Below are 144,179 nucleotides of genomic sequence, written 5' to 3' on the forward strand. Positions count from 1 at the left end.
AGTCAGTGTAGGATAGCAACACCTAGGATATTTTATTTGGGTTTCGAATAGTTCATGTTATTTTGAATATATGATCAGGGTTTACTTGTAAGGGGAAATATCCTCATACAAAGTTATCTTGTACACCGAGACCTTGGACATTCTGATAGGAATTCAAGTTCTGTAGGCCTCTTGCTCTCTAGTGAGATTTTAGATTCCACCGGAAAATTTTCTTCCGATAAGGAATTTATAGTACAACTCCGATTTCTATCTTCATAATTGCATTGTTCTACCCGGATCGCTAAAGTTCAGTAGTAGGAAGAAATTCAAGAACAGAAGTAATGTTGGAATGAACGAAGAAAACCATGAGTTTTCCCTATCAGAGATTTTTAGTTTAGTCTAGCCTACTATTTACTATTATTTACTGTATTTATTCTATTTAATATAATGTGACTTTACAGAAGTCCAGCCTTCGAGACGCGCTTAAAGTATGGGGTATGTTCTCTGCGGGTGATATTTAATTTTGTCTATCGAAACCTTCCAATTTAGGGGTACTAAATTTTTCTCATATTAAAAACAGATCTTATATCTAATTCGGTCTTTGTTGATGGTGGTGGGGGGAATGTACAGCTACTTGCAAACTAACAGTACCTGGTATCCTCACCTATCTACGTACTGGCATGGGTTAATGTTGCTTAACTTGGGTGATTTAGTCATAACACTTGACGAAACCTTAGAATTATGATTCATATTTTGAATAAATAAATAAATTAAAGAAATAAGATTCCATGTATCAAAAAAGGAATGATCAGAATGGATCTTTGGTGCAATTGACTTCCTTGAATTGGATGGGAGTCAAGGAAACGACTGTCACTTTTTGTACATTTCCTGGATGTCACAATGGTTTGAGTACTCTGTCTACTTTTTTACGGCAAATCAACACTTTTATGTTGTTTAATACTAAACCATAATACCTAGATAAAAAATTATGTTTAAGATTTTTTGTGGAATAGGATTAATAAGTTATATGATTTGGGTTAATCGGATTTCTATTATCTTGAATATGTTATATGGAAAAGGGCTGTCCCCTTTCCATGTAAATAAGAAGAATATTAAATAAGTAAAAATGAGATTAGGATAAGCCTAGAATCGAACCCTGTAGGCAAAGTTAAGAAATGGAATGTTAGAAATTAAGTCTATTGTTAATTCTTTTAGAAATATGAATATTAAATATGTCAGTAAAAGAATGAACAATGCAAATTAAATTATATTGTTTAAAAATAGGTTAGATTAGAATTGAGGATTCTTTTGTTTGTAAAAAATGTGTTTTGGACAAACATATGCATAGCCACGTTAAATTAGTCACGTGTGAAAAACACACTTCTGACGCCATAGACAAAGGACATTTTTCCATATTATGGGTTCGGATTTTAGTCAGTTAGCAAGAGTGTAATGTAACTCTTTAGGCTGTGATCATAGCGTAGTATCTGTTAACTGTGGCAAGCGGAAGCAATGGTCAAAACATTATTATTATTGTTATTGTATTCTTATTAATTGATTTGAGCGACGGATGCTCGCTGGATCAGTTATTATGGTTAGAAGAATAAACAATTAAATTGAGGAAGAAATGATTGACGTGTAAATCGTAAAAGGAATGCGAAAATAGAAAATAGATGTAAACATTCTTTTGGATTTGGATAAACAAATAACTAGATGGAAACATTAGGTTGGTCTGAGACACGTAATTAGGTGACGTGGGAGAACACGTGATGTAGTTAGTTTTGGAGAGATTCAGAGAGTTGAGGATTGACCACCAGAGCAGACAGACGTCTAGACAAGGGTGGACAGACAGCTAGGAGCGGGCTGTAAGAATAGAAAATTTAGAAACTGCAGATACTGTGAAAACCATTTGAGACAACTGTAATAAATTTATATTACAAAAATATAAAGAGTTGTTTTAATAGTTTCACAAATAAGAACAGTTGTCTCAATTATATGGTGCTGATCGCTTCATGGTTTGTCACGGAGCAGCAGGAAGTTAAAAGAACTCTTCAAGAAAAAGGTATGAAGCATATATTATTCTTGTTATATATGAACTGTAAAAATATCCCGTGTGATAAATCTGATACAACATGACTCGGTTTACACGTCAATATCATGTCCCCTGGCTAAACAACATACATACGATTTATACGTTTATTATCTGTCTGTTAAAAGAACAATATCTTACATCCACTAGATAACACATGAAACGTTTTAATATATCATCTCCTCCAGTATAAACCAATATACAACAAGAGAAGTCAGTCAGCAAGAAAGGAGTCAGTCATCAAGAGAGCCAGATAGTTGGTCAGTTAATCCCTCGGAAACGAAGGGAGAACATTTAGACTATGTAGATCCAAATTTGAATTCCTGACGTCAATCGATCAGATGAATAAAGAAGTCATCATTATTTGTAACTGTTGTCTTCTGTCATCCTTCATCACGAATGAAAGGTGATTGTGTTTATTATCTTATAATGAACATTGTTTTACCCTTCGAAGATTATGTATCTGCTCTCCTCAATATGTGTTAAAAGAACTGTAATATGTATAAATGTTTTCTCTCTCTCATCATCCCGTCTGTTATACGTATCTCTGTTATTATGAGTCGTTATATATGTGGCCCAATATGAACTTCCCGTCATCTCTCCAATATGAACCCGTACTACACAACAAATATAATTATCACAAAGTTTCGGCCAATGTAATCTCTGACCTTTTTCAGGTGTTTTGTCGCACTCTGGAATATGTGCGGAATTTCAAACGCAACCTTTTATTAATCCATGGAAGCTGCTTACTTTGTTTCCACCAGCTTTAATCGGGTACAAATCTTAAATCATAATTGCATTCTTAGTATCACCCGTAATGAGGATTGTATTGTAAAACTTATTGGTATTTAGCAGTTATATCTGTTGCACCACGCAAGTTACCCTAATCGTTCATTCGAAATACAGAATCCCGAGTTCAACAAGATGCATCTGAACGAGGTTGGAGATTACATCGACCGAAACTCTAGGATAATAACATTCAAGATGCAAACAGTAATCCAAATAATCAAAATCATTCCAAACTATTTTCTTATATACGATTTATTGAACACAAGCTGCTATTTACCCATATATGGTAGGACATTGCGCGTTTCATACGTTTCTCAAATGTCGTAGTACGTAAATAACCGCAAGAGAGATTTTTACAACTGAGTCACCACTTATAAAGGATAAGAACCCCTCGATGGTGAGGCTTAATGAGATGAGATACGTGTCAGCCGAAAGTGCGGAACAACTAATTGATTGAACTAAGTTTGATTACTAATGGAGCAATTTATAACGAGAAACCATTGCAAAAAGTTCTGTCCGTGATTATTCCGCTTGACGCTAAATTTTACTTGGAACTCTGCATGGCCGATGTCTAAGTACGTCATGATATTCATATAAGACCAACACACGCAACGCACTAAGACTTTTCGGCGGGTTGGGAACTACGGTTATTGGACCTTTGTTTTTCATCTGTATAGGTGACAAACCCAACTTCAGAAGATGATTTTTATCTGCGAACACTGCCTCCTTATTGAAACAATGCATTGGGGACAGAGTAAGCTCAACAAATGGGGCCCAATACATATGAGGTTAATTTTTATATGCCTTTTTATCTGACCATAGCAATACACCGAACTTCGTAAAAAATGACTACTTCGCATTTACCATTGAGGAACCGAGAAAATTGTCTTAGTTTATTTTCTCTGCCTTTTTTTTTTCATCTCAGGTCAATTTTTCCCTCTTTATTTCAATTTTTATTTATTTTTCATTTATTTAAACGTCCACTATTCGCCTTATCTCATCTCTTTCTTTTTCACTTGTTGAGTCTTTTGTATACATTTACTATTGTGGACCCATGACGCCAGGAAAGTCAACAAATAAATCAATACTACCTCCACCCTCTTCCTTCCTCTTCTTCGGACCACCATTATTTCATTTCTCTTTTCTCTCGTATTTATCACTATTACTACTACCACCACCACCACACTCTTTAAATATCCACACCCGCATCCCTCCCTCATTCGATTCTACCTCCACCCCCTTCTTTCATTCATATGTGACAGGTAAGCATTAACTGTCACACACACAAACCCACACACACACACACCAACGTGCTTTTACCGTCGATAGGCGGAACTGAAGTGCCATTATTCGTACGACACACAAACACAAACGCGCGAGGGAAAACACCACGACAACGACAGAATATAGAACGGTGGAAGCACACGCGACTCAATTTAACTAAATGGCCCCTGTTTGTTCAACACCGCCGTGAGTAACTTTTTATTTTTCTGTCTTTCACACATAGACACCAACCATTTTTTTGTGCGCAAGGCACCCTATTTCACAATGTCAGTTCGTTCTGTTTCCAGGTTTGTGTACCGAAAAAAATATGTGCATTACAAATTATATCTAGATTACAATAATATAGCAATTTAAATATTCTACTGAAAAATAAATTGAATGAACGTTAATACTGCATAACTAAGAAATAGCAAAAATAAAAATACGCAAAGTCGATATGAAAATTCCAATAAATAAAAACTTACGACACGGGTTTCGGAAGGAATGCAAAAGTAGTTTTTAGTAATTTGAATCTAACTGATGATCCTTTTTGAGTGAAACGCGTATTATTTGCATTCTTCGGACTACTGTTCTCATCTTGAGTGTCATTTTCACAACGTTTCGGACTATGTAACCTCCGACCTTCTTCAGGTTTATCTATTCGAACTCTGGCATTTGGGTGGTATTTCGAACGGAATGCTCTTGTCCCGTCAGCCATAACATGACAGAACTCCTAAGTAATTCGCGATTGTATTTTTCTGTCATCTCCACTGAAAATTGAAACTTCAAGAGTATATCACTTTTACAATTGATTGTTCTAAGTACTCTAACCACTGCGTTACCAGCCTTTGCAACAATTATAGTACAAATTTGGGAGTCTTAAACCTATTTTTATTTCTACAACATCTATTTTTTTTATTTCTATAGAAATAAAAATAGTTTTAAGACTTTGAGTAGAAGGGCACTTTCAGTCAACTTATGCCTGCCAAGTTCTATTTTTTTTTTTAATTTTGTTACCCCTTAACAACTAATTTTACCGGATTTGTTCCACAAATTCAAATTCCGTATATATAAAGTTTCAAATCCGTAGGACGAAAATTGACAGAAGTTTAGTAGAGACCGTTCCTCAAACAGACAGACTAAGTCACTTTTACAAATCTCGAGTGTACATCCTCTGTCAAAAATATATTTTGTTAGTGTTCATATTAATATAAAAAATGATGTCTGATTCGGTATAATTTAAAAAAAATAAGAAAGAAAAAATGTCTCAAACTGGAAAATTTAAAAAAGGAAAGAAAAACATTTCAATCAATACAGTAAAAAAACAAACAAACAAACAAACAAAACATTTCTATATCGAAATAGAGTGAAGGATTTATTTCTTAATACAGTTTAAACGGCGAGGAGCGTCAAACTTGTTATTTGCCTTCCCATTTTTCCTAAATACTTCAGATGATTTCCTCAGGTTCTTTTTTATCTATCTATCTATCTATCTATCTATCTATCTATCTATCTACCTTATTCATTCTTACAAGGTAGAGGATTAACTAACTTGGAGTTAATCTACGTTTACTTACATAAAATTGTTTTCCAATGTATTATAATCTCACAAAATACATGTTGAAATATTTCCCAGATTTATGGATTGTTGTACATTAAAAAAGTCCCATTTTAGTTGTTTTAATTGGCTGCAATTTATAATTAACTTACCAAGTGACCTATCTTTTATTAAATCTTTGTGTATTATTACAATGTTGTGTTATTTGACTATCTCGCCCTTATTTTATACGGTGTCTATCATTTTCGTTCTCGTCACTATCTCTGTTGAAATAATCTTATTAAAGAAAATAGAATATCACCACAAATAAGTATACTATTTAACCCCTAGAAAAAAAGAAAGAGAACAGTGAGATATTTCACCAGCAGCAATAAACTAAATTTTGGTTTATTTATTTATTTTTTTATTTAAATAGCTTTGTAAACGCACCTTTGTCCGTATTAAAACTTCATTATTCAAGTTCAATAGGTGACCCCACGGCGTTGTCCGCAGTCTGTTATTTTCAGATTTGTTTTGTAAATATTTCTGATCTGTAACCAAGCCTTTTCTGTTGGATACACTATCTAAGATAAAAGAAATATGAAACACTAACTCTTACTAAATGAATAAAAGCTATTCGCTCTTTTATATTTTTATTCACTATATTAACAAACAGCTGAATAATTATATATCTATATATCTATAAAAGTGGACATATCTGTGTATCTGTGTACATTTTTCTTCGCAATAACTTTGTCAATTTTCAATCCACAGACTTGAAATTTGATATATAGGGTACTCACACACACACACACACACACACACACACACACACACACACACACACACATATATATATATATATATATATATATATATATATATATATATATACTAGCATTTTAGCCCGGCGTTGCCCGGGTTTTTGGATGTGTATGTTAAGCAAAAAAAAAAAAAAAAGTGCTAGTAGGAAGGCAGGCTCGAACCCGTACCGCATAGGAGGAAAAGAACGAGGTAAAACCTAACGTTTATGCCGTTACGACCACCGCCAAACCGGAAACGACATTTTTTAAAATTAAGGCTAGACAGTCTAAAGGAGACGATAACTTTAAAAAAATATCGGCGAAAAAAGTGACCCCCCCTGTAGAAAAGTGCCTAGTTGAAGGGGAAAATATTAATTTTTTAGCTAATTTTTCGATATTTGTCGTATGAAAGGTCGAACTTTAAAACGATACTGATCTTGGTAAAATCCGTCGCCTCTATTGAAAGTTAAAGGCAGGCATGCAAACAAACATACATACATTTATATATTGGTAACTAAAAATTTTCGACCCAAATTGATAAAAAAGCTTGCCCTATCTCTAAATACACTTTATGTAAAATTTCAAATATTTAGACCAGAAATTGTCTTAGTAATTTGGAAGAGACCGCAGAGGTCAATTTTTAAAAATATTTGACCCCTATTATGACCCCTTAAAATTTATTGTTTTGGGCTCAAATCAAGTTATTAAGTTAGATCCATGTCCAAGGAACCTATATCTAAATTTTCAAGTGCGTAGACCCAAAATTGTCGGAGGAGTTTCGTAGAGTTCTCAAAGGTCAACTCGTTGAACTTTAACCCCTAAATCGCCAAATTTCTGGCCAATAACCGATCACATCGATTTTTCCAAATCTCAGTATCCTGTATATCAAATTTCGAGTCTGTAGACTAAAAATTGACAGAGTTATTGCGTAGGGAAATGTACACAGACACGTTCATATATATATATATATATATATATATATATATATATATATATATATATATATATATATATATATATATACATACATACATAGATATATTAGGAGACCCGTAAGAGTACGATTAAAACCAAGTTTCTTACCCTCCGTAGAAGATAAAATATTTTTCAAGTCGAAACTAAAAGAAATACTGAAGAGTCGCTGAAGTAGCATCAAAAACATTAAATTTAGTTATAAATATGGTTATACTTATATTAATAGAAAAGTAATTTATTGTTACCTTTGGTTATAATTATATGTTGTATATTTATGTTTAATTCAACCTTTTTACCTCGACCGGCTTAAACTAAATTTATTTGTATGTAAAACACGTTAAAATAAAAAAAAATGGTTTGTGTTTTTGTTTGATTCTCTTATTGCTATTTGATGTTAATTAATTAACTCGTTTATCCTCCCAAATGTCAACAACTTCTGGTTCGTTCACTGACTCATTGTATCTTTGTGTTAGAATTGTTTAAATAAATAAATAAATGATTATCTAAGTATTTATATAATTAAACGAAAAACAGTAACCGAACACACCTTGCAATGAAAATACTTAGAAAATAATGGTTTAAAAAATTTGGGACGCTAAAAACGTAAAATGCTGTTTTGTTTGACATAAAAATGGGAAAACGTGTAAAACCTAAGATGATATGATGTTTAAAACAAAATACTAACTTCACTTAAAACACACACACACACACACACACACAAACTATTAACCAATTAAGTGAAAGCTTTATTTGTTAATTCGCCATTATTTGTTAATTCGCCATTGCATTCGCTTTATTTGTTAATTCGCCATTGCATAAAAAATATGTTAGCATCCCCAGTTTTTGAAACTGGGGACGCTAACATATTTTTTAAATTAAATTATAAATTAATATCGCTCGCCCTTCTCAAAAAAAAAAAAAATCTACAAACGAAAAACAGTTGATCTGCAATTAATGATGCAGATCAAAAATATTAGTTGGTTGGTTGGTTGTTTTGTTTTACGGCATATCAACCCTTTTCAGTTCATTTAATGCCGAATCTGGTGATTTTGAAGAACGATTTTTTTAATATAGTATATTTATTTTTTAAGTCGTAATCTATTTAACCCATAGTTGGGACCCTAACAGGTGCTACCACTCCGGGTCAGAGTGGACCTGGGAGCAATGGCAATTAAAGGGTAGCTCCACACTCCCTAAGGCCTGCAAGCTGGGGCCCTCACCATCGGATATAGTTTAAGGTCATATCCAGGACCAAAAATATTAGTGACAGGATATATATATATATATATATATATATATATATATACATACATATATATATATATATACATATATATATATATATATATATATATATATATATATATATATATATATATATATATATAGAGAGAGAGAGAGAGAGAGAGAGAGAGAGAGAGAGAGAGAGAGAAAGAGGGGCATTAGAAACGTCAAATTTTATAAACCGAAAGTGGAAAACCGAAAAGACGGTTTCGTCGACAGGGCAAGCTGATCTGAGTTATATATATATATATATATATATAGTAAGCACACACATATGCATATATCTCTATTAATATACAACAAGTCACTTCATGTGTGTGTGTGTGTGTGTGTGTGTGTGTGTGTGTGTGTGTGTGTGTGTGTGTGTGTGTGTGAGAGAGTTCCTTCCTCATAGGTTCCCGAATTGCTAAGCCTATTTTTTTTTCAAATTTCACGCAAAGCTAATTTTTATATCTGGCAGTGTTCTTAAATATGTTTTGTATAGAAATTCATTCGATAAGTATCGAAAATCGAAAAAATTCGATCCTGAAAATAGTGTTTCGTCTTATAGATAAAAAGAATTTTTACAGGGTAATATTTTACGTTACACCGTCCAAGGGAGATAATTCTCAGCAAATCAAAGGGAGATCCAATTCTCCGCACATGATTTATTCTTAAAAACAAAACTATTGCCATCTGGAGATGTCACTCAGTGGTAGAGTATTCGACTACAGATTGAATAATCTATGTTCAATCTCGAGTGTACCTTACCATTTTATTTTAATTTTTTCTTATTGATGAGTTCAATTTACAATAAAAAAGGTGCCATTTAAATCTCCACAGATCATTTCTTCGTTTGCATATTTGCATAAATTTTTTTTTTTTCTAAAAGTATTCCGGATCTGGACATTAATGAACAGTAAATACGAAGTTTAGCTATTTTAACTAGAAAACTACAAATTGTCTACATAAATGAAGAAAATGGTAATATGAGGTTGCTAACTGGAACACAAAATATACAAAATCATCATTAATTCTGAAGAATTCCAAATATCAATAAATTGCAAAAATAAACTTTATTTTAATATAAGCGAACAGGTGCACGAGAAAATCGAAGGACCTAGAAAACTCATGATCCTACCTTTAAACTAATGTTTTTACTCGATTAATTGCTTATCTATATTCTTAGTAGCATTTTGTAAGTATTGACTTACTAAATAAAATTGAAACCTTAGTATTACTCATAAGCATGAAAGAGACTCCTCGCAGAACTATACAATGTTTTAGGGGTCAGTAATTGTGTCTATACACAGCACTGGAAGATAATCATAATTGAAAAAGAAATACATGAACTGAAGTAACCCTATCACTAACCATCAATCCGAGAAGAACTACAAAGTAAAAAATTGAAAGGGTACGCACACAGTTGGTATAGCAAAACCGTTAAATTTTAATGTATATTCTGAAAAACTGTTACAAATGAATTTCACTTTAACATATTGTTATCGATCCCGTCAAAACTTCATCTTGAGTGAGAGCGCATCAACCAACAAGCGACAACCTTCCCTTGGAGAAGAGCCCCCCCCATTACCTTAGCAGTTTTTATGAATTCTAAACACAAAAGCACTTATATTCTAACACTAAGTCAATGTGACAATAAAAAAGAAAATGAAAAACAGAAACGGTGCACACACATTGTCGCAACGGAACAGTTAACAAGTCAATAATGTAAGAGACTGATAAAAGCTTATTCTTCCGAAATTATCCAATCCATATCGTCGACACTCCAAAAAATAGCCTTGTTATCTGTTATAATAAGTTCAAAATTACGCAGAAGTGATGTATTCATTGATATCCTAATAATAACCCGAAGTTTATGTGGCAATGAAAAACTGCCAAAATAGTGCGCGCGATGTCAAAAGTCCAGGAATAAATAAATATCAATTTCGTATGAAAAATGATTTTACTAATGTTGTCGGTACTCTTTAATGAAAATGCAAAAGACAATAAGCAAGAACACCATTCATTCTCAAAAAGATGTGCTAATGCATAATCATATCTTTTTATGTTATTTCATAATACCAAAGTTCCAAATCAAATAACTTGTACGTTTTTATCGTGCAAAAGCTGGAAACAGAATTTAAGCCACTGCATCAAACGTAAACAACAAAGTTACCATCGTGATAATATATTTCACGAATAAGATAAAAGATACAACTAAATAGATATCACTATCACTAACCATCAATCCGAGAAGAACTACAAAGTAAAAAATTGAAAGGTTACACACACAATGAATAAAACTGTTTATGATGTTCAATTGTTTTAAAGAAAGATTAGAGGACGAAAACTTATAGCAGAAGTAGTAGTTAAGAAAAAATTGCTGATAAGCGTTTAGGTACAAAAATACAGGTGTTGTCGTTGAGATTATGGAAGAAACTGGTGGTAATATAAACAATCTACTAAAACTTAGGAAGTCTTTCGTAATATAATATATATAAATAATAAAATATATACAATATAATAAGGCGCATGGGGCAATCAAAGCGTTCCACTACCGTCGATCTGTAGCCAAATTCATAGCGTCTGTTCGGTTTCTTCCTGTGGTCTGTAAATCTCTCTGGATTGTTTGCTTCAAGTTCATTTTTGATCTTTTTTATTTTGATTATTTCCATCCGGATTGCAATGAAACACGTGTTACGCAATTATCTCTTTAGTATATTTGAGCAGCTGAGACGTCGTTTGCAGTTTATGGATGTTAAGAGAGATTAGTACGGTCTCTCACTTCTTGATTTGTAATTAGATCGCTCCATTTAATCTCTAGAATCTTTTTATGTCATTTGGAATTAAACGTTTTCTTTGGTCTGATTTTTAGATGCAACGTTTCATTTCCATAAAAGAGTGTTGAGGAAACGTTGCTGTTCTAGAATCTTTTTATGTCATTTGGAATTAAACGTTTTCTTTGGTCTGATTTTTAGATGCAACGTTTCATTTCCATAAAAGAGTGTTGAGGAAACGTTGCTGTTCTAGAATCTTTTTATGTCATTTGGAATTAAACGTTTTCTTTGGTCTGATTTTTAGATGCAACGTTTCATTTCCATAAAAGAGTGTTGAGGAAACGTTGCTGTTCTAGAATCTTTTTATGTCATTTGGAATTAAACGTTTTCTTTGGTCTGATTTTTAGATGCAACGTTTCATTTCCATAAAAGAGTGTTGAGGAAACGTTGCTGTTCTAGAATCTTTTTATGTCATTTGGAATTAAACGTTTTCTTTGGTCTGATTTTTAGATGCAACGTTTCATTTCCATAAAAGAGTGTTGAGGAAACGTTGCTGTTCTAGAATCTTTTTATGTCATTTGGAATTAAACGTTTTCTTTGGTCTGATTTTTAGATGCAACGTTTCATTTCCATAAAAGAGTGTTGAGGAAACGTTGCTGTTCTAGAATCTTTTTATGTCATTTGGAATTAAACGTTTTCTTTGGTCTGATTTTTAGATGCAACGTTTCATTTCCATAAAAGAGTGTTGAGGAAACGTTGCTGTTCTAGAATCTTAATTTAGTTTTGAGATTGTTTTGTTTACTAGATATTGCAAAGCTGATTAAGTGCTGCCTAAGCCTATTCCCGTCCTGCATTGCAACTCATATTCTATATTGTCTTTTTTAGTTTATGCAGCTTCCTAAGTAGATAAAGTTGTCAACTATAGCTATTTCTTTTTAGTCGATAAAAACAAAACATTTTTATTGGCATTGGCATTAAAAACAATGTTCCATGCTTCGCCTTGTAGGTCAGTGGTATTCAATGGGCAAAGATATTTATAACTTATAAAAATTAGTATGATATGTATGAGTCGTAATTCTATGTGTGTTTATGTATCAGTAAATAAATGTAAGATTTTTAAACAGAGTTTAACTGTAACTAAAATATACAAAATGTCATGAAACACACTGTTGTTTCGTTAGCGTCAAAATGTTAGAGTGATTATTTTGTTATTGTAAAAAGCAGATAACATTGCATTCTAGGCGTATATATTGAAAAAGACTGAAGCGATATAGTATGAAAAGTTCTATTTCATAATATCTGTCACTGATGTAATGGTGATGTAATAGAAGGCGTAATAAATTTGAGTGTGAATTCCTCAGTTGATTACTAATGGAAAGTAAAAGATCGAACAAAATTAAATATGAGAATATTAAAACCGAGCGAAAATACAGTTTTATTTTTCAGAACGCAGCAGAAATATGTTGAAAATGAATGTATGAACTGATTAAAAAGTAGGTAATAAACACACACACACACACACACACACACACACACACACACACACACACACACATATATATATATATACATATATATATACATGTATATATATATAGAAATATGCGTATATGTAGACATATATGTACGTATATATATAGACATATATATAGCCATATAAGTACTTATATATACACATATATAAACATTTATATATAGACATATATATATATAGCCATATAAATACTTATATATACACATATATAAACATTTATATATAGACATATATATATAGCCATATAAATACTTATATATACACATATATAAACATATATATACATATATAAACATATATATATACATATATATATGCGCATATATATATATGTGTATATATATATATATATATATATATATATATATATATATATAATAAATTCCACAGCCAAACAACGTCGCAGCCCACAAGAGCCATGACAGTCAAAGAACCGGAAGTGTGCAGGGCGTTTGCTCAGTTGGTAGAGTGCTTGCCTTGCATGCAAGAGGCTCGGGTTTCGAATCCTGAATTCGGATGTCTCTAACTGATGAGCCCAAATGAGGGCGAAACTCTAGTCTTGGACTTCCGGTTCTTTGACTGTCACGGCTCTTGTGGGCTGCGACGTTGTTTGGCTGTGGAATTTATTATATACAATCTCTCACATTCTGAAAATCATATATATATATATATATATATATATATATATATATATATATATATATATATATATATATACACTAGTATTTAAGCCCGGCGTTGCCCAGGTGTTTGGATGTGTATGTTGAGGAAAAAAAGTGGTAGTAGGAAGGCAAGCCCGAACCCGTACCGCGAAGGAGGGAAAGAACAGGGGAAAAACCTGACGTCTTTGTTGTTACGACCACCGCCAAACCGGAAGTGACGTAGGTTTAATTTAAGGCTAGACAATCGAAAGGAGAGGATGAAGATGACTTTCACAAATATCAGCGAAAAAAGCGACCCCCCTGTAAAAAAGTGCCAAGTTGAAGGTGAAGTTATTAATGTCTTTAGCCAATTTTTCGTCTGAAAGGTCGAACTTCAAAACGATACTGATCTTGGTAAAATCCGTCGCCTCTGTCGAAAGTTTTAGGCAGGCAGGCATGCAAACATACATACATACATACATACATACGTTTATATATTGGTAACTTAAATTTAATCGACCCAAACCGATTAAAAATCTTGCCCCATCTCTGAATACCCTTTTTGTAAAATTTCAAATGTTTAGACCAGAAATTGTCTGAGTAATTTGGTAGAGACCGCAGAGGTCAATTTTTAAAAATTTGACCTCTATTATGACGCCTTAAAATTTATTGTTTTGGGTTGAAATCAAGTTATTAATCCATGTCCAAGGAACCTATATCTAAATTTTCAAGTGTTTATACCCAAAATTGGTGCAGGAGTTTGGTATAGTTCTTAAAGGTCAAATCGTTGCACTTTGACCTCTTAACAGCTAATTTTCTGATCGGGGTAAAAGTTCAACGACAATTTTGGGTTTAAACACTTGAAATTTTTTTTATATAGGTTCCTTGGACATGGATCTAACTTAACTTGATTTGAGCCTGAAACAATAAATGTTAAGGGGTAATAATATGTGTCAAATTTAAAAAAAAAATTGATTGTTTTTTTTTTGCTCAGCATACACCTCCAAACACTCGGGCAAAGCCGGGCTCCCATGCTAGTACATATATATGTACATTTATATATATATATATATATATATATATATATATATATATATATATATATATATATATATATATTTGTACATCTATATATATATATATATTTGTACATCTATATATATATATTTGTACATCTCTCTCTCTATATATATATTTGTACATCTGTATATATATATATATTTGTACATCTATATATATATATATATATATTTGTACATCTATATACATATATATATATTTGTACATCTATATACATATATATATTTGTACATCTATATACATATATATATTTGTACATCTATATATATATATATTTGTACATCTCTCTCTCTCTATATATATATATTTGTACATCTATATACATATATATATTTGTACATCTATATACATATATATATATATATTTGTACATCTATATACACATATATATATATATATATATATATATATATATATATATATATGTATACATATGTACATGTATATGTATTAGTATATTTGGGCAGCAATTTTTCCTTTGTGCACGTTTCATTGGAGAGCAGAGACAACTCTTGTTTGTTTTTCTCATACTCCATTTTTTTCCTTTTTGACGGACTATCTTCCGGATATTCTGCTCGAGTGTAAAAAGAAATTTGCCGTATCCGCGAACGTTTTCGACTTCCAAAAGTCGTCCTCAGGCGAGTAATAATAAAAAATAAGGTAATGAATTGAATAAAAATCAATTAAAATCGTCTAAAATACTTAAAAGCATTTTAGCGTACCATCTGCTTCGCATTGAGTTTGATTAATGGTTGGTTTTGAATACGGATTAACAAGGCTTCAATAATTGGGAGGCATACATCACAGTGTGAGACAGCTAAAATAGCAATGTTTTTTATTAGTATGTCTCTACATCCGGTTTGGGGGGTGTCGTTTGCTGTGGAGTACTGATAAATGGAACCATATTAAAAAAAAGACAATAAAGAAAATGTACATGTATTGTAAATTTATCGAATCTGTCTCTCTCTATATATAATTTTCCCTGGAGTAGTTGCAGTTTGTATTTCAGTTAATATTTCATATAGCAAAGTATGTATCAGCAGAAGCTGAGTTTTTATTTGCGAACGCACTCTTGACCGAACAGAAGAATGGACGTGTAAATTTACTGAAGATCTAAATATGTATACGTATTTTTCTCCGTGGTTGTTTTGTGTAATGTTTATTTACATTTAATATTTTTGTTTATGGCAATAGTTTTTAACAACTCATATTGCGTTTTTTTTTGTATCAGACCCATCGCCGGGGAAAATAATGTTTCTAAGTAATGTTTCTTAGTGGCGCCATTTTCTTTAAATTATTATAACTGTTTATTTATATAGAGCACAAAAGAATTAAGAATATGAGAATATTCAGAGCTCAGCCTACGAGAATAAGCAGAATTTGAGAAGGGAGAATTCATTATTTCTAAATTAGGAAATGGAAAGACCATGTAATGTATATGAGTTTATGATCCAGTTACGAAGGGTGCAAGCACAATATCTGTAGAATATGTATATTTCCTCCCGGTGTTAATTGGGGCGGTAGGAAGAAGAGGGGGAAATAGGAACTACTTCCTCTAAAGATGGGGCGATTGTGATGGTGTTTCTTCTAGGATGAAATGTAGAATTTTATAACAACGACTAAATGTGAATAAAATGCCGTTCTAAAGTTACTTAAGAGAGTGACTAATAGCCTAGACATAATAAATTTGTATGTGGCATCTGTTATTGCAAACCTACGGTACTTTGGTCCAGAGGGAAATTTCTGCAATCAAAATAGTATATGGAAGATGAAGAGGAGATATACAGTCATTCACAGAAAAATTTTTCACTTCTTTAACTCTTCAGTGTAGTTAGGCATGGCGAGTGGTTCGAGCTGAGATTTGTTATTCAATCATTTCGTCAGCAGTCAACACATCTTACGGTTATGCTCGTTACAAACGTAAAAGCAATTATCATGTTTATAAAAAATACACATGAAATCAGCAGAGACCACACCACGCCACAGAAACGCAAGAAAGCATTTATGTTGTATTTCTGGTAAAAAATATATTTTCATATTTATAGGATAAAATATTTTCATATTTATAGAATGAATGCAAGGTAATGTTTATGGTTTGGAATGTATTAAACTGCTAACTCTGAAACAAAACTCATGTAAGAAAAAACTCTAAAATTTACACTGTTTACTACCTGGATACACGTGAATAAATCCGTCATGGCCAATACACATTCTGATCGGTTATCAGTCTTGGTTTCAATTTCATTCAAACGTTTCACATGGACCGGATACGTCAACTAGATATTGTTGACAATCATGTCAAACCCAGTTGACGTCTGAAGGCGTAACTTCTGAGTTCAGCAGTGTTGTTTATTCGTTGACATAACAATCATTTTATATATTCACCCGAACACATATTTTTTACAATGGCGTCACCACTTATCGACGCCATAATGCCACTCGAGGATAAGGGTTAATGAGTGGAAGGTGGTCACTGAGACAACAGCCTAGTGATCATTAGTGGTGAAAATTGGGTAGAATTTAATTATTAAAGAGGGCGGCTGGACAAGAACTTGTTTGCATTAAACTTGAAGACGACCATGTTGTTGTCAGCTGGGAAGAAGGCCAGCGAAACAGAGTTTCACAGACGAGCAGTTCCTAGAAAGATGTTTTGTCTATGGAATTTGCGTTTAGATTTAGGCACAGATAGACCGTAGGAGCGGGAATTGTTGATAGTGGTTGTAGCTAGACGAGTACTTTCTGTGCAAGTTTGGCAGAGGTGCCATAGATTGAAGCTCAAACAAGCACTTGCCATGAAAATAAAGTTAGAGAAGATACAGGCTAGCAACGTCTCTTTTGTGAGGAAGAAAGTTTCAGGAGAGAAAAAAAATCATCTACTAGGTTTCGACACCGCTTTGGAACTCTGTCTAGGAAAGATAAGGAGCCCCCCAACAGTTCCTTCCCAGATGTGGGAACAGTATTCGAATTTAAGATGGATTTAAATATTCGAATTTAAGATGGATTTAAGCATTCCAATTTAAGATGGATTTAAGCATTCCAATTTAAGATGGATTTAAGCATTCCAATTTAAGATGGATTTAAGCATTCCAATTTAAGATGGATTTAAGTATTCCAATTTAAGATGGATTTAAGCATTCCAATTTAAGATGGATTTAAGCATTCCAATTTAAGATGGATTTAAGTATTCCAATTTAAGATGGATTTAAGCATTCCAATTTAAGATGGATTTAAGCATTCCAATTTAAGATGGATTTAAGCATTCCAATTTAAGATGGATTTAAGCATTCCAATTTAAGATGGATTTAAGCATTCCAATTTAAGATGGATTTAAGCATTCCAATTTAAGATGGATTTAAGCATTCCAATTTAAGATGGATTTAAGCATTCCAATTTAAGATGGATTTAAGTATTCCAATTTAAGATGGATTGACTCCTAGACAGGCAGAGCATTGCGTCAGGAGTGAGATAACGTCTGGAGTAATAAAATAATGCAACCATTTTCCAGCGACCTTGGCAACAGATTTGATGCAAATCTTTCATTTCAGGCAACACTCAGTCACAGAAGCTTGTCAAAGCAGGGGTCTTCTTTGAGACGTATGAATTATTAATTAATAATTTCTTGAATATCTTTCCCGAATATACATTAAATATTTAACCATCCCAATTTTTTGTAGGACTTCCAGCACATTATCACATGTATATAGTTCACATTACCATATGTATAAAGTTCATATTACCGACTACATAGAATAATCAATTCTTTGACAACGTTCAAAATTTATGTTTTATATATTTGACATTCTGACAACAGTCGAGAGATCATCTAGTTTATTATAAATTGTTTACGGACTTAATAAAATCTGTTTTTCCTTTCATCTTTATGCATTAGGTTCTAATATAGTTTTTCGCAGTTTATACTCGGTTCTTTAATCGAGTTTTTTTATCGAGTAAAATGCGGTTTTATTTCATAAATTTCATTAATATTAAGTCGACTGAATTCAAGTGTTTTTATTGTTGTGCTTTATCAAATCAAGTGGGCAGCTTAGTATCACTTTACACAAACCTTGCTAATGAAATTGGACTGCAATTCAAATTAATTGAAGAGACAACTTATTATCTAATATTATGCACTAGCATAGAACCCGTTAAAAATATCAACATTTTTTACTGACATATCTGTTAATTATGACAACTTCATACGGACATTTTTAAATAAAAGTCAGATATTTCTAGTTACACATGGCCAAAACAATCTATAATTTCTCACCATCTCCCAAGAAAAATTAATAATACTAGTCTAGTCTAATCATATTTTCCCAGCAGTGATGATATAAAACTAATATATAACTTATCTTGCCGGGTTTTCAAAATCAGATCCAAGTAGAATTTCAAGTGACAAATCAAATTGTGCTTATTACCAGTCAATTGTCATTTGTTATTGTTGTAGTGTGTTGTTGAGAACATAATTCGTTAGCTATACTTTATTGAAAAAACAAAACAACAAAAAAACAAAACAAAAACAACAAATAAAAAAAAAGAATTAGTCCAGCCCAAACGACTGCTAATATGAAGCATTTTTAAATAATCACCTAAAATAATAAGAAAGATAAATTATTTTTAATTGAAGATTATAATAGAAGTTGTCTACTTTAGGTTTAAAAGATGTGCAAACAAAAATTATAGAAATCTACATGCAAGGTAAGACTGGTTCGGCAATAATAGTGTTATATATATATATATATATATATATATATATATGTGTGTGTGTGTGTGTGTGTGTGTGTGTGTGTGTGTTCCATTGTAAAGTAAAGTAGGTTTGTATGCTTAAATATTTATGTATAAACATTCCCCGCCTGATCTGATCCAGCGAAAATTATGACACGTCAAACAGCTTCTTTGCGTTAGTGATTGTAATGTAGGCTATATTTAGTGTAATTTCGTATTATGCAATGGAAATAAAAGAGGTATGAAAGCTTCTCTTCAAAATTCAGACACTTATGATTTTTGTGAAATTTGAACAATATACGAGTATATTAGACACCCATTATTAAATATCGCCCAAATTTCAGGGCTTTTTTGTGTATTTTAAAGGGTTTAAGGGGCATAATATGTGCATAACCTTCGTTTTAAAATGAAAATATCAGATTTGTCTTTTGTTTTATCTATAGTCAGGAGACACCACTTAAGCAAGAATTTCTAGAATTTAAATCTTTTCTTAAACCTTAAATGTTAGACATTTTCTAGAATAAGAATCATATACAAGTTTTGATCGTATTTGAAATAAGGATTCTAAACTTAATGTTTAGTGCTATTATATCTTGATTATAATCATGTTAACGGTACATCAAAATGATGCAAAGTTCTATCCATAGTAAGATGGGGGGGGGTTCTAGTAAATATAACTGATTTCGATCTTCCTTTAGTAGAAATCTAATTAATAATAGAACAGCATTTTTGATCACTCGGTTTTAAACTTGCCATGTGGCAAAATAAGGAATTAAAAACATAAAAACATCTAAACATATATAAGAATATATGAAAATTTTATGAAAAACATGACAACTATAATTACTCTTTGATATTTTACCGCCATTGAAAATTATGTTTTCACCGGTGTTTGTTTATGTGTTTGTTACATCCACCTCATATAAATGAATTAATGAAAACGTTACCACATACACATAGATTTGGTAATTCAATTTTAGAAGTCATTCTCATCTAGATATATTTTGTCAATTTTACAAATATTAACAAAATGCCAACTTTTGTATTTGTGATAGGAACAAATTATTATTATTATTATCTATATATTAATACGCTTGTAACTATCTATCTATCTATGTGTGTCACACTTTCCGGCAAATGTGATTGGTTGAGAAGATTTTATTCTGGAATAGCGGATTACACATTAAACGAACGCTCAAGGCAGAGATCTTCTGCAAATGTATAAGTACATACACAAATGAAAATTTAGTAGTAGCATACGGCGGTCTCTCTTTCTCCCCCTCTCTGTCTGCTGTCTCTCTCTCTCATTATATTTCTCTCTCTCTCTCTCTCTCTCTCTCTCTCTCTCTCTCTCTCTCTTTATGTATATATATGTTCTCACCGCTATATGTCTTTTTACTTCTAGAAATTTACGGTTTGACCGTTCAAAATATGTTATGAAATAATTGATTTTTAGGTATTCTTTAAGGAAACAACCATAACAATACTTTCCACGGCGCCGGGGACAAAAATTGAACATTTATTTGTTTTTTTTCATTGTTTATTTTTCTTTACATTTGTTTGAGAAAGAGAGAGAGAGAGAGAGAGAGAGAGAGAGAGAGAGAGAGAGGGGGAGCGATAGATAGATAGATACACAGAGTGTGTGAGAGAGAGGGAGAGAGAGAGAGAGAAACGCAGTTTTCGTTAATCAAAAATATTCTCGCAACTACGACTGATTGCTGTTAGATATAAGAGGATAGAGAGGGAGGGGGAGAGAGGGGGAGATAGAGGAGTGAGAGGGGGAGAGAGAGGGGGGAGAGATAGATGGGGGGAGGGAAGAGAAAAAAAGAAAAAGTAGTTTGTCATCAGAGTTTCTGTTTGGCTTTTTTTTTACAAGTTCGGCCCTTTTCTGTACGCACTCTCAAGGCAGAGAGATAGATAGATAGATAGATAGAGAGAGAGAGAGAGAGAGAGAGAGAGAGAGAGAGAGAGAGAGAGAGAGAGAGAGAGAGAGACGCGGTCTTCGTTAATTAAAAATATTTTAAAATCTGTTTACACAGTTACTTACTAAATGTTTATATTTGAAAGTCAACAACTTCGATATAGTCAATTTTCCTTTAATTTTCAATTTGGCTTTTTGTTAGCCTTTTTTACTTCAAAAATCTGCCTGCGCTTTTAAATTTGGCCTTCTTTGCTTTTTTTCTGAAAAATTTGGCTTCAAATAATTATTATCGTCTACCAACCCAGGCAGAGAGAGAAAAAAGAGAACGCTCAAGGGAGAGAGAGAGAAAAAAAAAGAAAATTCATTTATTATTGACAGATTAAACACAGACCGTTTGGCCCATCTAGAGCAATGGATGAGAGAAGAACACAGCAAAGAGAAGCAGCAAGAGAAAGACAGAGAATCAGACGACAGCGTTTGCGAGAAGAGGAAAGACAATCAATTAAAAACAAATAGTACACAGGGTGAATTCGTCGGCCAGGGCAGTAAAGGATTAATGTAAATGTTTCAAGGTACGGATATGTGATGGGATAATGTGTATGTGTAAAAAAAAGAAAAGAAAACGTGAAATTTTCACGGGTCCAGCTAGTTATTATTATTAATATTATTATTATTATTATTATTATTATTATTATTATTATTTAATCACTAGGAGTAGTCACACAAGCCATCATCAAAGATTACTCTTTGAGAACAAATTGGAGTCTGAATGACAACAAGTCTACCAAGATTTCCAGTACATCCACCTCTTTTGATAACCTTTGCAAAAAAATTTGCGTTATCGCAACAGCCGCTTACGATTGATTTCTCGTTGGCGGCGACCATTAGTCTTCACTGGAATTTAGGTGGCAATAAGTCCTCTTTGCACATCTCCAGCGGAGGTCTGTCTAGTGCTTTCTCTCCTCGGTCTTCCCTCCTCCTTGATCCTCATTATTTGGTTTGGTGTTTGTTTATGGTGACAATCACAGAGACGACGACGACGACGACGACGACGACGACGACGACGACGACGACGACGACGACGACAACAACAACAACAACAACAAGGTGAAGGCTTTTTTTCATTTATACATTTTCAGTTTTCATGATTTCATGTGACGTCACTTCGTGTTTTGCATCTGAAGCTGTTTCTCTATCGAGTTTGTTTGTAGTTTATGTGTGGTGTTAGTCACCACATTCTAGGGTGTTCCTTAATATTTCTGCAGTTTTCATTATTGAAAGTCGTTGCATTTTCTTGACCATGCCTCTGATCCCAATCTCATCCATTGTTTTCAAAGTTCTTTGGTATCGTTCCTAGCGCTCCTACTATTAGTGGTGTTAATTTTACTTTCTTCATTTTCCAGACCCCTTTGAGCTCTCTGGCCAGTTCTGTGTATTTGCTGCACTTCTCATTCTCCTTGATCTTCACTCTGTGGTCTGCTGAAACGGCAAAATCTACAGTTCTCTTCCTTCTTGTTAACAGTTTTCCTGATTGGATGGGTTTATCCGTTTGTATATTAATATCCCATAGGTTTTTGTGACTTATTTTCCATTACTGCTGCCGGTTTGTGTTTGTATCATTTGTTTGTGTTTGCATAATTGTTTGTATAATTGGTAATGTACCGCCTTTCCCACTTGATCGTGTCTATTTTTATATTCTTTTTGGGCTAGTTTGTTGCATTCACTTATGATGCGGTTTACTGTTTCGTCTCTTTGTCAGCAGAGTCTGCATTTGCTGTTTTCTTGCGTCTTGCCTATCCTTGCTTTGATATGGTTGGTTCTAATTGCATTATCTTGCGCAGCTGTTATTAGTGATTCAGTTTCCCTGTTAAGGTTTCCTTTTTGTAGCCATTTCCAAGTGTTTTCGTCTGTCTCTTCTTTTTTTTAATCCTTATGAATCGTCCATGTAGCTGTTTCTCTTCCCATTTTCTTTCCTCGACTTATTTCTTGTCTCTGTTTCTATCTTGTTTGTTTCTTCCGTATCTCTTGCCGCAGTAATTATTCTTTTGGTGTTCTGCATTATATATTTTTCTAATTATTTTTTCGTGTTATTTACACAGTCTTTTATACAGACCAGTCCTCTTCCCCCGTCTTTCGTTTTCACACATAGTTGGTCAGTATCATTCTTCGGGTGTAGTGCATTGTGCATCGTCATTAGTTTACTGGTCTTCTAGTCGAGATTCAGTTTATGAAAGGACCAGAGTATCTTATCAATGACACTGTCCACGTGTTTATTCCTTTAATTATCTTTCAACTATTTAGTTGGGTTTCGAGGAATTTTCTTGTTCTTCTGAGATATTCCTGTCCAGTTTTTCTTTCATTTCCGTTGCTTTGATGGTGTCTGTTTCCAGTACTCCCAGGTATCTGTAGCCCTCCTGTTCACCTAGTGCCCTCATTTCTGTTTGATTGTGCAGTACTATACCTTCAGTTGCGTCTAGTTTTCCCTTCCTCATGGTCAGCAGTGCGCACTTTTCCATATTGAATTCCATTTGGATATCCTGGCTAAAGATTATGGTCTTTTTTGTCAGTATTTCTATTTCTGTCGTGGTTTTTGCGAACAGTTTCAGGTCATCCATGTACATTAGATGGTTCATTCTTTCTTCCATGTTAGTGAACTTATAACCAGCTTGGCATTTTCTTAGGATGTTGTTCAGGGGCATCATGGCTATAATGAACCGTAATATTGATAGGGAATCACATTGAAAGATTTCTCTTTGTATCCTTATTTCAGTTATGTATTGTCCATCAGCTGTTAGTTCAAGACCCATTTTTCATTGCATTTTCTATCAGGTTGGTTATATTAACTGGTATTTTGTACATTCTCAGGCATTTTATTATTCATGCTTACGGGATTCTATCATATGCTTTCTTATAGTCTATCCATCACATGGCTAAGTTCTTTTTTCTACTTTTGACACCCCTTCAGAATCTTTTGGTCTATGTGTAATAGGTCGTGTATTCCTCTTTTTCCTTTTTGGCATCCTTTCTGTTCCTCTGAAAGTAGTCCACGGTTATGAAGTGACTGATAAATTTGTTCTCTCAGTTGTGCAGCAAATATTTTCCACATTATAAGTAGACATGTTATAGGTCTACAGACCTATAACATGTCCATTAGCTACAGACCTGTCTACCTACTGCGTCCTTCTGTGTCTTTTTGCACCAGTGTAGTTCTAACTTTGGTCACCCATTCTGGTATATGTGCTTCGTGGATGCATCTTTTCAGTTGCTGAACTAGTCTTTCACGTAGTGTCGTGAATTTCTTAAACCAGTCTGCATATATTCCGTCATAACTTGGTGCTCTCTTCGATTTGCTGTGACTCTTCTTTCATTTCTTTCAACCATTCTGCTTTTCTATTATTTCCTTTCGTTCTTCCCATATCTGGCTTCAGTAGCGTTTTTTCCCGTCGGGTCCGATTGTTCTGTTTTCGTTTTTCCCCACTTACATTTTGATAGAATTAGCTTTCGTTATTTTCAAAGGTCCTGTTTTGATTGCACTGTTCCGATTTGTATCGATCGATATCGTCTTAATCTCACTTCTTTTGCCGCTATTTTTTCTTCAATTCTTCCTGTTTCTTGTTGAGCCTCTCCTTGATGGTCGCATTTCTACTTTTCCAATCTCTTCTAGTTGTTTTTGATTTTGTTTATCGCTTTGGCTTCTTTTATTGGTCTGTTGATTTTGGGTTCCAGTCTCAATCCCCATTCCGGTTTTGTTAGTCTTTTTACTTTCTCAGTCATTTTTTTCTTTAAACTTCATAATTACTGTCTTGGCATCTGCATAGATTAAATTGTTTAGGTCTGTAATGGTCTATGTCGTGATGTATGGGATGAGTTTGTTCACCTTCTCTGTTTCAGTTTTTAGTTTTTTCCACTCTTGGTGTCTCATGGATGTAAGCTTTGTTTTTTCCTCGTTCATAAGTTTCTTGATGTTTTCTTCTTCAGCTAATTCAGTTTCGTTAAGTTCTGTTATTTCATAGATCTCGGTCTCCATGTTTATTGTATCCAAGATTTCCATCCTTTCTTCCTCTGTAGTTCCTATGTTTGAGGCCTCCTCGAGACGTGTTTCTTCGTCAGTTCCATTATATATCTTTTGTTGTATTTCATTCAGTTCTAACTTTGAAAGCCAGCCTCTCTTGAAGATAAGTTACGGTTGGTCTGCGATTCTTTGTTCTGATGTATGGTAGTCACTGGTCACGTCCCATAACTCTTTCATCCGTTTGCGATATACTGGGTCTTTGCATTCCATTACCAGTCTATTCTCTTTTTTGTCCATTTATTCCTTCGGGTTTTGGGTCGGTGTTGATTACTTTAGTTCTCCTGTGTTTTTGTTCTGTCGTGTTTTGGTACCTGAAATTAGGTGGGATACATACGTGTTATGTGTCGGTGTTATTATTTCTGAAATTAGAAGAAATGCTAACATTCGCAGGATGAGGACCGAGTCCCCTATGTTGGCCACCGAGGGAGCACCTACCCTTTATGACACCCAGATATTTCATCTAGGTCCCACGTTGCATATTTTTTGTAAGTTGCATATTTCATGTTGTAGTGTTTGTGACAACACCAAGCTCAGAATTGTTTTACCTACGGTTCTGTCACAGGGACAGTGTTACCTATCACATAGGTGAGATGAATTATGCACTATCACACATATATAAAGAACACAAAAAGACGACACAAAGACGAGAACAAAAAAAACACAAAAAAACAAACAAACAAACAACCATAAAGTATTGTACTTAGTATAAGTTGAAAGTCGAACTTTGTTTTCTGTAAAGAAGTTTGACGATAGGCCTCCCTTACTCAATAGCGCATAGCCGCGAGAATGGGTGGCATAAGTCTCGACCTAAGTCTTCCCCACCTACTGGTAATTAGTTTTCTTATTTTTCCTTTAATATTATCATAAGGATAAATTGCTAAAGCAAATTCAGTAGCTAAGTAAGTGGCAGATAAACAATGATATTGTACAGTTAAATTAAATTTAATATAAGTAGTTAAAGGGATTAGCTTCTTATATTTGATACGAAATATTGATGTTAGTTGTAATGTGACATAAAGACAATTTAGTATTCATAAAATAAAATACGTAAATCATTTCTTACTTGCTTATGCGGATAAACCAAACAAAAGAGTAAAACGGTCTCTATGTATATTTCAAAATATGGTCAATCCTAGAATGATTTTCCCCAAGTACTTCTCGCGTTTTCACGTTCACTCTACCACAAATCATGCAGTAGTTGACAAAACACTTCCGGCAGTCCACATGGTTTGCTGGTCAGTGTATTCTGCTATATATTTTAGCAGAGCGTGGTGAACAGATATACCAGTTAGTCAGAGTAAGGGATGTTGTTAATAATAATAATAATAATAATAATAATAATAATATCATTATTATTATTATTACAAATAGATGTTTCGTTATAAATGTCAAAAAAAAGGAAGAAAGTAAACAAAAAAGCGATGAAAAGAGTATTACGAAAATTTAAAATTTTTAAAAAGAAAAGGGGGAAATATGATGCATAAATTAAATAATACAATGCTTCGTTTTTATAGTTTACGGCATATCAACCCATTTCGGGTTATTCATTATCAAAAGACAACTATTTGAAAAGAAAGCACATACACACACATTGATATCAAGAACTCTCTTTGTTATAATAACGAAAGAAAAATTTTTCCTTTCTTCTTCAGTGTTCCAGTGGAATTTCCACAAACCGAACATCTTCCTAGCAGAAGTTTTCCGTCTCCATAACACGTTACTATAGGGCGGCTTCCCTGCGTATTGCGACATGGTTGTCTTTAAATCTAAGGTCACCAGATTCATGTTATGTGTCGTCCCTACTAGTAATTGGTGTTTGGCCGATCGCATTAATCTTTCCAAATCCGCTCATAATGTTCTTCATCTTGTAACTGACAATCATTATTATTATAATGTGAATTTAACCCTCATCCTCGAGTGAAATTTGACCTTGATAAATGATGATCCTTTTAAATTAAAATTAACAGAAAAACACAAAAAATGAACATAGATTGAACACATACTACTGTTTTGACATTAGCCGAGGGTAACTGGGTTCATAACTTGTCTAATTGTATTTGGGTGTAAGTGAACGCAGTAATAAATGAGATACGAAGGAAAACGAAAAAAAAAAGCAAAGATGAAAATAGTAAAGAAAGAAAACACGAATAAAGGAAGAATAAAAGGAAAAAAAACGAAAAGAAAAACGAAGGAAATTCGGAAGAAACGAAACGAACAAGGAAGAAGAAAAAAAGAAGGAACGAAGAAGATATATCGTGCCAGTTTACGCTTGTGTCCACATGAGTCTCATATAGAACCGATGCATTCAGTCATGCATAGCCAATGAACCATGGCAATCTGTAATGATGAAGCATACCAACGTCCTGTACTCAATGTTTCTACAGATATGATGTTTATTCATCTTATAATAACTATTTATGCATTGACATTGTTAGTTCGTGTTTAAATTATTTGCTTCTACGGCGTCAAGCTGAGTGACTTTTTATGCTCCTCTTGGAAGCAACTTTATAGAATACGAGGAAAATGAAATTGAAGAGTTCAGAACAGCAGGACATTCGTTTTTTAGTTGGCAAATTTATTTATTTATTAAAAAATATTCATGAAAATGTCTTAAGTTCTCCTGAACATTTAAACTCACAGAAAATAAATAAAACAAACTCTATCGCTAATTCTAACGTTTTACGGACGATCGTTGTAAAATAATTGCTTGTGAGATATTTTACTGGTCCAAAAAAAAAAAAAAGAAGATTATTTACATTGTTTCTTTTTCGGATCATTACCCTTATCATGGTTGATGCTATATTTCGATAGCTGCAACCCAAGTTTTCTTCAGGCTAATAGTTCATTTATGTACAAAGATCTTTGTAGTATCACCTACCCGTCTCAAATAGTATTACACAGGTACTTACCAGAATGCGTCAGATCCGAACTATCTCTCTTTTCGTAACATGAGATGACGAAACGATTCGCGTTATAAAAAGGAATAGATAAAGTGTCTTCTTGTCTCGCTCTTTTCTTCCGAACTGCATACAGACCGCCCTCCTTTCCTCCGGCCTTGGCATAAAAACACACACCATACAACATATGCAAGCACACAAACGCACTCTATTAGGTATGTAAGACATCTCCTTTCTACTTAAATACGCACGCATTGTTCAGACTCTAATAGACATTCTCAATTGACAGAATTTCATAACGAACCCAGTTGTGTTTGCGAACAATAAATGTTTTTTTTTTTTTGTATATTTCATTGTTTTTCAGTTGTTACTTTTCATTGGCATTATTTTATTTGGACACATATAATCGTGTATAAGATAACCGACGTTACTCAAGCATCGGCCAAATCTAATAGTTTTTCAGTATATGGTTTATGTTGATCATGTGTCTTCGTTGGTAGTTCGTATGTACTAACATCTTTACAATTCTCCTGATTCACTTATTGTAAGAAGCAGCAGCCACGCAAAATATTATATCAACCCTCGATTGAAGAAGAAATACAATAGTTTCAGCCAACAGCAGAAGTGAGGATATTTAATGCCTAAAATTTGTGCGTACGATAAACATAGAAACAGAGTTTCTTCCTCTTTTTCCTGTTTTCATTCCAGGCACAACACACATGCGTACGTCGCAATCATCCAGTGGCGTTTTGGAATCAAAGTCCCTCGCAATGAGGGACACACACGACATAATCTGCACACTAATTACCAATCTCATTACGCAATTCATACATGCACTCTCTCGCTAACAAGAGATACATTAATATACACAGATCTACACGCATATTCCATTTACACAAGCTTTCTTATATAAGCGCACACGGAGCTAGCCGAAATGAACATGTCTACTCAAATTCTCTTTACAGACCAAACAACTTTTGATTGTAAGATTGTAACCAACTCTTTATTTTGCGCTGTCTTAACAAGTTGGCAATAAGAATAAATTATATTTGCATAGATATATTTTCCTTTCATTTGATAGTGACGTCTTTTACATTGGTAACTTCGAGTGCGGTCTCTTTAACACTATTAACTGATTTATTATTGATTAAATTCAGATTGTTCTGCCATGAATGCTTTATTGAGACAGACACAAAGAAAAGACTCGTATCATATCTACCTTTATATTAAACGTCATCTGCGATTTGAAAAATGTATGACACATTGTTTCTATTTTTGGAATTACGTTAGTAAAGCCTTCAAAGTCAGATAACTGAATATTAAAATTATTATGATAGATGAATTTTACCTATTATTTAGCATAAGAAATGCCCCATAACCTCCCCACCCACACTAAAGCAACAATAATTTAGTGATGTTATTTCTAGAGTGTTTAATTAGAGTTGCTTCAGTGAGATATCTGTCGGGAATTTTGTGTGCACATTTGATTATTGCGACTCTAGAAAAAGTTAAATTGATGATTAAAATCTAGCATATTCGGAACGAGGACGTTGTTTTTTTTTGTTTTTTTTTGTATCGGCAAAGTTCACAGTATTGTTATGACACACGCTTTTGTTGTTTCACCTTTTCCATCAATAACGTACACCTTGTTTACCGTCTATCCGGCACTTTTGCGACCGTGCTGAAATAATAACGTTATTATTTCGAAATCCATTCTTAACATGGGGAGGGGAGGGTGTTTAGTAACTATTCTGTGCTTCCACCTAACAAACTTTAATTTAACCTGAAAAACTATTTCAAAATAGCGCGGTTGTAAACGTGCACGAACACCGTCTATCCCATGACCCCTCTGCACGTGCACGAACACCGTCTATCCCATGACCCCTCTGCACGTGCACGAACACCGTCTATCCCATGACCCCTCTGCTCTACTACTCTCAGCTTCCCCTGCTCTCATATTTCTTACTTTCACGTGCACACTTTTCCAGCTCTAATGTGGCAGCTTCTGCTTGTTTTGTGAAGAATTTCCCACTCCAGCCACTTTATTTTTATACTTGCCTCACAGTTCTGCACACTTTTCTCAACAGCATAAGATAATGTTTCGCGTTGACGGCGAGACTATGAGTGTCACATCTCTCGTCTTTTTATGGTGGTTTTTTTTTAACGGATTATCCAACTCCAGTCATTTTTAAGAAAGTTTACAAGCTTCAAGTTTTTGATATCTTCAAAGTTTTATGCATTTATTTACTTTGTAAGCGGATATCTAAAAAGAACATTTGCTTTGCTGTCTCGACCCCGGGTGTAATTTAAAGCAATACGAACTATGGAGTTGAGTTAAACAGGATTTGAGTTGTGAATAGCGTTGGAAGTTCTGGTGAAAGATGGAGCAACTAATCAGACATATTATAATTGTTGTAATTAAACAAATTTGCGGAATAAACGCAGAAGAAAGAAATGTTGGGAAGTAGAGTAGATGGGAGATATCTTTTTTAAATAAAAAAGTTGAAAGATAGATTACATGTTCTATTGGAGTAGGTATGATTCGAGCAGTTTGCGCACGAGTTTCTGAAAACAATTATGGCCCGTGCTCGGGAATTCTTGCTTTTGTACATATCTGATTGAAAAGGATAAATTAGGTTGAGAAGAAAGTTCTTGCGGAATTTTTAATTTTTATTTCAAATTATATATTTTCAAATAGGTTTGTGTTATAATATTTTTACTTTATGTATCATTTTAAAGAGCGTCTTCCGCTCCAATTGTTTAAATTACAATCGTTTTAAATTTTTTGAATACAAGATAGAAAAAATTCACACAATTTTCTTATTTCAATTCAAGCTAGGTCGAAAAGCTACCGAAATAGCTTGCGATAGCAACGAAGCGTTTGGGCCAGGAACCACTATTGAACACATAGCATAATGGTGATTTAAGAAATTTCGTGGCGGCGACTAGAGTCTTTAAGATGATGAGCATAAGAGTCGGCCCTCAGATGTGGACAACAATTAATTAGGAGCCTTAGTCGAAGTCAATCCACACACAACTGTTCGAAAACTTGATTTTGAATTAGACGCACCGTATACGACGATTTCCAACATTTTGAAAGAGATTGGAAAGACAATAACTTGATAAATGTGTGTATCACAAATTAAACGACAATCAAAAGAAACGCCTTTATGAAGTGCCATCTTTCCTTCTTTTACGCAACAAGAACGACCCGATTCTCGACCGGGTTGTAAGTTGTGATGAAAAGTGTGTTTTTCACGACAACCGGCGATGCTCCACTTAGTAATTAGACGTCAACAAATATCCACGACACTTCCTGAAGCTAAAGTTGCACTAAAACAAGATCATGCTGACCGTTTGGTGGTCTGCCACTGGTTTCATCCACTACAGTTTTTTTGGATGCCGGCGAAACCATTACGATGGAGAAATACTGTCAACAAATAGATGAAATGTACCAAAAACTTCGACAACAACATTCAGCATTATTCAACAGAAAAGGCATAATTCTCCTCCACGACAATGCCCGACCGCACTAAGAAGCTCTGCCTCATTCGCCATACTCTCCAGACATCTCATCTACCGAGACTACCACTTTTTCAAGAATCTTGACAATTTTTTGCGTGAGAAATGCTTAAAAAACCTAAGCGATATCAAACACACATTCAACGACTTCATCGCCACCAGAATGCAAGATTTTTACATTACTGTCATAGATACATTTGTTTTAGTGTGTTGATTCTGATGCTTTATTTTGGTTGATGGTGCTTATTTCGACCAATAATTTTGGGTGTGAGCCGAGATCTATCTAAATTTAAAAGTTAAAAACAGCAAAAACATTTTTGTCAGCTTGATAATTACCACGAATACTTTTACTTGATAATATTACCTTGAATAGCAAGTAAATATTATTGCGGCTGTTTCATGTCGACGAGTTTAAACTTTGGAGTGTTAAATGCATGGAGAATATTGAGTAGCTGGGAAAACAATAATTTGGCGAATTACATCAACAAGCTTGATATCGCGGCGATTAAGCACTTTGACCATCAAAAAGGAGGCGAGAAGACTCCAACAATATGGCTTAAAGTTAATGAAAAGGATTTCTTATACACAGTAATCTCTGAAGATGTGAAGTCGATGACTTGATTTTATAACATGAAAATTAAAAATTATAAAATGAAAATGGTGATACAGAGGTCAGAGCTGGGAACAGGATCAAACAGGAGTTCTCATTCGTTCCAAGATAACGTCGTCGTCATACGAGTAAAAGTTAAGAAATTAAATACATACATTAATAAAGTTTTCCGATATAGTTAACATATATTATATGTTTCAACACATTCAATCTTATACAGAAATATCACACTACTGTACAATGAAGTGCAAACGAGGTGACTCTGAGTATCTAAATTAGAGGTAAGGCGTACTATATCCCCTTCTCATGAGATTTTTTTAGCAGTTTGACATTCAGAATGCCAATGAGTTGATCCCGGGCATAACCAGACCTCCTCACCCCCCTGCTACTGTAGTTTTCGTTTAATACTGAAATAATTCAATAATGCAGTAGTAGTAATAAAGATGCATCCAATTAAAAATTATTATTAAAATCCAATTAAAAATTATGATTAAAATCCAATTAAAAATTATGATCAAAATCCGATTAAAAATTCATGAAAATATAAAGTTAAGTTTGAGATGTAATACTATTATTGTAAAAAAATAATTTCTTTATTAGAATGACGAAACAGATAGTTCGCATGTCTATCCATTTTTTTTTTACGAAAACGCTGTGTGTAAACAAGATTTAAAAAATACTAAGGTTAATAAAATATTTTATTTTAATTAAGTAATTGTTTTGAATTAATTTTTCATATAGAAAATAAAAAAACAACAATTTTTTTTCGTCAAATATGTTTAATATAAGGTTAACGAAAACAAAATTTACTAAAACCAAGAAAAAAGTAAAGACATTTTTACAAGTTCAGCCGTAATCATTCGTAACTTAAGAAATGTAAAACAAGCGACAGCAGCCTACTCCATCTCTTGGAATTTTAAGGTCAAGGTTACATGCATACTTAAACGCAAGGTTGAATAGAAATAATAGCGATGCAAACATAGAACAATAATCGACTATTCTTAGCATTTGAGTAAGTCTATTATTCCTGCCGAGAGAACAGTTAACACTCACTCCGGAGAAGAGGCTTCTTGTCCAGCAGCCTGTGTTTCCCCACATTCATGTTTTATGCTCAGATATCTGACACAGAAGGAGTGATATTATCTACAAATTGGTAATTCTTTCCACACTTGGATGAGAATCCATTTGGCTCCCTAGAAAAGTGGTTTTGTTACCAGGCGCCAAGAGTCCATTGACTCTAATATTACGGCTAAGAGCTGCGTGCTACAGGCAGTGTCAGCAATGAGATGGCCATCTTCTCCTTGTATTATGGGGACCCAATCGACACTTAGACACAGACGACAGATGCGCTGCAATCTACATTGCGATTTATTTTAGCCAGATAACTGAAAGAGTCGGCATGAACTTCAAAATAAAAGGAAAGTCGCCCTAAATACATGGACTGTATGAGTTATGCCATGTCGAATCCTACTCCGATATTAAAACAAAGTTTACAACCAGATTCAACTCCGCATCCTCCCGTGGGAATAAAACTGAATGTCGTGAAAGACCACTCCTGAAAACCCCCTACCTTAGGGCGTCAGAGTTTTATATATCCTTCACCAATGAAACTCAGTTTCCGTGTGATGTCTGGGGAATTGTGTGGCCACACTGAGAATAGTGCGTCTCCATCATTTCTTCATTTGCGCCCATGTCCGACGCTGCCTATGGTTTTTGGTTCATCTCAAAATCACGTTGTTATTGTGCAGAAAGGTCCTTGGACTGGATTGAGAAAATTCTCTACATTTCGATTGGATACGTTGATGAGATTTCTTTGCTTGTTGTCTTCAACAGGGAATTTTATCCATAAGAATCAGCAAAGCAGGCTAGTGGTTACCCATGTTATCGTAAAAGATTACATGATTGCAATCATCGCAGTTCATGCACTCAAATTTGTTCGAGAGAAGGTCTCAGTTTTCAACGGTTGGAGGTGTTTGTCACGGATCGTAATCGTGTAGTCTTATTCTGCGATTGGAATATCAGTCATAATTCCATGAGGAGCAAGAGAATATAGTGCTAGTTAAAACTATCTGAACTGATGGCAAGATGCGATCTGGTTGATAGATTCCGCGTGAATCACCCGTGACAAGAAATGTGAACATACATCAATAGCGATCCTTATTCAAATAATTATTTGGATAGAATGTTAATTAGAACAGGCAATATAGGTTTTATATCGTATCCTATTTTCCACTAGTGAGAATCATTTGACCAAAAATTGATTATGGTCTGCTTGCAGTTTAGACTAACCAGACACATCAGCTCACTCTAAATAAAGCCTATATGATGACGCGCTTAGATAATAAACTTGTTCAAGCGATAATTAGAGGGCAGGCTCTAACCACAAAATCATAGATACGTTTATCCAAGGCCTTGGCATTCCGAATGTATCTATCCGAACTTCGATGATGGTTTTCCTTTCCGCGTCGAGATTCAGTTTGTTGGATACTTTTTCTTCAGCGTATGTCGAACTACCTGACTATATTAAAGTTCGCTAGTCTCGCATTCAAGAGAATGCAATTCGGCAGCCCGAATAATAAACGGCCGGTCCCGTTTTCTTTAACTATAATGAACTTGGGGTGGTTTGGAAATACGTTAACGAAATGATATTCTGTAGTCACTCACAACGTTTGCAATAGGGAGGAACGGATGAAATTTCTCGCGATCCTGACCATAACTAGAATGGTGGCGTGGACATTCTCGAATTCCACTCTTGTTTAATATGCTCCCACTTAGGTTCTACTCAGATTTAGATATGGATTAGTTGGTTTTCGGTTCTAAACATACCGAAAAACAATGGGCGATCCATATCTTAGAAATGGTTGTGAGGATCTTACTAACCTACTATTCTTTAATTTTTGGGGATGTTTTTATTTCACTCATGAAACTTTTCATTCAAATTAAATTATACACACATACAATATATATATATATGCACACACATACACACATATATTTCCAACTATTGGAGATATTTTAATATAGGTATCGCCAAGTATTTGAGAAATGAAAGTGGTGGAAGAGAAAAGGACGTTGCTTGAACAAATGTGCAGAAAGAGACTAGTTAAGAGTTTAACGTAGGATAATCATCGACTTCCTCCCCATACACTTCTTTGACTTTTGGGGCTTTGTGACTAATTCTTAAATCGTATTTATATTTTGTATTAAATAAATAACCTAACGTGTAGTATCTGTTTTGTCCTTAGAGAAGATAATTGGTCTCCCGACAAAAGGAGGGTGGACCTGTGAATTCACCCTTGTCCGTTCTTCCGTTCGTCTGTCCCCACTTTTCTCAATAACTACGCCTTGAAATTTTTTTAAAATTTTGCACAAACATTAAACATGATATGAGTAAAAAAGTAACAGAATGGATTTGCCTCCCTAGGGTTACCTTTCGGGTTAAAATGGCTAAAATTGACACTTTTGTGCTTATGAAAAAAATGGATGCCTTGGATGTTTATAAAAATTTATGAACATTTGTAACTAATTGATTTCTATATAATTTTGTTTGTCTATACTTCGCAATAACTCTTGGGTGTGACCCAGGGGCTCTTTTAGGGCTAATAAAAACACTCCACTTTTGGAACTATTTTACCATATTTGTCCAAAATTTTCTTTGCATATCTATTTAGCAGTTTTACATGGTGATGAACTCAAATTCAAATATGTTAAGGCCTTGGGGCTTTTTGCGGCTAAATATGGAGGGCTGCAAATGATGAACTTAGTCATTTCTTTTTTTGCATGATGCAGAACTCAAATTTATATATGTTAAGGCCTAAAACTGCACCATTTATTCATTTTCACCAGGATTGACGTCCCTTGGGGACTTTTGGGGCTAAATGTGGGGGGGGCGCGTAAATGCTGAACTTAGTCATTTTTTATGCCTAATTCATTGTGCACTATTGGGGGACCATGCATGCTTCACTTAATTGAGACTTTTTTTTTTTTTTTAAAATAAAATTATCCCTATTCATAGTATGCCTTCCCGGGATGTGAACATTCTCCCCAGTAAAATTCGACCTCATGTCTAACTGTCTTTGTGGGGGAAAATGAAATAACGATTCTGATTCATAGCGTCGTTTTGTGTCGGCAGAAAAAAGACAATACGCAGAAACTTTAAAGTGTTTTTGTATTTAGAAATCAAACCGTGATTGAAATGATTTATTTTCTATCGTGCTTAAAACGGACAGTAAACTTATTCAAAACAAAATGTATGTTTATGTAAGAATTTAATCGTGACAAATTGTTTTATGTCTCGTTATCGGTGAAGAATGTTGACATGTTTATTAGCGTTAGCAAAGAATGTATGCCAAGCATTTCATAATAACAATGTCCACAACAGTTGCGGATTAATTGGCTAAATACATTTTAGCGATTAAAAGGAGAAAGGATTTAAGACGTTTAACTAATACTAACAGGTGCTCTCGACGTTGCTCGGCTATAAATTGCGTTTCGGTTTAAATTTATACAGTTCTCGGGCTTTTTATTATGATATAGAGAAAACATATAATATAAAGTCTTCTACAATTTTCAAATTACATACATATAGGGTTGTTACATGACAAAAGCCATTGAATGAACGGATTGGAGATTAGAAGTTACGCATTTGTTAACGAAAGTCAGCGAAATCATGTGGCTTCTCGGCTGAGAGAGAATTCGGTTCTCTCCCCGCGTCACTTCCAACAAAAAAGACGAGAAAGTCGTCATTCCCCATTCTAGGCCAACTGGTGAAGAGCGAACGGCATAAGCTAATGATTGTACAAAATAGCCTGATATATATATATATATATATATATATATATATATATACATATATAAAATATCTATATAATATATATCTATATATCTATATATCTATCTATAATATATCTATAATATATCTATAATATATATCTATCTACATATATATATATATCTATCTATATATAATATATATATCTATATATATATATATATATATATATATATATCTATAATATATCTATATATCTATATAATATATATATCTATATAATATATATATCTATAATATATATATATCTATATAATATATATATAATATATCTATATCTATATAATATGTATATATATCACTATATATATATCTATATAATATATATAATATAATATATATATATAATATATACATCTATATAATATATATATATAATATATCTATATATATAATATGTATATATATCACTATATATATATCTATATAATATATATAATATATATATAATATATATATATCTATATAATATATATAATATATATATATAATATATATATATAATATACATCTATATAATATATATATAATATATATATATAATATATACATCTATATAATATATATATAATATATATATAATATATATATAATATATATATCGTTTTGATATATATATAATATATAATATATATATATATAATATATATCTATATAATACATATGATATATATATAATATATATCTATATAATATCTATATAATCTATATAATATATATCTATATAATATATATATATATGATATATATCTATATAATATATATATATATGATATATATATATAATATATATACTATAATATATATATATATACTATAATATATATACTATATATATAATATATTATATATATATTATATATATAAAATATATCTATATAATATATATATATAATATATTTATAATATACATATATAATATGTATAATATATATATGATATATATCTATATAATATATATAATATATTTATAATATATATTTATAATATATATAATATATATATGATATATACATACATATATATATGATATATACATATATATATATGATATATATATACATACATATATATATATACATGCATATATACATACATATATATGTACATACATATATATGTACATATATATATACATACATATATATATATACATCCATACATATACATACATCTATACATATACATACATCCATACATATACATACATCCATACATATATATATACATACATATATATATACATACATATATATATACATACATATATATATACATACATATATATATATATATATATATATATATATATATATATATATATATATATATATATATATATATATATATATATATTGAAGACGAAAACTGAATTCCACAGGCATAAAGTTCTAGGAAAGAAACTTCATTCAAGAAATCTGCGTTTAGATTTAGGCCAGATAAAGAGTGGACGAAATTGTTGATAGTGGTTGTAACTAAACGAGTGTATTAGTGAAATTTTGGCAGGGAAACCATCGATTGTACTTTAGACGAGCACTTGCCATACAAACAACGATAGACAAGATACAGTCTTGCAAGGTTTTTTTATATGAATATCAATACACACACACACACACACACACACACACACACACACAAATAAAAACAACTTTATAGGAATATAGATATATACATAGTCCTTTGGGGCAGCGGTTTTTGGTAAATAACCCGCTGTCATCTAGCCAATATATACAGAAGTACGAAACCAGTTGAAGAGATTTTACTCACGAGCATACCGAATAACACACCGTAAACTAATAAAAAATGGCACCACCACCACACTGAGTAGATGGAAAGGGCACGTAACTCTGTCACATCAGTATAATGTTGTTTAAGTCGACATATAGTACAACAAATGGATAATCATTAGTAATGCCGAAATTAATTATTTCGCAGAAAATACCATTGGAAAATTAGTCAAAACTAGTTTGTATTAGTGACCTATATATGTTAACAAAATTAGAATATTTAATATTTAAAATACATTTTAAACCAGTTGACTTAACCGTAAATAGTGTTAGCGTTTGTAATCTACATTCAGCCATTTTGAAATTGAGAAGAGGAAGTAATTAGGCAACTAAAGCAGAAGCGAGTAAGCCACCTTTAATTTTATGGCCTCAAAATACAGCAGAAGTTCAAGTGTGTGTACTTACTTATCTCCTCAGATTAACATAGGCTGAACGCGGATTATGACCTCAACCCTACAGCACAGTAAATTGACTTAAAATCTATTTTAAATATTATTTGAATATAAGTGACAAATGCATAGGGCAGTTCTTTCCTAGCGACGTTTCCTTAAACTGGTCAACAGTAAATTTGTTGTCTGAATTTTCTCAGCTGATTAAGAACAAAACTGATATGCTGACTCCAAAAATCACATTAGTCAGGTCAAGTTTTTGAGCTATAGCCATATGTCACTTTTTACGTTTGTTGACGTTTGTTGTTACGCATATGTGGAGCATTTTAGAAGTTGGTGGAGGTAAAATGCCATGTTTTGATTGGAAATGATTATTTTAATGACAAGAAATATTCAAGTCCGATAGTTCTGGGTGATTATGTTGAAAAGGGATCAGTTTGAAGTCATAAAACATTGAAATCTTCCAAACATTTGTGCTCAGCATAGGGAGGAATTGGTGCTTTGTAAAGAAATGAACATCATCAACAACCCTCTGGTGGACCGAGACAGAATACTCTTCCCACCTCTGCACATCGATCTCGGCTTAATCTAACAGTTCATAAAAGCTCTGGACAAGGATGGTGACTGCTTCATTTACTTGTGCCAGGCTTTTCACGGATTGACCATGGAAAAGTTGAAAGCTGGCATCTTTGATGGTCCTCGGGTCCGATAGCTCACCAGAGTTCCAGAGTTCGAAAACTCAATGAACGATGTGGAACTGAAAGCGTGGAATGCATTTATACTAGCAGTGAAGAACTTTCCTGGCAACAACAAAGTCAAAAACTACGCAAGACTTATCAGCAACATGCTAACTGCTTTCAGAAATCTGGGCTGCAACATGAGCATCAAGATTTACTATTTTCATATATGGACCGGTGTCCTGAGAACCTGGGTTCAATGAGTGACGAGCAGGGGAAGAGATTCCATCAGGACCTGAAAGAGATGGAGCCCAGGTATCAGGGTCGCTGGGACGCATTCATGATGACTGATTACTGTTGGAGTCTGAAGAGAACCGCCCCTGCCACTGATCATTCCAGGAGTTCGAAGAAACGGAAGTTCAAACCCTGAAACTTGAGCAATTTACATGTACTTATTATTATCAATGCCCACTATTCAGTTTACAGTAATCGATATTTCGATCAGGTAATCAATATACGTTTTTTAGCAAAACATTTTTCTCTTCAAACATATTTAGGGTGATCTGTATTGACAAAAATTCAGCCAATAATGCCACAAAAATGTAATCGATTTCTCCACAAGATTTACTTTTTTCAAATGAACTTAGCACAGAAACCTAACCTGATGGAGAGAAACGAATGCTATTTCCTGATTCAGCAAATGCAAAAATACCCTAAATCAGTTGTAGAAACTTATACAACAATTGTTGCCCAGTGTAATTTACGTAGTATTAGTAATGAAAGGAAGGTTTGATTGCTATGTTTATTTTCGTTTAATAAAGTATACTTGATTAAAAATATTTTGCTTCTTGTAAAAATTTGTAGAGTGATTATTTTGAATTTGAGTCGATTAAATGGAAAAGCTGCCACAGAATACATCTTGTCTAAGAAAACGACGACGACGATGACGACGACGATGACAACAAGAAATTGCAAAAGAAGCGTTATCAACCGTGAATCTCTCGTTGAATGTCGTCGATCCACTAACAATAGCTACGATCAACAATGTCTCGTAAATTTCCGTAAAACGTTTTGGTAATCATTAATTTTCATACTGTATTCTGCGGAAGTAATCGATCTCTGACCGAATAGTGGCTTGTTCTTTCGTAAGAAGTTGTTTTCCAAAGTAAAAAAAATAAATATTCTCGTTTCAATAAATTGTGAAAGTCACGTGACACATGGCGTCCTTTGTTGCGGAGCAACGCTCGTCAAAACTAAGTAAAATGTTTTAAACATAATTACAATAACTTGAGAAGGACAATTGAAACTGAATTTATGGAATATAAACGATATTAATCTCAGTGAAATCTATGATTAACAAAACTAAATAGGTTACGTCTTTATAAGCGAGGAAATCAATTTGGGATATTATAAAATGATATTTGAACATTTCCTATTTTAAGAATTTTATAACAAATATGAACACAATAATATCTTTCTCTATATTTCAAATTCTTCATAGTGGTTTGCATAATGTCTGTGTGTGTGGTGTGGTTCACCGTACATACAAGTGACTAGGGGTTCGGAACTTGATTTTAGATGTATAAAATTGGAGAGCCCAAGCAAGAGCATACTCGCGTCTAGGGATTCCGGCCCGTGGCTTTCATGATTGTTGTGGTCTGTGGTGTTATGCCTGGTTAGGGAAAATATATACATACTAATATATATATATATATATATATATATATATATATATATATATATATATATGTTGTCTTATTTGTAATCAATCGCAATTCGAAAGTCACCCACCCACATACATATATATACACACACGTATACATCTAATATATATATATATATATATATATATATATATATATATATATATATATATAAGGAACACTGATTATCTGACAAATCGATATTTAAGTCAGAATAGCCATTCAATTACAGAAAATATCCGTTTGTATTCTAAAAAATTTTGAAATTCAAATCCGCTTCTTCGACTTCACACGATATCCGATCGGATATTTTTTCGGGGACAGATTTTTCCAGATATTCAGCGTTTACATTCATTAAATAATTAACGGAAATGATTAACAACTGAAACCGATGTGTTTTTCATAAACAGAAAACCCAAAATGGCTGTCAAAATCAAGGGGTAAGTTTTCATTAAGAATTTTTATTTATATGACTAAAATTTACACAATTTAATACACACATTTATTATGTACTAGGGGAAGGCTTTGCTCGGTCGTAAAATACGCTTAAATATGATATTTTAATTTGTCTAAATTTCGTATATATCATTATAGAGTCGTGGTTTCAATAGGAAAAAACAAAGTATTTGGGGTGCTATCAACTAGAATCGAAACCAAAAGCAAAACTGTAGCATTCAAAGCTGGTGACGTTACCACTGTACCAACACAACACGCATATGAACTAATTAAAAATAAACCAAGATGAATGTACAAAATGTATAATGATTTTTTTTTCAATTTTGACCTATTTTCGATCCCTTAAAAACTATTTTCACCGGCTAAAGACCTATAAAAAACGGCCCATAAGAAAATCAAACCATTTGAGGCCTCTAGCGCTGCTCTGCGACTATTAGTTTCGGGAGACATAGAGTTTAAAAATATGGAGACAGACATAGTGAGTTTTATAAATTAAATTAGTGTTTCTTATTAACAATTTGACTATTCTCTGCTCAAAAAGTAAAAACATACGCACGTAAATGATGACTATGAACTTCGTGCAGTTACATTGATTTATTAATATATCTCTTTGCGTTTCACAAGCGTTTACGGAAGACATTCAGCATTTCAATGTTTATTTCTGTACATTTTTCATTTTTCTGGCAGAGATTATTAAGATGTGTCATAATTCAATTTATAAAGTGATATTTCTTTTGTTGTTTTTTTTTATTTATAATCATTCATAATACAATATTCACTTTGAAATCTGCCGTTTGGGAATTTCTGGATTGAAATGAACAGATAGATTAAAAAATAACAGAAGGAAAACATTATTTTTTTGGTGAAGGATATTTGGGTTATTCGGACTACTATTCACTTATTGGATATTATTGTTACAACGTTTAGGCCGATGTAACCTCCGCTCTTCAGGTGTATCTTGTTGAATTCGGGAATCTGATACTGATGCAGTTATTGTACCGTGCTGAAATCATAATGATATTTAGAAAGCCATTCTTAACATTGGGAGGGCAGGGTGCTTTGTAACTATTCTGTACTTTCCCCTAACAATTTAATAAAAAAGATATCGTGAAGCTTGAATTTAATTTGAAACACTATTAAAAAGTAGCGGCGTACAATAAGTGCATAAGCACCTTGAGAATCTTCCTATGGAACTCGGGAATCCGCACGGAATTTGAACGAAACCCTTAACGTGAAAAGCATGTTCTTGTTGTGTCAACCATGACCGCGTAGAAATCTGAAGTAATTCACAATTGTTTTGTTTTTCGCATCGCCCGCATATAGCAATTGAACTGTCAAACTTCAGAAAAGTGTCACAACTGAATTTTACCGAGTAATTTATCCGTTACAGATTGCTGAGTTCGATAGGAGGATTCTCGACTTCGACAAGATTCGTTTGAAGATGGTCGAAGGTTACATCGACCGAAACGTTGTGCCAATAACACTCCAAAATAGTAGTATGAATAATCCAAATGATCAATCTTTATCTAAAAAATCCGAAACAATTTTTTAAACATCGAAAAACTTACAACAATGAATTGGGATAACACACGCAGCGCTAAACACGAATGCCATTGCGTAAAAAAAAGAAAGAAAACTGTACATGCATTTAATGATCATTTCTTTGTGTCCGCGTGTAATTCGAAGATAATTTTGCTGCATTTAAACCTTGTATTCAGAAGTCATACTTTTCATTACATACAATTTATATTACATCCCAATACTTTTAGACTTACAGCAAAACATAATCAGTTATAGTTTTATTACATTATAGTGTAATACCCTAACAGGAGCCGCCCGGTCTTGCCTGGGTCGTAAAATACGCTTAAATATATTTTAATTCATGCAGATTTCGTATTTATAATTACAGAATAAATTCTCTATTGAATATTATATTGTACCTAACATATCGCATTGATTTCAAGATATAAAACTGACTTAGGTGCAATCAGCTAGAATCGAAACTAAAACATTTGGCGCTCCAACCGTTTGAGCTATTGACAGATAAATAAGAAAGATTTTAAATTAAACAACTTCAAGCTATGATTGAATTTGCGCACGCGCAAAAGTAATAGAAGTATGTCGAGAGGTTGAAATGAACATTTTGCATTTCAACTTGACGCGTTATTCATCCATCCAAACAAAATTTTACGCGTTATAAACCATCCTTGGTGTATAATTACTATTTACTGATTAATTCAGTGTTTTGTGACCAGTAGTTTAAGAGTTTATCAGTTAAATAGTTTCACAGACACATACAAACATGCATATACTGTTTTATTTATATAGATTACTACGATGCCATGCAATAATAATTTAACTTTAGAAAAATATCTATTAAAAAATGTATTCATAAAAAATTTAGTTTGAAATGTGAAAGAAAAATTCAAGTAATAGATTACCGTTTAATGTCGAAAATTTTCATTTAATATTAAATTACAATTTTAATTATCATTTCATATCAAATTGCAATTTTAAGCGATTTTTTTACTTTTAGTTTTTTTTCTTTGCGTAAATGCTAGAAAACAGGCGTCGACGTGAATTTTATTCAATGTCTAAAATTAAATACAGAAAAAAGCTAAAAGGCGTACGATAAAAATAAGAATTTCTTTCATGATTCTTACATTAGTACGATAACAATTTTTTTAACGTTTGATTTACACCGACTGCAATACTGTTTACATAACTCGTTTTTAATAATAAAAATACACCATTGAAACGCCATAGAACCCTATCTGGTGTAGATTTTCCCCTATTTCAATGATCTGTCTAGTTCCGAAAACAAAACCTGTGTATAGAATACTGTTTAGGATACACTTTGATTTAAGAACAGTATCTTTAGTTGTATTCGAAATTTCAGCAAATCAAATAATATACTAATATTTTATTAAATGATTATTTTTCTGAAACTTTCGATATAATACACTGTTTTGAAAGAAGTCTGATGATTTTGTTTTTTCTCTTCATTTTCCTGATTTACAATAACCGTTAACAGCATCAGGCGTATTCTTTTTCTCTTTCCACGGGGGATTGACCCCTCGGAGTTAATATCGCTAGCAAAAAATAAGATTAACTTCTCGGACGCCAGAATTAGCGTCACAGGATAAATTGTATTACGTTAAACATTTCCAAATGTTACTCTTTTCATACAAAACAATAAAAATACTTGAAGCTATCTTTTCTGTATATTGCTCACGAAGATGTTATCCTCGTTGGCCGTAAGTATTAGCATTACCGGATTACAGGTTGTTCCCGTTGAGACTCGGAGCAGCAACACACTCTGCTTACGTACGATGTAGGGGAAATTTTGATCGTGAACACACAAAGCAATGGCAACTTTGTTAATTTTACTTCATCAATGCGCAGGTCCGGGCTTCACCTATCCTTGCTTGTTATACGTAGAGGCGGAGACGGGAGGGCGACAGATCCTAATGTTGGCTCCTCTTACATTTTCACCATAACTTTTAACGAGTATCTTTGACATTAACGCGTTGCCACATTCCCTATTACAAAGAAAAGGGGTTGGACTTTATGAAACTCTTGTTATGTAATATTAGATTCTCTCCTTTCACATTTATCAACCCACTTTTCTCCGCCTCTATCTCATTTATTTTCTCTTATTCAATCTGTGTATGTACGCGTAACTAACGAAGTTTACGCTTCGGCGTCTAACATAAAAATGTTTAAAATAGTTTCTGCGCACGTCTTTCTGCGCATTCACTTGCCTGAATAAAAGAAAAAATAAAAGCATACTGAACCAATCAGATATATTTCTTTGAAATGATAAAAATTGTCGTTTTAATCCATCTTGAATGCATAAAAAATCTCATGAACTTTTCTCATTATCGTATGCGCATCCCTTAAATTATCGACTCAGACTTCTTCGATATCTCAACTAATGAACCCCCTTGTTCTACAAAGACTAAAAATATTAACAAATATGTTTTCATATGTAAACTTCTATTTTAAAGATATTTAAAATTATAATAGAAAAATGCGAGCATGAAAAGTTATATGGTTAAGCTTAAACATGGAAAAGTAAAGGACTAGTTGTCAAAACTGGAAAAGAAAAGGACGAGATAAAATTATAACTTAAAATATTTCAGCATTAAGAATTGATTATATAATTTTATAAGTTGAATTTTAAAAATTCTGAATGTTGCAATACATTAAACTATAAAGTTATTATATTTTTTACTAGAATATCTTGTCTTTTTTCCAGTTTTAAATAGTCCTTTACTTTTCCATGTAACCAAATTACTTTTCATGCTCGCATTTTTCTATTGCAATCCATGATTTTTCCAGGCTTCCAATAAATTCACTTGTTAATTGTTTAATTTCAGTCTTATTTTTTTGCCCCTATAAACACATATGTAATAACAATGGACGGCACTCGTCTGCTTTAAATAAAATATCCCCAATTATCTCCTTTCATGCTTTCAGCAGTGAATTAGTAGCAACAGTAGGCACTGAAGCGACGGGGTTACAATGGAAACGGGTCATAAAAAGCGTCACTCATCTTTTACATATTTTTATGATTTTGAACACCAGAAAATTCATCATAACGTTTGTTTTACTGAACAAAAATTGATTTTTTTTTCACAATATAGCTGAAAACTATGTTTGAAATTTGGTCGAAAAATGAGTGAGCGGAAAACCTTAAAGCAGTTCTAAATGACTAAAACTGCCAACTAACTTTATATTCAAACACGCTAGTGTTTGAATGATATATCTTGTGTGAATTTATACTTTGGAACTCATTATTTCGTTTATAATTACATCAAAACATTTCTCTCGTTTTCACACATTTGAGGTTTCTAAAAAAAAGTTTTCACTAAAAATGTCTCCTTAAAATTGGCTCTTACCAAAAATTATCCGTTCAAATTGTAACACTTAAAAAAGGAACTTCCAGACCACTACTTATAATGATTCGCCCCTTACGGTATTCGATTTTTCTCTAGTTAAACAATCAGAGAGAAGATCTCATAAAATTTCTCCCCTAACAAACAGTACCTTATTGGTAGAATATTCCGAATACCAATAACAGCAACAAAAGCAGCAGGTGCAGCTACTAATAAAAAAACAACAATAGCAACAAAAGCCGTGACACGAAACAACTATGATTACAAAATTTCTTTGCCATTGAGCAGAGAACCATTTTCTCCTTTATTATCCTATAATAACATTATTTCTCCTTTATTATACTATATTATTAATAGCTACAAGAGAACCCCCCGCCTCGACTCATTCAATCTTTTTAGTCCCCTGACAAAGGAAGGATTGTTTATATATAATTTCTATTTTTTTGACGTTTGTTAATCATCTTCGTACTAGTAAGTATGAATGACGTCATAAAGTATGAACTCTTGAAAAAAATAAATATTATTGTGTGACATCATATATTCTCAAGTATATATATATATATATATGTGTGTGTGTGTGTGTGTGTGTGTGTGTGTGTGTGTGTGTGTTCTTGATAACAATCGTTTTATCGTCTCCTTATAATTTTTGGATGTGACACAAAGTTAGTTTAATGTGGGCGAAAACCAGATCCCCAAAATGGGGATTCTGGATAAAAGCTTTTCCAGTCGAGAAGGAATTCTCCTTCAAAATAAGGAACTTTGCACTTCCATCTTAGATCAGGAACCAAGCAGTTTGCTTGCTTCTATTTGAAGCTTGTTTGTTTTTACCTCTCTCCCGTATCCCCAAAAGCAAAATGCCAGTAAAGTGTAGAAAAGATTCGTATAGAAGAGAACACAATATTACGTTATCTACAAAGTAAGTTCGCCATTTTTATTTATTATCACTCCAAACATACCGTCCACCATGTTTGTTTACGTTATATATGCATTTCGTTTTTTTAAAACTATAATAGCTCGATAGCGATGGTATTATGTTGCTATTTTCTGGTCTTCTGTAACACTATTGATAAATAAGTAAATATTACCTTACGCTACAATAGAACACCGACCAATCTAATTTGTTTTTTTAGAAGTATTCGAGGTCGTTGACAACGAATCTGATAATCAAACATGTCGCAAATTTACCGTTTGCATGGTATGAACCCCTGGAACTTGGAACTATTTTGCGCCATTTCACCACTTTTTTTAACGCTACGGCTGAGCGCGCGTTAGTGTTTTCTTACGTGATGCGTTCGCGCGTAGTAACATGACTTGTCACATCGTGAAGGAATCTTTAGCGGACATTTGAAATAAGAAATTAAAAAAAATGTGTTTCATTTTTTTGTGTTGCTACGTAGTCTTTAATGTTTTTTAATTCATCTAAAAAATTAAGTTCTCACGAGTGGTTTACAAAAACATATTTTTATGTTTTTCGTTCGTTTTTATTGGGAGTATTCAATTATAACACTTAACAGCCACAACCCACCGCCCCCGCCCCCACGCTCAAACGGTTAATTATACTGCATAAGCACCCGTTAAGTGTATTAATTGAATACCCCACAATAAAAAAGAACTAAAAACATAAAAATATGTTTTAGTACACCACTCGTGAAAACTTAATAAATTAACTTTTAATAAAAATTAATTAAAAATTAAAAATCATTAAAAAAAATGAATCACATTTCTTTTTTGAAAAATTTCTTGTTATTTCAAATGTCCGCTAAAGATTTCTTGGCGGTGTGATAAGTCACTTTACTATGCGTGTACGCGCGCGAGCGGATCATGTAAGAAAACCCTACTGTGAGCTATTAACGAAAGAGGTGAGATGGCACAAAATAGCATCAAGTTCCAGGAATTAATACCACGCAAACGATAAATTTGCGACGGATTTGATTATCAAATTGTCTGTCAGCGACATCGATTACCCCTAAAAAACAAATTAGAGTGGCCAGTGTTCTGTTAAATGTAAGGTAATATTTACTAGTAAATAAATATTAGTCTCCTATTATTTAATAATTCAATACTTTATTGGATCTCTCTCTCTCTCTCTCTCTCTCTCTCTCTCTCTCTCTCTCTCTCTCTTTAAAAAAATCACCGCAAATCAGGAAATTAACCAATTTTAATGAAATTTTCAGTATTTATCAAATAATGATCACGGAATATAATTTATTTTTTATCTGAAATGTATTATTTTGTCCCCCCCCCAAAAAAAAGAAAGAAAAGAAAAAACACCAATAAAGTTATAGTTTTATTTAAAAAAAATGAATGAATTTATTTTTGCTTTTTTATGAAAATAAAGCATAATTTTTCAGGAACATTACGAAAAAAAGCCCTTAAAGTTCGTATTAATTAATTCGATATAACTCGAAGAAAAATGAATTTGTTCGAATTACCGTTAGTATTATTGAATTAAGCATTGTTAATGTAATATTTTCACACAAAAAATTATAATTGCAAAAAATTATTTCTACTTTTTTTATATTAAATGTTTCGCGTGATTTTTATGTAAGATTCTAATATTTTCCTTGCTTGAATGAACGTGAAACTTTCGCCGTGACATACTTTTTATATAATCTTGATAAAAAATTAATTTAAAAGCAGGAACACAGAAAAACAATTAAATTAAAAAATGGTAAAAATTACACAAGCATTCACGATCGAAATATACGGATGCACGGTTGGAGAAAAATAGTACTTTGCTCCTCCTTCCAACTAACTGACGTCATTTTCGGAGAGCTTTTTAACTTTCCAACATTTCGGTTTCCGTAGAAACATTGGGTACTTATACAGTTTAGTGACGACTTTTCACACCTGACTCATTTCACACCTGACTCAGTTCAAACACTTGTAAAACAGAAACCACAATTAGTTCAGAGCTGTAATTTACCACATAACCCGTAGAGATATAAATCACTGTACATGCAAGATTTCAGCTAGATCAGACAACTGGAAGTGGGTCAGGGGCATTACTTATTGCACGCCCCTCGTATAAGAAGAATTAGTAAATTGTTAGTTGTAAGTCCAGAAGAATTAAGAAAGATCCCCTCCCGATATTAGTAAGTTTTATATTTTACAATGTGAAATGCGGTAATCACGATGCTGTAAATATTTGGACCGAAAAAATATATAACTGTTGAACCCCCCCCCCCAACCAAAATACCGATGTTAAACTTGGAAAAGAAATCTGTAAAATGGAAACACGGTCTTTTTTTGGGGGGGGAGTAACGATGTTAAACTTGTAAAAGAAATCTGAAAAATGGAAACAGGGAAAAAGGACATCGAACGGAACGAAACGGAAGGAAACGAAACGGAATGGAATGCAAATGATATATTCTATTTTTCTGTATAAAAAAGAGAGGAAATGTAGAAATTGTTTTTTTTTTACTGTAAAGAGGAACAGACGTTGAATAAGTAATATGATGCATCCCCCTGTCCTCCGTACATTTAGAGTGTCATGTAGAAATTCATTGTTTACATTTTGTAATCGAGTAATTTTGGCCCTCGGCGGTAAATAATTTTAATCACTCATAAAATGAAATGGTCGTAATCGAATTACGTGTAAATTAGATATTTTACATTTTGCAATGCAATAATCACGATGGTATAATTAATGTGAGAAAAAAAGTAATATTTAAGTGTGTATAAAAAAGAAAAAATAACGTCTTCAAAAATCGGAAAGATGTAAACACAAAAAACAAACGGGGAACGAAGCTAAACGAAACGAAAGGAAATAAACCGGAAATGATGTAATGTATGTTTATGGGAAGAAACAAAAAAATGGAAAGAATCCGTTTTTAATTATTTTTCGTAGTGTGTAAATGTATTGAAGGAGAAGGTTATTTTATAACGTAAAAGTAAGCGTGGTGCATTTCCCCCAATAGGAAGCATTTCAGGTTTTGTAAGGACCTACTGAAGCCGAAATCGGTGTGCGTTCGTAGCAGTTCCTCGTGAATGATCAAGCAGCGGTGTAAATGGGTAGAGGGGAAAGGAGGAATTGAATAGAGAGAATATATTTTACAACTTCCATTGATTCTAAACGATATTTGCAGTGAACTCTCACCAGAAAAATATAGGAATGTACGCTTATCGAGCAAGTGTAGAGGTAATAGGCCTATATCACACCTCAGATAATCTGCTGGAGTTTGTGCATATTACATTTGCATGAAAAGTCTTAGTTTTTAATCCTATTAAGGTCAAACTCAGGGGGAGATGAATTCATTTTATTTATATAGATAGATAGATAGATAGATAGGTAGATAGATAGAAGATAGATAGAAGAAGAAAGAAGATAGAATAGTTTAAACTTCTGACCGACCAACAATATGGATTTAGACAAGCCCGTTCCACGGCAGACATCTTCACTGTAATCTCTGAACGCATATACCATTCACTGGACAAAGCGGGAGAGGGCAGAGCGGTAGCTCTAGATATATCTAAGGCTTTTGACAGGGTATGGCATGAGGGTCTCCTCAGGAAGATTAGATCTTACGGTATCACTGGTAGAATACTTAACATAATTAAATCCTTCTTAGATAAGAGAAAAATCCAGGTTGTCCTCCACGGTCGTACATCTAAACAATATGATATAAATGCGGGAGTGCCCCAGGGATCTATCCTTGGACCTCTGCTGTTCCTGATATTCATAAATGACCTCCCCGACAAAATTGCCTCTGAGATGGGTATATATGCTGATGACACCACACTATAGCAGGCACGACAGGAAAACAAATGAACATATATCTAAAGTAATGGCAGAAACACTAGAGGATGACCTCCAATCAGTAGTGGAATGGGGACAAAAATGGATGGTAAGGTTCAATGCCGCCAAGACAAAACTGGTTTCATTCAATAATTACAAGAAACCTTCTCTACCACCTATAGCAATGGCCAACGATTCTTTATCTGAGAGTACGTCTCTCAAGCTCCTTGGCCTAACGTTCACCGGAAACATGAGTTGGAACAATTACATCGAGGGCATTGCCAGGGCCGCTGCGAGGAAGATGGGCTCTCTCTACCGTGCTAGAAAACTTCTAACACCCGAAAGTATCCTGTACCTCTATAAGGCCACTATTCGCCCATGTATGGAGTATTGCTGTCATATTTGGGCCGGTGCATCGGCTACTAGTCTCTCGCTCCTTGACAGGGTTCAAAAGAGAGTCGCAAATCTGATAGGCCCTAAACTGGCATCTAAGCTTCAGCCTCTGTCCCATCGTCGAAACGTTGCATCCCTCTGCCTGTTCTACAAGTATTATAATGGTGAATGCTCTGAAGAACTGCAAGCACTTGTGCCCCCACGACGTGAACACCCTCGACAGACCCCACAAGCTGCAAAATCCCACCCCCAGACTGTAGAGATCCCTTGATGTAAAAGATCTTTCTACTCCAGTAGTTTCTTCGCATGAACTGCTAGACTTTGGAATTCCATTCCAGGTCACTGCTTCCCCAACTCTACTGACATGCATAAGTTCAAGTGCAACGTGAACCAACATTTCGCTGCCCTAATCCCTACATAGTACCCCAGTAGATGTTTCCCCTGATAGTAGCCCCCTACACCAAAGTGGCAATGTGCTTTGTTTGGGGTGAAAATATAATAATAAAAAAAAAGATAGATAGAAGAAGATAGAAGAAGAATAGAAGAAAGAAAGAAGAAGAGAAGAAAGATAGATAGAAGATAGATAAAAGATAGATAGAAGATGGATAGAAGATAGATAGAAGATAGATAGAAGATAGATAGAAGATAGATAGAAGATAGATAGAAGAAGAAAGAAGATAGAATAGATAGATAGAAGAAGAATAGAAGAAAGAAAGAAGAAGAGAAGAAAGATAGAGAGAAGATAGATAGAAGATAGATAGATAGAAGATAGATAAGAGAAGATAAAGATATTTTGTTTTAGCAATAATATGCATTTATATATTTATTGATTTTTTAACCATTAAAAGAAAAATATAATACAGAAAAATACTACTACTACTAACAACAACAACGACGACGACAACAACAACAACAATAACAACAACAACAACAACGGTAAATTTGTAAAGTATGACCTTTAGCTATCCCTACTTTTAAGTTATTATGCTGAAAATTTTGAACAAGTTATCGCATCCTGTTTTCCTTTCTCCCACCAATTTATTATTATAATTTTTATTGTGAAATAAATAAATTTATCATTAGAACTCTGCGACCTATATTAATCCATTAGACAATAAAATTTAATTTTTTATTTTTCAAACAATTCATTTAAACGGTCTGATAAACTTAGTGGTAAAAATAAAATAAAACAACAAATCAGTTTCGCATATAAAATTAACGTAAAATGAATTTTTCTATATCTACATTTAAAATTAACCACTTCAAATAAGATTCTGCGTTTTCAGACGAATAAATGTGAATAAACTAAAAAAGAAAAATATATTATTGTGGAATTTGGAATGTGGTGAGTTGCACTTATAAATTTAGCGCTGTGTGGCGCATACAAGTTTAGCATTGTGTTGCACGTATAAATTAAATATTATGTTGAACGCATAAATTTAATATTATGTTGCACGTATAAATTTAAAATGTTGCACATATAAATAAAATATTATGTTGCACGTATAAATTAAATATTATGCTGCACATATGAATTAAATATTATGCTGCACATATAAATTTAATATTATGCTGCACGTATAAATTTAATTTTATGTTGCACATATAAATTAAATATTATGTTGCACGTATAAATTTAATATTACGTTGCAGGTATAAATTAAATATTATGTTGCACGTATAAATTGAATATTACGTTACAGGTATTAATTAAATATTACGTTGAACGTATAAATTTAATATTACGTTGCACGTATAAATTTAATATTACGTTGCACGTATGAATCAAACATTATGTTGCACGTATAAATTTAGCATTATGTTGCACATATAAATTTAATATTATGTTGCACGTATAAATTTAATATTACGTTGCACGTATAAATTTAATATTATGTTGCACGTATAAATTTAATATTACGTTGCACGTATAAATTTAATATTATGTTGCACGTATAAATTTAATATTACATTGCACGTATAAATTTAATATTATATTGCACGTATAAATTTAATATTATGTTGCACGTATAAATTTAATATTATGTTGCACGTATAAATTTAATATTACGTTACACGTATAAATTTAATATTATGTTGCACGTATAAATTTAATATTACGTTACACGTATAAATTTAGCATTGTATTGCATGTATAAATTTAATATTACATTGCACATATAAATATAATATTATGTTGTACGTATAAATTTAATATTACGTTGCACATATAAATTTAATATTATGTTGCACATATAAATTTAATATTACGTTGTATGTATAAATTTAGTATTACGTTGAACGTATAAATTTAATATTATGTTGCACATATAAATTTAATATTACGTTGCATGTATAAATTTAATATTATGTTGCACATATAAATTTAATATTATGTTGCACATATAAATTTAATATTATGTTGCACGTATAAATTTAATATTATGTTGCACGTATAAATTTAATATTATGTTGCACGTATAAATTTAATATTATGTTGCACATATAAATTAAATATTACATTGCACGTATAAATTTAATATTATGTTGCACATATAAATTTAATATTACGTTGCACATATAAATTTAGCATTGTATTGTACGTATAAATTTAATATTACGTTGCACATATAAATTTAATATTATGTTGCACGTATAAATTTAATATTATGTTGCACATATAATTTTAATATTATGTTGCACATATGAATTAAATATTACATTGCACGTATAAATTTAATATTATGTTGCACATATAAATTTAATATTACGTTGCACATATAAATTTAATATTACGTTGCACATATAAATTTAGCATTGTATTGTACGTATGAATTTAATATTACCTTGCACATATAAATTTAATATTATGTTGCACGTATAAATTTAATATTATGTTGCACATATAATTTTAATATTATGTTGCACGTATTAATTTAATATTACGTTGCACGTATAAATTTAGCATTGTATTGCACCTATAAATTTAATATTATGTTACACATAAAAATTTTATACTATGTTGCACGTATAAATTTAATATTACGTTGCACGTATAAATTTAATATTATGTTGCACGTATAAATTTCATATGATGCACGTATACATTTAATATTATGTTGCACGTATAGATTTAATATTATGTTGCACATATAAATTAAATATTACGTTGCACATATAAATTTAATATTACGTTGCACGTATAAATTTAATATTATGTTGCACGTATAAATTTAATATTACGTTGCACGTATAAATTTTATATTATGTTGCACATATAAATTTAATATTACCTAACACGTATAAATGCAGCATTGTATTGTACGTATAAATTTAATATTTCGGTGAACGTATAAATTTAATATTATGTCGCACATATATATATAATATTACATTGCACGTATAAATTTAGCATTGTATTGCACGTATAAATTTAATATTATGTTGCACATATAAATTTAATATTACGTTGAACGTATAAATTTAATATTACGTTGAACGTATAAATTTAATATTATGTTGCACGTATAAATTTAGCATTGTATTGCACATATAAATTTAATATTATGTTGCACGTATAAATTAAATATTATGTTGCACGTATAAATTAAATATTATGTTGCACATATAAATTTAATATTATGTTGCACGTATAAATTTAATATTATTTGCACGTGTAAATTTTATGTGTTGCACGTATAAATTTAATATTACGTAGCACGTATAAATTTAATATGTTGCACATATAAATAAAATATTATGTTGCACATATAAATTAAATATTATGTTGCACGTATAAATTTAATATTATGTTGCACATATAAATTTAATATTATGTTGCACATATAAATTAAATATTATGTTGCACATATAAATTAAATATTATCTTGCACGTATAAATTAAATTTTATGTTGCACCTATAAATTAAATATTATCTTGCACATATAAATTTAATATTATGTTGCACGTATAAATTTAATATTATGTTGCACGTATAAATTAAATATTATGTTGCACGTATAAATTTAATATGTTTCACATATAAATTTAATATTATGTTGTACGTATAAATGTAATATTATGTTGCACATATAACTTGACTACATTATAAGGATTTAGTCAATTTTGATTGTTTTAAAATCTTGTTCATGTTAATTATCAAACTTTGTCATTTCAATAAGTTATACAAAACACACCTTCCTAGTACAAACCCTTATTCTGGGTGGTGACACAAAAAATAAAGTCATTACAAGTTGTTATATGACTTTGTTGTTCAAACTAAGTGTTAGTGGTAAAGAAATTTGTTAACTGTCTTAAAAGTTAGAAAGGCCTGGAAATAGGAAATCATATCACGCTACATTATATGTGCAAGTGCAACTGAACCACTCTTAATTCTGCAATAACAATTATTTTTATTCTTTTTCAGTTTGTTCACGCATAATCATCTGAAAAGATAGAATTTTATTTGAAGGGGTTAAATAAAAATGTACATATATTTTTATTTTTTATAATTTGATGAATTTTAAAACGATCTTCCTGTACGTATTTTATCCGAGGTTTTAATAGAAACAGATTTTTATCTATATTTTTCACTCCAGAAAATCCAGAAAAAATACAATAAAATATAAATTTTTCAGAGATAACATCTCTAGACAACGACGATACCATGCCGGCGTTTGAAAAAAAAAGTGAAAAATTGTTCGGATCAGTTTAAATATATTAATTAACTTTGAAAATTATCATACAAACTTTTAGCACTTCGGCGCTAAAATAACTGAGAATAATTCAAAGGGAATGAAAGTAAGTGAATTCTTGAGTATTTACTTTATTTGCCATTTCATATATATTTACATATTGAAGAGTTTAGCTTCTAAATAATCGAGTATGTTTTCTAATGATTTGTTCCGATAAAAAAAACCCTGAATTTTATTAAAGAAATATGTAGCGCAAATAAATTTTGTCAAAAAAATAAGTTTATTTTATTTCCTTCAATAAACTTTCGTATTTTTCTTTCGGCATTAAAAATACGTAAATATTTGGGAGCTAATCTTTTCAATTTAGTTATGCCGAAGACGTCGCCATTGTTGTTTTTTTTTATGAAATTGTACCTATATATCTCATGAAGATCGTTTTTTATGCCTGTTTCTAATGTGTATTTTTTCGTTTCCAGACACGCCGTGACTGTTACCCCTGGCAAGGTAGGTGGTATATTTGATCTGGCCATGGGCGGCAAGCTGACGGTTCCCGAGCGTCTGCTGAACAAGAAGGACTCTATCACATGTGATATCGTTTCTCCAGGCAAAAGATTAGTTTACGCTCCAAACCTGGGTAATCAAGAACGACTGCACAGCGAAATATTCAAAGTGAATACGTCTTACAATCAAACGAAAGAGCCGATATTCTTAGAGATTCCACACGAATCAATCGACAATCACCGTTACGAAATCAACGTTATGGGCTTATGGGCTAAAGAGAAAGCATGGGTTAACATAGGCTTTCTCGCTAAGGTGAGGCGTTTCAAATTTTACTTGTAGGCATTTATTTCTTCAAACTTCTACCATTTTGTCCATAAATCACATAATTAGAATTCGAATTCTATCAAATTCGAATTGCAGATTTAATTTCATGTTTTCATTCAGTTTTTTTTATTACATGGTAGTCATCACTTATCAAGACCAGGAGCAACTCGAGGATAAGGGTTATGGCGTGCAAAGTAATCAATGGGATAATATCGTAGTAATCGTTAGTAATGGAGATTTGATAAAGTCTCTTACTTAAGGGGGCGGTTTATCAAGAATTTGTTTATGTTGGACTTGAAAACATCCAAGCTGTAGTCAGGTTGGAAGCAAGCAAACGGAAGAGAGTTCCACAGGCGTGCAGTTCTAAGAAAGAAGCTTTGTTCATGGAATCTACGTTTTGATTTAGGCACAGATAAAGAGTGGGGAAAATTACAGTCAGTGGTTTCAGCTAGACGGGTGTTTTTCGTGAAAGATTGACGAGGGGGGGACAAAGATTGAGTTCAGACGAGCACTTGCCATGGAAATAATGATAAAACAAAGATAGGCTCGCAACGTCTCTTCTGTGAGAGAAAAGTTGCAGGGAAGAGAAAGGGGCATTCCTCACTAAGCCACGAAGTCTATTTTGTACTCTGTCAAGGCAGGATAGGCTGTTTTTACCAGCTTCTACCGAGATGTGGCAGCAGTACTCCATTCTTGGACGTACTTGACTTTTATATAGATAGAGAATTGCATCAGCAGCGAGATATCTTCTGGAGCGGTAGAAGGATCCTACCATTTTTCCAGCGACTTTGACAACAGATTTGATGTACGTGTTCCATTTCAGATCAGGAGTAAAGGTCAATCCAAGAAGCTTGTCAAAGCATGGAGCCTCCCCAAGACGAGAGCTATCCATTTCAATTGATACCAGATGGGGATCAGAGCGTGGATGATGTAAAGATAGGAGCTTGGTTTTAGATGCATTAAAAGTAACCAGCCACCTCTTCCCTCACTGTACCATGCGATCAAGATCAGAGAAGACAGAATCAGAGAGAACTTTGTCATTTACATCCTTTGATGTGTTGTCATAGATGGTCATGTCATCATTATAGATGTCAACGGATGATTTAAGTATGTGATTTGGGAGATCATTGATGGCGATCAGGAAGAGAGTTGGGCCCAGGATTAATACTGTGGGCCTCTGATTTCTGCATATCAACCACTACTCTTTTGAGCCTACCAGAGAGAAATGATTTAATAATCGAGAAAACATTTCCAGTTATACTGTAGGTGGAAATCTTGTGAAGTAGGCCTTTATGTCACACCTTATCGAAGGCCTTTGATATGTCAAGAGCAATTGCCCGAGAAAGGAAGCCTTTGTCGATAGGTTCACTAATCCTATGAGATATAACCGTTAGCACATCTGCTGTAGAGCTGTCAGAACGGAAACCATATTGCATGTCACTAAGAATGTTATTTCTGCTGAGGTGGTTGACTACTTTATTTAATATGGATTCCAGCAACTTACTTATGACACTCAGGAGACTTATTGGTCTGTACCGAGAAGGAGATGACTTATCACCTGAATTCTTAAATACAGCGCATACTGATGAGGTTTTCCAGGGTGTTGGGAAGCACTTCTTAAGGCAACGCTTAAACAGTTTTGTAAGTATGGGGGCAAGTTCTGGTTGGAGCTTTTTCAACACTATAATTGGAATGCCGTCAGGGCCAGTTGCTGGAATCAAGATTCTTGATTAGCTTGGCGACCTTACGCACAGGTATTTATATGTTGCATAGCGTGCTGTCTATTATATGAGGAAATACGAGGAGTTGATGGCCTTCGTCGCATAGAGTAGAATTAGCTGCAAAGTTCTTGGCAAATAGTTTGGCCTTGTCTGATGCTGACGAGATGACCTCAGGTCCATTGATAATGGTTGGGATAGAACGCACGCTTCTGTTCAGGATCTTATTTGCTGTTTACCAAAACTAGTGGGAACCAATCCGCTGCTCAGCTACTTTGGATTTAACGGACTGAGCATATAGCTTTCTTGCATTTTTTATTACTCTTTTACAGTGGTTGCTAGCAGTCCTAAATGCAGCTTTAGTCTCAGTACATCTATTACGTTGGTAGCTATGGAAAAAGTGATTTCTTGTTACTTTTGATATTTTCTTGGGGGGGGGGGGCTATATATTGACTGATTTCCGTTGAAAATATTGACGACATAAAATATTGACTTCATTTTCTTTTAGTCTTCTTCAATTATCAAAGACCTTGAAAAAAATATTTATTTGTAAAAATAAAAGGATATACAACATTAATTCTAGAAAATAAAAAATGTCTTTAAGGAAACTCAAAGGCTAAACAAAATGTGCTCCCCACACCCCCAAAAAACAGTAAGCTATCAGCTTAACGTTTAAATCAAGTTCGTTGTCAAATAAGCCTTACGGCCACCATGGCGGTAGTTACAACATGTCAACCGAACGAAGAATGGTCGAATACCAAATGTATTATGTGTTGATTATATTCCTCGCTTGACCTCAGCCGAAACACAAACCGTTATTAAAAGCGAATGTTAACTTTGAAATATACAGTGCCGGCAAAAAGAAAGTTCGCACTTTCAAAAACTGCAAATTTAAGCAAAATTTAATGTAACTGTTTAAACAAACCATACCTCATTTGATTCGCCTTTTATTCCTGTATAATTTTACCTATTCATATTTGACTTTTAATTGAAATATTCTAGTGTTCATGTCAATTTAAAAAAAAAATAACTTCAAGTTGAGGAGGCAAAAGGAAAGTCCGCAGCAAAAAAATCGCTTAAAAACAGTTTAAATTATTGCCCATAAGTTTATCTTAGTGATTGTCAGTAACTCATTAATCTCCACCTTTGTGGCTTATCCAATCGAGAAATCGGCCGCAGATTGAAATGTGATGAGAAAATGGTGCGAAAGACTGTGCAAAAGCACGAAAACACCGACAGTGTTCGCGAGGCCCCTAAATCTGGTCGTACTAGAGTTACTTCTAACAAGGAAAACAATGCTCTCAAGATCCGCAGCCTAAGAAACAGATTTGAAACGGCTCCCCAAATCCAGCAGCAGTTTAATCTTGTTAAAAAGTGCTCTCCTTCTCCTGTCAAGAACAGACCAAAGGAATTTAATTTGCGAGGATATATTGCAAGACACAAGCCAATGATTTCTATAGAGAACAGACAGCGCCGTCTAGACTTCGTCAGATGCAATGAATCATGACTCTTCATATATGTCAAAAGTGCTTTTTAGCGACGAAAGCAAGTTCAATAGGCTAGGCAGTGATGGTAGGCAGTACGTTCGTCGGAGGTGAGATGAATAATTTAATCCTAGGTGCTTAGTTTCAACGCTGCAAAGTGGTGGAGGTTAAGTGCATTAATATGTTGAATGAGCATTTTCTCCCCTACTTTGGTCGGAATTTGGATGATAATTCCATCTTCATGCAGGATAATGCTCCCATTCACACAGCTGGCAATGTCAAGAGGTTCCTGGAAGAGCATGATATTCCGTGTTCGGATTGGCCTGCACAATATCCAGACCTCAATCCTATCAAAAACGTATGGCATTACATCAAACAACAGCTACACAATAATAAAATTTCAAATTTGGAAGAACTTTGGACAAAAATTAAAGAAAAGTGGGATGCCCTTTCTCCGGAGTATTGCTGCAGTCTAATTCAAGGAATTCCCAAAAGATTGCAGGCTGTCAAATTGCAGAAGGGCTATGCTACAAATATTAACTAGTTCATTGTGTTCCTGTTGTATTTGTGTTGCATAAATGCCCTAAAGTTACATTTAAATAACAATTTTCCACTGTGCGGATTTATGTTATTAAAAAAAATGTCTTCCCTACCTATGACATTCGTCCTTGTCTCCAAATTCAAAATGGATAAATATTTAAACATTGCCCACCTCAGCGATCAACAAGATCGGGAAAGTGGGGCGTCAAGCAAGCTTCTATAAAGAAGAGGCACTCTTGCCTAGCAAGAATTACCCGACCATCCCTGTCGGCATTCGCCAGTCGAGGTGCATCAGGCAGCAAGCAATAAACTTACCTCACCCGAAAACCGATTGTTCAGAACGAATTCTTGATTGGTAATTTGCATACCCGATCCCCAAGCAGCTGAAGCATCAAAGAGATTTTACCCATTAAAAATGGATATTTTAATGCTGTCAACCTCAGCATTAAAATACCCATTAAAAATGGATATTTTAATGCTGTCAACCTCAGCATTATGTGACACAAAGTCGGGAAAGTGGGGCGTCAAGGAGGGGCACTCTTGCCTAACACAAATTGCCTGAGCATCCCTGTCAGCATTCCTCCGCCGGGCGCCTCAGGAAGCAAGTAATAACCTTAACTCATTCGAAAGCCGGGTGGCAGACCTGGGAAAGTGGACCTCCTGGGTGACACCCAGACGGTATACCTTGTTAGTCTGACAGGTACTAGGCCAGTTCCTGGCCCTGCAACTGTCGATCTGATTCTGAACAGATTCTTGAGTAGTATTTTATCTATCAGGTCTCCAAGCAACCAAAGCAGCAAGGAGACTCTACCCACTCAGAATGGATATATTTTTAATTAAACAGTCTGTTTTATTCGGATAAATCCATTATACTACTTATCACTCCCTACTGTTATTAGTACTTTCTCTCTCTCTCTCTCTCTCTTATATATATATATATATATATATATATATATATATATATATATATATATATATATATATTTATTTATTACACTTTGATATTAACCTGAAGACCAAGAAAAAAAAAGACTTACTATTCATTTAAAAAGAAAATACAACTTTTTTTTATATATGGGTCGTGGATTCATCTGCAAAAGATCTAGCTTATTTGCATATTCTTTTAAACATTCATTTTAATGAATTTTTTATTAGTTTTTTCGGTTTTCTTATGGAATGATCATCTTTAGTTAACTATTACGTGTGATTATATTCATGCAGATAATCTACATGATTTATACTTGTGTAATATTTGCGTAAAAAGATTATAGTAAACACAAACTTCTTTCTCTATATATTTATGTGTGTGCATATATATTTATTTTAAAATATTTTACCTACCAAACTCCTCTGTCAGTTTTTGGCCTACAGACATGAAACGTAATATATAAAGAAATCGAACACATGCGAAGCTATGTATTCGTTTTTTATCCGGAGAAAAACGCTGCCAAATCGGTGAAAAGTAAAAAAAAAAAATGGAATTTGCCACGTGAATGTTGAACGATGACATTACGAATATGCATGTGTAACGTAATAGTTATTGGTTCATGTTTTAATTTTTAATCTTTCAGCAAACATGTCTTCCTAGCTCAGGCATTAACGTCAAAGGAAAAAATAAATTGTAAGCAAAACATTTTGGTTTCGATTCTCGGTAGTGACGCACAAATTATTTTTTTAAAACTATTTAAATCATTACTATATATTGGGTTCAATATAATATAATAATAAATACGAAATCTGCATTAATCAGAATATAATATTTATACGAATTTTACAACTGGGCAATACTGGGCGGCCCGCTAATATATATATATATATATATATATATATATATATATATATATTATTGTTATATAAACATGTTTACATCCTGCTGCTACAAACAGCCACTTGTTTCAATCAAACAACAGATATCATCAGGCAGCGACTTGACTATTCAAATGTTCAATGAATAATCTATCTAATCTAATAAGATTATTCATTGAACATTTGAATAGTCAAGTCGCTGCCTGATGATATCTGTTGTTTGATTGAAACAAGTGGCTGTGTGTAGCAGCGGGATGTAAACATGTTTATATAACAATAAACAAGTATTATCAGCTCTTTTTATTGAGCACTATCTAACAACCTCGTTGAATTCACTAGTCCATTACTTTTGAATAAAAAAAAACCCGAGTATATATATATATATATATATATATATATATATATATATATATATATATATATATATATATATATACTAGCATTTAAGCCTGGCGTTGCCCGGGTGTTTTGATGTGTATGTTGAGCAAAAAAAAAAAAAAGTGGTAGTAGGAAGGCAAGCTCGAACCCGTACCGCAAAGGAGAAAAAGAACGAGGTAAAACCTAACGTTGATGCTGTTATGGCCACCGCCAAACCGGAAGCGACATTTTTTAAAATTAAGGCTAGACAATCTAAAGGAGAGGATAACTTTAAAAAATATCGGCGAAAAAATTTACCCCCCCCCTGTAGAAAAGTACCTAGTTAAAGGGGAAGATATTAATGTTTTCAGCCAATTTTTCGATATTTGTCGTATGAAAGGTCGAACTTTAAAACGATACTGATCTTGGTAAAATCCGTCGCCTCTATTGAACGTTTAAGGCAGACATGCAAACAGACATACATACATACATTTATATATTGGTAACTAACAATTTTCGACCCAAACTGATGAAAAAGCTTGCCCTATTTCTGAATACCCTTTATGAAAAATTTCAAATATTTAGACCAGAAATTGTCTGAGTAATTTGGAAGAGACCGCAGAGGTCAATTTTTTTAAACTTTGACCCCTATTATTACCCCTTAAAATTTATTGTTTTGGGCTCAAATCAAGTTATTAAGTTAGATCCATATCCAAGGAAACTATATCTAAAATTTCAAGTGTGTAGACCCAAAATTGCCGGAGGAGTTTGGTAGAGTTCTCAAAGGTCAAATCGTTGAAATTTAACCCCTTAATCGCCAAATTTCTGGCCAAAAACCAATCACATCGATTTTCTCAAATCTCCGTACCCTGTATATCAAATTTCGAGTCTGTAGACTAAAAATTGATAGAGTTATTGCGCAGGGAAATGTACACAGACAAACACACAGATACGTTCACTTTATATATATATATATATATATATATATATATATATATATATATATATATATATATATAAGACCATATGCACATCAAAACATTAGAAACAACGTTATAAAACGTTTAAATGTATATTTGCGCATACGTGGAACTTACACATTAAGTCGAACTACACATGCTAATTCGACTTTTATATATTGTGGAGTAGTCCCTTTTCTACAAACACTTACTGACAAAAGAAACATTGCTAGTCTATTACTCTTAGATCCTTCTTGTAAGGCATTCTCAGCAAGAACAATCTTTTTTTTTTCTCTCTACATGTTTCGAGAGTCAGATGAAATTTCCATGGGCAGTGTTTCTTTGCATGGATTTCCAGTCTGGAACACATTACCGCTCGACTGCTTCGCTGTTGGCATTAGATTTCAAAACGACAACGTTGTAAGCAACCTCATATGCAATCAAATGCAGTTCATACCATAGATTTTTTTTTTTTTTTTTTATAAAGGCATCACCACATTATCAAGGCCCAGAGGCCACTCAAGGATAAGGGTTAAAGAGTGTACAGTAGAAATTGGTCAATATAGTAATCATTAGTAATGAAAATTTGGTAAATTTAATAACTTATATGGAACGGCTCATCAAGAACTTATTTACTTTAGACTTGAACACAACCATATTGTAGTCAGCCGGAAAGCAGGAAAACGGAAGACAATTCCACAGGCGTGCAGTTCTAAGAAAGAAGCTTTGTTCATGGAATCTACGTTTAGGTTTAGGCACAGATAAAGAGTGGGTGAAATTATTGATAGTGTTTACAGCTAGACGAGTGTTTCTTGTGAAAGTTTGGCGAGGGGGGACCATAGATTGAAGCTCAGTTGAACACTTTCCATGAAAATAACGATACATCAGAGACAAACTCGCAACATCTCTTCTTTGAGATAGAGGTTGCAAGGAGGAGAAAAGGACATCTCCTACGAGGCTACGAAGTCTATTTTGAACTCTATCAAGGCAGGACAAGTCCTTTCTAGCAGCTCCTGCCCAGATGTGGCAACAGTATTCCATCCTTGGACGTACCTGGCTCTTATATAGGTAGAGAATAGCATCAGCAGTGAGATATCTACTGGATCGATAGAAAGATCCCACCATTTTTCCAGCGGCCTTGGCAACAGATTTGATATACGTGTTCCATTTAAGATCAGGAGTAATTGTCAAGCCCAGAAGCTTGTCAAAACTTGAGGCCTCCTGAAGACGAGAGCCATTCATTTCAATTGATGACAAATGTGAATTAGAATGTTGATGATGTAAAGAGAGAAGCTTGGTTTTAGATGCATTAAAAGTAACCAGCCACTCCTTTCCCCATTGTACTACGTGCTCAAGATCAGAGGAGAGAGAATTGGAGAGAAGTTGGTCGTTTACTGTCTTAGATGTGGTACCATAAATGGTAGTGTCGTCAGCATAAATGTCTACAAATGATGTAAGGATATGATTTGGAAGATCATTAATGTAGATCAGGAAAAGAGTTGGGCCCAGGATGGATCCCTGAGGGACACCGGCATTAATACTGTGAGCTTCTGATTTTTGCCCCTCAACTACTACTCTTATGAACCTATCAGAAAGAAATGATTTAATAATTGAGAAGACTTTTCCAGCTATACCATAGCTAGCGATCTTATGAAGTAAACCTTTATGCCATACCCTATCAAAGGCTTTAGATATGTCAAGAGCAATTGCCCTAGAAAGATTGCCACCGTCGAGAGATTTGCTAATCCTATGCGATATAACTGTAAGGACATCTGCTGTAGATCTAGCAGAACGGAAACCATATTGAGTGTCACTAAGAAGGTTATTTTTGTTGAGATGTTTGATTACTTCTGTATTTAACACAGATTCTAGCAACTTACTCATGATGCACAGGAGACTTATTGGCCTGTACTGAGAGGGGGATGAGCGATCACCTGAATTCTTAAATACAGGGCATACTGATGAGATTTTCCAGGGAGATGGGAAACTATTCTCCTTAAGACAACGTTTAAACAGTTTTGTAAGTATGGGCGCTAATTCAGGTTGAAGTTTTTTGAGTACTATAATTGGAATACCATCAGGGCCAGTTGCTTTACTCAAATCAAGGTTTTTGATTAGCTTCGCAACATCACGTACAGATATACGTATATCACATAGCGTGTTTTCTGATACAGGAGGAAATATTGGGGGTTGGCGGTCTTGGTCGCAAAGGGTAGAATTAGCTGCAAAGTTCTTGACAAAGAGTTTGGCTTTGTCTGATGCTGACGAGATTACCGCAGGTCCATTGATAATAGTTGGGATGGAGCACACGCTTCTGTTCAGGATTCTGTTTGCTATTTGCCAAAACTGGTGGGAACCAAGCTGCTGCTCAGCTACTTTGGACTTAACAGATTGAGCATACAACACTCTTGCGTTCCTTATTACTTTCTTACAATGGTTGCTGGCAGTCCTGAAAACGGCTTTAGTTTCCATACATCTATTACGTTTGAAGCAGTGGAAAAAGTGATTTCTGTGCGCAATGGCAGCAGCACATTCTGGAGAGAACCATGGCTGGCTGTTAGGTTTTTGCTGAAACTTTTTAGAGGGTATGAAATGGTCAATACCTACAATTAACCATTCAGTTAGGTCTAATACTATAGAGGACACATCCATTTTAAACATGGAATGCAGAGGTAGATCAGATATAAATGTACGGAAGCTATCCCAGTCAGCCTTAGTGTAACGATATACTGTACGATGAAGAGGTACGTCTGGGGACTTATTACATTTCATTTTTATCTTAATTGATACAACAGAGTGGTCGGAAGATCCAAGAGGCGACAGAACAGAAACTGAACATAGTTCAGGGCAAGTTGTGAGAAAAAGGTCTAGTAGGCTCGCATACTGGCCGTCATTATCGGGCACACGGGTAGGTTCCTGAACAATCTGAGTGAGGTCATAGGCAATGGAGAAATCATGACAGAACCTCCCCTCATCATCGGTCTTGTTTGAGTGGGTCAACCATTCGACGTTGTGAACATTGAAGTCTCCACATACGTGAATGTTAGCTGAAGGATAAGTAGAAAGGACTTGGTCAATTTTCTCAGATATGCTTTGAAAGATAGTAACTCCGCTGTTGTGGGGGCGATAGAGAGTAAATATAAATGCAGTAGTGTGAGCTAAAGCAACCCGGAAGCACAGATAGGGTAAGTTAGGATCTTTCCTGGAGATGTCCCTCCTACATGGAAAGCTATCTTTAATATAGGCACATATTCCATGCCCATGGCGATCTTGGGGGTCAGATTTAGAAGTTAAGTTAGAGTATCCTGAAATTGCAATCTCATCTAGGGAAATAGCCTGTCCAATGCCAGTTTCACTTAAAAATAAAAGGTCTGGTTTAGTCTCCTGTAATTGGGTTTCAACCTCTGGAAGGTTAGAACGAAGACCCCTGATGTTGGAGAAGGAGACATGGTAGTAGGGGTCTACGTTGGAAGTTGGAGAACCGGGTTTAATCGTGTATTTTTTCTTAAAACTTGTCATGATGAAATTTTGGAATTTGTGGACTAGGTCGACAGATTTACTTAGATCAATGATAGTACTCCCATCTTTCAGACGATAATCATTTCCATTTCATTCCCTCTTATATCTGAGTGACTCATGACCTAAACTGGTGACCAATAACAAAATAAAACTATTAAACATGTTAATTTTAATGTTTTTCTTTAAAATTATAGTTTGTTTGGTTTTCAAACAGTTGTTTGAAAGCCAAACAAAGACGCCATTTTGAATGTTTATGTAAACTGATAATTTTTTGTTGTGCTGCTCTTAAAATTCTGTCTTTGAAAGAAAGATGCTGATCAGATGTACGCTGAGCTCTCTTTACATCGGGGTGGCATGTTTGTTGTGACTTGTTTGAGAAAATCGGAGGCATTCGAATTCACTCCAAATGGTTGTCTCTACACGTCTCGTCTCTGTCGAGGTTGTACATTGAGATGTCCACGGAAAGCAAGCACTACGACGATCAGCTGTTCATTAGAGGTATGTTGTTTTTCTTAAAAATAACAAAACAAAAAAATTCTTATAAAATCAGACCTAAAATAGGAAAAGGAGGGAGAGGAAAAGTCACAGTCTTCAATGTCTATCCGACTCAACCCAATTATTACACAAACATTATTCCTTTTCATTATTCCAGTCAATCACTTTTGCTTCCCCAATCATCACATTCACAGTGGACTAACTTAAAATATCCTAATGTTTTTTATAAATAAATTTGATTTGCAAAAGTTATATACAATGTTGAACGCGATATTTTATCTTATTTCATTTGCTCTTCTTAGATACTATTTTACATAATAAAGAAACTGGAATTTTAGGAAGATCTTCATTCTAGTAATTATAGAAACCACTGGCCTATGAGAAAACTGGGCAAAAGTGGTAAGAAATAAAAAGAATATTGAAAGTAACAATATTAAAAAGATCTCTCGGTTGAAATGCCTGTGATAGTGTGAATGTCTATCATTCAGTTATGCCCCATCCTCAGCAAAAACAAAATAATTTTTAAAATCTATACCGAAATAACAATTTTTATTCAAGAAAATATAAATAACTATTGTGTTTAAAGTATGCTGATCGCTGTATTTTAACAGTAATTTTATTTGTGGGCTTGAATAAAAGTACGGTTTTAAATAAGATCCTTTTTTCTTTAAAATGTTTGTAATAAACTGAACAATCAATAAATCTTCCAAAGAGGGCGAGATATTGTTAAATAAATTAATGTTAATCATTACTCAACTAGTATGCGGAATGAATATGTTAATTTTTGTTTTAAATAATAATGAAGATACATTTTAACTCAAATCGACCAGCTTTTAATTGCTAAATTGTTTACTGGTTACATCACATCTATCTTCTTATTATTATTATAAATTTTCCGTGAGTGAGTGAGTGAGTGAGTGAGTGAGTGAGTGAGTGTGTGTGTGTGTGTGTGTGTGTGTGTGCGTGCGTGCGTGTGACGCGGCAATCCACCCAGACAAGTAAGGTACTGAAATGAAGCTTATGTCCCAGCGGATGTTTTAGTGATATTTATATCAATGTTTGCTGTATGGAAATGCAAAAATAAAAAAATAAATAAATAAAATAACGATTTACTAAACAACGTTTTATTTACTGGATATTTTTTCCGGTACAAGAACCCAAGTTTGCCCAGATGGGCAAACTTGGGTTCTTGTTATTGAAAAAAAGTTATGAATCCAGATATACCCCCGATTCACGACTCCTTACACGTGCTCTTACCATAAACGAAGAAGAGATACAGTCTTTTTAAAATCACCTACTGTTAAGATGGCAAAATCAAAAATAACAAAAACATAATCAAATAAAAAATGTACCCTCCCCCAAATAATAATAAGCAAAAGAAAATAATTGTTCACTAAACATTAGTTATAAGAATGTTTGTAACAATGTCGGATAAATTGCGCTAAAAACAAATCAAGAATAGTCAAATTATTTAAAAAGAAAAACATGAACAGTCCGTGTAAATTTCATATTTTAAAGAAAATTAGTGAAAAAAATCTTTTAAAACATTTTATTTATGTAAAAGGGCAATATCTATATATTAATACGATAGCGTGTGTGTTAGTTTCTGTGCCACGCTTACATCCGGGTCGTTTAATTGTGATATACTTCCATTTCTTGTAATAAATAATTTTACTAAGAATTCTTCATAAGTTTTGGTTTTGGTTTCGATTATAGCTGATGGCACTCCAACAATCTATTTTTAAAAATAATGTTATCAAGAATTCTTCATAATTTTGGTTTCGGTTTCGATTATAGTGGAAGGAACTAAAGTTATATATATATATATATATATATATATATATATATATATATATATATATATAAGGGAGTAGTAACCAACAATGTGTATTTTTTAACATTATTTTATTATTCCATGTCTTGGTTTTTCATTGAGAATTATGTTTGGATCATTGTAATAATGTTTTTAAGTCATTGAAATCGTTTTTACACACGTTTCAGACGTTCTGTGACGCGTCCTCGTCAGAAATTATTTTCAAATGTGTTGGAGATGTAAAAATGGCGATTTTCGTAGTTAATTTGAAGTTTTTCCAAGGGGTGGAGGCTTGTAAGTGTTTATTATATATATATATATATATATATATATATATATATATATATATATATATATATATATATAAGTTTGGGATTCGGTTTCGAGTCAAGCTGATGAACCCAAATCATATAGATATATTTTTTAATTTTGAAATCTCAACTTTATAATATATAAAAATCGACAGAACATTAACTATAATAATATATACGAAATCTGTAAAAATTAAAATATCATTTAAACGTACTTTAAGACCGGGCTACGCTGAGAGTCCCTACTAGTGTAGCAACATACATATGCTACCAGTGTTATTATGAATATTTGATTGTGGATTACTTGAAAGAGAAAATATCATTATGCTAGAATGTCCTAACAAACAGACTGAAAACACGCAAAGATGATATCTAAAATATAATCAAATGGTGTTTACCTTTGTTTTAAATATCGTTTTTACTAACTTAGTGTGCTCGGTGCGAATGCAAATTTCATCATACAAGTATGCGTTAGTGTAGGTGTTTCACGTCTCTACATGACTTACAGTATAATGTTTATTTAGTCATTTTAGAGTTTATCTACATTTTAAGGAACCTTGATGCTCACTTTCATAAGAAATGGTATATTGCCCTTTATAACTGACCAGTAGTTTTTCTATAATGGAAAAAGAAAAAAAAATTATAAGAAACTAAGTTGGATACCAAGCGCTGTCCGGGAGCACAGGAAATAAAATAGAAGAATTATGTGCATCATTTCATTTCACAGTAGCATTATATCAAATAGCATTTCACACCAAAGGTTGATGGGAAAAAATGGATTTAAATATCGACTGTAACAAAGTTTTGTTCCTGTTGGTTGCTATAAGAATATTGCACGAAAAAGTGCGTCCATGGTTTGTCAGATTCTTTATGACCTCTACATGGTTTATAAGCTTCACCCTTTCTCAGGTGAACCAACTCTGGCCTTTATGATTTTCCCCTTTTATATTTTCGGTCAGGTTAGCTTGGAAAAATCTTTTTAAAAAAATACAGTGTAGGTGCACGAGTTCGGGCAAACAGACTTATCGCTTCCTCTAAAAGACGTGTTTTTATTTTGTTTCTCTAGGTTCATCCAATTTCCGCAAAGGCAGTACAGTATTGCCAAGAAAACTACCCGTTTATATGCTCTGATCTGCTCGACTGTGTTGAAATTATAAACGTTATTAGCGACCAGATTGATGATTTCCGGCGTCCAGTTACAATCAAGCTGCCTGTACCGAATGCAAACGATGACAATCATCCCAGCAACGAGATCCAAGAAGAGACGGAGATGTGTGTCCTCATGAAAAATCCCGATGACACTGAATGGACAGTGTTGCAGTCTACAAACATCAGCTCGTGGATAGTGTCAGTTGATGTGAAAAGACTCGGCATGTAGGCAGATATCTTGCTAATTTTAAATTTATGGATATTTTACCAGTTTGAGGTTATCCCGATTTTTTTATGAAGGAGTCACCACTTATCAAGGCCCGGAGGCCACTCAAGGGAAAGGGTTAATGAGTGTACAGTAGTCAATGGGAAAATGTCGTAGTAATGGTTAGTAGTGGAAATTTGGTAAATTGGATTACTTAATAGGAAGGATCATCAAGAACTTGTTTACATTGACTTGAAGACGACCATGTTGTAGTCAGTTTGAAAGCAGGAAATGGAACAAAGTTTCACAGGTGTGCAGTTCTAAGAAAGAAGCTTTGTTCATGGAATCTTTGTTTAAGTTTAGGCACAGATAGAAAGTGGGGGGAATTATTGATAGTGGCTTTGGCTAGACGAGCATATTTCGTGAAAGTTTGGTCGGGGGGGGACATAGATTGGAGCTCAGACGAGCACTTGCCATGAAAATAACGATAAAGCAGTGAAAAACTCGCAACATCTCTTCTATGGGAAAGTGGTTGCAGGAAAGAGAAAAGGGCATCTCTACTAGGTTACGAATTTATTTTGAACTCTGTCAAGGCAGGATTAGCAGCTAGCAGCTCCAGTTCAGATGTGGCAACAGTACATTTTGGATGTACTTGGCTCTTATACAAGTCAAGAATTGCATCAGCAGTGAGATATCTACTGGAGCGGTAGAATGATCTCACCATTTTTCTAGCAGTTTTGGTAACGGATTTGATGTACATGTTCCATCTCAGATCAGGAGTAAAAGTCAGACTCAGAAGCTCGTCAAAATATGGAGCCTCTCCCAAGACGAGAGCCATTCATTTCAATTGATGCCAGACGGGAATCAGAGCGTTGATGATGTAAAGATAGAAGCTTGGTTTTAGATGCATTAAAATTAGCCAGCCACTCCTTTTCCCATTGCACTACGTGCTCAAGATCAGAGGAGAGAATCAGAAAGAACTTGGTCATTTACAGCCTTTGATGTATTGCCATAAATGGTAGTGTCGTCAGCATAAATATCTATGAATGATCTTAGGATGTGATTTGGGAGATCATTGATGTAGATCAGGAAGAAAGTTGGGCCTAGGATGGATCCCTGAGGGACTCCAGCATTAATACTGTGAACTTCTAACTTCTGCCCATCAACTACTACTCTTATGAACTTAGAGATACAAAATTTAATAATCAAAAAGACATTTTCAGCTATATCATAGCTGGAGATTTTGTGGAGTAGACCTTTATGCCTTTTCCTATTAAAGGCCTTTGATATGTCAAAAGGAAAGAAAGGAAGCCTCCATCGAGATTCGCTAAGTAGAATGGAAACCATATTGCATGATGAGGTTATTTTTGTTGAAGGAGTTGACTACTTCTTTATTTAACACAGATTCCAACAACTTACTCATGACGCACAGGATTCTGATTGGTCTATACTGAGAGGGAGATGGCCGATCACTTGAATTCTTAAATACAGAACATATTGATGGGGTTTTTCAGAGTTCTGGGAAGCAATTACCCTTGAACACAATGCTTAAACAGATTTGTAAATATGGGAGCTAGGTTTTGTTGCTTTTTTAGCACTATAATTGAAATGCCGGCAGGGCCAGTTGCTTTACTGGAATCGGGGTTTTTGATTAGCTTGGAAACATCTCACACACAAATATTTGTATGTTGCATAGCATGTATTCAGACACAGGAGGAAATGGCGGCCCTGATTGCATGCAAAGTTTTGGAAAAAAGTTTGGCTTTGTCCGATGCTGACGAGATTATCTGAAGCCCATTGATTATAGTTGGGACAAAGCACACTTTTATTTAGGACCCTGTTTTTTATTTGGCAAAATCGGTGGGAACTGAGCCGCTGCTCAGCTACTTTGGACGACAAATTGAGCATACAATTCTCTCTCGCATTCTTTATTATTCTTTTATAGTAGTTGCTGGCAGTACTGAAGGCGGCTGTAGTCTCAGTACATCTATTACTTTGGAAACAATGGAAATAATGATTTGTGTGCGCAATGGCAGCAGCGCATTCTGGAGAGAACCACAGCTAGCTGTTGGGTTTTGCTGGAATTTTATTTTGAGTGTATGAAGCAGTCAACACCTACAATAAACCATTCGGTCAGGTATGATACTATGGAGAACATGGTCTTTTTAAACATTGAATGTAGAGGTAGATCTGATATAAATGTACGAAAGCTATCCTAGTCAGCCATAGAGTATCGATATGCTGTACGATGGAGAGGTATGTTGGCAGACTCATTACATTTTGTTTTTATCTTAACTGAGACAATCGAGTGGTCAGAAGATCTCAGTAGGAGTAGAAGAGAAGATGAACATAGCTCAGGGCAAGCTGCGAGAAAAAGGTCTAGGGCACTTGCATACTGACCATCAGTGAGTTCGTGAACAATCTGAGTTAGGCCATAAGAAATGGGGAAATCGTGATAGAACCGCCTCTCGTCGTCTTGTTTGAGTGGGCTAACCATTCCACATTGTGAACACTGACGTTTCCACAGACGTGAATGTTAGCCGGAGGATGAGCAGACAGGATGTGATCAATTTTCTAAGATATGCTCTTAAAGATAGTAACTCCGCTGTTATGGGGGCGATAGGGGGAGGCAAATATAAACACAGTCGTGTGAGCAAGCGCAATCCAAAAATACATATGTAATTTAGGGTCTTCTCTGGAGATGCCTACTATATGGAAAGCCATCTCTAATGTAAGCGCATATTCCATGCCCATGGCGATCTTGGGGTTCAGATTTGGATGTTAAGTTAGAATATCCTTTAATTACGAACTCATCTAGGGAAATAGTCGGTTCAATACCATTTTCGCTTTTGAAGAATAGGTCTTGTTTTGTCTTTTGTAAATAAATTTCCGCTCCTAAAAGGTTGAAACATAGATCCCTGATGTTGGAGAAGGAGACATGGTGGTGGGGGTCTACGTTGGAAGTTGGAGTTTTTGATTTAATCTTTTTGGAGACTTTTTATGATGGAGTTTTAGGATTTGTGGAATAGGTCGATAGACTTGGTTAGAGCACGGCAGAGAAGGGGGAAGTAAGGAAGAAAAAGAAGCGAAGAAATATTTGTTGTAGACTATGATAAGGTAAAGCCGTAACATCACTATCAGCACTAAAAGATATTACATTTTATAGCATTAAATTATATAGGAAACAGCTCGGTAAACTCACCTTTTGTATACAAGTAGATTTTCAGTATTAATTTTGCATGTTTCTGTCTACCATAATTAAAGTTTTGTTGCGGATTGATTGTACGGTTTTGGTTGCCACGTTCGCAGAAAAGAAGTCATTCCATAAATAAAATAAAACGTTGTGTTATAGGTTTTGTTTCTATCGATTTGCTTGTTTTGAAAGATGGAATTCTGCATAGAGCTCAGAAAGATCGCAACTTATAAATGTTGTTGGTCGGCATGAAGTGCTCGTTGGTCGCAGCTATTTGTTAATCTGGACACAAAGCATCAACACTCATATGTTGCATGCAAGGTTGAAGGAGACCCAGAAACCCAGAACACACAAATTAATGGCGCAAAAGCAACATTGTCAATAGCTTCCTTGATTTCTGGTTCCGCACGTGACAGTCTTTTCTTGCAACATACAAAGAAAGGAACAACCAGAGAACGACGGGTTCTGATGTCGATTTCTCGTTGATATTCACCAGAACTGCTAACCAGATGCAGCTCAATACCGCTTGTTACTAAGCTTTTTCGCCGTGATTGTCCATGCTGCGAATCAGTTTCAGACGGCGTAGCTCAGACACTATCAGGTTGTCACCACTTGTATCACAGCGATAAAGGGCTAGACTTTAGGGGTTACCTCGAAAACCATGAAGCCTGAAGCAGTACCCTGTTTCTCTATTTCATTTTATTATCAGGATGGAGCCCCTTAGTAATTTTTTTTTCTAGACCATAAAAATTGTCTTAAAAAATGTTCACCATTTAAGAATTATGGTGGTTGTGGTGGGGGCTGAGATGGATTTTATTAAATATTGATGACTCTTCTAAAGCAAGGTTTCTACTTACAGGTTTTGTGTGGTGAAGACGAAGGAAGGTCGTCAACGTCGAATGAAAGCAGCTGTCGCCACTCTGGAAGAGAAGTGCGACAAAATCCCCGGCTGCATCTCCTTGTTTGCATCCTTTGAAGAAAAGCTGTGGAAAGCTGTGATTGCATGCTACCCGAGGGCCGACTCATATTACCACGAAAAACGGTGGGAGAGTGAAGGTTACCAAAAAGTCAATCCAATGGCCAAAAAAGAACCGGAAAAGACCACACACTTCGACATTCCAGGGAAGCGCCATGAGTTCTTCAAATACAACGATCCGGAATTTTACGACGGTCTCACTTGGACTATCGACGTGGAAGGAGACTTGAAATTGATAGAGGACACAGAAAATGAGAATCGTATACAATTCTACTCGTGCTTGAGAGAGCATTATTATTTTTTTAAGATTGCACCAAGCACGGACAATATACGGCCGTTGATTGGCCAGGTGACAGTTACTCCCGAGTGTATAAAGGACGAGGAAGAGCGGAGTAAACTGTCCGGCATATTCACACTGGACATCAGTCTGGAACAAGTAGACCGTTATTTGTATGTTGAACCACCGCCAAAACAGGAAGAACCGCTTAAGAAGAAACCGTCGTTGAAACGCAATATAAGTTTACCCCCGACCGCCCCGATCAAAGAGATACCGATAACAAAGAAAGGATCAATTTCGAAAACTCGGAAAATATACACTGACAGCGATCCAATGGGTCGTCTTACGAAAACGGTGCGAGTAAATAAGAATGGTAAGTTCATTCTATATACTATACGAAATTTCATATCCGGCTGAAGTATAAATTATACTATTCCTCTTATATCTGAAGCCGACAATTGTTACTTTAATATCTTTTATACTTATTTTTTAGAGGTGGGGTGGGGCATAATTGTCAGGATATCATTAGTTCAATGATTACCTTCTGCTTATTTTATTTATTTATTTTTATACAATGAAACCGAAAATGTTCTGTTTAAGATTATGGCGGGACAGGTAATGTAGTTTAAAATAGTATTTGGGGCGGGGATTACTCCTTCATACTATTTTTACTGTTATGTATATGTGAAAATAATGTATGTATGCAGAATACGAACCGTGCTGAAATAATAACGTTATCGCTTAGAAACCCATTCTTAACACGAAGAGAGTAATTATTTTTACATTCACCTTACTATTTAAGGTACTTGTACATTTACTGAACCAGTCGTAACTCAGCGTTTGCTCGGCTTTGTCCCGCATATGACGTCAACAGCCGGATAAAACTGAGCGTTGGCGATAAAATAAAAACAACGCTACAAAAAAACAAAAATAAAAGCAAAAAAAAAAACAAAAAAAAACTGTAAAATGAAATTGTAAATGTAGAAACATAAAAAAATAAATACATAAATAAAAAGCAAAAACCTACCGTTCATTAATGTTTATTATTATTATTATTATTATTATTATTGTATGAAATTGTTTTCTGTTTTCAAATACATATAAAACATGTTTTGTAAACAAATAATTGGTAGTAATTGTTTTTTGTGAAATATGTTTTTTTTTGTTCAAGTATTTACGTAAAATAAACAAAACTGATATTTGTAGGATTATAAATAAGCATTGTTTCATTAAATAACAGGAAATATTTTTTAAGTATTTAAGAAAAAGAAAGGAACAGAACTTTTTTTAAAACCAGAATCCCTGCGAGATTTTTTTTTGCCAGGAACATATTTTCCTTAGACTTTTGGAGGGCATCAGACGACAAAGCGGATGGAGATGAGATAGTGGATGCGATAGGAAGCTCCTTACCAATCAGATAGCATTCAGCAATGTCGGTTAATATGGAGTCAAACGGCTGTCTATCAAACTTTTGTCTCCACATAAAATAAAATAAAAGATATGTGTCCAAAAACTCCCGGTTGGTTTCGCATTCTCGTTTATTGCGCTGCTTTGCTTCCATCCACATCCGCTCCAGCTCCACATGATTTGTTGTTGCCTGTGTTACGGCATCTACAAAATTAAGTCTGTTCACTGTTAAATGGTGATACCTCTCTCCTCCCACTTTGCTGTAAGCCCTCCAACAGTCTGGTCCCCGGCGGAATGTATTTGCTTATTAGTGGAAGGAGGGTTTCCACATTCCTATTTAGTATGTTAACTAAAAAAACCCTCCTTTTTGGCCGGGTCGTATCCACCGAAGATCCAAACCGGTGTTAGACGTCTGCCGACATTATGTTTCTGGCGGTTGAAGACAAACTGATCGATTTCGACCGTATGGCCTGGGCCTCCTATCTTCCGGGGATTCCTGAGAAAGCAATTTTGGCATATATCTCGTAGGAAATTCTTCCAGTCCAAAATTGTGTGACGTGACTGCAACCTACATTCGTGCTGGAGATTCTTTGTTGACGCCATCTCGAATACCCATAGGTAGATTACTTTGATAATGCAGGCGATCGTCAATTCTAATGGCGTTTTGATTGGCTGATTGCCATGTTTCCTCAGGCAGTAGCAAAACCCGAGCTGTTGACGTCATGCGCCGGACAAAGCCGAGCAAACGCTGAGTTACGTATGGTTCATTAAATGCAAAAGTACCCTATTCAACAAAAGATGCCGTAAAAAAATTGAGTTTACCTTGAAAATAACACCTATAATACTAATATTCATTTTTTAGCTGGGGGAATCATGTATTATCTATTGTTATAAACTATCCTCCCAAGCATTACCTTATCATCGGGAGGTAGTAGTGCAAGTGAGCAAGTTGTTACAAAGTGTTTATTAACCATCTAAACATATTCTAGCAAATATATGCCTCATCAGTCGCATATTTTTGCTAATAATACTGACACTCTTAGGATTTTCCTTATAATCGCGTATTATTTTCGCGACATGATATTTTTAGCGTAGAAGTTCAGAGATTAAAAATTGCAAATTAGAAAAAAACAACAACAACAAAACCCAACTTGCTGTAACATTTTAGGCAAATATTTAAGTCTTTACACGCATGTTACATCATATGACTTAAAACGCCTCAAATGCTATTCGTACTGATAATATTCATGATCGGTTAACTAGCGTGTAGTTTTATTCGTATTTAATGCGAAAACAAATGACGAAAAAACACCATCAAAAATGAAAATATATGATTCGCTAGTGTTGGCACTGCTATCCATATAAGTTTTTTCAATAAAGTTAAAAGGAAGAACATCAAATGGGAAATTTAAAAAGAAAACGTATTAATAGGAATAAGAAAAAAAGTTTCATTATGGAAATAGAGCAAAGGAAGACTTTCGAATTAATTTTAGATGGGAAGGCGAACTTGCTATTTTCTTTCTCCCTTACCCCAAAGCACTTAAAATTATCTCGTTCTGCAGATTCCGTGCTCGCTAACTTACGTAACGGAACATGCATATATACAAATACACCTTTGTCTTTATAGTGTCGAGGATTTTATTTAGAAGTAAGATAAATCAGAAATATATACTATTTATGTTTCATCCTTATCTTTTAAAACCTTGTATGTCGCAGTTAATGAATTTTCAAATGGAGTCAGTGTAGACTTAATGATTCCAAGAACCATTTATATGTCTGGCACTAAAATACAATGAAAGAAATGATAGGCTTTAATTTGATTCTTGTTGTTTTGTATATTTCTAATTTACACCTGGATATTCTGTAATTTCAGTTCCTCGAGAGTCTCGTGTCCTGTCCGGCCGCAGCCTGTCTTACTTGTCCCGGGTCGAGATGAACGGACTGAATCTAGCTACTTACTTGGGTCTGACGGAGAGTTGCGTCACCGGTTTAGTCTTTGACGCTCTAGCTACCGGAATCAGTATGAACGAAATCACGTACAAGATTTTAATGTACTGGAAGCGCCACCAGACGGACAAATGCGATGGTGCTGTTAATAAATTGGTTCTAGCATTACAAGAATTGGGGAAACCAGATGTTGCGACTATCATCATGCGCTGTCATATTGGAGGCCTTGAGTTAGAAAAAGATAGCTTTGACGAATGCGAACAATAAGTACTCTTACATTTTTAAGTAGCCTTCCTCTCAAAGAAAATGACATTCACGTTCGTGTTCAACGTAAATATTCAGTTTTCTGTTACAGATTTCAGAGAATTTTCTTCAATATATAATCTGAATATGCCAAAAAGACCATGCTAATAAAACTAAGTATTAAATTATTTTATAATTAACATTGTATTTATCATTATCAAAATGTTGTTTCTCTTGGCATTTGAAACCTTTGTTGAAGAGTTGTTCTATGCTAAAACAAACTGTAACTGGAAGAGCATACATGCAAGTTGCTCAGGAGGTTTGAACAGAACTTGAACGCAGTATCCTAAGGTATTACCCTACTTGTACATCCAATGTATCCCCGACTGGTTACAAATGTTACAGCAGATGTGTTTACGTTTGCTTGAACGATCATTGGTGGTGATTCTTACTTCATAACGTCATAATAAATTATTAAAATGGTAATTATCTGCATGTGTCCAACTAAAAGTGAGGATCTTCACAAGACACGCACAAAGCTGATATTTTACTTTTCAGCAAGGTTTCAGACATTTTGGACTCAATATGTAATATTTATCGTTTTGGTTGTCAACAGCAACAAGTTTAGTCGAAGAGGATGGAAACGTAGACATTTTAAAGCGATGGTTTTTCGTCGATTTTTAGTGAGAAACCAAAACACAATTTATTGGCTCTTTGGCTACGATTAACATGTATCTGCTTTCCTTAGTCGGAAGAGATGAAATGAATGGGATTGAGGAGTATGGAGGTAAGAGAGAAAACTCTTAAAAGATGTCACGTACTATGTTATCACCGACACCGAGTAGCTATGTAGTAAATTGGATGACGCGTCAGAAAATAACCGAATTTGTCAATGTAGATTTCGTTTCTATTTTTACAGTAAAATCAACAGTTTTTTCTGCTGAAACATCCATATGCATGTTTGAGTAAAATTTACCATTTCTCACATTTCTCACATTTCTCACATAGGAGAAACTGTGGGCCAATGTCTTTCCCAACAATCTAGAAATTTAAATCATACCCAAGAAATCGAAATATTCAAGATTTACGTTTTGTACAATACGTCAGCACCAACCAAACCTTTCTTGAACCGCTATCAAGATTTAAATAATAATTTGAATGTATGTTATTTACAGGGTAGCCCACTTCAAAGTATATCTAATCTTTCTCTTAACGACCAACTGACACCACAAGACAAAATGCAATTCTTTTTCCAACAAAATGGCGTTACATACCACACATCTCAAATCATTGACACGAATTCATGACATGTTTACGGAAAAGAGAATAATAAGCAAACGGTTATGGCCACCACATTCCCCGAACTTATGTGATTTTTATCTTTGGAGGATTTTAAAACAAGAAGTTTATATAAATAATGCTCACAACTTAGACGAACAAATGGAGAACATTACCAATACTCTCAGAAGAATCACCAGGGAAGATCCACAGGCAGTATTTGCAAGCGTTAAACGTACCCAGAAATGCATAGATGTCAACAAGGAGCATGTCCAGTATCTTTTATAACCCCACAGGTAATTTAAACAATAAAAGAATGTCCTCTCTGCTACTTTTAAGTGGGCCACTCTACATTACAAATATAAAGGAGAATTTGAATTTCACATCAAAAATAAGATGGGAATAAAATACCGTGCTTTGAGAACCGTAAAACATTTCCGGTGGTTAATTTCAAATAAGGCGAATAAATATGTTTCTTAGCAGTCCGACATGTCCTAAGCCCAACCGCTTTTTTTTTTTTAATTAACACAATAAAAATTTAATTCCAGTAGCGAATGAAATGGATTTTTTTAAAAAATTCTCCCTATTAAAATTTGTTTTCATTTTGAAACAAATGTTTTGTACAAAAGCAAAAAAAAAAAAAAAAAAAGAAAAAAATTGCTAAAAACAATCTATAAGTTATCTCTACTGATACAAGTATTTGCAACCCCGAAATAATAAAATCTAGTCCTAAAATTTGTCCCGCTATTTGAAAAATAGTTTTGCAGTTTAAGAATCTGATGAGACAAGTTTTAAAATGTTTCTTTCCAGTGAGAATTAATAACAAAATTCTAAACTAGATGAAAATTTCGAAGGTGCAAATTATTAAGAGAAACTTATGGCAAATTGGAATACTAAACGACGTTAAAACAGGAAGTATTATGAAACCAGGTGATTGCCGAAAATAGTCACCTGTGCATTTTAGGTCATGGAATAAAGAAACTCAGGAAAAGCATTGTATTATTTTTTTTTAATTTTAAATTTTTTTACAAAAAGGAAAGCAAATGGGTGGCTTGATTATTCAGAAAGCCATTCTTAACATCAGAGGGGGGAGTTTTAACTATCCTGTACTTTCATCTAACGATTTAACAAATATAAAAATATAGAAATCCGAAACTCTCGCTGGAAGTTATATTACCAAAAGTTTAATAACGGAGACTACATTTAAGCCAACTATTTACTGCCAACTTCTTAACAAAGTCGGTTAATATTCCAATTTGCCAAAATTAATACTTCTAGATTTTTTTTTTTTACACAAAATACAATCTAATGATTGTTAACAACCTCAAATAAATAAAGGAACAATATTTTCACTTAAGAAAAATCAACATCAAGATAATCCTGGTGCTTTAGTTTGGCGTTTCTAGCAAATAGCAGCTAGACTGTATATCCAGGACATCACCTGTTTACATTGATGCTCAATCGCTTGGTTGTACAGGTTGTATTCCCAACGGTTAACAGCCGATTCTTTAACACCGTCAGCATAAACAACCGTTAATCTTCACTTTGTTGTCATTTTGTTTTCTTTCTCCGATGCCTAGTTTCATTCGGGTATCTGACATTTTTTTTTTTTTTGGTTTTATTTGAAATAATGATAAAAAAAACTGATTTAGACAACTTTTCATGATAAGAAATCTTGATACAAATCTAAAAAGAAAAAAAATGCTCGACTGTAAATTGGAATTAAATAATCAGTAGCAGATAATTTGAATTCAGACTACTGTTCCCCAATTCGACACGATGCACCTGAAGATCAGGATTAGATCGACAAACTTGAGAATAACATCAAGACAAGTAAAGTTCGAATAATCCAATTGTCGTTTTACGTTAGAAAGGCCTTATTATTTTTGGTACGCCATTTTAAATAGTAATTTACCACTTCTGTTTTTCTAAGATACAGCGAAAATGAAAGACAAACAAAATGACAAAAGTAAATGATAATTAAAACAAATTGAAATAAACCTTAAAAATTAGAGCTTAAACATTTTACGATTAAGTGATAGAACTGTTAAATTGTCGATGTCGGTAAATGCGGACAAAACACGAAAGTACCGTTTATGTTTATATATATATATATATATATATATATATATATATGAATAAATGTTTGGAGGTACAAAATTTATAGATACATTTAAATAAAAGGGGCGGAAATCTCTCAAAAGCTCTTTCGACTATCATCTCGTCAGGAGAGAATCGATAGTATAAAATTAAATAACATAATGCCGAAATAAAGAGCAAAAGGGGGGAACGAGTAAACGAGTACTAAAAGTGCCAGAAAGACGATTAAAAGTAAATTTAATTGGTGAAGAGAAAAAAGCGTTTAAAATGGCACCGCGAGGGAAGGACAAAAAAAAAAAAAAAGGTTATCAAATTTTCCCGAAGAGATTCAACGCCTTCACCGTATCCTTCTGCTGGCATAAAGATGGTTTACGAAAGGCAATAGAAACAGATTCCAAAATTCTTAAATGATTTTTGGAGTCCGCTCTATGCAGTACCTCAAACCACTCTATTTTATACTGATTGGCACAACATGGATTATCAACCAAATGTTGGCCAATAGCAGAGTCCAAAGTTGTAGAGCAAGGGAGATTCATAGATCCTACTCTACCCTGTCTAATTTTAGAAGGAACGTGTTGGTTTATACGAGTCCTCAAATGCAAGGAGGTCCGCCCCACGTAACCAGCGTCACACTGGCATGAAAAACTGTATACAATGTTACTACTGAGGACGTAAGGCAAACTATCCTTGCAAAAAGGAGGAAACGCAGGTCTAACAGTATACACTAACCGCAAGGAAACAGCATAAAAGCAATTAGTAATGCTTTTAACAATCTGTTTGGTTATTTTCGTGGCATTATCCCCTATCCACGGTAATTTTAAGTAAACAGGGCATTTTAAAGGCCCGAATGGTTTAAGGGATTTGAAGTCAGCAACCTTTTTGTTTATACAATCATCAATGAGGTCTAAAGGATAACCATTATTGATGAAAATATCCCTGATCTTGTCCAGTTCAGAGTCCAATTTAATAGGTGAGCAAATCATAAGGACTCTATGTACCAAAGTACTTATTAAGCCGATTTTTCGCGATTTTGGTACAAAAGAAGACCAGTTCACGTACAAACCAGTAAAAGTCGGCTTTCTGTAAATTGTAGTGAGAAAACCACCTTTCGAACGTTCAACAAGAACATCCAAAAAGGGAAGAGTGTTATCTTTCTCACTTTCCATCGTGAACTGTAGAGCCCCATGAAGAGAATTTAACATTATATATATATATATATATATATATATATATATATATATATATATATATAAGCTGAACGTCTGTGTGTGTGTGTGTGTCTGGTCACGAATAGGCTCCTATATGGTTGACTTTTTTAAAAAACTGATTACATATAATGATAGAATATGTATCGAGGATCAGGAATAGGTATGTTTGATCTGGCAGAACGGTGGTTCATAAAAATTGTGGGGTCTGCGTTCGCGCCTGGCCCCCAAAGTAAGGAAAAAAATGAAAAAAAAAGTTTACAAGTGTTTTTGATATAGATGTACATAGGAATACTTTGATAAGTATGTTTCAACTTAAATAGGGATGTTATAACAAAACTGTGGGGTCTGCATTCGCGCCTGTACTCCATGGAAATATCGCACAAACTTTAACAAAGACCTTTCGTATCTATTTGCGTTAGTATACTTTGATAATTATGTTTCAGTTTGAAGAAATATGGTATGATAAAATTATTGGGTGTTCATTCGCGCCTGACCTTCATAGAATGTAAATATGTCACAAAGTTTAACAAGGTCTTTAAAAGGGGTGAGGGTCCACAATAATACCTCAACTTTAATATTAATTCATGTAAGCTTTTATTTATTTTTTTGATTTGAATCATATTGTGTCGAATAAATTCACCTCATAAATTCACGTTCTTATTAAAGTGAAAGCCCCCCCCCAAAAAAAAGAGTCTGAACTTTAGACATTCTCGACACAAATTTTGCATAACTGTTTTTTTCCTTCTCCACTTGCACGTGGCACTCTTTCGAAAATAGATAAATAATAAAAACGTTACTTGTTATCATGTCAAAAGAAGGAACAAATCCTGCTCACATGATTACGTGTCTTTTTAAAAACATTTACATAACCTTTTTATTTTTATATCTGTTTAAGCTTTTTTTGTCAGTGTACTAGAAGGAATTCAGTTGATTACAACCCTTTCTGCGTGTTCTTTACATTACAATAGTACAACTCTGAATCGGACGGCGCAATATTACACCGTTCAATACTATAAAACTGAAACGAAGCGGGTCTGCTTGAAAAGGGCGCCATTTTCTTATTCGTATTTATATCGATTCTTTGCTTTAATAAAACTAAAGTAATTACGTGTTTACTTTTTAATATCCCATTTTGCTGTTTCGAATTATTTTACTAAAGTAAGTAAAGCTTAATTACTTTTTCAAAACTGTTTTTGTTTCTTTGTTTTTCGATATTTCGTCGATATTATTTAGTAAGAGTGTTTAGCAGAAAAGCCAATAAACGACTACCCGAAAAAATAAATATACAAGAAATAAATGTTACCACAGTCAATAAAAGTTCAGTTCATGTTTTTTTTTGTTTTGAAATAGTTTTTAATGTTCTTTACTTGGAATAATTTCAGCGAACCGAAATTAAAACGAAATTTGAGGCGATAACTACTTAAATGACTTTTTATATAAACTACACATGACATAATCGAATATTCCTCAGCACAAAATAACGGAAAACATTAAAATATGCTTATAAACATTCCTTACATTGACGGAACTCTCTTAAATTGTTAACACAGAATACTCAGGTGCCCCTCTTTCAAATTGAAAACGGGTCTCTCCATTTCAAAGTCGCTGCCATTTTGATTTTTCTTTTTAAACCGGTTCGTGAATTAAATTTGTTTTTACAAACTACTTAAAAATAAAAACCAATGAACTTTTTTTTTCTTTTTTTTTTTACACAGTGGTCATCACTTATCAAGGCCCGGAAGACACTCAGGGATAAGGGTTATTGCAAGTACATTACGTTAGTGTGGAAATTTGATGAAGTGTTTACTTAAGGGGGCGGTTCATTAGGAATTTGTTAACGTTGGACTTGAACACATCCAAGTTGTAGTCCGGTGGGAAGCAGGCAGACGGAACAGAGTTCCACAGGCGTGCAGTTCTAAGAAAGAAGCTTTGTTCATGGAATCCACGTTTTGATTTAGGCACAGTGGGGGAAATTTTTCACAGTGGATTCAGCTAAACGGGTGTTTTTTGTGAAAGATTGGCGAGGGGGGACCAGAGATTGGAGCTCAGACGAGCACCTGCCATGGAAATAACGATAAAACAAGGATAGGCTCGCAACGTCTCTTCTGTAGGAGAGAGGTTGCAGGGTAGAGAAAAGGGCATCCCCACTAAGCCTATTTTGTATTCTGTCAAGACAGGATAGGCTGTTTTTAGCAGCTCCTGCCCAGACATATGGCAGCAGTATTCCATCCTTGGACGTACTTGGCTTTTATACAGATAGAGAATTGCATCAGTAGTGAGATATCTTCTGGAGCGGTAGAAGGATCCCACCATCTTTCCAGCGACCTTAGCAACAGACTTGATGTACGTGTTCCATTTCAGATCAGGAGTAAAGGTCAAACCCAGAAGCTTGTCAAAACACGGGGCCTCTCCCAGACGAAAGCCATCCATCACAATTGATGCCAGATGGGGATCAGAGCGTTGATGATGTAAAGATAGGAGTTTGGTTCTACTATAAAAGTAACTTTTATTGACTATGGTAACATTTATTTATTGTATATTTATATTATTATATATATAACATTTTCTCTTTGCAAGGAAACATAATTTTGTTGGTCACTCTTGCCTACGAATGGAAACAAAATTGATATAAAAAAATATATTTTCGCGAAAATTATCTTTACTTTCATCATATTTTGCTGAGGGTAAATTTTTTGAGTATCAAAACACCTATCTCTTTACAACCCCCTCCTTTTCATAAACTATCATACTTTCATCTATCACAGTCCATTTTCTGTAGACTGTTTTTGAACCCAGTCAACGTCGGGTACTTCTGTTAGCATATATATATATATATATATATATATAAATGAGAGAGATAGAGAGAGAAAGAGACAAAGAGAGAGATAGAGAGAGAGAGGAAATATCTTGCAAAACTAATTGTATTTTGCATTTTAAAACATTTTGAACTATGAAATATCACTAACAAGCTCTTTTCAATACAGATACAAATGAAGTGATAGTCCCTTGGACGAAATAGGTTGGCGGTCACCTTCAAAAAGAAGGCGCGACATTTCTCAACATTCCACTTAACACAGCTTACAAAAGGTGGTCAAAGAATGATTCAACCGGTTCAAATTAGGTATGTGCTGATTTGGCCATGCCAATTCCTTGACCAATCAAAAATTAAAATATTTGAGAACTCTTGAGAGATAATTCATCTCAGTAACAGAATACGATAATTATTTAAGAGAAAAAGGAGATATCTTTAGATCGATATTCAAATTTCACAATTTTTACGATTGCATTTCTTTTTATCTTACCGCAATATACTTGAATAAAACTGGGCAACCAATAAAGAAAACAAAAATCCCAATGAAAAAGTAAAAATATCAACGACGCAGCAATTGTTTAGACGGACAAACAAAAATTTCCCCCCGAACGCTGACCGATAACAGAATCCTTTCAGTGACCAGTGTTTCTTGTATTGTGGGTCATGGCATGAATGAGATAAGCGATGGGTGAGTCTTTTCCTGTAGTAAATTATAAATCTTACGTATATTTCGATTCTTCAGACAATTTTTCTCATTTCGACGTTTCGGTCGATGTAACCCCAACCTTCTCCAGGTGTATCTTATCGAACTCTGAAATCTGTTGAACTTAGAATCTGCACGGAGGTTTAAACGGAAGTCCTAATTTAATCCACATTGTTCGCAAAGATCCGTGGCCTAATGGGTAAAGTACTTGATAAAAATTAAGTTGCAAGTTACTGAAGGTTGCAGGTGCAATCCCCAGCGTGGGCGACACTAAAAATACAATTGCAAATTATCAAGATTTATACTAGAATTGTTCATGGATAAAATACTTGAAAAACTTTTGTTGTAAATGACACTCTTAAGGCTAAAGGTCAAATCCTTAGTGCGGACGACAAAATACAATGGTGAATTACTTCGGACTTCTACCTTGTTATGGCTGACGGAATTTGAGAGTATGCTTATCCTCCCCCCGTGGATTAAATAAAGGTTCCGTTCGAAATTCCGTGCAGATTCCAAAGTTCGGCAAGATACAGCTGTGGATTTCGAATTCCGAAGAATCCAAATATAAATAATCTATCCCCATCTCCCAAATTCAGAAATGTAACAATTTAAAGAATATGGTAAAGTTTCTTTGTGCAATGAAAGTGGTAAAACATTGTTAGAACAAGATTTTTTACAAATATTTGAAAGATGTTTGAATTGGAAAAGTTAAATGTTCCTTTGTAGTATGTCAGAAGCGAGAAAACAAAATTAGTTAAAAAAATGTGTAATTATAGCTTTAATGAACTTCTATATAAAAATGTTTAGTAATATATTAAATCGATACAAATGTTTTTGCAGATTTAAAATTTCATCTTGAAAATGAAAAATCATATCTAAAATCTTTTTTCGTCACAATATAACTTGATTCCATCTGTCAACGAGCTTGTAATTATTTACGTTTTGATGTGAAATATCAATTTAACTATTGTTCAATCTCACTTCGTGATGTTAAGGCCAGCTAAATATTTTTAATCCTCGAAATAAGTGATAATCCGAGAGAGCTGAGTCAGAATATAGGGGATGGGGCAAGATTTTCCAAAGCAATTCTCTTGAATGTTTGGTCAGTAATGTGTTAGGATTGGTTGGTTGGTTGGTTGGTTGGTTGGTTGTTTTTGTTTTACGGCATATCAACCCTTTTCGGGTTATTTAATGCCGAATCCAAAGATTTTGAAGAAAATTTTTTTAATAGAATATATTTGTTGTTTTCAAGTCGGTCTCTATTTAACCCATAGTTGGAACCCTAACAGATACTACCACTCGGGATCAGAGTGGACCTGGGAGCAATGGTAATTAAAGGATGGCTCCACACTCCAAAGCCCGCAAGCTGGGGCCTCACCACTGGATATAGTTTAAGGTCATATCCAGAACGATCATTATCATGATAGAAAATGACTTATTGAAACTTGTCAATTCTACAAACCGGCTAAAATTTTTGCATCAGTGTAATATATAGAATGGTATGAAAATAGCATTCAGTCTTAATATATTATGAAGATACTTAGATCTATAAACCCAGTAATGACTCCTTAGTTTAAATGCTTCCAAACTTCCAACTGTATTTTTTTTAACGAAGAGAAAGTTAAATAGTTTATGCATAAACTGAAATATTTTTAAAAAGTTTTAGTATTTTATGCTATTGGATTTTTATTTCAATAAATAATCTTATATCTATAAAAGCGTGCGCGCGCGCGTGTGTGTGTGTACGCGCGCGCGCATTTCCCTACGCAGTAACTCTGTCAATTTTCAGTCTACAGGCTCGAAATTTGATTTACAGGGTACTGAGATTTGGGAAAATCTTTGTAATCCGTTTTCGGCCAGAGATTTGGCTGTTAAGGGGGTCAAAGTTCAGCAATTTGACCTTTGAGAACTCTACCAAACTCCTCCGACAATTTTGGGTATAAACACTTGAAATTTTAGATATAGGTTCCTTGGACATGGATCTAACTTAACTTGATTTGAGATCAAAACAATAAATGTTAAGGGGTCATAATAGGGGCCAAAGTTTTAAAAAATTTTACTTTTGCGGTGTCAAATTACTCAGACAATTTCTGGTCTAAACATTTGAAATTTGACATAAAGAGTATTCAGAGATAGGGCAAGCTTTTTAATCGGTTTGGGTCGAAAATCTGAGCTACCAATATATAAATGTATGTATGCATGGCTGCCTAAAACTTTCGACAGAGGTAACGGATTTTTACAAGATCAGTATCGTTTTGAAGCTGGACCCTTCAGACGACAAATACCGAAAAATTGGCTAAAAACATTAATTTCTTCACCCTCAACTAGGCACTTTTTTACAGGGAGGGGTCGCTTTTTTCACCGATATTTTCAAAAGTCATCCCCTCTTTTCGATTGTCTAGCCTTAATTTAAACCTATGTCACTTCCGTTTGACGGTGGTCGTAACAGGAAAAACGTCACGTTTGTTTCCTCCTTGACGGTACGGGTTCGAGCTTGCCTTCCTACTATCACTTTTTTTTTTTTTGCTCAACATACACCTCCAAACGCCGGGCTGAAATGCTAGTATATATAAGTGAAAAGAACTTGTACAATATTATCTATTGTATTTATGCAATTTACAGTCTGATTGCATTATCGCTATTAATGGTGACATAATAAAGAAAATCTATGACGTCACGGACCAGTTGATATTTATTAGCTACATTATATCCACCTCATTGACTGAATAAGACAAGGTTGGTTTATTTTGATTACACATTAAAAAATAATCGGAAAGTCAGGCCAATTAATGAATTTAACAGTTTTGTGACGTATCATACGGGGATTAACAATGTGTGCGATGACAAGATAAGTAAAGGCGGTTGGTAGAAGGAACTTAGATGTGGACATTAAGTCTGCCTACTTGCAGCTACATACAGCAAAGGAACTTTAGCCATACTTGCCTGACATGGTTAGAATTCGGATTTAATGTTGCACCTAAAATCATGGCAGCCGTTTTAAGAACTTAAAAACAAAACACCGATTTCTACATCGATATATAATAATGATGGATGAAGATATCAAAAGTTATGGAACATTTGAAAGAATTTAGGTTACCCGCAGAATCCCTGGACGGAGAAGCAGCACTGGGCCTTAAGCGTATGAACATAATAGGAGAACCGATATTCAGAAGATGCAACGAGATCCCAGAGATCTGAAAATTAGATGGGAGTTGTTTTCTATTGCGGCAAATTTTTGGAGCACCATCTAGTTGCTGGATGTCTGCGACTGGGATTTAATTACATGAAAAGAGCTAGTGGAGTATACTGGGAGGGCAGAATCCATTGCAAAACTGTCAAAGTAATTCGGAAGATTCTAGTCGATGTAGAAAAACAGAACACTGTTACTGGAGCTTGACGCATACCTGAAACAAAAATAGAAGTGGTGTAGTGTGATGCAAATAGTATTGCAACAGACATAGTCGTGCAGATTGGTGGTTGAAGATGCAGCATTGTTCAGGGAAAAAATTATGGTGTGACCGCCTAGGGGAGATTAAGATCACCTAAAACCCTGAGTAAGGCCAGGTAAATTATGCTGAGATTGTCTGTTAAACGTTGATTGGATCCCGGATAGCGGTGGTTAACCTACCAAAAGGGATGAATTTATTGTGTTTTGTAAAAAAAAAAAAAAAAAAGTCAGGAAATGTCAGATTAATGTGGAATGAAATCATACATTCGTTTGGCCTGATGAACATCTGCTCAGACTTTCTGGTTTTCTGAGTGGGAAAAGTGACCATGTTGACCTTTTGGGGCGTGTGAATAGAAATTGAGTTTTGATCCCAGATTCGCAGGCGATGAAAGTCTGCTAGGGTTTTTTTTTTTTTTTTTTTTACATAGGCATCACCACATTATCAAGGCCAAGAGGCCACTCAAGGATAAGGGTTAAAGAGTGTACAGTAGAAATTGGACATTATAGTAATCATTAGTAATGAAAATTTGGTAAAGTTGATAACTTATATGGAACGGCTCATCAAGAACTTATTTACGTTAGACTTGAAGACAACCATATGGTAGTCAGCCGGAAAGCAGGAAAATGGAAGACAATTCCACAGGCGTGCAGTTCTAAGAAAGAAGCTTTGTTCATGGAATCTACGTTTAGGTTTAGGCACAGATATAGAGTGGGGGGAATTATTGATAGTGTTTACAGCTAGACGAGTGTTTCTTGTGAAAGTTTTGCGAGGGGGGACGATAGATTGAAGCTCATTCGAACACTTTCCATGAAAATAACGATACATCAGAGACAAACTCGCAACATCTCTTCTGTGAGATAAAGGTTGCAAGGAAGAGAAAAGAACATCTCCTACGAGGCTACAAAGTCTATTTTGAACTCTATCAAGGCAGGCCAAGTCCTTTCTAGCAGCTCCTGCCCAGATGTGGCAACAGTATTCCATCCTTGGACGTACCTGGCTCTTATATAGATAGAGAATAGCATCAGCAGTGAGATATCTACTGGATCGATAGAAAGATCCCACCATTTATCCAGCGGCCTTGGCAACAGATTTGATGTACGTGTTCCATTTAAGATCAGGAGTAATGGTCAAGCCAAGAAGTTTGTCAAAACTTGAGGCCTCCTGAAGACGAGAGCCATTCATTTCAATTGATGTCAGATGTGGATCAGAATGTTGATGCAAAATTTGGGAATCCCCCCCCCCTCCCACCCGCTTGACGTGTTGGACCCTGATTGATCTAGCAGATTGCCCCAACCAACCCTTTCCCTTGGTATATAAGCAAATGCCGGGCCGAAATTAGCAGATTGAAGCCAACTCTCAAGAAACACATGCTCCCAGGGAACAGCCAAAGCCTTCTATCCATCCCAACCGCTATTGCGGAGAACGAAGAATAAGGTTTTGAACTTTTTTTCTGGTGTAATCGAACTGGACAAATGTACATATGTAAAAACCTGTAATTTCCAGGAATTAACTTTTGAGTAGACTAGAACCCTCTGAGTTTGTCTTCCTTTTTTTTTATTGGCTTGCATGCGAAGCTAATTGATACAAAATCGACACAAAGCCTGCGATGCTGAGAATTTATGTCGAGTGCTCCCAGAGTAAGACGATCAACAGCCAGTGCAGGTCAACAGGGTCAGAAGTCATCTGCTGACCTGGGCGGGAGGCTCACAAAAGAACAAATCACATTAACGTGATCGAACTAAGAGGACAGTGGAAGAACAAAGGGTGGCAGAAAAATGATTGTAAAGCGGAGATTATGAATATTTTGAGAGTTAATGGTCGTATTTAACCTGAGAATAAAGGCTGTGTTTATTCCTTTATATGGATTTAAAAAAAAAAACAAAAAAAAAAAACAAAAAAAAAAACCCCAAACAAACGGTGGTTAGTTGAGAAAGAGGTTCTGGTATGCTATCTAGGAATTAGTGAACTAGAAGAGTTGTATAGCACATGGAAATGGAAAGAACATATTTGGTGCGGAAAGTTGGTTCACATAACATGAGAGAACGGTCAGAAGGTGGTGAAGATTTGCGTTCGATGTCAATCGATCGATCCGGACCCAAATACATAATCCTGGAGAAACTGGGATTTCGAAGAATTGGACAAGATTAGATACTGACATAACAAGTATGTTGATGATTGACTGAATGTGGTAGACTAGCAATATGGCTGGAGTTACATATGAATCGGTATCTGCAGAGGTGTTGGAAAAGGTGATGTTTAAACAAGATCCAGTAATAGAAATAATGATCCTGTTTTTCTGTTCAAAAATTCTACAGACAATGCCAAGAAAAGAGGTAAGTTATCACAGGGCAGCTTATAGGTCTTATAGAAAATGAAAGTGCAGGGTCATCCGACAGAAAGGAAGGATATCACCTGAAAAGGCCACAACATGGCCCCCAATGCCGGGCAGAATAAATCAATTTTAAATTATGAATGGAGGCACCCAAGAGATACATCCTCAAGAATCAACGAGTAAGAATCTAATTAAGAGAAGAGCTTTGGGCAAACTCAAGAAGAAGTAATTACTTCAGTGCAATTATCTAACTATTGTTGAATGTCACGGCATATTTTAGATATAAAGCACGTAGTCTATGTAGACGAAGGTGCAAGTGCTGAGCCAAAGGGAAATGCAAGCGAACCAACGGTAATGCGAAGATCTAGTTATGGGATCATATGTGAAATAATCTTTAATGATAACTGGGCAAAAATGTACAGGGAAATAAAACTGCTGTAATAGAATTAACCATTCACACGCGGCATCGCATCTGTTTTGACTGCCAAGTGATGAGATCGGAAAAGGAAAAGTAAAGAAAAACGCGTTTGGATTCTTCATATGCATGTGGCATTAATTTGAATATGAGGGAGAATAGAGGTTACAAGAACAAATTGGAGAGGACAGTCTGTCGAGTTTTGATATCCGAGATAAATAGAGAAAGAGACGTTGGTGGTATAGATCGATTTAAGAGGTGGTACGAATTGCAGAGTTTTGGTATTTTTCCTTTTGCATAAAAATTTTATTAAATAAATATCCATCCAAATGCCACAATCTTACAGGTTTTTATTAATACTTGTTTGTCGCAATATTTCAGTTTTATTGATTCAACATTTAAGAGCTGCATTTCGGAAACTGAAAGGTTTGCGTGGAAGAATTTAAGAAAAAGTCATGAATCCCCATCTTTCCCTTAGTGATGAAGCCCGAATATTTTAGAATAGAAGTGGGGAGATGGTCATCTATTTGATCTAAAACTTGATCGACACCAAAATACCACGTCCAATGTGGCCTAATTTTAGAGCTATATTTTTTTTTATTTACTCTGAAAAGTTAACAGTAATAAACAAAAAATTAGGCACAAGGCCACTCAAAAATTGGGGAGGGGTTGTCTATAGTCATCCTCGTCACTGAACCTTTGTTAGTTTATGCTTGATCATACTTAAAGTTCTCATTCACCACAATACCTCAAGCACACCGGGGGTCGTCCTACTTAAGAACCCCAAATCATATTGTGTGTGTGTGTTTTTTTCTTTTTTTATATAATAAACAATAAAATAAATTGATAAACAAAATTTTATAAAAAAGTTTGTTTTAATTTTATTTCATTGGCTTGGGAAACGGGGGGAGGAAAGTAAAAAAAAATATTAAAAAATGTTAGTGAGACCCTACCAACGCCCACAATTTTCCAGCTTGGTGTTTGCCGAAAACAAGCAGGTCTCTATATGGGGTTGAAATTCTAGGCAGGAACAAAATAACTGGGGTTGGCGGGGTATGTGAAGTTTTTTCAAGATTGCTTAATAGGGTAGCCAGGGATGAAAAAAGAAAGGATCGGGGTGTGGGTATCTTGGAGGTTTCCCATCAGGAATGGAGGGGGGGGGGCATTTACTCGGCTAGCTAAGAACCTAATCTAAATGCTTGTTTTAGGGGTCTGGTGTTTGGCAGGATCTGGAACTGTCTACACCATGCTTAGGTGGGAAACACTAACTCCAACTTGGCACCTCTACACACGCACAGACTCACTATCTTTATCCATCTTCGGTCAAAGGCCTCGGAGTATAATCTTTTCCTATCATATCTGACCTTTACCTTCAGAAGGGGACCAGATCCTGATCAGCAAAAATTAGGCCCCACGCTTCTCTTGCACTCCATATCACCATTCTGGCCACGGCCAGGATCGCAAGAATCACCATTCGTTTCTTCCTGTCCCACGGCGTCTCTACACTGTGGATGATGTAAGACACGTCCAGCAGGCGAGACAGCTTGGGATCGATGCTATACCCCTCGTTGACATACGCCCAGTACCGTACGAGTCCACTGCAATTGAAGAACATGTGTTCCAGTGTTTCCTCGGCTGGGGTCTTGCAACGGGGACACCTTGACGACCTCACTAGTCCAGCAGTTTTCAGTATGGCATTGAGGGGGCAATATGTTTCGGGCCAATTGCCGAGTCAAGGAAAACTCAGTTGTTGAGATGACTCAAACCTGGCACCCAGTTCCACTGGGAGCAAATTTCCCTCGACTACCCCAGACACTCAACGAGCGGGTCATCGATGCGACGATCTGCTCGTCGAGCGTCAGGTGTTGTCTCCCCCCCCCCACTAGTTCCTTATATAGTTCTTTTCTAGTCAGCTGTGAAAGGTCGCTGACGCTTGGGAGGTTCTTAGCGCAGCCTTATACTCAAGAACTGCGTGTCGCTCCACGGTTTTGGACGTGGTCGAGAATAAGGTCAGGAAAACGGCCTTGACAGTGTTCCACACAGACTCCTATGGTGAGAGGGAGGTGTTTATCTTACCTTCCTAATAAATTATAGCAAAGAACAAGGCACAAAAGAAACACAAAATTCCTTTTAAACAATAACAATGACGAGTATTTTATTTGTAGCAGGAACTGGCAGGTCAGGCTACTAAAAAGGGAAGAATAAAAAGGAAGTTCTTTTAAGGTCGTCAGTCAATCAGTACCGTGTCGTCCTCGGCTGGATAGCAGTTGTCTCAAATCGAAACCGTCAATGCTATAGCAAAATGTCCGGGGGACAGGAGACGAAAGAGGATAGATGTTGCTAGGCTGGTGGTCTGGATCTGACTGGCTGACGTTCCCTCAAGACTTTTAGGGAGCAGATGAATCAGTGTTCCCTGTTAGCTGATTGGTCAGCCTGTGGCCGGAGAACGCAGAGGGGGGGAATTGATTCACAAGAGAAAATAGTTCTGTATGACTGCTACATCACCGCCTGCTTAGGCGGAAAGCCGATAGAGAAGAAAAGAAATGGTACATTTATTTTACAATTTTTTGTGAAAAAAAATGTTCTTGCTTTCCTGTGAAAAGCTGGTTTTCCTGAAGAAGAAAAAAATGTTATTTCTTTAAGGAAAAAAAAAAAAAAATAAATGTCTTTCTTATAAAAAGTCCTGTGTTTTTTTTTTTAATCCAAGCAGAAATTGGACAAAGGTATTTTATATGTGCAGAGTCTTACATAATTTCTTTGGCCAATGTACTCTACGACCACTAAGTGTAGTAGTTATATAATTGTCTTTGGGTTGAGTACTCACTTTCGGTGTACGTGTATTTTGATGCTGTGTATAAGTAGGGGGAATGTGTGGCTCGTGTGTTTTTGTGTCTAGAAAGGCTTTTTTTACTCTGTCAATAGAGACAGAGTCTTTTACGATCGATATCTAGGGTGAAAAGTTTATTAGTACATGAAAGCACGTGATAAGGGCCAGTAAAAGGTTAAGTTAGGGGGGCTTTTACGGCGTCCTTTCTGAGGAAAACGCGAGTCCAAGATGAAATGTCCTTTGGGACCGAGGATCTTATGGTCTGTTCCCTAGTGTGCATCAGTGGGAGTTTACTAAAATAAGCTCGCAGTCTGTCGACATACAGAGCTAAATTGGTTGTTAATTCTATCGCATTTGACATGACAACGATAGAGATACTCCATAGACAAGTTCGGCTGGGGAGTATCCCAGGTCCCCCCTGATCAATGTACGACAGCCACGAAGGACTACTGGTACATATTTGCTCCATCACTGTTGGTCGGGGTAAGCACATAATGTTGCTTTCAATTGGCGATGGAATCAGTCAATCATCCCATTAGAAGCTGGGTAATAGCTTGTCAGAATCCGTGTGATCCCTTTGACAGTTCCCGGAATAGGTGAGATTCAAACTGTACACCATGGTCCATGGTGATGGTTGTGGGAACTCCGTAACATGATATCCAGCCTGATATAAGGGCTCGCACTACGGATTCAGCCGAAATGTCTGTGAGGGGAAATGGGTTTAGGTCACGATAATTCCTGATCCATTGACTTTTGGCAGGATACACAGGAACGTATCCAGGCAGTGATATCACACCTCATATTTGGCCAGAAAAAATCTAGCTGTAATCAGCTTCACTGTGGCTTTGCATCTGGGGTGTGCCAGATTGTGTAGGGTGTCAAAAAACAACTATGATGAGTCAATGGAACAAATGGTCAAGGTGAATCCGTTGAAGTGTCACAAATGATCTGTGTTCCCAAGGTAGGCACGGGCAGGTATATAAATTTGTAAGTTGCAAATTCAGGTGACGACGGATCCAAAGTGTCCAGACTTGGCTGGTCTAAGGCCATCTACTGTAAGTCGATATTTGATGGTGAGGACAGAATTAATGGGAAGGTGGGATAAAGCATCTGCCGCTGCATTCTGCTCACCTGAGGTATGTTGGATATCGCTAATAAATTGCGAAACAAAATCCAAATGGCGCATTTCACGGGAGAATATTTGTCTGGCTTAGAACACAGTGCACATGTAAGTGGACGGTGATCAGTGTAAATCACAAATTGATGGCCCTCAAGTGAATGTTGGAAGTGTTTCACTGCGAGGTTCATTGCCAGGAGTTCACGGCCAAACGTGCTGTAATGTTGTTCTGCCGGTTTCAGTTGTCGCGAAAAGTATGCAAGAGGTTGTAACTGTTGTTGGTGCACCACTGCACCTACAGCTGTGCCTGATGCACCAACGACCAGTGAAAACTGGGCATCGGGTACAGGATGTGCAAGTAGAGATGTTGTCGCCAGTTTTGTTTTCACTTCATTAACAGCTTTAAGCTGAATCTCATCAAGTGAGATTTGCTCATTTTTCTTCTTCCTGTTATGTAACAGGTCGGAAAGAGGAGCTAGCAGGTTAGCACAGTGTGGGATAAAGCGTCTGTAATAGTTTAACAGACCGAGGAAGTGCCTTAGTTGGCGAAGTGAAGTGGGTGGTTGAAGGTCTTGTAGAGCCTTCACCTTTTCCAGTAACGGAGATATACCGTCTGGCCCAGAAAAACTAGTGACGAATCACCGAAAACATTTACCAGGGTTAATCCTAACCTGATATTGCTGAAACCGTTCGAATAGTAGGCGGAGGTGAGTGACATGTTCTTCAGGTGAGGCACTTGCCACGAGAATGTCGTCTATATAGTTATAGACGAAGTTCAAGTCACGCACTACTTCGTCCATGAGGCACTGAAAGGTGCTAGCTATGTTTCTTAAACCGAAGGGCATAGTTAAAAATTCAAATGCTCCGAACAAAGTTGTTACCGCAGTTTTGGGTATGTTGGCTGGATTCACTGGGATCTGATGGTAAGCATTAACTAGATCTAGTTTGAAGAAGGTCTTACAACCATGCAGAGAGGAAGTAAAGTCCTGTATATGTGGGATTGGGTAACGATCAGGTACTGTCATGGCATTGAGTCGTCGATAGTCCCCAGTCAGACGCCAATCTCCGGAACATTTTGGGACTATATGCAAAGGGGAAGCCCATGGACTGGACGAGAGGCGTATGATTCCTAGTTTCAGCATATGGTTGATGGTTGATCTCTGCCTTCGCTACTTTCAGTTTGTCAACAGGGAGGCGTCGAGGTCGTGAGAATACAGGAGCACCTGTGGTCTCGATGTGGTGTTTTGTCATGTGCGTGGGTTCACTTACCACAAAATTTAAACTTGTTAACTCCGGTGTGAGAGTGTAAGACCGTCCGATATGGGTTATCGGAATAGGTAATGAAGAATACTGAGCTGATAGAGGGGGGTGTTTGTTTTCACACCAGAGATGGAAAGTTCCGTATTCGCATCTATCAACCGACATCTGCGCATATCCACTCAGGTTGAAGTGGTGCAGGAAGTCCGTGCCTAGTATGGGGTAGGGTAAATCCACTAGAGTAAAGACCCACGTAAAGTCTCTCCGTAATTCCAAGTCCAGAGAACGAGAAATTTGACCGTACGCAGGGATAGGAGAGTGATTTACCGCTTGCAGTGTAACGAACGACACTGGAGGCTTCTTGGTGAGGAGTTTCAGTGGCCAAATACTGCAATCAGCTCCGGTATCAACTAAGCAACGTGCTTGGTATAAGGAGTCAGTGATATAATAGGCAAGGTTGTGGGAGTTCTGTGAAGAATGTGCTGTGCTCAGTTCTCTAACTATAGTTTCTCTGTTTTGAATACGAACAAGGCATTATACAGCGCTGCGCCTCTGTGCCAAAACGACGATGATAGAAGCATAGTCCTGGCTTGTTAAAGTGACTGCAGCATTGACGTCATTTGCTATAAAATACGACTCGAGCTGGGCGAACCAAACTTGGACGTCACCTGCATAAGCGAGCAAGGAGGTAGACATTAAGTTGAAAAGTAAAACGAACAGAAAACGAAGAATCAACTATCCCAAATACAGAAAGGATATTGTCGAAGGACTACACAAGAAAAAAGGGAAATATTTAGCCAGAGACAAAGATGAGAGAGAAAATACTTAAGAGACAAAAAGGAAAAAGATTTACAATAAAATGTTACAAGAAAAGGCTGTCCCCTTTTCCTGTAAATAAGAACATTAGATAGGTGGAAAACAAGATTAGGATAAGCCGAGACTCGAACCTTGTAAGCAAGTTTGTTTTTTTTGTTTTTTTTTTAATTACATTTTCACCCCAAACAAGACACATTACCATTTTGGTGTAGGGGGCTACTATCAGGGGCAACAACTACTGGGGTACTATGTTGGGATTTGGGCAGCAAGATGTCGGTTCACGTTACACTTGAACTTCTGCATGTCAGTACAGTTGGGGAAGCAGGGACCTGGAATGGAATTCCAGAGTCTAGCGGTTCTGGGGAAGAAACTACTGGAATAGAAAGATCTTTTACATCTAGGGATCTCTACTGTGTGGGGGTGGGATTTAGCTGGCTGTCGGGTTTGTCGAGGGTGTCTACGTCGTGGGGGCACAAGTGTCTGCAGTTCGCCAGAGCATTCACCATTAAAATACTTGTAGAACAGGCAGAGGGACGCAACATTTCGTCGATGGGACAGAGGCTGAAGCTTAGATGCTAGTTAAGGGCCTATCAGATTGGCAACTCTTTCAGAATAGATCAGAAATTGGAATGTTAGAATTTAGCTATTGTTTTGGAAATAGATATTGTTCGTATTGTAAAAAGAATTTAGTTGTTCGTTCTTTATGAAACTGAATTAAAAAAAAAATAGGTTAGTTGAGAATTCTTTGTTGTCGAAAGTGTGTTTGGAGGATGTGTGCTGAGCCACGTGAGTTGGTCACGTTTTGGAACACCACATCTGACGTCATAGCAAAAAGGGAATTCTCAATAATAGAAGCTAGGATTAGCAGATTAGGACAGTCGAGAGTCGAGCAGTCAAGTTCGAACAGTCAGCAGAGTCGGTCGGAAAGAGTTGACATGGTTAGAGGAGGGTCACCTTAGAAGCGGAGGGGGTAGAAGTTTAACCCAGTAGAACCATAGCGAATTCCTGACGTCAAATCATTCGACTGGTCAAATGAAATAAACATCGATTTTTGTAATTTGTCTTCGTGCCGTCATTCAACAATTGAAGCTAATGTGTTAATCATCTTATGAACATTGCGTAACCCTTCCCAGAAGGTGTATCTCCTCCTCCTCTCTAAAATACGTTACAAGAAATATAAGAACTGCATCTATCACCCTAGCTATAGGAGTTAAGAAGCATCCACAGAACTGTATAAATGTCTCCTCCCCTTATCATTGTTATATATATGTCCGCCGTCTCTCGTCAAGATGAATGTCTCCATCTCTTGATATGATCTAATATGAAACCCCCTGCTATACAACAAAAACAGAAAAATATACTTTTAAAAAGGGCAGTGGTAAAAGAGTGAACAATGTTTTTTATTATAAGTGAAGTGAGATTAATGAGGTACTTACGAGTTTGTTGGCCGTTAAAGAAAATAGTTGGAAGAAAAAAAAGTTATTTTTTGTATATATATATATATATATATATATATATATATATATATATATATATATATATGTATGCTTGAGTTTGTTGTATGAAATAATACAGTGGGTTGGTCTCAGAAAAGAAACTGGAAGGCGAAATGTCTGCCCGTGAGATGAGCGCGTCAAGAATCCCCCCCCCCAAAAAAAAAACCTTTGGTAAACAAAATGTTAGGTATTTCGGGTTTTTTTCAACAATTCATCCGTATTAGAAAATGTTCTTTTTTGTTGTTAGTTTATTTTTTTTAGAACGGAGACAGTTTCTTCTCGAAGTTTTTTTTTTTTTTTTTTTAGCTTCTCCTTTCTTATGGTCCCTTTTCGTATTTTTTTTTTTTTTATTCAAGGAAGAAATGTTTTGTGATCAGAAGGTCTGCATACTTTCGGGTCACCATTTTTAGGGGAGAGAGGTAATTGTTTTACCTTCCTAATAAATTATAGCAAAGACAAGGCACAAAAGAAACACAAACTTCCTTTTAAACAATAACAATGAAGAGTATTTTATTTGTAGCAGAAACTGGCTGGTCAGGCTGCTAAAAAGGGAAGAATAAAAAGGAAGTTCTTTTAAGGTCGTCGTCGGTCAGTCAGTACCGTGTCGTCCCCAGCTGGATAGCAGTTGTCTCAAATCGAGACAATCAATGCTATAGTGAGATGTCTGGTGGACAGGGGACGATAGAGGATAGATGTTGCTAGGCTGGCGGTCTGGATCTGACTGGCTGACGTTCCCTTAAGAACTTTAGAGAGCAAATGAATCAATGCACCCTGTTAGCTGATTGGTCAGCCTGTGGTCGGAGAACTCAGAGGGCGTATTGATTCACAAGAGAAAATAGTTCTGTGACTGCTACACTCCTCTGTCAAGGTTTGGCTCAGAATGACCAGCCTTATGTCGGAGATTCCCAAATCTGCCTCACACGGATGTTGAACAGACTTGTCTGGAAACGCAATGTTTCTCTTTGCCCCAAAGAAGCGAGGACAACTTGTTCTGTAGGTATTTTAGGCCGCAATTTTTAAATAAGATTCATTTATAAAAAAAATTAACTGTGCGAGATTGAATATTCATAAGTATTGCTTCAAAGAAAAATATAGAAGATAAGAAAACGAGAGAGACAGCGAGCGAAAGCGGAGAGCGAGAGCGGCCTCGGGGGAACACACGAGGACTGCAGGCAACCGAGGAGGTGAGGGAGAGATGACCAAAATACAGACGATAAGAGTCAAACAGTCGGAGATATGTGACTAATATTTCTGACTAAATTGTAATGGTCAGCTAATTAGGGCCAATTAACCTTTTAGACAAACCAATCCATATTTCTGAAAATAATACTTTGTCCGATTAATATGCATAGGAAAACTTTTGGAACAAAGATTGATAAACCATTTTAGTATAATAATCTGCATGACACGTGCTGGCCGCTATGTTACGCACCAACATATTCACGTCTATTCAGGTTTGAGCATTTATTAGTAACGCTAGAAAAAGCTAGAAACTTGCGAAGTTATGCATCTTCGAAACATTTCGAAAGATGCGATAGATTTTGAAAAGATTCTAAAGTAGCCGTCCATCTTTGGTAGCAGACTCCATTTCCAAGTTCAATACAGAAGATAACATCAATTTGTTTAAGCCTTTACAATAGATCAATCAAATATCTGCACTTATATATTCGCCTCGTATGACGTGGGGCGGCTTCCCAGCTGATTATAACATGATCATTTTCAAGTCCAATGTATACAAATTCTTGCAGTGCCGTCCTATTATATAATGAAACCCTACTCAAGTTCCATCATTACTGACAGTCACTGTTTTACCGTCTACTCAATATTCGATGACCCTCATCCTACAGATGGCTCCTGGCCTGGATAAGTAAAAATAAAGAAAAATTATGAAAGATGGATAAATTCGTAGCGTATAAAATTCTTAGCGTATAAAATTCTAACGCGATTGGTAGTTTTCCATGATATGGAGATGCTACAGCTATAAAATCGTTTTGGTCGTCTGATTTGTCATCGATCTGTTCTTTTGTATTGAAATGATGTTAAGACATGCGCACCATCATCAGCACACTAAATCTATGCACAGCTATTTATCTGCCAGAGATATAGGAATGTCATTATCGGACAGCTAAGAAAGATCTTTCTATAGCCAGGGTAGCATTACATATAAATATAACCGTCACGTCTTATTCATCATGAGATCTTCCTTGTTCAGAGTACCTCAATCACCCCATGCAGGGGCAAACTCTGGAAGCATTTCTTGTATCAAACAATAAATTACACGGTACTTCAGCAGATTAGATTTTGAATCTAACTTTGAATTACGTACTTATAACCTTTATTTCACACAAAATAAGGTACAGTGCCACTTGGACGGAAGAGGCTACTATTTGGGACCAAAACATACGATAAAAAGAGAGCAATGTTATTTTTACTCGCTTTTCTCTACGGGATCATTTTTTTGTAATTTTTACTAATTTCGACATAACAGGTAAATATGTAATATTTTCACCTAAAATGGTAGTTTCAAAATCCATTATTATGCACAAATTCCGATTATACCAAAAGGGCAGGCATAGTATTAAGGGTTTTGAATATCAACTAGTTCATCTGCGTATTTGACCTTGTTGAGAGGGACGTTATCTTCACAGTATGCAATGAACAATTTTTTGAATTATCTCCCTTAATTTGATGGTTTCATAAAACTTGTCAAGGGGGGAAAATTACAAAGGACTATGACGATCTTATACGGAAAGTGTTAACATCAGGAGAAAATACGGTAAAACTTACGGAGAACGCTGTTTTACGTTTTTTTTTCTTTTAAATGGAACGGAAATCTAAATTTCGTTCCGTTTTAATCATTTAAAATTGCGCATGCACCCCCCCCCCAATCGAAAGTAGTTGATAAAATAAAACGTTTAAAAAAATGGATAGCACGATCATCGATATGTGTAAGTTGCAAATATAAGAATTTTTACGCAATAGTAACATTTTGGGAACGAGATTTAAGGTTTCTTATTGAACATGGAAACGGTCATATATCTGAAGTGCAAATTATGAAAGCCGTTTTTAACATAGGGAGGTTGGGAGTGTTTATTCATAAGCACACCCAAAAATTTATAAAAGTCGACACTTCTAATGTGAAAGAAGAGTTGGACCTATGGGGAAAAATACCAAAGAGGTATACCACATTTTTTGGTTAAATTTTTATATATATATATATATATATATATATATATATAAAGTACGATTGTTGATTGTACTTCTTTCGATTACTTTCGATTTTTGGGGGCGCATGTACAATTAAAACGGAACGAAATTCAAATTTCCGTTCCATTAAAAATAAATAAATAAATAAATAAATAAATAAAACAGCGTTCAGTACTTGTACAGTTTAATCAAGACAACAAAAAAAAAAAAAAAAAAAAAAAAAAAAAAATGAAAATATCGAAAAAAGTTTAAATTGTACTATCCGTTTTGAACTGAAGATCTGCGAGAAAAAAAAAAAAAAAAAAAAAAAAAAAAAAAAAAATCACTTAAATTTTAAGTGATTTTTTTTTTTTTTTTTTTTTTTTACAGCGGAAAAACACGTTTTTATGAGAACGCGTTGAAGTCAGCCATTATGAAATTTATGGAGCACGCCACGGGGAGATAACTCCCCGTAAAGCGCCGACACTCCCTCCCGATCTTTAATAAGAGCTTTTCCTAAAAAAAAAAAAAAAAAAAAAAAAAAAAAAAATCGAACCTTTTGCTCGGTATCAAATTGTTTTCTCTCATATATATATATATATATATACATACAAACTACTTGATGAAATTAAGTGAAATTTTTTTTCAGAGAATTTCGTTCCATAACGGATACGTACAATTTAAACTTTTTCGATATTTTTTAATGTCTTGATTAAACTGTACAAGTACCCAGCGTTCTCCGCAAGTATTACAGAAAATACCGTATCTTCCAATTTCTAGTTTATTATGCATAAATACGACAGACGGAATAGAGTAGTCTGTCGTGAGAAAAGAGTCTAGATTTGATATTATGAACGTTTTCGAAAGGTTTTCTTGTAAAGATGATTTCATAAAAATCTTTAAGGTGGGGCAGTTAACCATGATTGATTTTCAATATTCAATTCATCTGTGGTACATAAATTTAGTTGGAGACACTGGCTTTAATGCTGAAAACGAATTTCCGTTATTTCACACACAAAAGTTAAACGAGTTAACGAGTCAAAGTTATTTCTATAGCATTATAGTTCTTCAGTACATTCCCCCCCTCATTAAATATACAAAATACTTTGAATTTGATTGTTTTATTCTCTAACTTGAAATCTTGACATGGCAAAATTACATTGATAAGATTTGAAAAAAAAAATAAATAAATAAATAAAATAAACAAAACGCAAGTACGCCAACCACCTGTCTCTGGTGTTTGAGTAGAAGTCTTAGTTATTAACTCTAATTACAATGGAAAGTATCTTCAAAGTTGAGATAACGTTTCAATACTCGTGGTAGATTAAAAATAATCATTGCTTATCAAGTTCAACCATAAGTATTGTCCATAACCCCAAAGAAATGCGACCGCATTATTGTAACGCATTTAAATTATTTATCTATTTAAAAGTAAATCGTTTAAGAAAAGAAAAAAAGTTAAATTGTCGAGACTAGATAACTAAGGAATCGAAACTTCTAAGCGCATATTAGTTGGATTAAAAGAACTTGGAACATGCGCAGTTTGACTAAGTCTACAATGGAAATATTTTCATTTAATCCTTGTCAGTCGAACACCGGTGCGAAAAGAAAACATAGAAGGTATGTGAGTTTTTGTTTTACAGTTATCGCTTCATTAAACATGACCTTTCAGAAATCTATTGGTAAATGTTTTAATCTTTAGCAGAATAAAGAACATTTTAAGAATTCGGACATTTTTTTTCAAGTTCAGTTTTTCTATAGACTAAACTTTTCACCTATCATACGTTTGAAATGAAGATGAACTCAAGTTTCAATGACTTCCTGCTTGTTTAATGAAGGTTTCGGGAAATTAAGAATTCCACAATAGTGAGATATAAACATTTATAAAATACCAAAATTAAAACGTACAGGTCTATACGTCATTGGAGTAAGCAGAAACAAGAGTCAGCCTAGAACTGGATTTGGATTGAGTAAGTCAAAGAATCGTGACTAAATATTCAAATGTATAATTTGACAAATAAGTACAGATAAACGAGTACAGATAAATCCGATTAACAAATAGTAGTTTTTTTAATGCGTTTGATCGAGTCTGGCGATTTATCTTACTAAACTTTCAGACAAAAATATTAACTTAAAATTGAACCAACAAAATATATGTCAAGACCGGAATGAGTAACAATGAATATCAGGACTAAGACATATTGTAGACCATACTTAAAAAAAAAAAAAGTAGCCAAATAATTTAAGTGAAACGGGTCAAGATTTATTGAAATAAATCTTTTACAAATACAGTATGTCTAAAGTATAGAATAGAAAAATCAAATAAAGTTTTTTCGTAAATATTGTCCCGGCAATATTTATAAAAATATATTGAATCCAAACAAATTTGTATTATGTTTCGGAATTTTAAATGATTCCCAAGAGAATTATGTTTAAAGCTATTAATTGGGTAAGGTTGATGGAATAAGAACACTTTACTCCCTGTAGATTCAGAACGAAATTCGTAATTATCCATATGAACTACTTAAACAGGTCGCGGTGTACATCGGTCAGATGAGAATAGTCCGATAATCGAAACACAAATTCGCGTTTACAACAGATTTCTTTAAATATATTGGAAGCATGGATAAACCGGCATTTTCTGAAATATGTAATAAACGACTTTAATTACATAAAACAATTTTTTTTATTATATCTAGTGATTAATGTCTAACTGTTCTAGTAAAATAACCGGAAATACTAAAATATTAAGGAATAGTAAAACTAATAAAAATTAGTAAATATATTTATAAGTAATCTAAAAGGGACGGTCTTTACCAAACTGTCAATTTTTAATGCACTAACTTGAAACTCGATATAGGAAGTTTGGACCCGTGGAACAAATTCGATTTTGTCTTTAACCGAAAAATCTAAGAGGTCAATTGAACAAAATTGATAGTCGTAAGTCGACCCGAAGTACACTTCTATATATGCGCAAATATACATTTATTAGTTAAACAACGTTATTTAACTTTGTTTATGGACGTGGCTCAGTAACGAATAAGGCTGGATAACTTTATTTCGATTCTAGCTGATAGCACCCAAGTCTTAAATTTTTAAAACTAATTTTGAACTAATTCGGTATAATATAATCGATAGAGAATCGACTGAAACCTGCATAAATGAACATATTTAAACGCATTTAATGACCGCATACGCCGGGCGACAGCTTGTTACATAACAAATTTCGAACAGGGAAGACTTGTTAAAATCAAAACGAAAATATTCACTTCTACATCTGGAGATTCATATTAACCCGGATGTTTGCGATTAGAAGTAGGACAAACCGGAAATAGCCGAAGTAGTTAGGATTTGAAAGCAGAAAAGTAAAAAGGCAGACAATACTAAACATTTCAATGGCGAAAAAGCATTGCTTGTAGAGACCGATATGAATAAAGTATGAAAACTAGCTGCGCTCGTTCTCCATTGTCGGTTATACGAGAATGACTAGTGCATTAGAGTTTAGTTTGGGCATGGTTTCTGTTTGTACTGAAGCGCAAAGAATAAAGACATTACCATGGGGTGTATATTCAGAAAACTAACATAACATGTCCGCACAAAAACAAAAAATAAATAAAAAACAAAATTGATTAACTTAAAGTTTTAAAGAACAGTAAAGCCATTCTTAGCATGAAAGGAACGAATTTAATGAAACTTTCATCAGAAAAAAAAAATAAAAACAAAGCCGTTTAATTTTATATCGCTACTAATCGATCGTATTATGACAGCTTCATTTCCAGTCTGCTTCGTAATTCCCAATCGGCAACATTCGTTTGAATATAGAACACAATTATTTAAAATTTCAACAGTAAAAACGGTTATAACTATATATGAATAATTATAATTAAGTTTATATGTAGGATAATTAAATTAAATGTTGAGTCATAATCAGATGCTTAAATAAGTCATACAATCAATGTTTTTTATATGGTATAGGACAATCATCGATGACAGACTTCTGTAGGATATCAATATATTCAAACTTGAATTCATCACAGATGTATTTCTTACTATTTTAAAGCTCAAACAATGAACATTGACACGTTGAACGTAAGGAGCTACTAATTAAGTTCGGGTTTAACAGCGGGACTGAGCAGAAAGATGTCTATTCACATTACATAGAAACTTCTGCAGGATAGTACAGTTAGGGAAACAGAGAGGGAAATCCAGTCTAGCATTTCAAGGAAAGAGGCTATCAGAATAAAAGGCTTTCCAGCATCTAGAGATCTCAGTCAAAGGGAAAGATTTTGCTGCTAGACAGGTTTGACGGAGCATGTACCTCGAGGGAGTACAAATGCAAGGAGTTCAGAGCATATTGCATTGAAGTACTCGTAAAACAGGCACAGGAATGCAATATTGTGATGATTGTATAAGGGTTAGCTTAGCCGATGGTGCGAGGCAAAGTGAGAGAAATAATATTTGACATATTTTCTTTAACTTTATCTTAGAGTGGAGGACTAGTAGATGCACCAACCCAGATTTGACAATACTCCATGCACGGGCGAATTGTGGCCTTGTAAAGAAAGGACTCTGGTGCAAGTAATTTTCTAGCACGATAAAGGGAGCCCAATTTCTTTGCAACATATTTGGCAATGTCCTCAATGTATTGTTCCAATTAAAGTTTCCTGTAGAATTGGAATATTCGAACTTATATTCCATTTATATACGATGTTAAATTAATATCGGGAAGTCAAGAAAGATGCAGATAAATACCCAAGATTCCTGAAACGTATCGAGAAATACCAAAGCAATATTTTAGAAAGGATATGAAAGAATCACGTGGTCTTTAATTGGTAAGCATGTACACTATAGATAAACAGATGGAAGTTTGATTCCGTGTTTGGCCATCTTTTCAGAAACATTCAGACTGATCTTTATCCATCAGTATACTCATTCCTTCAGCTAAACACAAACAATTAAGATACAAAAATAAATTCATCAGCGGTGATTTTCTAAGCATACAAAACAGCTGACGTTGAACATTTGCGTAAATTTAAAAATCCTTATAATTGGAGATTATCGATAGCATATGCGAATATTGCATTGATTAGATTTCGACATTTAATCATGCGTTATATTATTGCATGTACAATATAATTTCGGATCATGATGCTATAAAATTGTTTATATACATTAAGACAGTAAACATAGAAAGTTTAACAAAAAACAAACTTCATTTCTAATGTCAAGCCAAAGAGGAATAAACTTCCGTAAGATTTTATGATTGCTTTCAGAGTTGATAATCTCTTTAAAAATATGAAAACACCATCCAAATTTGGAAACAAATTATCAATCTTATTTACTAGTCTCCAAGAGGGACTTCATTACAACATAGATTCTTAATATTGTGAATATCTAGCCCAGATTTTTTTAATCACTCTGGATGAGAAAAAAAAAAAAATCGACCGATCGTGAAAGATTTCCCCTTTAAGTAATAAGAGCTCGGCTATTTTTTTTTTTTTTTTTTTTTTTTTTTAGATAATATTCTTATTGAAAGCATTTTAGAGGGTGTAATGTCAAAATCAATATTGACGTCTACGCTTCAAAATATACATTAGGCAGTAGATGCTTAGACAAACATCTAAAAAATTCACAAGATCGTGACAAAATAATTTATCTTCAGTATTATGTCACACCTATATGTACATTTAAACGGGAAATGATTTTGGTATTTGTATTAAATTCGGTAGATTTCCGAACTAATTGAGTCATTGACGGAGATTTCAGTCTGAGGAGAAACAATACGAATAAAATTGCGCAATTGTTTGCCATATTAAGACAGACGATATGAATTTTGAAAGTAATGTAAAAAGGCAAACGACAGTAAAGTATACGAATGATTAAACAAGTTTCTTTGTCAATAATAAAGAACTCCCTGATTACTCGATTCAATACAAGTACCAAAATATTCATGCGTATTATCTTCATTTACTAGCCATGGTGGTCGAAAATACCAGAGACGATATAAGTTCAGAACTGGCGATCGAGAACTTACTCGGCTTTGTCTCTTATAGAAGTCGAATTTAAAAAATAACGACAAGTTACGCATATGTACCGAAATTTCTATTAAAAATACAATCACCGTTTCTACGAATTTGAAGGAATCGATACTTTCGACAGCACTGAAAATCAGTTCACTATGACGAAAAAGAACGGAATGAATTTGAGGAATACTTTTTGCGTGAGAACTTTAAATTTTTCCTGTAGCGGTAGAAATTTAGTTGGAAGCTCAGGCTACAAAGATCTTGGAAAATCTGGATATTTCGCTCGTAGAGGTACCAGATGTTAGGTCGATGAAAAAAATTACTCCAGCTCTTATCCATCCGAAACACGGCACATGGACTAATACTATATCTACAGGGACACTGTAAGGAGATGAGCTGCAAGATGTCTGTTCACATTACATTGAAATTTTTGCATGTCAGTATAAGAGAAGCAGGATACCAGGAGAGAATTCCAAAGTCTAACAGTTCGAAGGAAGAAACTTAGGTTTTCCGGCATCGAAAGATCTCTATAATGAAGCGGTGAGATTTTGCTGCTGGTTCTTCCAGCCGGAACTCTTCATCCCAGAACACATCAACTGTTATCCATATTTTGCTTATCCTCCGCTGATAAACATGTTTCAGAATGACGGGCATCTGGAAGGAAAAACAAAGTTTCCATAAAAAAGCGTAGTAATAATAATAATACCATTTAAAAAGGGTGGTAGAAATAGGAGCCGACTTACCCGCAGGCAATGATTGCTACTTCAAGTTGCAGGTCTTTAAATACTTAACTCAACTTGAGACGCATTACGTATACAGGCAAGTTGATCGTATGCAAATTATCTAGATTACTGGGCCAATCAGCACTAAGATTTTTTTTCAGACTATTTTAATATAGAAACATTTAAATAATAGAAGTTCGTACTGTATTTCGTCATTTCTGTTCTTGCCCGCTAAAGAAGTATGTTTAGACTGAGACGAGTTTTATGTTTGTTACCTCAATCTAGAATGCTATTTTGCAGGAACTGAACTGAATTGAATTGTGGAGAACGCTGTTTTACGTTTTTTTTTTTTTTTTTTTTTTTTTTAATGAAACGGAAATTTAAATTTCGTTTCATTTTTAAAACAGAGCGTCTCTCCGCAACTTGTACACGATTTTTATGTATATATATATATATATAAACATTAGTGACATAAAACGAAATAATTTAATTTTTAAACGAAATAATTCAATTTATATATATATATAATATATATATATATATATATATATAAGTCTAATTTTGTCCACGGAAATGTCGGCTTTTATAGGTTTTCGGATATTCTTACAATGTTAAGAATGGCTTTCGGAATAGACACCCCAACCTCCTCATGTAAAGAATGGCTTTCGGCATAGACACTCCCAATCCCCCCATGTTAAGAATGGCTTTCGGAATTTGACTCTTCGGACATATGACTGTTTTAGGCAATACTCCATGTTCAATGAGTAGCCTCCTCAGTAAATCGTGTTCTCAAAATTTTACTATTGCATAAAAATTCTTATATTTGCAACTTGTTCACATATCGATGGTCGTTCTATCCAGTTTTTACATTATTTTTATTACTTTCGATTTTGAGGCGCAATAAAAAAAAAGATTAAAATGGAACAAAATTTTAATTTCCGTTCATTTTTAAAACAACCGTAAAACACAGCGTTCTCCGCAAGTTTTACCACTGAATTTGTTCCACATTAAAAATTGACCTTGTGTCTAACTCGGCCCTAGTGAGGAGGCAAGTAAATTAGAACAACTCCACGGTTCTTTTGAGCGAACAGAATAGAAAATGTCTTATCCTTTGGTATACGACGATTTGATTGATAGTGATCTTTATTCTTTTTAATTTCTGTTAATTATTATGAGATTCTTTTTACTATATTTTTTGTTACATAAATGTACTCATAAGAATTGATAGTTCTTATCCAGAACTGAACTTAATAAAAAAACAAAATCACAGAAAAATATTCATAATGTACATACTCGTAAAGGAATGAAATGTCATCTTCCAAAAATCACGTAAATTGATCAACTGTTTTTTTTATCTTTTACTAAGAAAATCACATTTCATGAAGAAGTGATGATGGTGCGTGTGTGTCTCGGCCATGTCCAATATTGGAAATTGGAATACAATTCAATTTGCACCATCAAGATCAAAACCAGCCTTGTAATGACTACGATTTACTATTGAAGTCGCTAAAAATCATAAAAAATCTCTCTTTTTCTCTCTCTCTCTCTCTCTCTCTCTATATATATATATATATATGTGCATATATATATAGCTACTTTATTAATTTACGTGATATATTTTCATTTTATGACGGGTTCGTACATCGTAAACATCTCTCTCTATTTTTTTTTATTAGATTAAACTCTGGCCAACAACAGAAAAAAATACCTTCTCTCTACACATACAGTATTTACAGGTGGGCTTAATTGTATTTTCTGTAGTGCGAAAAAAAAAAAGAGGAATTTAGTCAGTTATCGGCAATATAATGGTCTTCGCGTTAAGATCTAAGTCGAGTAACTGTTCGATCTCGTGAGATTATCTTTCCAGGTAGATAACGTATTTATTGTTTTTAGTATTTTGTTTTTGCTTCTATACAATGTCCTTTTTTAAGGGAACATGATTTTTCTTCCCACATAAAAAACGATCACGTGTTTAATCGTCGCTCGTGTAAAATAAGTACATTTAAATATTGATGACCTCCCCCATCTCGTACAATTACATTATGTTTCATTTTCTATTACTGTTTGTGTACTTCGTTGCTGTAAACGAATGAATTAAAGGAACAATATTCGTCAGAAGTGAACTTTAATGGCTCCGTTACCCTAGGTGTATCAGAAACTGACGTTACGAATGCGTGAAAAAATATTGAATAATTCGACCCCCTGTCTTTCCAAGCTTATAACTACTCGAAAAATGTAATTCAAACCCTATTTTTTTTTCAATTAAAGGAGCAAGGACCAACTTTTTAAAAAATTACAGGTTTAATAGCAAATTATGCAATATTTTTTTTTAATTGGTTTTCTTTAAAAGATTTGAAGAAAATAAACGAAATCTAACTTAGGTCGATTATAAAAAATCGATATAAATTCCCCCCCCCCAAAAAAAACAAACAAAAAAACACTTACCTTTAAAGATTATTAATGAATGTATAGTTGCATTCTTCATTGTTAAGAATTTATCCATATTTATATTTTAAAATCCATTTATTTTTTAAATAAAAGAATTTTTTAAACGACTATTTGAAAAACCCGCCATCATGCAAGCATTTTACGTTTTTATTTAAAACCGGAAATATTTTTTTTTATTGTTTTGAATTACGGGTGGACAGAACGAAGTAAAAGTCACATGTTCGCGTTAGCTGTCTACCTTTGCGCGCAAAGAAATTTGTGCCTCCATACCTGAACACTAGTCACATTTTATTTATAATTTTTTGCCTTAAAAAAAAAAAACAGTTCAAGAAATATTTTTTTCTTTTCTCAAAAAATACAGGAGTTTTTGATTTAATATATTTAATTTCCACTTTATGGAGTGAAAATTTTTTTATATCTAAAAAAAGCATTGAATGAAATAGAAATAATTTTCGTAATTATAAGATTATAAGGTTTCATTTGAAAAAAAAACAAAAAAAAAAAACAAACAAAAAAAAAGAACAACAACGTGGTTTAAAAAAAGGTTTTAAATTTCGGACTTTACAGATAAATTCCTAAAAAAACACTTCTTTTTTGTTTTAAATTTGAATATATTATTTATTGATCTTTTATCTTCAATTTGTGATACATAAATCTTTGGTGAGTAAATTAATTATTCACTTTTTAATAGACGTCTTAAAATGGGGGGGGGTGAATTAAAAAAAAAACCGTTTGTCTAAAATATTATATTCGGCTTATTGGAAAGAGCATAAAATTTTACATTGACCCTGAAAATATCGTAAAAATTGAATCAATAGAAAAATTTTGATAGATTTTTTTTAAGTTTAAAAATTGAAACATATTTAACTCGTAAAATTCAATTGATTTCATTACGTAAAAAAATGGCTGCATGGACGCTGGCCGGTACTTTGTAAACACTGTTTTGTAAAAAGTAAAAAATAATATTTCTATTACTTTTTATACAACTTTAATAGTTTATTTTGGAAGTATAATCCATAAAGAAAATAAACAACCCACTTTTAAAAGAGAAATTACGAATTTTTTATATTTTATTCGCAGTTTCGTGTTAGAGGTGTCAAAAATTCTCCCCAAATTTTGATACATCTACCGTTACACTCACCGTTTCCATTATTACCTGTCGGATAGTTATAGGGTTAAAAGAAGGACATATGCTGCTATGACTTTAAAGTTAAACGTAAATACCATTCTTGTTTGAATAGATGTAAACATCAGATTCAGCTTATTGATGTTTGGTACATTTCAACTTTCTTGACTAGAGCAATTTCGTTTCGGTTGATTTCAGTTTTTCTGCTGCATTTTACGACGCTCTTACCATATTTTCTCTACAAAAAACGTAATAAAATAAATCAAACATAAAACCGTAACGATAAAATATTTTTTCGATTAATCTGTAAGTTTAACATTCTCCTCTGAATTCATCTTTCAACCCCCAAGATGATATTCTACTTTTTAGGCGATTACTTCAAAGGCCTACCGGAAAGAAGAATAAGAAAAAACGACAACAAAAATTTTAATTTTGAGTGGGGAATAAGTTCTTTTTTATTTTCCGGGCCATTCTAGCGTTTTAGGGCAATTAATAATCTTTTTACAATTAAGTCTGAAGTCTGTATAACTGTTACATGGGTAAAGGTCGGGTTTAAAATATCATTAAGAATGTTTGAAAAATAATTTATTGAAATGGTCTTGCAAGAATTTAATATCTTTTGCTTTGTCTCTCACGCCGTCATTTGTTTCAAATATGATTACAGCGAATCACTAAGAATCCAAAGTAATATCGGTTATAGAAAGGTTTTAAATATCTGGTGCAAAGAAATGCTCTGAAAAAGGTAATAGCGGCAAGAAAATGTGTTAACATTGATGAGAGGAAACAATACAAAATGAAGAATAACCGAAATTTGTTTCAAGTCAAGAAAGTTCAATAGTACAAAAGTTATTGTTTCTAATCAAACTTTAATATAAAAAAGTTCATGTAAAAAGTCATTAAAATCACATGCCCTTTCCTTAATCCTACCACTAACTTTATATCCAGGTGGCAATACGAAAAATCTATTATATAAAAGCGAAAATGTATGTATATATGTATGTCCGCCCAAAACTTTCGACAGACAAAGCATTAGTTGGTGTGTGTGTGTGTGTGTGTGTGTGTGTGTGTGTGTGTAATGAAATAACCAGCCAGACAATGTCTCAAAGTTATTATTTTAGTTAGTGGGGGGGATAATGTGGGTTTAATCATGAAAAATTATTGTCGAAATTAGTAACATATCCAAGAATTATGAAAAACGATGAAATGTGAGTTATTTGATTGGTGTGTTTGTCTGGGCTTGTTATATCATTACAATGTCACAAAATTAATGTGTTAGTAAAGGGGGGAGGCGATTATGATGTTTAAATCATGAAAAATGATTGTCGAAATTAGTAACATATCCCAGAATTATGAAAAATGATGAAATGTGCGTTGTTTGATTTGTGTGTTTGTAACGAAATAACCAGCCCAGACAATGTGTCAAAGTTATTTTCATAAGAGTGGGTGGGCGATAATCTGGGTCACTGTATTAAAAATAATTGTCGAAATTAGTAACATTACTAAGAATTATGAAAAAGGATAAAATGTGATTTATTTTGATGCTGTTTTCGTAATTAAATGACCAGCCCAGACAATGTCTCAAAGTTGTTATTTAATAAGAGGGGGACGATAATGTGGGTTAACTCATGAAAAATGATGGTCGAAATAAGTAAAATATCCAAGAATTATGAAAAATGATGAAATATAACTTACTTGGTTGTAATGAAATAAACAGCCTAGACAATCTATCAAAGTTATGATTTTAGTAAGAGGGGGGCGATTATGTGGGTTAACTCATGAAATATGATTGTCGAAATAAGTAACATATCCAAGAATTATGAAAAATGATTAAATGTGAGTTACTTGATTGGTGTGTTTGTAATGAAATAAACAGCCCAGAGAATGTATCAAAGTTATTATTTTAGTAATAGGGAGGCGATAATGTAGGTTAAAGCATACAAAATTATTGTCGAAATTAGTAACATTTCCAAGAATTATTAAAAAATGATGAAATGCGAGTTATTTGTATGGAGTGTTTGTAATGAAATAAACAGCCAAGACAATGTATGAAAGTTCTTATTTTAGTAAGCGGTGGACGATAATGTGGGGTGAATTATGAAAAATGATTGTCGAAATTAGTAACATTTCCAAGAATTATGGGATTTACTAAGATACGTCCAAATATATACTAGCAGAATACACGGAGTCACCCAGGATTGTATGAGATATATGCTAATGTATGCAAGCAGAATACACGGGCGCCTGGGATCGAATGAGATAGATGCAAATATATACTAGCAGAATACTTGACGTTTCCTTGGATTGAATTAAATTGATTGAAATATATACTAACAGAATACCTTGCGTCGCCCAGGATTTAATGAGATTGATGGAGATATATACGAGCAGAATACCGGGCGTTGTCCGAGATTGAATGAAATAGGTGAGAATATATATTAGCAAAATACTTGGCGTCACTTGGGATTGAATGAGATAGGTAGAATTATATATTAGCAGAATACCCTGCATCACCCGGATTAAATGAGATGGGTGGAAATATATAGAAGCAGAATACCTGGCATCGCCTGGGATTAAATGATATAGGTACAAATACAGTATAGACGAATACTTGGCGTCGCCTGGGATTGTGCTAGATAGTTGCACATATACACTAGCAGATTACCCGGCGTTACTCAAGCTTGAATGAGATATGTGAGATAATTTACTAGCAATATCCCCAGCGTCGCCCGGGATTGAAGGAGATTGATGGAAATATATATTAGCAAAATACCTGGCATTGCCCGAGATTAAATAAGATAGGGGCAAATATATATTAACAGAATAATCAGCATCGCTCTTAATTAGGGTGGTAGAATATAAAGTTTGTACCGGAAACGGCTTAAACAATTTTCTATCTCAAAATTACTTTATTTGTGAAGTTGATTCCGTATATGGCTTTAAAAGTTTAGGATCTCAACAGTAGATTAATACATATATATTGTTGGTTTTCTATGAAAGTTTACTAATCCAGTTTCTTTAGGGGGTGATCTATATTTTTTAAAATGTTTTATGTAATTGAATGATGTGATGGTTGTAGTAGTGGGTAGAAAGAAGCATGATTATGTTCATTTTAAACGTGCTCTTGCGTTATCTTTTAGCGGTTGGGTTGGGGAAAGTAGAGTTCGTAAAAAAAGTATGTGAAATTGTTTCATATATGTATTTAAAATAACCGTCTTAGTGAAGGTAAAATTATTTTAAATATGTGTTGTATATTACCCGTCCTTGCAAAGATAAAATTATTTCATATACATGCTGCAAATTACCTACCCTATGTTAGATACAATTATTTTATACGTGTAATACCCGTCCTAGGTAGGTAAAATACTCTTTTGCTCAAAATAGCAAATGATACATAAACATTAAACATGCCTCTCTCCTAAGAATAAAAATATATTCAAAATCAAATTCAATTTTCTCATTGTTTATACGGGTAGCCCTGCTAGTCTATTATATGAAAGCGAAAATGTGTATGTATGTATGTATGTATGTATGTTCGCTTTTTGTGTATGTCCACAAAAGGCTTTTTTCAGGGGGACGCTCGGTGGGGTCACTCATTCTTAAAACTTTTTATATGCTCCATATATCATAATATCTAAGATTTACGAAACGAGCTTTAGTGTATCTTTAATTTCGGCGACTTTTACACGCTATTTTTTTTCACTTGACGTGTGTGTCTTTGGCTTTTCAGCATAAAAAAAAGAAGCGAGACTGAAAGAAAAAAAAATCGTCTTTTTGGCATTGCGTGGGATTAGTGTAGTATCTGGTCTGACAGTATACAAACCTTAACCAAGAGCGATCACCCACTTGGCCACGTTGTGTATTAAGTTTAAGGGTCTTTTTATTGTTTATGCATATTTGAAAAAATGCTTAGTCATTCATGCATATTTGAAAAAATGCTTAGTCATGCCACCAGATGTGACGTCAGCTCTCTTATGGCGACTTTGAATACGAATATAAACCGCTTTTGAAGGGTGGTGTGATATTATAATCCAGAGTGTGATACTAATTTCGAGACAAAAAAATGACATACGATGTCATATTCCAAAAATCACATAACTGACTTCTGATTCCAAAAATCAGATAAATGGATGAAGTGCACGTTAGGGGCTTAGTTGTAACATTCCAAAAATCACGTAAAGTCACTGGAATGCTGAGATTGACAAAGGCTTCCTTTCTAGGGCAATTGCTCTTGACATATCAAAGGCCTTCGACAAGGTATGGCATAAGGGCCTATTTCACAAGATTTCCATCTACGATATAACTGGAAATGTTTTCTCAATCATTAAATCATTTCTCTCCGATAGGCTCATAAGAGTAGTGGTCGATTGACAAAAATCAGAGGCCTGCAGTATTAATGCTGGAGTCCCTGAAGGGTCAATCCTGGGCCCAACTCTCTTCCTGATCTACATCAATGATCTCCTTAAACACACACTTAAATCATTCGTTGACATCTACGCTGATGACACGACCATCTATGGCAACACATCAAAGGCTGTAAATGACAAAGTTCTCTCTGATTCTCTCTCCTCTGATCTGGAGCGAGTGGTTAAGTTGGGGAAGACGTGGCTTGTTACCTTTAATGCATCTAAAACCAAACTCCTATCTTTACATCATCAACGCTCTGATCCCCATCTAGCATCAATTGAAATGAATAGCTCTCGTCTAGGAGAAGCCCCATGTTTTGACAAGCTTCTGGGTTTTTCCTTTACTCCTGATCTGAAATCGAACACGTACATCAAGTCTGTTGCCAAGGTCGCTGGAAAGATGGTAGGGTCCTTATACCGCTACAGAAGATATCTCACTACTGATGCAATTCTCTATCTATATAAAAGCCAAGTACATCCAAGGATGGAATACTGCTGCCATATCTGGGCAGGAGCTGCTAAAAACAGCCTATACTGCCGTGACAGAGTACAAAATAGACTTCGTGGCTTAGTGGGGGATGCCCTTTTCTCTACCCTGAAACCTCTCTCCCACAGAAGAGATGTTGCTAGCATATCCTTGTTTTATCGTTATTTCCATGACAGGTGCTCGTCTGAATTCACTGTGAAAAATTTTCCCCACTCTTTATCTGTGCCTAAATCAAAACGTAGATTCCATGAATAAAGCTTCTTTCTTAGAACTGCCCGCCTGTGGAACTCTGTTCCGTCTGCCTGCTTCCCACCTGACTACAACCTGGATGTCTTCAAGTCCAATGTTAACAAATTCCTAATGAACCGCCCCCTTAAGTAAATACTTCATTAAATCTCCACACTAACGTGTGAAGATTTAACTAAGGTACTTGCAATAACCCTTATCCCTGAGTGGCTTCCGGGCCTTGATAAGTAGTGACCACCGTGTAAAAAAAAAAAAAAAAAAAAAAAATCCCCAGGAACTCATGTTGAAGTAATAGTTGCCTAATCTCTAACCGTGTTAATGTTTTTATGTATTAATTTCGAAAACATGCATATTTATTTCATGTATATTTTGAAGCGTGGAGTGAGGGATATGAAATCAGTCCCGGAAATGGCAGAAAACGTTTACGACAAAACATAACTATATTTCATGTATATTTGTAAGAGTGGGGTGAGGCATATTAAGTCAGTCCCAGAAATGGCAGAAATCGTTTACTAGTTAACATTATTTTTGAGAATGCGATTTCCGATATAAAATCGGTCCTGGAAAAAGCAAAAAATGTTTACCAGTAAACATTACTATATTTTATGTATATTTCTTTAATTTTGGGAATACAAAATACTTAATATAGAGTATTAAATTAAGCAAGAATGAGGTTGGTCATTATTTGATCAGTAACTTATTGGGAATATAAAATGCTTTATATGGATCACCGATGTTAAGCAACAATAAGCTTGGCCATTATCAGATGGGTAACTACTTGGCAATACAGAATGCTTTATGAAGATCGCCAAAGTTAAGCAATATGGAGCCTGGTCATTATCAGATGGGTGACTACTTGGGAACACCAAGTGCTTTATATAGTTCACCATAGTTAAGCAAAAATGAGCTTGGTCAATATAGGAGGGGTAACTACTTGGGAATACAAAATTCTTTATTTAGATCACACAAGTTAAGCAACATTGTTTAGGTCATTCTGATATGGGTAATTCCTTGGGAATACAAAATGCTTTCTGTAGATCACCAAAGTTAAGCAACAATGAGCTTGGTCATTTTACATTGAGTGACTACTTGGGAATACAAAAGTCTTTATGTAGATATCCAAACCAACAATGAGCTTGACACATTATCAGATGGGTGACTACTGGGGAATACAAAATGCTTTATGTAGATCACTAAAGTTAAGCAATCATGAGCTTGGTCATTATCAGGTGGGTGACTACTTGGGAACACCAAATGCTTGATATAGATAACCAAAGTTAAGCATCAATGAGGTTGGTCATTATAGGATGGATAACTACTTGGGAATACAAAATGCTTTATTTAGATCACACAAGTTAAGCAACATTGTTTAGGTCATTCTGATATGGGTGATTGCTTGGGAATACAAAATGCTTTATGTAGATCACCAAAGTAAACCACCAGTGTCTTGGTCTTTCTCAGATGGGTGACTACTTGGGTATACAAAATTCTTTATTTAGATCACACAAGTTAAGCAACATTGTTTAGGTCATTCTGATATGGGTGATTGCTTGGGAATACAAAATGCTTTATGTAGATCACCAAAGTAAACCAACAGTGTCTTGGTCTTTCTCAGATGGGTGACTACTTGGGTATACAAAATTCTTTATTTAGATCACACAAGTTAAGCAACATTGTTTAGGTCATTCTGATATGGGTGATTGCTTGGGAATACAAAATGCTTTATGTAGATAACCAAAGTTAAGCATCAATGAGGTTGGTCATTATAGGATGGATAACTACTTGGGAATACAAAATGCTTTATATAGATCACCAAAGTTAAGCAACGTTGTCTTGGTCATTATTAGATGGGTTACTACTTGAGAATACAGTGTTTTATGTAGATCACCAACGTTAAGCAACAATAACCATGGCCATTATTAGATGAGTAACTACTTTGGAATACAACATACATTTTTTTAGATTACCAATGTAAAGCAACAATGAACTCGGTGATTATTTGATGGGTAACTACTTGGGATAATTAAATGCTTTATATAGATCACAAAGTTAAGCAACAATGAGCTTGATCATTATCAGGTGGGTGACTACTTGGGATTACCAAATGCTTTATGTAGATCACAAAGTTAAGCAATATTGTCTTGGCCATTATCAGTGGTTAACTACGTGGGAATACAAAATTGTGTATGTAGATCACCAAAGTTAAGCAACAATGAGCTTGGTCATTCTCAGATGAGTATTACTTGAGAACATAAAATGCTTCCTGTAGATCACCAAGTTAAGCAACATTATCTTAGTCTGTCTTAGGTGGGTGACTTCTTGGAAACACAAAATTATTTATGTAGATCACTAAAGTTAAGCAACAATGAGCTTGGTCATTATTAGATGGTTGACTACTTGGGAATACAGAATGCTTTATGTAGATCACTAACGGTAAGCAACAATGAACTTGGTGATTATCAGATGGGTAACTACTTTGGAATACAACATACTTTTTGTAGATCACCAAAGTTAAGCAACAATGAGCTGGGTTATCATTTGAGGGGTGAATAATTAGGAATACATAATGCTTTATGTAGATAATGAAAGTTAAGCAACAATGGGCTTGGTGATTTTCAGATTGCTCACTACTTGAAAATACCAAATGATTTATGTAGATCACCAAAATTAAGGAACATTGTTTTGTCATTATCAGATGGGTGACTACTTGGGAAATGCAAATGATTTATGTAAATCACCAAAGTTAAGCAACAATGAGCTTGATCATTATCAGATGGGTAACTACTTGGGAATATTTCATGTATATGTTGAACAATGGGTGGTGGATATAAAATCAGTCCCGGAAATGGCAGAAACTGTTTACGAGGTAACATTGCTATATTTCATGTATATATTATCAATGGAGTGAGGGATATGAAGACTGTCCTGGAAATGGCAGAAACCATTTACGAATTAACATGACTATTGATTGGTGTATTTGTAATGAAATAAACAGCCTAGACAATGTCTCATTATTTATTAATAGGGAGGGGGTTATAATGTGGGTTAAATCATGAGAAATGGTTGTCGAAATTAGTAACATATCCAAGTATTATGAAAAATGGTGAAAGGCGATTATTTGATTAGCGTTTTTGCAATGAAATAAAACGCAAACAATGTTTCAAATTTATTATTTTAGGAAGAGGGGGACGATAATGTGGGTTAAATCATGAAAAATGATTGTCGAAATTCGTAACATGTTCAAGAATTATGAAAAATTATGAAATGTGAGTTATTTGATTGGTGTGTTTGTAATGAAATAAACAGCCCAGATAATGTCTCCAAGTTATTATTTTAGTAATAGGGGGCGATAATGTGGGTTAAATCATAACAAAATGATGGTAGGAATTAGTAACATATTCAAGAATTATGCAAAATCATTAAATGTGTGTTATTTAATTAGTGTGTGTGTAATGAAATAAACAGCCAAGACAATGTATGAAAGTTCTTATTTTAGTAAGAGCGTGGTGATAATGTGGGTTGAATCATGAAAAATGATTGTCGAAATTAGTAACGTATCCAAAAATTATGGGATTCAATGAGATAGACCCAAATATATACTAGCAGAATACCTGGAGTCACCCGGGATTGATTGAGATACATGCAAATGTATGCTAGCAGAATACACGGGTACCTGGGATCGAATGAGATAGATGCAAATATATACTAGTAGAATACCTGGCGTTGTGTGGGACTGAATAAGATTGATTGAAATATATACTAGCAGAATTCCTTGCGTCGCCCAAGATTTAAATGGATTGATGGAGATATATACTAGCAGAATACCCGGCGTTGCTCTGGATTGAATAATATAGGTGAGAATATATACTAACAAAACACCCGATATCACTTGAGGTTGAATGAGATACGTGGAAATATATATTAGCAGAATACCCTGCATCGCTCTGGATTGAGTGAGATAGGTGGAAATATATAGAAGGAGAATACAAGGCGTCGCCCGAGATTTTATGAGGCAGGTTCAAATAAATACTAACTGAATATGTGGCATCGCCTGGGATTGAATAAGATAGGTACAAATACAGAATAGACCAATACTTGGCGTCGCTCGGGATTGTATAAGATGGCTGCACATATACACTAGCAGAATACCCGGCATTGCTCAAGATTGAATGAGATAGGTGAGAAAATATGCTAGCAATATCCCTGGCGTCGCCCAGGATTGAAGGATATTGATGGAAATATCTATTAGCAAAATTCCTCGCATTGCCATAGATTGAATGAAGTAGGGGAAAATTTATATGAGCAAAATAATCAGCGTCACTCTGGATTAAATGAGGGTGGTAAAAGATAAAGTTTGTACCAGAAATGGCTTAAACAATTTTCTATCTCAAAATTACTTTATTTGTGTCGATTCCGGATATGGCTTAAACAGTTTACGATCTCATAATTATATTAATACATATATATTGTTGGTTTTCTATGAAAGTTTGCTAGGCCAGTTTCTATAGGGGGTGATCTATATTTTTTAAAATTTTTATGTTATCATCCTGGCATGATGTGAGGGTTGGAGAGGTTGGTAGAAAGAAGCATGGTTATGTCAATTTTAAGTTCTCTTTTGAGGGTTGGGTTAATTTTAAGTAATCTTTTGGGAGTTGGGTTGGAGAGAGTAATGCCCTTTTTGGGGTCAAAACGTATGAGAAATTGTTTCATATATGTATTTAAATTACCCGTCTTAGTGTAGGTAAAATTATTTTAAATATGTATTGTATATTCACCGTCCTTGCAAAGGTAAAATTATTTCAAATACATGCTGTAAATTATCTACCCTAGGTATTTCATATGTCTAATACCCGTCTTAGCTAGGTAAAATATCCTTTTGCTCGAAATAGCAAATCATACATAACATAATCATGACATTAAAAATTCCTCTCTCCTAAGAATAACAAATATATTCAAAATCAAATTCCATTTTCTCATTGTCTATAACGGTCCCGAGCAACACCAGGTAGCCCCGCTAGTCTAATATATAAAGCGAAAATGCGACAGACACAAGCAAAATTCACAAATTTTGTATCACATTAAAGCTCGAACCTCCAGACGAAAAATATCGAAATTTTGGCCCCAACGATCAACTGAAAATTGTTCATCTAGCCGTTTTTCTGCATATAATGATATTTATACGTAATTGAAAAAACGCTTAGTCATGTCATGTGATGTGACGTCAGCATGCTGCAATGGCGGTGTTTGTATACAAAACAATGTATATAATAGAGATTCTTATCGGTAAAATGTGACTATCATACAAATTAAAATATAAACTTACACGTTATGAAAACGTTACCAATGTTATTATCAGGTTAAAAATAGTAAAATATGAGAGTAAACGAAATATGACAAGCAAACATGATACGTAAAAAAAAAAATATGCTTAAAAATATTAAGCAATGAGAGGAACGATCGCTATGTTTACAAAAAACAAAAACAAACGGCCATTTTCTTTTCAATATTAGGAACAATATGATCTCCTAACTCTGTTTATTGGGAGGAGGTGTGGGAGAAGATGGGACCGTTTGAATTCTAAGAACAGATACTACACTTTGATCTTATATATTTTATCACGGGGGAAAAAATTACAATTTAATCAAAAAATTTGAACAAAAAGCAAAATAACTTACAACAAAATTAGGCACAAGGCCCTATAAAAAATTGGGGAGGGGAAGGGTACAGGGTCTTTGTGATTATTTGATAGATGTAATAATGGAGACTTTGGAGTCTTACTCTTGACTGGCAACATTTACCACAATACCTCATTCAATCTATGGATCCTAATCTAACTAATAAATCCCCTTCGTTTTGAATAAAAATAACATATGTACAATTTGTAAAGGAAATATCTGTATGAGATGAAACTGGAACGAAGAAAAAACAAGAAACAAAAAACCAACAAAAGCAGATCGCAACTACCAGCTAGTGGTGCTGGTCCCGAAATTCCAGTCTTCCAGAAAAGGGGATCGGTTTTCGGGTCCAAGCTCCCACAATGTGGAGTCGGTCCTTGAGATCCTGACTCCCCAAAAGAGGGGGTCTGGTCCTTGCCAACGAAGGTTAGTAGGTGAACACCTTAAAGCTAGCCCGAGAGCCCAGTGGTGGATCCCTTCCCAAAAGAGCAAAAGTTTTGCAGCTGAAGAACAGATGGTATTTATTTGCTCCCCCACCGAGCAAATTAGGCACAAGGCCAATTTTTAATGTGAGGAGTGAAGGGAGGGGGAAGGGAAAAAGGGGACCAGCTCCCGAGAGGTGGGAAATGGGAGCTGGTTAATGGTCAGGCATGTGGGGTTGCCCCCACATCCGGTCTTTGCTAGTCATAGCCAGTCATAGCTTGCAGTATCTGCCGGAACAGATGGTGTTTATTTGCTCCCCCACTGAGCAAATTAGGCACAAGGCCGTTTTTAATGTGAGGTAAAAACCAGCTCCCCTAAAAGGGGTCACTCTGGTTACCAAAAATAATAATTGTCCCAGTATAGAGGGTTTCCCCTCCATTGACTGGTACAAATTATCTTAAGTGTAGTATCTGCCGGAACAGATACTACACTTTGATCTTATATATTTTATTGCGAGGGAAAAATTACAATTTAATCAAAAAATTTGAACAAAAAGCAAACTCACCTACAACAAAATTAGGCACAAGGCCCTATAAAAAATTGGGGAGGGGAAGGGTACAGGGTCTTTGTGATTATTTGATAGATGTAATCACGAAGACTTTGGAGTCTTACTCTTGACTGGCAACATTTACCATAATACCTCATTCACTCTGTGGATCCTAATCTAACTAATAAATCCCCATCGTTTTGAATAAAAATAACATATGTACAATTTGGAAAGGAAATATCTGCATGTTATGTAAGCATTTAAAAAAAAAAATGTTTTTAATTTTTTTATTTTTTAGACCAAGTAACCGTATTATATAGTGTGATTTCATACCGAACATTATCTTCTATTAAAAAAAGCTGCATATTATATATTTATTATCGTGTGCTAAATTGAGACAAGATGTCATATTCCAAAAATCACATCGTTGAACTGCTGATTCCAAATTCTGAAATAAAATCATTATTTAGAAAACCATTCTTAGTATTGGGAGGGGATGTTTTTTTTATATCTTCTCTATTTACACCAAACAATTTGTTAATTCTTAATATAAGGCAATTTCATTAGTCTTACGGTAAAAATGGGGATAGTATTTTACTATTATGGAATACGGACCGTGCTGAAATAAAAACATTATTTAGAAAGCCATTCTTAGTATTGGGAGGGGATGTTTTTTATATATTCTATATTTACACCTAACAATTTATTAATTCTTAATATAAGGCAATTTAATAATTCTTAGTATAAGATGGGGATAGTACTTTACTATCATAGAATACGGACCGTGCAGAAATAAAACAATTATTATTTAGAAACCCATTCTTAGTCTTGGGGGGGGGGTGTTTTTTATATGTCCTGTACTTAGACCTAACAATTCTTAATATAAGGCAATTTTATAATTCTTAATATAAAATGGAGATAGTATTTTACTATTATGGAATACGGACCGGGCTGAAATAAAAACATTATCAAGAAAACAATTCTTAGTATTGGGAGGGGATTTTTTTATCTTCTCTATTTACAACTAACAATTTCTTAATTCTTAATATAAGGAAATTCGATAATTCTTAATATAAAAAGAGTGGGGTGGTTGATATTAAGTAAGTCCCGGAAAAGACAGAAGCCGTTTACGAGTTAACATTACTATATTTAATGCATGTTTTTAAGAGGGCGTTGGGAATATGAAGTCAGTCCCGGAAATAGCAGAAACTGTTTATGAGTAAACATTACTGTCTCATGTATATTTTTAAGAGTTGTGTGGGGGATATAAAGTCAGTCCCGGAAATGTCAGAAACCATTTACGAGTTAACATTACTATATTTTATGTATACTTTTAAGAGTGTGGTGGTGGAAATCCCGGAAATGGCAGAAACCACTCATAAGTTAACAATACTATAGTTCATGTATATTATTAAGAGTGGAGTGGTGAATATTAAGTCATTACCCGAATTGGCAGAAACCGTTAACAAGTAAACATTACTATATTTCATGTGTAATTTTAAGAGTCAGTCCTGGAAATGGCAGAAACCGTTTACGAGTTACATTACTATATTTCATGTATATTATGAAAAGTGGTGTGGGGGATATTAAGTCAGTCCCGGAAATGGCAGAAACTTTTTACGAGTTAACATTACTAAATTTCATGTATATTATTAAGATAACTGATTAAAACTAAAAGCAAAACAAAACAAAAAATATTTTCTAATTTAGTTGGATGTCGATTGCGTCTTTTGTTAGTTGGGCAGAATCCTCTCATGTGAGTAAAGGACTTTTTTTTATGAATTCAAAAATGCTGTGAAGAGCATACCGATCCTGGTGATAAAAAGTATTTGAATCTCCGCAAATGCCAACCTTACGTCATAGCTTGTGCGGAAGTTACAACAGTATAGGGTTGCCTCAACAGGCGATACCATCAGATGAGAGAAACACTCATTTAAGACCTAAATCGTGACAGAACGAGGATATAGTCTATGGTAATCATGTAGGACTACTCATGACGGAAGACTGATGTAGAAACTGAACTGGCTAATGGGCCCTGGTAACATCATGGGGAGCAGCATGACAGTAATACGCCTTGGTGGAAGAACTAAAGAATCAGTCAATGGCAGGGCACAAAATACGCTGAGCGGAAGAATCATTAACAGATCAACGGTCAGGTTCAACTAGTCTAATTGACAAACTACTGCAATTCGCCTGTAGACGTAGCTCACACAGGTGATATTATCCGAGCTATTGAAAGATTCAATATGACTCTAAATCAAACCAAAATTCCATACCGCATCGACCGCCACACAGGTAACTAAGGGTTGCTACTTGATGTGCCGGCACTGACCACAGCAAAATGTAGACATACCATCAAAATATTCACCTTTAATGTACGGACATTCAACCCACATCTCAAATATCAGAAATTGTTGCTTCATCCAAAGAACACAATATCAATATTGTGTGTATTCAAGAGCACCGTCTCTTCCACAACGACATGGACATAAAGTACCATGAAATTGGTAACAGCTGGACACTAGTATCAGCGTCAGCATGGAAAAATTCGACAAATAGTACCATTGAGGGAGTAGGACTTCTGCTTAGCCCTCGAGCATTGAAATCATTAAACAGTGCTGAGAAGATAATACAAAGAATAATTCTTGCTATCTTCAGTGGTAATCCTGCTACTACTGTTATTTGTTGCTACAGCCCTACCAACGTCAGTGACAAGCAAGAGATCCTGAATTTCTACGATGAACTGTCAGCAATAGTGCGCTCAATCCCCAAACATAATTCATTGGTTATCGGAGGTGACATGAATGCGCACATAGGACAGGAAGACAACAAGCATAAGGTCTCTTTCCATGATGGAACAAACCGAAATGGAGAGTATCTATTAACTTTTCTCCTTGAAAACAACCTATAATGCATGAATATCCGTTTTCAGAAAAGACCCGTTAAGCTCTGGACCCATCAATCCCCAAATGGAGACAAGGCACAACTGGACTATCTTTTAATGAATAAGAAGTGGATCAATAGCTGTCATAACTGAAGCTTATAGCAGTTTCTATGGAGTGTCTACTGATCATAGGATTGTAACCTCTAAGTTGAAGTAAAGTCTACGAGCGAACAAAACTAAAAAATCATCTAGACAGCCCTACAACTGGTCAACGTTGTCACATGACAATCAGATCAAACAGAGATTCATCTTCGAACTGTGAAACAGATTTGATGCTTTACAAGCACAAGAGCAGGAACCAACTGCTAATACCACCTATGAAAACTTCGTTAGATCGCACCAAGAAGCAGCAAAGAAGTGTATACCTCTGAAGCCGAAGGTAAAGCAAAATGTACCGTGGGAAAATGATAAAATAATATCAAAACGAGAAAAGTTAAAAAACATAATCAAAAAGCAACATAAATGCCCCACTCGACAGAATACAAAATTAAGGAAGCAGGCGCTTCAAGAGTTTTGTATGATGTACCTATCAGAACAGCAGAAGTATGTTCAAGAACAATGAAAAATAAATAAATGGTCGCGAAATTACCAAATTTCTTGAAATGTTCAGATCCGTAATTTAGCCTACTTTTTTGCGCCTCCCATAGGGAGGGGGGTTCACCTCAAACACAAGAATGGAATAAATCCGAGAAAGTAGAATCTCCACTACCGTTGCACCTACTCTTTTGCCAGATCTGGAATCTCTCCAGCACTGAAAAATGAAGCTCGTTTTGTAGTTTCCAACTTCACGCGCACACAAGATTTTGCGAGAATGCATGTAATAAAATGCTGGCCGCCATCTTTGTTTTTCCTTTTTTTCAGCCTGAACTCACTCGCTGCACACCCACGGTAAGACTTCTGTTTTTCTTAGCTTTTGACCACACGCCTCCCTGATCTCAAGATCATATTTCGTAGTCTCTCATCCACTGTGGCGGTCGCCTCACTCTACTTGGCCTCTGAGGTGTCTCGTCCTCCTCCTATCGCTCTGCACATTCCCCTCCATTGCTTCGCTTTCCACTGGTCTGATGTTGAGAATATGCCTCGGTACTCGGTCCACCACAATATTGTTTCTGGGGTTCCTCTCAGTCACGCGACCTCTACTCCATTGTGTCGTGCAGCGCGCCCCTGGTGGCTTCACCTATACCTCATCCCCGAGTTTAATGGTCCCTGTGACCTCTGCCTCTCTGCTTGCTGGCTCAACCCTGGGATGTCTCCAGGAATATGCGAATGTTGACAGTTGCGGAACCGTCTCTGGCACTTGTCCCAATCTAGGCGACATATTATACCAGTAGACAGCTTGCTCAGGTGAGGTGCCTCCTCTTTCAATAACTGCCTTTATGGTGCGGTGGTTTCTCTCCACGATCCCATTGCCACTGGGTCTGTAGGCAGCTCTTAAATATTGTTGGATATTCCATTTCTTCATTACTTCCGTCACTTCTACTGACTTGAATGCGGTCCCATTGTCGGTTAACAGCTCTTCCATGGGACCTCGCTCCAAAAACACCTCATCGAGGATTGCTGCTATTTCATTGCCTGTTCCTCCACATAGCTTCTTCAATAGGGAAAATCGCCCGGGCCCGCAGTCAATCATGGTCAGGTAAAGTCCACCCCTGTAATGAGTGACATCGCATGCCAGTCTCGCCCAGGTCCCACTCACCCCCAATTGACCAACTTCATACCTGCTTGGAGCAGGATCAATCGACTGACATCTATCGCATGTCCTGACCACTCGCCTCACTTACTCCTTGGTGACACTCGGGTCGACTTTCTTCACCAAGTACCACGTCCTCTCTACCCCCATATGGTGCAGATTGTGCAGCTCTCGCACGCCAACATCATCTAGATCCGATGCAGTAACAACATCTTTCTTTGGCAAAAGCCAGTTCTTCTTCACTCTCGTGAGAGCATCTGCTTGCTTCTGCTCAGAAACCACCATGTCTAGGCGAAGCTTCAAACAAAACTCCTGCATCAGCTCAGCTAGCATCCCAAGCCTGCGCTTCACTAACATCTCTGCTGTCCCTTTCGTTCTTATCCTTTTTTCGCTTGAAATGAGGGACTTTAGCCAAGCACACACAATGGTGGAGTCTGTTTTGATGCAGATGTCACGCAGTCCCCATTTCAAGGCCAGATTGACCCCTTGGATTATCGCATCTAATTTCGCTACATTGATGTGGCTGACATCATTCTCCTTCCTTAACCAGGCCGCATCCACTCCTCCAACTTCCAAAACGATCCCTGTTGCAATGCTGCTTGCATCACACCACACGACTCCATCCAATGTTCGTGGTATGTTCCAGGTTCACTGGACTGGGTCTTGCCATTCTACTTCTTTCAGGAGCTCTTCCATCATGGCAACCGTTCTTCCTCCCACTTTATCATCCCATCCTCCTCCTTCGGCATGCTTCTTTATGTAGCTGCATGCTAGTCTAAGCCAGCTGGCAATGGGGTAATGTCCGATCAACTTCCCGCATATGGAAAAAAGTTCCTGTCTGTTGAGCTCTTGCTTCAGTTGTGAGATCTCGTTCCCCCTTCGAAACTCTAGGCTGCTCGACGCACCTCGTTTCAGCCTTAACCCCAAAGTAGCCCCTCCGTCTAATTTTTCCAGCGCTTTGGCGACCAATCCAAACTTCTTCAAATGAGCCACCACCTCCTTGGCAGTTACCACAAGAATGTCGTCTATGTATGAACTCACTGCCCATCTCCTTTTCCCATCGTTTCCAGAATCTTCCTGAGGATGGTTGACATGATCTTGGGTGCCCAATTCAACCCTAAGCCACTCGCATAAGGCAGTAGGTTTTGCTTTTGTACCTGACTAACTGGTATTTCCAGAGCTTCTTGGCTATACAGAGTTGCAAATAGGTAGATTTTAGATATATCAATGTAGCTGCCCCATTCATCTGCCTCCATTCTCTAATGTTCTCACTGCACACATCTACGGTGTCGCCTCCAGTATGGCACTGAACATGTTGGTTCAACTCTCGGAAATCTAGGACCGGTCTTATTTTCCCTTTAGTTGGTTGCAGAATGGCCATCAATGGCAAAATGCCCGACTCAATGTCATCTGTCCAAGGCAGCAGAATACCCTCCTCAATCCATCGGTCTACTTTTTGTTCAAACTCCTTTCTCGCCCCTCCTCTGAGCGAATTAGTGTAGCACACCATCCTGTTTGTCAGCGATGGCGCTTGATGTTTCCATGCCCACTTCACAGTCCACTGCTCTTCGTCGAATTCGGCTCAGAAATCCTGATCTTTGATCGACATTTTTCTTTCCTCCGCGGCCTTGTTGGTCCCTCTGGGAGCTTACTCTGTCACTGCGCGCTCAGCTAGTCCGAACCTCACATTGTTGCATGTGATGGTAACGCCTCCAAGTCGGCATATCACATCCATTCCAATGATGGCTTGGACGCCGGGCACCAGATGATCGGTGACAATTGCATGGACCCTCATCCGATGTTTAGCAATATCAATAGTGATGGTCTTCCTCCCTCGACACTTCACTCGCGACCCAATCGAATGCCACTACTTCACCCTTCCCTTTCCATCTTCCGACCAGGGTCGTGTGCACCATGGTAGTTGTACAGCCAGTGTCGATCAGGGCCATAACTCCCCCTCCTTCCACCACGATCTTCTGCTTGGGCATCTGCTGCGAGTGTGCCACTATTCCCGTTTCGGGGCAGCTGCTGGTGCTTCGGCTTCCACTTGTCAGTTTCCCGAACTCGTACATTTCACCGCTAAATGGCCCCTCTGATTGCATTTATAACACACTGTCCGTTGCAAGAACTTCCTGCAGTCTCTTCTCATGTGTGGTCCCCCACATTCGAAGCAGGCCACTCTCGGGTTCGGCAGACTCCTGCCCACATCCTGCTGTACCATTGCTGTTATCCCTCCAGACTCTGTGGGCTGGGTGCTCACCAAGATCTTTGCAGTTTTGAGCAGCTCACTCACATCCAGCGTCTCCACTCCCAGGCCCTGCTGCAAACGTTTTGATATCTCTTCCGGGAACCCGGTAATGAATGTCATTTTGACTACATGACTCGTAGCGTGTCTCCTGATGCCCAACAATTCAACCAATCTCCTTATCTCATTCGCGTAGACATCAACAGATTCACCAGTCCACCTCTTCTCCTTCAACTTATTAAAGGCCTCGAAAGGCCCCTCTTCAAAAGCTTTGATTAGTCGACCCTTGATGGCATCCGCGTCACCCTGATCTCGCTTGCTGAGCTCCAAATAGAGAGCCAGCACGTCCTCTACTAGAAACAGTGGTATTACTGTGGCCACATCGTCCAACTTTTGAATCCTTGCCACAAGGTCCACTTTTTGGAGTTGAGTGGGGGACATTAAGTCAGTCCCAGAAATGGCAGGAACCGTTTATGAGTTAACATTACCATATTTCATATATATTTTTAAGAGTGGGGTGGTGGAAATGGCAAAAAATGTTTACGAGTTAACATTACTATATTTCATGTATATTATTAAGACTGAGGTAGGAGATATTAAGTCAGTCTCGGAAATGGAAAAAAACATTTACGAGTTAACATTACTATATTCATGTATGATTTTAAGAGTCGGAGTGGGAATATTAAGTCAGTCCCGGAAATGGCAGACACTGTTTATGATTCATGCATAGTTTAAAGAGTTTGGTGAGGGATATGAAGTCAGTCCCGGATATGGCACAAAGCATTTAGGAATAAACATTACTATGTTCCATGTATATTTTTAAGAGTGGGGTGAAGATTATAAAGTCGGTCCCGCAAATGGCAGAAATTGTTTACGAGTTAACATTACTATATTTCATGTATATTTTAACAGTGCAATGGGGGATATAAGATAAGTCCCAGAAATGGCAGAAACCATTTATGAGTGAACATTACTATAAAATATGAGTTTTTTATTGGTGTGTTTTTAATTTAAGTAATTTGATTTTTATTTTAGTAAAAGGGGGCTATTATAAGGGTTAAATCATGAAAAATGATTGTCGAAATTAGTAACATATCCAAGAATTATGAAAAATGATGAATTGTGAGTAATATTTATGCTGTATTTGTAATGAAATAACCAGCCCAGATTATGTCTCAAAGTTATGATTTTAGTAAGAGGGGGGCGATAATGTGGGTTAACACATGAAACATGATTCTCGAAATTAGTAACATATCTAAGAATTTTGAAAAATAATGTGAATTACTTGATTGGCATGTTTGTAATGAAATAAAAAGCCCAGACAATGTATCAAAGTTATGATTTTGGAAGAAGGGGGCAATTATGAGTCTGGACTCATAAAAAATGATGGTCGAAATTGGTAACATATCCAAAAATTATGAAAAATGATGAAATGTGAGTTATTTGATTAGTGTATTCATGATGAAGTAGACAGATCAGACAATGTATAAAAGTTATTATTTTATTAAGAGGGGGGCTATAATGTGGGTTAAATCATGAAAAATGATTGTCGAAATTAGTAACATATCCAAGAATTATGAAAAATGATGAAATGTGAAAATGATGAAATGTGAAATGTATCAGTTATTATTGTAGTAAGCGGGGGTAGATAATGTGGATTGATTTATGAAAAATAATTGTCGAAATTAGTAACATATCCAAGAATTATGAGATTCAATGAGATACGTCCACATATATACTTACAGATTACCTGGAGTCACCCGGGATTGAATGAGATACATGCAAATGTATGCAAGCAGAATACACGGTCTCCTGGGATCCGATGAGATAGATGCAAATATATACTAGCAGAATACCTGGCGTTGCCTTGGATTGAATTCGATTGATTGAAATATATATAAACAGAATACTTTGCATCGCCCAGGATTTAATGAGATTGCTTGAGATATATACTAGTAGAACATCCAGGGTTGTCCGGGATTGAATGAAATAGGTGAGAATATATATCAGCAAAATACCTGGCGTCGCTTGGAATTGGATGAGATAGGTGGAATTATATATTAGCAGAATACCCTACATCGTTCCATATTGAATGAGATAGGTGGAAATATATAGGATTTAATAATGCAGGTGCAAATAAATACTAACAGAATACCTGGCATCGCCTAGGATTAAATAATATAGGTACAAATAAAAGAATAGACGAATACTTGGTGTAGCCCGAGATTGTAGCTGCACTTATACACGAGCAGAATACCAGGCGTTACTCAAGCTTGAATGAGATACGTGAGATAATTTATTTGCAATATCCCCGGCGTCGCCCGGGATTGAAGGAAAATGATGGAAATATATATTAGGGAAATATATATTAGCAAAATTCCTGGCAGTGCCCGGCATTGAATGAGATATATATTAGCGTCGCTCTGGATAATATGAGAGTGATAGAAACAAAGTTTCTACCGGAAATGTCTTAAACAATTTTCTATTTCAAAATTACTTTATTTGTGAAGTTGATTCCGGATATGGCTTAAACAGCTTACGATCTCAACATTAGATTAATACATATATATTGTTGGTTTTCTATGAAAGTTTCCTAGGCCAGTTTCTGTTGGGGGTGATCTATATTTGTTAAAATTTTTTAAGTAATCATCCGAGAATGATGTGATGGTTGTAGTAGTGCGTAGAAAGAAGCATGATTATGTTAATTTTAAACGTGCGCTCTTGAGTTTTCTTTTGGCGGTTGGGTTGGAAAAAAGTAATGTCTATTTTAGGGTAAAAAAGCATGTGAAATTGTTTCATATATGTATATAAATTATCAGTCTTAGAGTAGGTAAAATTATTTTAAATATGTGTTGTATATTACCCGTCCTTGCAAAGGTAAAACTATTTCATGTACATGCTGTAAATTACCTACCCTAGGTAAGATACAATTATTTCATATTTGTAATATCCGTCCAAGGTAGGTAAAATATTCTTTTGCTCGAACTAGGAAATGATACGTAAACATTAAAAACTCCTCTCTCCTAAGATTAACAAATAAATTTAAAATCAAATTCAATTTTCTCATCGTCTATACGGTCCCGAGCAACGCCGAGTATCCCCGCTAGTTAAAAATAAATCTCACTTTTTATATTTTTATGTGTCTGTCGACCTTTTTTTTTCCTCAAAGTCTTTTGTGTTACTTTATCGTCGTAAAGTTGAACAGTTGATTCTTGCGTCTCGGACAGGTCTTATCTGTAAATGGATATGTTACACTCAAATGTTTATGTACATAGACCCCTGGGATAGGGCATTAATCCGTTCCGGGTTGGGATCGTAAAATGAAATCGCCGTATGGCGGGGCCCGAGCAAAATTTTAAACAATACATATTAATAATTAGTAACAAAATACAGTACAGTATATAATAAATATGTATATAATCAAATAACATAAATAACATCGTAAGGCGGGGAAAGTGGCGTAATCATGGTCTGGAAAAACATTGTATTCCACATTATAACCTGAAAAAAATCCCGTATCCTGGGGTCCTACTATATGCATATTTAATGCATCTTAATATTTTTTAATTACATAGTCCAACTTTAACGAAATTGGTGTGTTTTTTTTTTTTTTTTTTTTCAACTCCTTTTCACCCGAAACAAGGGATATTGCCATTCAGAGCATAAAGGACTACTATTTGGAATCATGTTTAGCAGAATGTGGGGAGTTGTTACATTTAAATTTCTGCAGGTTAGTACAGTCAGAGAAGCAGGACATGGGGAGGGAATTACAAAGTCCAGCAGTCCGATGGAATAAACTATTAGTTTAAGGTTTTCCGGCATCTATGAACATTAATAATGAAGGGTGGGATTTTGTTGCTTGTTGAGTTAGTTGGGAGCATATACATCGAGGGTGTCACAAGTGCTATGAATTCATCCAAGCACATTCCATTAAAATATTACAAAACAAACACAGAGATGAAATATTATGGTGATGGGACAGGAGTCGGAGCTTAGCTGATAGTGCAGGAGCTATTAAAATTGAGCCTCTTTTTCAGATTTTGTCTAAGAGTGGTAAAGAATAGTAGACACACGAGCCCAAAGGCAGCAACAACATTTCATACATGGTCAATTCCTGGAACAGTATTCTTGGATATGTGCCTAATATTTATGTTGACTTGACTCAAAAATTAAGCAAACGTGAAGATAACTTTTGCAGAAAGACACCATGCAATAGTTAAAAAATTGTGCATAGTTTTAAAGATTAAAACATGTCAAATATATTGACACTAAAATCAATTTAGTATTACGTATAAAATGGATGAATTTGTGCATGCGCAAAATAATAGAAATATGTCAGCAAGTTGAAATGAGCATATGCATTTCAATCTGCTGCATCCATCCAAAAAAAGATTTTACTTATTATAAATCAATCTTGGTGCATGAATATTACTTTCTGTTAATTTCAGCGTCATGTGACCTATAGTTTAAGAGTTTATCGGTTAAATATTTATAGACACACACACATCATATACATCTACTGTTTTATTTATATAGATTTGTTGTGAAACATAAATCTTGTTTTGAAACAAACATTTTTAATACTTTAATTTTGCAAACCATTATTTTTATAATTCCTTAAAAGCAATTACAGTAGACCCCCAAGATACGGTGGCCCTAGGATATGAGTTTTTAAGATTATGATGTGGAATACAATGTTTTCCAGACCCTGGTTACGGTATTTTCCCCGCCTTATTGTTTATAATGTTAGTTGATTATATACATGTATATTATATACTATATTGTATTTTGTTACTAATTTTTAATGCCGTATCCCGGGGTTCTATTTTACTTTCCATTGTTCTTCTCGCACCTAGTTGCCATTTCATTTTTTATCAATCATGCCAGTATATTAGGAAAAAAAGCCGATGTAATAATTTAAAGTGTTAATACGTAATACTAAATTGATTATATATGGAAATTTTAAAAGCCAAAAACAATGCGGAAAGGACCAGAATCACAAGAGACAGGAAAAGAAAAAACAAATAAACGGGTATGTTCAAGTAGAGAAATGTCTTTTATTCATCTATCATTCCTCACCTCTTTATATAATTAATTTGTAACCCAGTTGCTGGTATGTCCGGTGTATATAAAGTCTGTTGGCGGTATTGAACTTTGATTAATTTCGGGAGAAAATACCCCCCTCCCTTTTTCAAAAAGAAAACAAAAGTATATTCAAGATGGTGGAAGAGAACAGGACTGCAGATATAGATTAGGACCGCAGTAAGATGTGACTAGTTAAAACCGTAGGTAGCTGGGAGTAATTTTATTTTATTTATTTATTTATTTATTTTTGTTATAAACATTTATTGACTATATATATAGTTTTTAATCTTGTTTAATTTGATATTATTATTGTTATATTTATATTTTTTCTATTAGGAGATATTCTTACGGTGAAATTTGTTATCCCATTATGTTAATGTATTTTGTTTATTTATTTGTTTCTTCTTTAACTTCATCTCATTATTATAATTCTTCTTCTTCTTCTTCGTCTACTTACTATTATCGTTATTGTTTCAAACTAACGACGCAGCTAAGGTTTTTTGTACTTTTTTATTATAGTAAAAATCCCCGTAACTTATGATGTAATGGGAGCTAATCGTGTTTAACTTTATTTTATCTTTATTATTATTATTATTTATTTACTAACTTATTATAAATATATTTTTTGTTGTTTATGTTTTTATTTTCTATATTTGTATTGGTACGTAAAGGAGCTAACTAGGCTTAATTTCATGTATTTTTTTCGTTTTACTTTGTGGCTATAATATTTTTCTTGGTTTATGCATATAAATGTTTTTTTTTTATTATAGTGTCACAGTATAACTCCTGAGAATTATGGTGCAAGGGAGATAACTGTGTTTAACTTTATTTCTTTTACCTTCTTTATTTTAAAAATTTTACTGACTTGTTATAAATATATTTTCATGGATTAAGTTTTTATTTTCTATTTTTATTTGTGTTAATGGGGCTAACTTGGTTGTATTTCTTTGTTTATGTTTAATGATATTTACTTTTTTCCTGTGCTTCTTTCATCGTATTTATTACTTGTTAACTTGATCTTGTCTATTTCTCCTTCACGTCTACCTCATTCAATCTTCACTCATTAACTTTCATATCTCTATTACTTTTTTATCTTTTTTTTATTTTATTGAGTTTTATTTATCTATTATTACTGTTTTTTATAATAGGAGGTGATCTGAAATCTGATTCTTATTTTCTATATACCTCGTAGTCTATGCATATGTTACTGTGTGTGGTCATTTTCCTTTTTATATTTATTTTTTAAATTAGATTATATATTATTTTATTTCTATATTTATTTTTTTATATTTTATAATTTGTATATTGTTGCTACTATGGGTTCTCTTGTTATTAGGGGTCAAAGGATAAAGGGAGAGCTCAGTTCCAGCCTGTTATTCAGGGAAGGTTTGTGTTTGGAGATAAGGAGTGCTTCAGCAATTCTAAGATTTATCAATTGCCTGTGACTTGAGCCACAACAAAATAACCTTCAATGATTTCGTCATCATCATGGCCACTACTTTCACTACTAGATTCAACTAGCTGGTCTGCGTCAGATTCATCCACATCTGATTCAGACTCAGACTTATTTTTGTTGCAGAAAAGCTTTTTACTGACATTTTTAGGTTGTTTCTTCTGAGCTTTGCTTGAGCAAGCAATTTCATCTTGGACAAGTGTTGTTGTAAGAATTTGGGGTTTCCCTTTCTTCTTCTTCTACCAGTTATTTTCTTAGGTTGTGCTTTCGACACTGGCACAATCACAGATGGTGATACATAACTGTCCATCTTCTCATTACTTAGATCAAACAAACTGCCAATGTGTTTTTCAGAATTATCCTCATCAACGTTGATCATTGGCTGATTTGTTGTTTTGGCAGCAGCAAAATCAGTCTGTAAATACTTGACAGTTCTATGGATAAATATCAGTTTTACTGAAGCGAGCAATTACATTTGCTGGTGTCACAGCAATCATCTGTGCCTGGAAGACAAGTTGTGAAGGTCATAAATCGTAACAGTTCTTTCCAGGTTCGAACGTAGCCACGCATCCATTGCGAGAGTGAATGCAGTTTTGAGATCAAATGCAAATATGGATCTATCAAGAGGCTGCAGGCGATGTGAAGTGGAATAGATAGCCTAACAATGCCATGCCATGATTGTCCAGAATCATCAGAACAGATTCTGATTTTGGCAATGTACATGCTTGATGAAATGGTGCATGTACTGGATAAAGGCAGATTCATCGATCGACCCTGAGTGTCTAGCTGTTCCAATAGAACCAGATGCTGCTCCATTTATGAAGTGCTCCATATAATTCACTCGTGGAAAAATAAACATAGGCGGGACACACATAGGCAGATACACGTGCAAATGATGTAGCTTCAGGCTTTCGGATAAAAAGCTGGTTGCGATCACTAAAACTTAACCCCCAGTCCCAACCAGCTTTCTTTTTCTCCTTTCAATTCGAAAGCATTTGAAGATCATTCCGATGTGCATACTCATAAGCCAGCTCCTGACACTTAGTGACACTTAAGCTATGAAACATATTTGCCAATAACTTTATATGCACAGCCAGATCTTCTTCCATTTCATGAGAAAAAAAACATCTTGTTCTTTTTTAATGCATCGTAGCATGTAATCAACATTGTTGCTTTCCTGATATTTCATAGAATATCTTTTAAGTGTCATTCTTGGCACAGCAAATTGTTTTGCCACTGTTGAAACTTTTCCCCCCTCCATGACCTTATGACATGCACACCTCATCACATCTTCTGAAGTCTTTCCACAGTCTGTCTTGCGTTCGTAATTGCCTTCCTGATATTTCATAGAATATCTTGTAAGTGTCATTCTTGGCACATGTAATTGCGTGGTATTGTCAGGAAAATTGCTTTTTGCTTGTAGCTGCATAAGAGAAAAACAGTCATTATCAGGGAAATCTTCAAAAGGCAAGGTAATCCAAAGAACATTCAAACAATCATATCTAGCATGCGATGGACATAGCAACAACTTTTGTGAATAACAGAACTAACACTTTGATATTGAGAAACTTTTACTTCTTTACAAAATACATAATTTTTTATACAAACAATTTTGATTTCATGACCATAAGCAAAAGAAAGCTAACTTCCCAAAATTTAAATAGCATGCCATGACTATGCTACTACCTCATAGCAGCAGTCTCATGCCAAAAAGGGCTCAATGATCTTACAACAATCCTATGTGCCCCAACAACGGAGTTTTCCAAGGATTATTGAGCATTCATCCATCATGTGTTGCCCTACATAATTACCTATGTGCCAGTTAAAGCAATGCCTGGGAGGTCATCAAATTTAGTTATCCATTGCTTGAGGTTTTTAATTTTAAAAGGAAATTGACCAAACTTGTTCTAATGGCAGTTGAGGTAAGTTGAGGCATATGCCCATCTTTCCCCAAATGAAGATCCCCATCTTACCCCAAATCACAATTTTGAGTTCCACCCAATTTTTTCCTAGACAGTGGTAGATTAAGAGGTTTTTCACTTTGCATGAATATAGTGCAAGTAGAAGAATGCCTGAACCTTTCTGCTAGGAACACAATGGTGACTAGCGGGAAAAAATTTGTTCACATGGAAATATTTACTTTTTATGTGCAAAATTGGATTTTTCCATTTATTTTGACCATGGTGAACATTCATCAAACATTTTTAGGGCAATTTAACTATGGCAAAGTAAGAGTTTTCCACAAGCAACATCGACTCATGAAAATCATAGCTGATATCATTTTCAACAGGGTTCCAATCTTACCCCAATGCCCAACTTACCCCAACCTCCCCTATCAATATACTCCAAGTGAAGATATCTTCATTCAGCGTCTGAGCGACGGAGTCAGGAGAGACGTCTATCTTTATCTATGCCTTTAAGCTCTTTATCTTACCTGCAAATACTTAACAATCTGGAAACAAACAGTCTTCCAATAGTTTGGTCGAAATTATTATATGCGTTAGAGGCTGCTGATTGTTATGTGACCAAATCACCTTGTAGGGACTGCTCTCCGCAAAAGACTCAACACACTTAATGTTCTCAAGGATGTTCTCATTCGATTTAGAGTATTTTTTTCTACCAAATGTTACCTTTCAAAATTGACATGCTTTTTATTTCATCTACACAATCAGAATGTTATCTTTGTAAAATAAGTATAATAATGGCATAAAACAGTATTCCACCCTCAAAGTAAAGATGAAGGTGTAAAGTACTTAAAAAGAATTACTATATTTTAATATTAATCTATATAAAATGTCATTGTGGGTTCCCTCTACCATGCTGGAAAATTACTCACACCTGAAACTATCCTGCCTTTCTCTACAAAGCAACCATTCGCATATGCATGGAATGTTCTGAACTAGTGTATATACCATTAGTCTTTCACTCTTAGACAGTGTCCAAAAAAAGTCTCCCATCTAATAGACCCCCACACTATCAACCATATTAGAAGTCTTGTCATATTGCCGCAATGTTGCATGTTTTGCAAGGACTTTAATTGAATATACGTGAGCAAACTCATTGCACTTGTTCCCCATTGATGTATATACCCCAACAAACTCGTATAGCAGCAAAATCCCACCCTCTATGGTAGAGATTTTGAAATTCCAGAAAATTTTCTACTTTAATAATTGCTTCCTTCGAACTGCTAGACTTTGCAGTTTCCTCTCTTTTATTTATTTATTTATTTATTTTGCTTCCCTTGACTGTACTGATACGCAGAAGTTTAAATATAATGTGAACTGAATTTCTTCACGTAGTCCACAGAAGACATGGCCTTAAATAATCGTCCCTTATGTCCAAGTGACAATATATGCATTCCCTATTGTAGAGTTGAATGTAATAATCAAAGAAGA

General features: G+C 34.7%; 1 protein-coding gene across 4 annotated transcripts; it reads left to right on the forward strand.

Moving 5' to 3' along the window:
* The first annotated feature begins 4,174 nt into the window (after positions 1-4,174).
* LOC145277810 (uncharacterized) lies at positions 4,175-80,459 on the forward strand. Of its 4 annotated transcripts, none has more exons than XM_080129692.1 (6): positions 4,175-4,327; positions 57,524-57,860; positions 68,562-68,753; positions 71,941-72,248; positions 76,281-77,047; positions 79,955-80,459. In XM_080129692.1, exons 1-6 carry the CDS (start codon positions 4,302-4,304, stop codon positions 80,293-80,295), a joined length of 1,971 nt encoding a protein of 656 aa, XP_079985818.1. In that variant the 5' UTR covers positions 4,175-4,301; the 3' UTR covers positions 80,296-80,459. The 4 variants fall into 4 exon arrangements, with proteins under 4 accessions (XP_079985818.1, XP_079985819.1, XP_079985817.1 ...); XM_080129693.1 differs by lacking the exon at positions 4,175-4,327 and adding an exon at positions 42,042-42,304; XM_080129691.1 differs by lacking the exon at positions 4,175-4,327 and adding an exon at positions 47,803-48,137.
* Positions 80,460-144,179: the final 63,720 nt, after the last annotated feature.

Source organism: Euprymna scolopes, chromosome 6 (assembly GCF_053919585.1).
Source record: "Euprymna scolopes isolate OS-2025 chromosome 6, ASM5391958v1, whole genome shotgun sequence".
Classification (NCBI taxonomy): domain Eukaryota; kingdom Metazoa; phylum Mollusca; class Cephalopoda; order Sepiida; family Sepiolidae; genus Euprymna; species Euprymna scolopes.

Excerpts from the sequence above, each read along its gene's own strand:
- LOC145277810 (XM_080129691.1), top strand. The coding sequence starts at position 48,076 with ATGCCAGTAAAGTGTAGAAAAGATTCGTATAGAAGAGAACACAATATT. Across the intron at positions 48,138-57,523 it reads AATATTACGTTATCTACAAA|ACACGCCGTGACTGTTACCC; the intron begins GTAAGTTCGCCA and ends TTTCGTTTCCAG. Across the intron at positions 57,861-68,561 it reads ACATAGGCTTTCTCGCTAAG|AAAGATGCTGATCAGATGTA; the intron begins GTGAGGCGTTTC and ends TGTCTTTGAAAG.